The 144,179-nt window shown below is 38.1% G+C and overlaps 5 protein-coding genes across 9 annotated transcripts in view; 1 reads left to right on the top strand and 4 right to left on the bottom strand.

The window, feature by feature from the left end:
• Nucleotides 1–28,971: 28,971 nt before the first annotated feature.
• Nucleotides 28,972–56,527, bottom strand: LOC121634637 (myocardin-related transcription factor A-like). Of its 3 annotated transcripts, none has more exons than XM_041977451.1 (18): nucleotides 56,235–56,527; nucleotides 46,734–46,789; nucleotides 46,107–46,182; nucleotides 45,857–46,018; nucleotides 41,189–41,355; nucleotides 40,904–41,020; nucleotides 38,462–38,530; nucleotides 38,206–38,390; nucleotides 37,880–38,024; nucleotides 37,248–37,506; nucleotides 36,891–37,045; nucleotides 34,382–35,332; nucleotides 34,090–34,287; nucleotides 33,459–33,569; nucleotides 31,850–31,996; nucleotides 31,687–31,770; nucleotides 31,449–31,500; nucleotides 28,972–31,337 (listed from the first exon to the last, which is right to left on the bottom strand). In XM_041977451.1, the coding sequence occupies exons 1-18, from the start codon at nucleotides 56,239–56,241 to the stop codon at nucleotides 30,784–30,786; spliced, it is 3,495 nt and encodes a 1,164-aa protein (XP_041833385.1). In that variant the 5' UTR covers nucleotides 56,242–56,527; the 3' UTR covers nucleotides 28,972–30,783. The 3 variants fall into 3 exon arrangements, with proteins under 3 accessions (XP_041833385.1, XP_041833394.1, XP_041833402.1); XM_041977460.1 differs by having other exon boundaries at nucleotides 31,449–31,497; XM_041977468.1 differs by lacking the exon at nucleotides 31,687–31,770 and having other exon boundaries at nucleotides 31,449–31,497.
• A 22,068-nt stretch (nucleotides 56,528–78,595) lies between these two features.
• On the bottom strand, nucleotides 78,596–103,769 carry arhgdig (Rho GDP dissociation inhibitor (GDI) gamma). The gene is made up of 6 exons (XM_041995787.1): nucleotides 103,315–103,769; nucleotides 91,657–91,830; nucleotides 89,090–89,173; nucleotides 80,585–80,661; nucleotides 79,178–79,241; nucleotides 78,596–79,082 (listed from the first exon to the last, which is right to left on the bottom strand). The coding sequence occupies exons 1-6, from the start codon at nucleotides 103,385–103,387 to the stop codon at nucleotides 78,886–78,888; spliced, it is 669 nt and encodes a 222-aa protein (XP_041851721.1). The 5' UTR covers nucleotides 103,388–103,769; the 3' UTR covers nucleotides 78,596–78,885.
• Nucleotides 103,770–112,846: 9,077 nt separating this feature from the next.
• Nucleotides 112,847–131,581, bottom strand: clcn7 (chloride channel 7). Of its 3 annotated transcripts, none has more exons than XM_041971208.1 (25): nucleotides 131,345–131,581; nucleotides 130,237–130,314; nucleotides 128,954–129,019; nucleotides 128,480–128,545; nucleotides 128,161–128,293; nucleotides 127,623–127,732; nucleotides 127,174–127,254; nucleotides 127,026–127,088; nucleotides 126,241–126,324; nucleotides 126,002–126,095; nucleotides 125,115–125,179; nucleotides 124,798–124,914; nucleotides 124,500–124,554; nucleotides 122,715–122,775; nucleotides 121,333–121,474; nucleotides 120,874–120,967; nucleotides 120,158–120,330; nucleotides 119,926–119,977; nucleotides 119,700–119,827; nucleotides 119,310–119,395; nucleotides 115,764–115,896; nucleotides 115,487–115,546; nucleotides 115,213–115,389; nucleotides 114,645–114,725; nucleotides 112,847–114,524 (listed from the first exon to the last, which is right to left on the bottom strand). In XM_041971208.1, the coding sequence occupies exons 1-25, from the start codon at nucleotides 131,447–131,449 to the stop codon at nucleotides 114,438–114,440; spliced, it is 2,391 nt and encodes a 796-aa protein (XP_041827142.1). In that variant the 5' UTR covers nucleotides 131,450–131,581; the 3' UTR covers nucleotides 112,847–114,437. The 3 variants fall into 3 exon arrangements, with proteins under 3 accessions (XP_041827142.1, XP_041827133.1, XP_041827151.1); XM_041971199.1 differs by having other exon boundaries at nucleotides 128,954–129,022; nucleotides 131,345–131,580; XM_041971217.1 differs by lacking the exon at nucleotides 130,237–130,314 and having other exon boundaries at nucleotides 128,954–129,022; nucleotides 131,345–131,580.
• Nucleotides 131,582–132,668: 1,087 nt separating this feature from the next.
• On the bottom strand, nucleotides 132,669–137,484 carry LOC121657036. The gene is made up of 4 exons (XM_042012396.1): nucleotides 137,371–137,484; nucleotides 135,272–135,453; nucleotides 133,861–134,897; nucleotides 132,669–133,533 (listed from the first exon to the last, which is right to left on the bottom strand). Exons 1-4 carry the CDS (start codon nucleotides 137,482–137,484, stop codon nucleotides 132,845–132,847), a joined length of 2,022 nt encoding a protein of 673 aa, XP_041868330.1. The 3' UTR covers nucleotides 132,669–132,844.
• A 626-nt stretch (nucleotides 137,485–138,110) lies between these two features.
• slc2a6 (solute carrier family 2 member 6) overlaps nucleotides 138,111–144,179 on the top strand; it is a 7,529-nt gene continuing 1,460 nt past the window's right edge. Inside the window, exons 1-9 of the mRNA XM_041996482.1 lie at nucleotides 138,111–138,452; nucleotides 138,528–138,663; nucleotides 139,070–139,341; nucleotides 141,079–141,175; nucleotides 141,803–141,902; nucleotides 142,098–142,291; nucleotides 142,403–142,578; nucleotides 142,694–142,983; nucleotides 144,169–144,179. The exon at nucleotides 144,169–144,179 is cut by the window's right edge and continues 1,460 nt beyond it. Of these exons, the coding sequence (XP_041852416.1) occupies nucleotides 138,397–138,452; nucleotides 138,528–138,663; nucleotides 139,070–139,341; nucleotides 141,079–141,175; nucleotides 141,803–141,902; nucleotides 142,098–142,291; nucleotides 142,403–142,578; nucleotides 142,694–142,983; nucleotides 144,169–144,179 (1,332 nt within the window). The 5' untranslated portion in view covers nucleotides 138,111–138,396. The remainder of the gene's footprint in view (nucleotides 138,453–138,527; nucleotides 138,664–139,069; nucleotides 139,342–141,078; nucleotides 141,176–141,802; nucleotides 141,903–142,097; nucleotides 142,292–142,402; nucleotides 142,579–142,693; nucleotides 142,984–144,168) is intronic.

Genomic DNA, 144,179 nt, shown 5'->3' with positions numbered 1-144,179 from the left:
GTACGCCTGTGAGAAAGTTGTCTAAGTGCTTGAAGTTGTGTCTTTTCTTCCACAGAAGAGATTAATTATATATTCAGCCTTTTTTTTCTGAAGAACTAGATGTATTTTTTGCATTTGAATGAATAAAATAATCATACAGGAGTTCTGGAGAGGACCTAAATGAGACATGAAGCTGATTTATAAACTTTTTAAGCAACACATTGTGCTGCTGAAGTACAGTAATTACATCTCAAACATAACTGTACCTTCTTATTATTTCTTTTTTCTTATTTCTTATTATTTCTCTGTAATTATTTTGCTGTAAAATAGGAATGATCTGGCTTAAGGGCTCAGTGACACTGTTCAACAAGTATATAGTTAAAATGTATAGATCAAACATTTCCATTTAAGATAATGAGTAAAAGGGGGAAAAAGACATTTTTCTCTTTTTGAACACTGTTAATACATTTTCTTGTTTGACAGGAGACTGTTGATCTATTCAATTTCATCTCTTACTCTGAGCAGTATTTTGTTGCAGTGGGGGTAATTGGGATAACAAGCATACAAGACAGCAGAGGGGAAAATAAATGAATGGGAGACATGCATTTCAGGCAAAACTGTCACTTACTTCAAACAGCATCATGGGAGTTGGGGAAAGTGTCTTGGAAAAATATTTGGTGAGTGATGACAATCCAAAGTAATTGAAAAGAGAATTTTTTTGCTTTTTGCCTCAAATTTGCTCCAAAACCTGTGAAACATGCAGCATTTGGTGACAGGTGGTACTAAAAACAGAAGAATTTGGCCTGTTAATTTGCAGCATCACCGCAGTAACGTAACCACATGCTGTGCTGGAGGTGCTGGATCTGTGGGATAGGTCAGAAACTGCTGGTTCCAAGGTAAATAGAAGCTGCTTGGCACAAATCACCCTTCCTGCTGACACCATTATTGGAAATCAATTTTGTCAGTGCTGGCAAACTACAGAGACAGCACTGTGGACGGGTTTTCCAATGACTCTATTTGCCCCATTCAAAGACGTGAATACTGCTCCAATAAAACAGTCTGATGGCAGAATCATTAACGCACATTGTACAGTTATAGTGGAGAATTAAAACAATTTACTTGTATTATTTTAGGAAAGTAAATGTCAGTACATTCCATAGTAAAGAGTGTTTCCTTCTTGTCATGATACACATTAGATAAAATTCCTAATTGCTTAAAAAGGGATCTTATATGGATGTGATCAGCCTTGTGTATGTGAATCAGTTTTATTAGCGTATTTTATCCTCCTGAAACTGTCAAGATGAATGCAAGACTGGCACTTCACAGAGAAAATTATTGATCACTGTTCTTTCTTAGGTTTACCAATGCTGAATTTAGATCTAAAAATTAAGAGGAAATGGATTGGAGATGAGGAGATGGATTTCTGAAGTATTTTTGTTGAATTGGTGAAGTTGTTTTTGAGTAAACCACAGTTAAAAAGGAAAAATGAGCAGGTTTTATCTGTTAAGTCCATCAAGAGACAAAAATAAGACCAAAATGTAAATAGTCCACACTTCTAAACTTTTTCATGCACCGTTTATTTTTCATATACATGCTCATACTTTTTGGCCCATGTATGGATTAGAACCGAACTGTGGTCTTCTAAGGCCAAAGCCATGCAAGTTTTAGATATTTCCCTGCTCCAACACACCTGATTCTAAATCAAATGGATTAAACAGCCTATCAAGTTCTGCACAGTGGCACATTAATTTGAAACAGGTGTGTTGGAGCAAAGAAACATCTGAAACTTGTAGGAGGAGAGCTGAGTTTCCCCACCACTGGCATCTTGTCCAAGGACTTTTTCATATTAATGGTCTTTCTTGGTCTAGGAAATGAAATGCAGACCTTTTGAATGGTGGAATAACCGTGATCATTTCTATTATTTTGCTTTTACATTAAAAGAAGTTCATTTTAAAAGAGATTTGAATGCACAAAATCTTTGATTGAGATTTGATTCGAATGCAGTAAGCAGCAGCCTACAATTTGCAACATGCGTTAAATTCAAACAGGAATTTGCACATGGACTTAAATCAATTTTGATTTAGACACATCTCAGTTCTGAGCTATATATACTGTATATATAAATAAACTTTTGGGTCCATCTCTTCAAGCTAGTTTACAGCTAACACAGGCAGCCTGCAACAGTGAGACATTTGCTGTTTGTGGTCTATAAACATGTGTGATACTACTCCAGAGGTCAAACTTGTACATATTATATACGTTCAACAAGAAAAGAAAACTGTCTGTAGTTTTTAGAAGAAATATGACCAGTCTCACACTCGCTTCTACTGTAATATTTATCAATTATCAATCAGATTATTTGCAGCAGTTCAGTTATTATTTTAAGTGAAGCTACAGTTTGTTATTTCACATTTCCTTGCAAACAAGTGCTTCACTGTCTCATACAGATTCTTAATTCTGTTATAAAATTACATGCTGCATTACAAAAAAATAAATTTAGACATTTGGTATATGTATGAGTCTTCCTCCACCTTTTTGTTCTCAGTGTCCTACAAATCTCTTACAACAAGCCATGCAGCTGTCACTGACCTTATTACTGTATAAAAACAGACATCAAAGAAAAGTTGACAAAGCAAAGAGGTCTGTTACTGTGCATGTGTGTACAATAGGTCACTGCATGCAAAGACTAAGTTAAATTTCATCCAGTTTCAAATTAAAGGATTCTATCCTGCTTCTCACTGTCAACAAATTTCCTGGCAAGTGATTTCACTGCGTCACCTCTGACACACTGATCTATTTTTCCTAAAACCAATTATTCTTCCAACTACTGTCTGTATCCTCATTTCAGTCTACAGGATTCATAGCATGACACATGAATTTTGATGAAGTTTTGTCTCTTATCATCACATGTATCATCTATAACTGTGCTGAAGAACATGAGGGAGATTTTTAACTGATGATAGAACTTGTATCTGGTTCGGGAGGATTGGGAGCTTTCAAAACGCACCAAAATCTGATCTGGATTCAGTAAAGTTTCTTGTTTATTAATCAGTAAAGTTGTTTATTTTACCTTATTTTAACTGAAGCTACCACAGCAGATTTTGTACCCAGGGTTTACTGTTCTGAAGAATTTTTTAGATTTTTTTCTAAGAAGGTTAAATCCTGATCTTACCCATGATGTTGCTAAACTTTACACATAAAAATCAAATGTTATATTTAACTTTTAATGCTCATTTAAATGTTTATAACAAGCATTTAACTAAACTGACTTTCTTCATTTTCTTTTTCTTTATTTACTTTAATTTGATCATTTTTCCTTTAATGGTTGACATTTTTTTTTTCTTTTTTTAATTAATTAATTTATTATTATTAATATTATGGCCATTTTAAATATAATTCATTAGAATTTTGAAGCTTAATTTAAATACATTTCAGGCTATAGTCAGATAAATTTCAGCTTTTACACAGTAATTATTACTTATTATTAAAAGTGCTGTTTTTGCCTTTTATTACATGTAAAAAAATAAATAATAAAATCAAACTTTCTACGAATGACATCCGGACTTGGACCAAGATCAGTTTGAGCTCCTTAAATCATCCCCAAAATGATAGAATAATCATGAAAACGTTGGATTTTTTTTAAATAAAAAGTCCCACTTACCTACCTCTTACTTCTGGATCAAGAGGACAAGGCTGCTGTGGAAACTAAGGTACTTGTAAAGATAAGGATTTTAAACTGCAAAACAAAGAATTCAATCATTAAAGTCAGAATTGGAAGACATGAGTGAAATACTAAAATCATAATGGGGAGAAACTTCATGCTTGTCTCAGAAAAAAATGAAAATTTCCATTCAGACTGAGTTCATGCAGGTTTTTTCAAAAGCCTGAGCTTTTCTTAATACCCCATTTTAATTTTCTCCTTTTTGTTTGGGCAAAATGTAGACATAAAGATAAACAATCACTTAGCTCAAACTGTGCACAGGAAAAATAATGGAAATAAATAATAATATGACAAAAAATTATAAGAAGTTATATGGGAGTCATCCAGAGCGGCAGATATTAAAAAGATTCAGAGACCAAAATATGTTCCAGTTACTCTCTCCTTCTCTTCATGGTGTCAAAAATATGGAATAATTTTACTATCGTAAAATTCTGAGACTTGATGACATATTTTGAACTGTGGTGCCCATCATCACTTTTCATATAAAAGCAATTCTTGGTAGAAACTCAGACTTTACCATTTCAAAAATGCTCTGCTTTTTACTACCTGGCAACTATTGAGTGAGGTCTGCATTTTGTTGCCTTTTCAGCAGTTTATATTCAAAAGGCAACAAAGGATGTGAGGCCAGTCCTCACAGCATTTCTAGATAACAGAAGTAGCAAAGACAGCTTCCGAAAGACCCCCGGCTGTTCTCCCCAAGTCTTCCCTGATCCATTTGATACTAGAGCTCATGGGAAAGAGCTCACAGGTTTTGTTACAGCCGAGTATAACTGAACATTGTGATATTTTCATATCATGATATTATGTTTGTGTGCAGGATAGACCAGTGTTCTCAGATTTTACAGAACTTGAACCCAAATGACAGCTTTCAGTCGTGTACTGCAGTGACATTGTCGTGTCTTTGATGCCACTCCCTGTCATCTTTCATAAACCTGAAGGTTATTCATGCCAACATCCACAAACACTGTCACTTTTTTAAACACTTTTTTTTATTTTGATTCACTTTAACAAGCTATATGTTCATGAAACAAAGAAATAACTACTTGTTAATTTTTTATTTTACAGCTCTTGCCCAACTCAGAAACCCATTGCTTTAGTGACTATAAATGTGTCTCCAGCAGCTTTCTCAGAGATAAATGTTACACTTTTAACTTTGCTTTTGCCTTTTTTTTTCTTTTTTTACTTATTTGGGTTCAATAATATTACTCACTGTATGGCCTTTTCCAGATGTGTAACATATAAAGTGGCTATCTGTGGCCACTGCGGAGAATTAGAGGTGTGTTGCAATCTGGAGCATTGGATGGAAGTAGCTACACTGCAAATGCTGCAGTGGAATTTGTTTGGAGTTGGCAGTTTCACAGAAAAAAATGTCTATGTCACATTAAATAGCTTATATTTAGGGAATATACAAAGTATTTCTCTTCCACTTTCCGTGACTTAGATATGATTTTGTGAGTTATATTCCATGCAACTTCCTTGCATGTGTACCCAGAGTTGGTCCTGCAGTGGAGGAAACTGCAACTGGAACTCCACAGAGCTTTATAATCAGTGTTTAGCGTAAATGAAGAAAGGATTTCTGAATCGAATAGAGCTGAATTTGATACTCTCTTTAAGATGAAAGCCTAGTTTAATCCCTGAGAAGGAAAGTAGTTAAAAACAAGTTTGTCATAGGATATGCAGGGATCCAACGAAGATGATCTGGTATTCATCATTGTCCTGAGATGGGGAGAAACCTGCAATAACCACCATTTTTGTTAAGTCTGGAGAGGGAAAGCCTGCTTCTTCCTTTGTGGATAAATGACCCCCATAAGCCACAAGGGTTGGTTGATTCCTGAGGTAGTAAAGATGCAAAGCTAGTTTGCGTCCACATGATCGTTAATAAGTTAGAAAGATTTGTGTTTCTTCAAAGTCACTCCTAAGTTGCTTGGGTCCCCAGATTCCATAGATTAGGAACGCTCAATGACAAGGAATGCTCTTTGAGGAAGAGCTAATCCACTGGTGTCTGTTCCACGTCCACAGTAACATGCAAGTCAATAACATTTCCAAGCAAGTTTTTCTTAGTGTGTCTGTTTTTTAATCAGAGTCCTTTTGTCCAGAATTCTCTACAATTAGCAGAATGTCCTTTTAACATGAACACACACAACACATGTCAAATGCAGTGCTTCTATTGGACTTCACCATCCATCACTTTCACATTAACAGTGCTTCACAAACTTGGTATATCAGCACATTTATGTTTGTTAACACCCCTACTTATATCTGAACAAACAAATATCACAAACAGGTTTTCCACCTCTCATCCCATAATGTTTCACATATAGGGTTAAATTCCAAACATAAACTTCACAAACTTGATCAACTTAAGCTTTGTTATGAGCTTAGTCATCACATCTAGCACAATCTGATCAGTTAAACAATATTCCAAGATCATTTTTCCTTCGTTCATAGTTGCCATTACAAAATGGTACTTTATGTGTACATCTATGTCTGTTTACAGGACTTTACATCTTTTTAATACCTATATTTTTAATACCTGTATAATACCTATACAGAGAGGTTATAACAGCCTCTGTGTAGATCAGCATTTGCTCACTCCATGTTGACCTGGGTTTACAATTTTGCATGACAAACATTTTAAGTCTTTTCTCCACATACCTTCCTTGTGACATTTACACAGTCATCATACAGGCAGTTTTGACATCCATCTGATGTATCATTTGGTTTACTTCTTGTTTTTTTTTTGTTTTTTTTTTTGTGTGTGTGTGTGTGTGTGTGTTTTTTTATAGTTTTTGTTTGTTTTTTTGTTTCGCATAAGGCAAAGTAAATTTATTCGTATAGCACATTTCATGTACAAGACAGTAAATGCTTGACATAAAACAATAAAAGCATTACAACAAGGTGCAGGAAGCAATAACAACTGCAATAAAAACAAACATTAAAAGAATAAAGTTCCAGTGTAGGGAAAAGAAACAGATGCAGATCTGGACTTCTAAATAAAAACTAGTGAAATGCAGCAGAGAACAGGTGGGTCTTCAACCTTGATTTAAATAAACTGAGTGTTTCAGCTGATTTGAGGCTTTCTGGGAGATTGTTCCAGACATGTGGAGCATAGAAGCTGAATGCAGCTTCTCCATGTCTGGTTTTGACTCTGGGGACTGATAAGAAACTGGAACCAGATGACCTAAGGGTTCTGGGTCAAGAGGTCACTGATGTATTTGGGTCCTAAACCATTCAGAGCTTTATAGACCAGCAGCAGAACTTTAAAGTCTATTCTCTGATGAACAGGCAGCCAGTGTAAAGACCTCAGAGCTGGACTGATGTGGTCCACTCTCCTGCTCTTAGTGAGGACTCAAGCAGCAGAGTTCTGAATAAGCTGCAGGTGTCTAATTAATTTTTTAGGTAGACCTGTGAAGACACTGTTACAATAATCAACCCAACTAAAGATGAAAGCATAGACTAGTTTTTCCAGGTCCAGCTAAGACATGAGATCTTTTACCCTTGACATATTATTAAGATGATAGTAGGCTGACTTTGTCATTCCCTTAATGTGTTTTTCAAAGTTAAGGTCTGAGTCCATCAATACACCCAGATTTCTGGCCTGGTTGGTGGTTTTTAGATGTATAGACTGAAGCTCTGTGGCGACTTTTAATTGTTTCTCTTTGGCTCCAAAGACAATCACCTCAGTTTTGTTTTTGTTTACCTGAAGAAAGTTCAGACACATCCAGTCATTAATCTTCTTAATTCATTTACCAAGAGCCTGTATGGGGCCTTGATCTCCTGGTGACATTGTAATATATATTTGTGTGTCATCTGCATAGCTATGGTAACTAATTTTGCTTTCTTTATGACCTGTGCCAGTGGGAGCATGTAGATGTTAAACAGAAGAGGCCCCAGGATGGAACCTTGGGGAACTCCATGTGTAATTCTTGTCTGTTCTCTGTTTGTTCTCTGTTTTCTGTTCTCTACACAAGTTTTAAACCAGTGAAATGCAGTGCCAGAGGGGCCCACCCAGTTCTACAGTCGTTAAGTAATATATTGTGGCCAACTGTATCAAATGCAGCACTGAGGTCTAGTAAGACTAACATTGACATTTTTCCATTGTCTGTATTCAAATATATGTCATTAATTACTTTGGTCAGAGCATCTCAGTGCTGTGGTGTTGTCTAAAACCTGACTGAAAGACATCATAACAGTAGTTTTGTGTTAAAAAGTCATTGAGCTGATGAAAAAAGGCTTTTTCGATCAACTTACTTAGAAGAGGAAGATTTGACATTGACCTGTAGTTGTTCATTTGTGTCTTGTCTAGACTGTCTCTTTTTAGCAGAGGCTTGATTGCAGCTGTTTTTAGAAGCTCTTAGAAGACAAGTTCACAATCTGTAACAGATCTAACTCTGGAGTCTTTAACACCCTGATACACCCTGATACTGGTCATGTTGGCAGTAGGAGAAAATGTTTTCTCATATTATATCTTCTGGCTAAACCCTTTGGCTACATACTGTAAGAGTGAATGTGCCATTCACCTTCAATACTTGGATTTCTTCCATCGCACTTATCCATTCCTTTGAGTCCTCTGAGTGTTAGAAGAATGTCACATGAGTCTATTACAATAGTCTATGTTAGTTAACACTTGGTCATCATCTTTACCAATAACATATTCACTCAAATAACTGAGTTTCTTTCTCACTCTGAAAAGGTACCATTTGGGCTTGTTTTCTGTCCCATAGATAGGCTGGGTTTGACCATTAGCCTCTGGTATGTTGTCTAAAATCGGGCCTTGCATCTTACGTCTTTTCAGTCTCATTAGCCCTGCTCCTCACTTAAATGCTATCATCAGGTGCTGGTTGTGTAAAATATTTAATCCGTATAAAAACTATCCGGATTTCGTAATCCATTTTTTCAGGTCGACGGATCATGTAATCTGGTTTACTTTTAACCCAGTTGTTCAAAGCAAAACAGGATTGGATCACCCTGATCCAAAATTCTGCTTTTCAGGATCACATAATCCGAATCAGTGTACGCTGCCGGCCATGTGAAGAACAGCAGGTAGACAAACGGAGACTGTAATGTAATACGTGCATATATTGTCCTACATAACATTGAAACCAGGCTTCCTCTCGGTGACAATGTTAATGACGCACCTGAGCCCCGTGTGGAGGTACCGAACCAACATCTGTCATTCTGTCAGAATGACGGATGGACAGGACATGTAGTGAGGGATGCAATCGTTAGAAATTTATTTTTTTGACAGGTTCTTTACTGATTATGCAGTGATAAATAACAGGACAACTGAATATTTTATTTGTGTTTGTTATTGGATTTGTTTGGGGGTTTATTTCACGGGGGACATGATAATGTCATGTTTTTATTTTTACTTTTTTTTTAACCGTTTCATTTTACTACACTGAAAGACTTAATAGGAGCCTGTCCTTATGTTAACTACTTTATCACTGTAACAGTTAAGTCAGGTGTAAAATACAAATATAAGCATATTTACCGAATAAAGAAGTCTATTATTTGATCATCTGTTACGTCGTACTGCAGTTTCTTTCTGAAATCCACCTTGTAATCCTGCCCTCTGTTGGGATCGGGATAATCCTGTTTTTTTTGGATCAAAGTTATCTGGATTCTACTCAAAAGTTTTCAACAACCCAAACTGAGGGTTTTATCCGGATAACAACCAGGATTGGATTACGTGATCAAAGTGGATTTCGGAATCCGGATTTCCATTTTGAACAACGCATTCTCATGATTTGATCCTATCCAATAACCTAAATCCGTTAGGATTGCGTTTGAACAACCGGCCCAAGGTGTTTGTGTCTGATGGTAGCTTTACTTTAACTTCACCAGCATGTGCTTCTGAACTTTCTTACTCTTTAGGAAGTAATCTATGTAAACCAGAGTATTTTTGTCATGCCCAGGAAAAATTCCCTTCCCAAATCTTGAGTCCAGTTTTCTTTTGTCTTATTTAAAAGTCCAGCATACTGACCTAAATATTTGCATTTTGAGAGGTTGGGCCTCTCCCTGTCACCAGATAAGGAGGTTCTGTGTGTTTGATAAAACATTTGTTTTTCACCACAGCTGCTGCCGTATCTGCGACAAGCTTTTCAGTTGCTTGCACTATGTCGGTCTTGTGTTTCAGAAAGTACACAAAAAAAGCATTAGAATAATCATCAGCGAATGAAACTGCAAACCTGTATTTAAATGTGCTGCTACTGCAGGATACCGGGAGCATAAAACAAACCAAATGAATAAACAGACAAACAAACCAGACTAAGTGGCAAAACAACTATGCCAAAGCAGAAAGAAAGACAAAGCAATGACAATAACCTGGCAGAGAGCTAAAGAAACTAATGGGCATTGTGCACTGAAGACAAGATCTAACTAAACGAGGAGCAGGTGGAGCAATCAGCAAAGTAAGACCAGGTGTGTACTGAACATGAAGTAAAATGAACATAACATGCAAGGACATGGCTCTATGACAGAAGAAGAAAAAAACAAAACACAAGACTCAAAGACAACAGAAACTAAGGAACAGAAATAAAACTAAAGAAAAATCCAATAAACTATGACTGCATCCTTGCCTGGATTCTGGATCTATCAGCCCTGCATTAACTCCACAGCCAATTTTACTTTTCTGTCAGATGTTCACTTTTTTGTGTGTGTGTTTTTTTTCCTATCTGGGTTAGGGTTTGCATCAACAACATTCTGTCATTTCTGAATATCATCATATTACAGTGGCCCAAAATCGTGAGCCATGTCAAAACAACATGAAAATCAAAACAATCTTAGGAATGGTCATCACACTCATTTACTTTCTCTAAATAGTGCTGTCTTTTTTTCTCATGTAGAGCTTCCTACCATATCCATGTCTCAGGAAGTCTTTCCCTTGCCTTAAAATCACACTTGCTCCATTTGTAGTGTCTGTTTTCACAGAAAAGATGTCCTATGGGTATAAAGGGATGGATAGCACCTGTTCCAGTGTTGTCTTGTGATGTGCCTCTTTGCTGTTGATCAAACATACCGCTAAATCTCCTTCGCGCCTTGCTACTCTCTTGCATGGTTTACTGCCAGCCAGCTCCATGCAGTGTGTCTCAGGGTGGATATTTGGCATCAAACTTATGATAAAATGTGATATTGCTCCAGCATCAATCATCAAGCCTTTGGTCTTGTTACCAGATGCCGCCTGGATCTCTTTCCATGATTAACCCTTCAAATGCTTCTGCCTTTTGTTGACTCATCATCTGCTGGGACAGTTTGCTCATCATTGGTTTTTAAAAATATTGTCCTTTAAGCCTAATAACCATAGATGGCCTAAGAGTTTTGTCTCCCATAGTTCATTCCTCTTTTCATCTTAATTACAAACCAGTCAGTACCAACAGTATCTCTTCTATTCTTGATGCTAACACAAAATGCTAACCCTCACCAGGACATGCTGTACATAGCAATGTTTCACATGGTGGCATTGTGGTTCCCCATCTCTGACTTGGTGGACTGTCTGCTGTCCAATCAATTCCAGTTTCTCCTCCACTATGTAATTGTGCTGCCAGCAGTGGTAGACTAGAGCAGTGATTCCCAACCCTGGTCCTCAAGGCACACTATTCTGCAGGTCTTAGATGTCTCCCTGCTATGACACACCTGATTCAAATCCATGGCTCATTAGCAGACTTATACAGAACTTGCCAGAGATCCATTTAATGCAGTGCAATTTCTGCATAATCCTCCTTCTTTTTATATGGAAAGTAACAGCAGTTAGTAAGTAGTAAGTTTGTTCCCAGCTTACACTTTACAAGTTATCATCCAGACTAATTGACAAAAAAAAGTTGAGGACATAGATATGCACAATAACATCATTTCAGTGAGATGATATATGGCAGTCAGCTGAATTCTCACATTATTGTTTAACAAACTATAAATTCAGATTTCCCAACTGATAGAGGTGGTTATTTGCAACTCTATTGTTGATATCTGGATTGAGAAACTTCATGTACAAGCATTACTTGTGTGAAGTTTTTTGTCTTAAGAAATGTTTTTTTTTGTTTTTTTTTGTGAAAGAAAGTTTGCATTATGCATGTATCTGAAGCATATTCAGATCAGAAACTGCTTATTGTTAAATGTTTAAGTGACTTTGTTTTAGCTTCAGTGAGGAAACAGGATTAAATGGGGAGTAAAGTTGGAAAAGAATCAGTAAGGAGAAGGAAAGTGACCCGATCTCATTGCACATGTCATTAAGACTGGCATGAATAGTGTTGTATGTCTCATCACTAATGTAAGTTTCTGAAAATGTTCATAATTTTAGTTTAAAAAAACACACTGTTTTCATCAGTGTGCACATTGTCATGTGTAGTTACTGCAAAAACTGATTAGATGCATGTCTGTACACCTATGTATTACCTGTTATTGTTTTCAATTAACCTTTTATTCTCTTTTCCACTTGGAGGAGGATTGAAATTTAAGGAATGGGTACCCAAATACTTTTGGAAATCTGCACAAATAACGTATGCTGCATGCATAAATTGCTGCAAGAAAAAACTAGTTATAACACCAACAGCCAAAAAGCAGCCATCAAAGCTAAAGGCACAGTAGGAAGGACTTAAAACTTTTGCCTGCAGGAGAAAAAAAGATAAGGAGAAATTTTGTGATGGACATGTGCATTTGCAGAACAGGAGGAGGATGAGCTCCCTGCCTTGATCTTTAGTCTTTGGGAGAAATGTGAATGCCTCCTAATATGCTTTACTGAGAGAGGGGAAGGAAAAGCAACAGACTCATTGATCACAGCAGAGGGTTTTCAGACAGCGTGGGCAGAAAGTATGAAACAAACATTCTTATCATTTGGCGCTTTTGCCTCTTTGCTAATTTGTTGCTGGGTCTGTGGACACAGTAAATGTGTTGGTTCAGTTAGGCTTTGTAAAAAAAATGGACAGGAGATAGGATTTTTAGAATTTCTTATTTTTATTATCTTCAACAAGTCCCTTCAATGGCCTAAAATCAAATAATTATATCTTGTGAAAAGCAATGATGCTAGAAAGTAAATATGAAATAAATTATATTAAATTAAATGAAAAACACTTTTTAAATCCCAAAGGGAAATTGCACTATTTCAGTAAGTTTTTGTTTTGTTTTTAATTATTTTTAAATACAAACAATACGTTTTTAATTAGAAGAAGATATTGCCTTGTTTAAGAGGGTGACTTTTGTACCGGTACCTTTCCGTCTCACATTGGACTTGAAGCCTCACACTGAACACACTCTGTTTCTGCATTTGTGTAAAGGATGTGAAAATCATCGGGTTTTTTCAGCAGCTTGTGCAGCATTCTTTTCTGGACAATCAGCTCCAGCGGCTCCAGAGTTATCCCCAGCACAGAACCGGCGTTCTTGGTCATTTTGTTCAGACTTTTTAAGTCTCTGGCTCAGATGCTGCTGCCGTACCAGATGGCTGCAAAGCTGATTGCACTTCCACAACAGACTTATAGAAGATATGCAACATGTTGGTGTAGTCATTGAGTGATCTCAGCTTTCTTGGGAAGTAGAGTCTGCTTTGTCCTTTTTTTTTTAGATGCTTCTGTGTTGTTGTCCACTAGAACTCCAATAAAGTATATATGCACTTTTTTGTATGCTTGTAGCTATATATGAATAGGGAAATTAGATTTAGTATTATGTCTATAAAAATCAGTTTGCCAACAATACACCTCATTTGTTACAATCAGCAGAAAAAATATAAAGCACAAAAGTATAAAAAAAAATGGCTGCAACTTGCAAATGTGGTGCATGAACAACTGACACATTCACCCTACAAAACGATTTAAATAGATACATTTTTTTTTATGAAATGTACCATAGAGGTGAAATGTAGATTTTGACACAAAAGAAACATAAGATATAGTCATTTTTTGTAATTAGATAAATTAATTCTTTAATTATTTTTAATCACAAAGGATCCGGTGTGGCCGAAGGCAAAAACTACAGTTAAAAGACAGATGGACACACACTTCTGAGATTAAACGTGAACTTGACAGAGACCTAGGCTAGATGAAGTGTGCATCACCGTAAACAGATGGAAACCCTGGATGCCAAGTTGCCTGTCTTTGTTTCTCCCCTCTCAGTTTCTGGCAAGTGTTCAGCAGTTTTGTTGGGCAGAGGGAGAAAGTATGGAAGCTGTCAGGTGCCATATGATGCTGCCTCTGCAGTGCACACACTGAGACCGACTGGGAGATTAATGGCAAGGACACAGAAACATGAAGAGTACTCCCACAGGACTTCAAATACAAAACGCAGAGTTGAAGATGGACATAAAACAAACAAGCCAGACTAAGACTCATGTTCTCTTATTTTATAATCTCTTTAACTTCTGTCAAGTAATGTGTTGTACACGGTAAAGGTCAATACTGTCTCCACCTCTCGGCTGACCTAGTTTCAAAGGCTCCTCGTGTGTTTGTGTGATGGTACACATTTGTGTGTGAGCAAATGTGTGTGTTTTAGGGTGAGTGGGTGGCCTGACGCTGTCTCTGCATAATTCCTAGCATTTGGTTTCAAGCATAACTCAGAAAACAGTCACAGACTCTGTTTGCAATACGCCTGACCTACATTGGCTGCTTAGTGTGCTTAAGACGACACATGAAGTCACACTTGCCGTACCCTCCTGAAAAGCTGTCAAGAGTGTGTGTGTAAATGTGTGTCTGTGTGTCTAAGGTCTATTTTAACACACACACACAAGGCTCAACAGTTGAGTAATGATGGTAGTTTCACAGAAATGCTGTCACATTAAGGCATGGATTAGTTTCTCCTTAAGCTTCTCTCACTAGGCTGCCTCTTTCCAGGTGGTTAACAGAAGGATAATCTCTGCACACATACACACCATCCACACACTCTCACTGAGAAAATTACTGAAACATAGCAACTCAAAGCAAAAAATGGGGAAAAACACCTTTTAATCATGAATATGTACCCTACACAAATGTCTAAGAAAGATTCACACGTACTAACAGACTCTCTTTCCTCATTGTGTGATATTTGCAGCAGTAATTAAAGGTGTGATAGCCAGACAGGTAGAGGTGATGATAATGGGCCACAGCTATTTCTGTTATCCACTCTCCTTTTCTTCACATCTATGTCTTTCTCTTACTCTCTAGCTCCTGCTCACACGTTTTCTCAGCTGTCAAACACTCAACTCTGGTTAAGGTGGAGCTGAAATGTTACTGAACACACACACACACACACACACACACACAAAAGGATTACATACCCCTCTTGCTTTGCCTCCTAAAGCATCCTTTCACACCCTGTGAGTATTTATTTCATTTTCCTCTACTGTGTCTTCAATGTTAATTCAGTGTGTTAAATTGAAATATTTTCAGCATTTCCTGTAGGGTTTTATCAATAATTTACACTGTTTTGCAAATGGGCAAAGATAGACCCTTAGCTATTAAGTATTTAAAGAAAAAATCACACACATGCACACATACAGGAAGACACACAATTCTTTGTACTGCTAACAAATAAATTAAAAAATAACTGTCTTTTTGTGACAAATCAGCACAGATGCAGCCAGTTTTGTAGAGAAAAAGTTGAGGAAAATTAACCAAACCAATCTCTAAACTTTTCCTCATTGTTTTGATTTCACAACAACTAGAAAACAGAAAAAGGATAGTTTTTTTCCAAAACTTTATATAAAGGATGACTTTGACATTTGTATGTAATATAAACAAGAGCAGCCGAACCTGCAATTACTGACTGACTTGCATATTTGCTATTTTGAAACAAACAGAATCAACATCTTATTCTGACTGAACAAGCTCTGTTTTCTCACAAAGGCAGAGTCATTAGAGGTGATGAATGTGTGAATGTGAAGCTTTAAAGGTTTAAGTTGATGGATTTCCAGATCTCTGCTTCACCCAGCAGCTGCTTTAATAAACTCAGATATGGCAGCATAAATTAACTTCAACAAAACATCTTGGTGACTCATAAATATTCCAATAATTGACAGAAAGTTAAAATAAGAGCATCAAATGCAATTTTGACATCCCTTTAAAAAGCTAACACGTTTGAGTCAAGCCAACTGGACTGAGTTTAGTTTCCTGGAGACAAATATCTGTGTTTTTTAAACCCAGCCACAACATCAGAAAAAAACTAGTTCATCCAAAGAACCAGTCTTCAAACTCTCAAAGGAGCAATGAGTGTATGCTGTTTGATGTGGTGACGATGGCAATGAGCTATATATTAGAAACTAGTCAGTCAGATGGATGGCTGAGGCAACTCATCAGGACAGGACTCAGCTTTTCCTGTAATTTAATGATAAGACACCTTTGAGAACCACAATGTTAAAATCTTGGACAAAGACAATGGGTTTGATTGGAGGAGGAGGACTGAGACATTACCTCTCCCCCACCTACAATGGAATCCTTTCAGTTATCCCGAGGAGATTGACACCTATTCACACTTAGCTTCGAATGAAACTATGGACAATGTTCACTCTAAAGACTCCTTTATGCTCCCTTCTTTCCCGTGCATCCACTAGAGGGCAGAGGTCACAGTTGCCCTCTAAGTTCTTACGATAGTTTAGCAAACATGATGATGATGGAAGAGATCTTGACAATGCACATTCTTTGAAAGAGACATTAAAAGGCACCACAGTAGATCTGTGTTGATCTGTGCAGCCATTAAATTTATTCTGGCTTTTCCTTTGTTCTTTTTACTGGTCACACACAAACTATACTGCACATCATCAGCAGTTTCCAGTGGCATTGCCCTGTTTGTTACATTGGGCTATGTATCTGCAAGCTCTCTGGAAACTAAGCATAATACAAGACTCAATGTAATCTATTTAATGTTGAACATAAATGGTCCTTAATTAGACCTCAGGGGAGTCACAGCTCTCAACAACGATAGCAGGCTTCAAAACGTCAGTGGTTTCACAGACTAATTAAGTGATATCTCCCCTTATTTTCATGAGAAATGAAGACGCTCTTTTGGATGAGAGCAAAATGTCTTCATAAAGCTAAACCCAGTCCAGGTGACTTGACTCAACTAATGTTGGATCCCTGATTTTCAGTTACTTATCACAAGATTAACTATTTAGCAGAAATCTTACATTAAAGAAATTATGTCTTATAATTCAATTAATTTGGGTCTTTTAAAGTCAGAGTGTAGAAACCAGCAGCATATTGTTTTGGCCTTTAAATGTGGCGTTCATAAAAAGTCACGACAAGACTCATAATTTTACGTGCATTATTTAGTCGTCTTTCCATTCAGAGTTCTTTGAGTGTAAAGCTTTTTTTTTGTTTGTTTTTCTTTTTTATTCTAGCTGACATATGGCAGAAGTAAAGGCCCATTGTTGCTCCCTTATGTGCGTAAACATCCGTTTCAAACGTTGTCATACGTCGTAGTTCTCATCATTACAGGCGTCTTTTGCATTGCCACGGTTGTTAAGTCAATTCTTCCACTAGTGGGCAGTTCAAAGTTCACTTCTGCGAGCCGATATCAGTTTTAGACACCTTTTAGCAGCAGCAATGCATCCCTATTAAATTGTTTCCAACCGCCCAACAGTCCCTAAACACAAGCATAGTCTTTATTTAAAAGCATTCAAAATTTCTACAGTTGTCCTTGTCTTCATTCTTCTCCTGCTTTTTTGTTACCTTCCTGGTCCTCTTCTTCTTCTTCTCTTTGTTTCATTTGCTGGATGCATGTCAGCTATTCTGCTCAGCACTGCCCCAAAGGATTTCTGGTGGTATTGCTCTGTTTCTGCGTTAAGCAACAGATAGCTAAACTCACCAAAATTGGACCAAATTATGTGATGCAGAAGGTGGATGAAACTATCCATCTTCTGATTCGAGCATAAATGGGTCTTAACAACTTGAATAGGTTTCCAATCCATTGTGGGGCTAATATGTAAACCAAAGACTCTTACACTTATGGACAATTTTGAATAAGAAATGCTTTAGACTGTGAAAGGAAACCAGAGGATTAAAGAAAAACCAAGGAAGGATAAAACATGAAATCCACACAGATAGACCCCAGATGGTCAACAAAGCCCTTTCTTTCTATGAGGTGATAGTGCCAACCACTGCACTGACATGTGCTCTTAGATTACATGATTGTGTGATAAGTATAAAAACGCATGTGCGTGCTTGTATGTTTTCTGGCTCGCTTGTGTGTGAGTGTCCATGACATGTTTCACCCTCTGGCATGTGTATCTGACAGCCAGTGTCAGCACTTATGTCTGTACATGCAGCTGGAGCTGAAATCTGCCACTTCAGTAACTGTATGCGTCCTCATGTGATAGTATGAACATGTCATCCCAGCAGGTTTTCTTTCGTGCGATCCAGATTTAGCATATTATCTGTCATCTGGAGTGAGGCTGCTTTGACCTTGAGGATCTTACAAAGAATACATGTACCACAGCTCTCAGCTCTAATGATCTTCTCTCCTCCCTGTCATGTCCTTACATACCTGTCATTAATTTTTCTACCTCTACGTGTATGTCTTCTCCTGACAGATGGAAAGAATGTTGCTTCAGTATTTAGATATTCTTGCCCCGCATGCTAACCATGAATTAATTTTGGTCTTATCATCCAGCTGGATGTGTCATAGCATGTGGTATGAAATGACCTGAACTTTCAAAGGACTGTCACATTTAATCTAGACTCTAGAACAAAAGCAGCTTCACAGCTGGTCTAATAGCTTTTTGCTTTGTAAAAGCCGCTGCTTCCACATTGCGTTGAGCAAATCGTGAATACAATTTGGGAGGCAGGATGATTCATTGTACCAGGTTGAGTCTGACTCATGTCTGGGTCTTGGCGTTGACTGCCTTCAGGTAAAATCATACACTGTTGAATGATAGAGACTGTCCTCCACCCAAATACCTCTCCCATGGGGTGTTTGTTTACCTAGCTTGTAACAACCTATAATTACATTTGAAAAATGTGCTGCTACCTCCAAACATTGTGAGGGTGAAGGAATCTATCTTCTCGTTTTTTAACCCTTATCACCTATTATATTTCTAACCCTAATAACGTAACATCATATGTCAAAACCAAGTAGAAAATCACAAAAAGAATGTATTTTTGTCCTGGGCATCTTCTTTTTGGCCATCTGTAGCTCAAGAGGAAGAGCAGTCATTTGCAAATCCAAAAGTCTGTGGATCAATTCCAGGCTTCCCATGACTATGCCAAAGTGTCCTTGGGCAAGACACAGAACTCCATGTTGCCTCCCAGTGTGTCTATCAGGGTATGAATATAAGTGATAGTACAAATCACTTAGTATGTAACAGTAGAAGTGCTGTTTGGGTGAATGTGACATGTAGTGTAAAAGTGCTTTGAGTGGTCAACATGATTAGAAAAGTGACATATCAGTACAGTCCATTTGTCAATTACTAAACATCAAACCACTCAAAATGCTGCACACAAAAACAAAATAACATTCTTGAATACAGTATAATGAATAACACATTATATAAAAAACAAGTAATATCACAAATTATTTAAAATCCAGATGGAGGCTGGAACCAGGAGTTTTAAAACAGTTTGTTCTATTTCTGGACACTGATCGGCACGAAGATGTCAGCAACACGTACTCTGTATGCAGAGAAGTGCTCGAGCCAGACACAATGCCTCCTACTTTCTTTAAGGCTCTGACCTAATATAAGGCTCACAAGTCAGTGAAGTTGGCAGCAGACTGGGTGTAGCATTGGAAATGGACACATACTGCAGTAGTGAGAGACCTCTGCATTTTTAAGTTGTTTTTAACTAATTGTTTAATGTGTGTTAAATATTTTTTATGTGTTTTGATTGTCTTAATATGTTTTAACATGATATTTTTCTAACCATAACAAAGTAAGACAAGGCAAAGCAAATTTATTTGTATAGCACATTTCATGTATTTTCATGTAATTCAAAATGCTTTACATAAAACATAAAAACATTACAGCAAGGTGCAGGAAAGGAAAAAAAGTACAAGTGCATTAAAAAAAACAAAGATTAAAAAAGATAAAATTGATTACATAAAAACAGCAAGAAAAAGCTCAGATAAAGAAATTATAAAGATAAAGATTTTGACTTCTAAATAAAAACTAGTGAAATGCAGCAGAGAACAGGTGGGTCTTCAACCTTGATTTAAATAAACTGAGTGTTTCAGCTGATTTGAGGCTTTCTGGGAGTTTGTTTCAGACACTTGGAGCATAGCAGCTGAATGCAGCTTCTCCATATCTCGTTTTGACTCTGAGGACTGATAAGAAACTGGAACCAGATGACCTAAGGGTTCTGGGTCAAGAGGTCGCTGATGTATTTTGGTCCTAAACCATTCAGAGCTTCATAGACCAGCAGCAGAACTTTAAAGTCTATTCTCTGACGAACAGGCAGCCAGTGTAAAGACCTCAGACCTTAGTGAGGACTCGAGCAGCAGAGTTCTGAATAAGCTGCAGGTGTCTAATTGATTTTTTAGGTAGAACCCTTCAAAAACACTGTTACATTAATCAAGCCGACTAAAGATGAAAGCATGGACAAATTTTTCCAAGTCTTGCTGAGACATGAGATCTTTTACGGTTGATATGTTCTTAAGGTGATAGTAGGCTGACTTTGTCATTCCCTTAATGTGTTTCTCAAAGTTAAGTTCTGAGTCCATCAATACACCCAGATTTCTGGCCTGGTTGGTGGATTTTTAGTTGTATAGACTGAAGTGCTGTGGTGACACTTAATCGTTTCTCTTTGGCTCCAAAAACCATCACCTCAGTTCTGTTTTTGTTTAACTGGAGAAAGTTCAGACACATCCAGTCATTAAACTCCTCAATGCATTTACCAAGAGCCTGTACGGGGCCTCAATCTCCTGGTGACATTGTAATATATATCTGTGTGTCATCTGCATAGCTATGGTAACTAATTTTGTTTTTCTTCATGATCTGTGCCAGTGGGAGCATGTAGATGTTAAACAGAAGAGGCCCCAGGATGGAACCATGGGGAACTCCACATGTAATTCTTATCTGCTTAGATGTAAAATTACCTACTGACAAAAAGTACTTTCTGTTCTCTAAATAAGATTTAAACCACAGTAGTGCAGTGCCAGAGAGGCCCACCCAGTTTTGCAGTCGTTTAAGTAATATATTGTGGTCGACTGTATCAAATGCAGCACTGAGGTCCAGTAAGACTAAAACTGACATTTTTCCAAAGTAATGTCACTGACTAAACCCAACAGGAAGTGGTGGAATTTTAATGAAGTTTTGTGTAATTTACTAAAATCAGAAAGAAAACCTGTTTTCATTTGTTGGTGTTCACAAAAACTTTAATAATAAACTTTAATATGACATCAGCTCTGATGCTGAAACTCTGAGCTTTGAGCTGGATTGCCCCTTGTCAGGACACCACTTCACAGGATGGGTTAGAGTTATGGGTATAAAGAGATTACCTATTTTAGTGGTCTGCAACATTTACTAATAAAAGAGTCATTATTGCTACCTTTACCACAGAAGAAACACAGTTTAGAGTTGCAAAACCTTTCTGACTTTTGAAGATAACTTATACTGAACAAAATGTTTCACATTTTATACCTTTTTAAGTGATATGACTAAAGAAAATGCATATACCATTAGAGTTCACATATCCCCACAGCCACACTTTGTGTACAATACCGTCAACATCGCTCGCCTCATCATAAATGATTGAGTTTGCTGAAGCTGCATCACTTTGCTTAGTTGTGATGTTTGTTGACATGGTCTTGTCCGTGATGTCTTTGCAGAGAAAGACATTATGAACAATTTCATGTTTGTTTTGTAATCTAAGAATAGCTGCTCAGAGATTTTAATGAATGATTCTTTCATGTATTATTTATTTGTAAATGGCTTTACTATCTCCCAAGTTACCACAAAACCTGCAGCAGTAGGTGAGTTTAGGAACTTGATCCACTTCTTTAAAGTATGTTTTCACTGTTCTGCTTTCCACAAAAGTTCTAAAATCACTTTTTTTTTTACTCATCTTCAGTTTGATACTTTTCAGCAAAAGCTGTTTTTTTTCTTGTGGAAATGTCTTTCATTGTTGCATTTTTGTTGTTGTTGTTTGCTAATTTCTGTGCATAAATCAATCATGAAGGTAAGCCAGCATTGTTGCCAATGCACGTAAATGAGTCTGTCCATGCGGAAATACACTCTACTATCCTCTAGGGCCAAAGAAGAATGGCTGAAGAGCCAAAAGCAGCTAAAGAGCCACCAGTTGCAGACCCCCGGCCTATATAATTGGATTTCAGTTGGAGGACTTGTAGGTTTCATGCTACAGGATTTTACTGATTGTCATAGGTTTCACAAATTCACATGATAGCAATTCACTGTTAATTAACACTTTACACCCCCTGGGGGATACACAAATTTTGGTGAGTTTTCATGCATGTTTAGGGCCCCAAAAATGCACACAAAGTGTCAGAAAAATAACAAGAAGAATTAAAGCTGCAAGCAACAATGAAGGCCCTTGCACCTCTGGCGTCGGTCCGGCCTATTGCACCTCCCCATCACTCAGCAACCTCCCTCCCACAATGCGCCTGCTCTCGCCGAAAGCTGTACGCACACTATTCCAGGGATTTTCTGCTTTAGGCGGTCATACTCCTCCTCTGGGGATCAACTGGCATCTCACTGTGCCCAGTGATGACATCAGAAGTGTTCCTGACAATGTTTCTGACAAACTGTGTGAAATAAATGCAGCATGAATGAATAAATGAAGCATGATTTTCCAGCATATGTCAATTTAGCTCAGTTCCAGGTCTGACCACGCTCCTCCCTATGGAGTTCAGTCGAGATCAAGATTACAATGGGTTAGTTACAAATACTTCCTGTGTGATGGTGTCGGACCAGTATTCATCATGGTTACGTTTGGCGAAGGAACTTTTTTTTTATTGTAGTATCATGAAAGGGTTTGACCTGTTGTAAAGCAATTTCAAGTGTCTGAGGTTCATTCCTAAGGAGATGGACCCAGGCGTCTGAAAAAAGCACTTCCTGTATTTTTTTAGTACTTCCTAAGCCTTGTTATGGACCAATTAATTTATGGGACTACTTTTAATGGATGCTTGCTGATATAAATGCTTGCTGATATAAGAGGATTGATTATGTTGCAGTTTGATCTGCTACTGGAGTACAGTATGGCTTCAAAAATAAATAACATTTGCGACTGGTCTGAAATAACTTTTTACTACAGTTATTGTAGTTATTGTAGCTCATTCAAATCTCAGGAACTTTAGCTTTCCGATGGTGTAGAACATGTGTAGGTACTTGGAGGGGACACTGCAAAAAATACATGTTTATGGCATATTTATATAATTTATGATTTTGACTGTTACTGTACCTGCTTACCAAATAAAAGACAAATGTATCAGCAAATGTCTTAAATGTTAGTTTCAGCTGGAGAACTCATTTTCAGATCCAGTTAGTGGTTATTGGGGTTGATACTGGTGACTGACATCCTCATCGAATGATGACAGAAGACATGACATAAAAGAATAGCTTTACATAAACAGCTTCTTCCACTGACCTTAAGTTCCCTCTGGATGCTCTGAAATCCTATATGACTCTCCATTAAGGATCTGGGCCAATATTCGAGGTGTCTTTCTGCTTTCATCTTCTTCTTAAAGTAGACATATCATGCTTTTAAATCTTTCCTTTTCACATATAAATCATTAATTTATGGTCTATATAAAGTAGAACTGCAATGCTTTGGTCTGAATTCCTGGTTATTCTAGCTCCACACACCCCTTGTTAACCCTGTTCTGAGTTACATCTTTAGAGCAACTCGTTTTGGTGCGGCCTCTTTAAATGTGAATGAGGCATTTCATGCCCTGCCTCCCTCCAGGTCACAGAGAGTTCCACTGTACCCCATTCGGCCATATTTGTAGTTTGATAGCAGCGATCGATTATCTACCGGCAGAGAAACGTTTTGTTGGAAATTTTACTAGAGATGTCAACAATGGAAAAAGTGTCCATCCAGCTTTACATATACAAGTCCTCCTCCCTCCCTTTCTGTTTGTCCCTTACTGATAAGTTCCCCATACACTTTCATGTATTTTTCATCCTCCCATGCCATCTCTACCAGCTGCTGTTCCCCCACCCCCACGTGGACTACAGAACTGATTCGAGAAAAAAAAAAAAAAAAGTGGATTCATAAAATTCGATACCAGGAAGTCCATGACCTTATTTAGCAGACCCACAGCAAATACTGTGACGTAATAGATAAGAAAACGTGATAGAGATTAGAGAAAACTAAACAGACTGAAAAATATGACCCAAAAAGAATTTAAAGATATATACACAGCATCAGGAGAGAATGTATTTAAATTTTCTGCACTGATAAACATTAATAGTGCTCAAAAACATGTATTTAAGGGCTAAAAAAAAGTGGATTTTTCATGATATATCCCCTTTAAATGCCTGAACACCAAGTCATAATTCATTGTGTTTTCTGGTGGTGTAATGTATGTGACAACTAGTCTTAACATGAGTTCCAAGTTTCCAAAGATTACACAACAGAAAGTGCACAATTCGCCTGAAAGTGCACATTCTTACTTTTCGTTTCTCTATGACAAAACCACCAATGGTGTAACAGTGACCGTAGAAAAGAGCTAATGAAGGTTTGGGGAGGTTTTAGTCATTAATCCTTTGTGTCAAATTGTCATGGATTTTATATTTCCAATAAGCAGAAACAGGTGGTTAATTGAGGTAGCTGTGGATAGGTTATGACAGTGGTCATCTACCAATCAGAAGGTCAGTTATTGGATCTCAGCTTCCCCAGTCCACATGTCCGTAATCATTATTGTCTGACTCACTTGATGTGGGCTATGTAGACCTGCAACCTGTCTCAATTTGAGAGGAATTATCCTCTCATTCTACATCATGGATGATAGTTTTCAAAATTCCCTTCAGCATCCTCAAAGTCAGCATCAAAAATGTTAGAATTATCAAAAGATGGTTGTGCATGGAGGTGGAGAGGAACGACATTTTGGTCCATACTCCAGACCACTAGGTGGCAGTAATGCACCAACTACCGAATAACTGATAACTGAAAATAAAGAGTCAATATTGACGAAGAAACTCTGATGAATCTAATGATCTAGTTAAAAACACATTTTCCTTTTATCATTAAAGTGTGAGTGTTTGTGCAGCTGTGATAAAAGTCCTACAGCAGCATCACCCTAAGTAAACAACTGTTGATAAACTCTATCATTGGCTGTTTGTTTTACACATTTTTCTTCACTTTTTTTTTTTTTTTTTCTTACATTCGATGATCACTTTAGTTGTAATAATCAGTTAAATATTTTATAAAATCTAAACATTTTCCTGGTCAGTGCCCCTGCCTGCCCATTAAAACTTTTCTAGATCCAGTCCTGCATCGCTGAAGTGTAAACTCTGTCTACCATCAGCCTACCACCAGTGTTTGAGAAGGGTCCTGCCAAAAACAATACTTTAGGGTAGATATGTGAGAGTCCTCCTTCTCAGCTGAACAATAAACAAACGCAAAAAGAGAGGGGGTACTAGCAACAGAAAAGCCAATCAGCTGATCAACGTTATGATTCAGAGAACAGGAGAGAAAGGAAGACATGCTGCACAGAGCAGTCACGTTTGTGCAGGAAATGGGGGGACATGGCAGAAAAAGTTAAAGAAGCAATGCTTTAAAAGGACCAACCATTGGTGCTCTCAAGCTTTTACATGGTGTCACATTACATGGTCTCCATCAACAGGTGAAGGTTTCTCATACAACAAGCTAATGCTACTAAGCATTCATTATAATGCAGAAACTATTAAAGCATACTGCTCTATTTTTAGAATTAATTATTTCTTTACCAGTAATATGTGCTTCAGTCATTTATTATATTTTCCCCTGTGGGGGCTTTGTTACCACTGATCTGTGCATTTTTGTCTTAAAGAATAAGTTCTTGTTTATATTTGGTGTATAGTTATGTACAAATGTGTTTCTCTGTGTTAAACCCGCTTCCACATCATAGGCATACCCCCGCTGTAGAGTCGAGATGCATCAAAGCATCTGCAGAATCACTTCAGGCCGTCTGATGGCAAACCTCCCTCTAAGCTCCATGCAATATTAGAATGCTGGATCTAAGGGTGTGCACAGTGGTGTGTGTGTGGGTGTGTGTGTGTGTGTGTGTGTGTGTGTGTGTGCATACACCTCTCTGAAGTCTTAATCATACACACATGAAGCAATGTATGGTGGAGAAAATGGGACAACAGAACAGTTTGTTTGGATCTAAGCTTTAAAAAAAAACCTCTCGGGAAGATTTGCAGAGGAGAAGATGTCAATGAACATTTTTTTAAGTGCATTTACTTGTAAAATTTGTTTATAAAGCCATAGACATTTCTGAGCACTTATGTTACAGTAAATCCATTAGTTGGATGGTCAAGATCATGTTAATGGTTTCAGTTGGATGCCCAAAAGGTAGAAGAGGTTAACTTGGCATCTTTTGCTGTCCTTTAGGGAGCTGTTAACAGGCACCCATCTAGTTCCCTTACATGCCCACCCATATAGGTTTTTGGCAAGTGTGTGTGCTGTCATTCCCCTGAGCTGAAATTGTGCAGTAATCTGATGTTCAGCTATCTTGTAACTGTCTTTTTTCAACACTTGTTCTTCAATCATTCGGCTGATATAGCCAACGTCTTTAGGGTAAATGTGCACAAACCAGCAGGCGGTCATCTTGCTGACTTGTTTTCTAATTAATCCTCCCAGAGAAAAAAAAATATGCAGTTATCTGTTTTAACTGTGAAACACCTCACAGTTTGGTAAGATCAGAAACAAATGTAGATATATACTAGGGCCAGAATATTCTGTGTTAATACTACTGTATGATGTGAGGGGAGTTTATTTATTTATTTTATTTATTTATTTATTTATTTATTTTACTATAAGGTCAGTGTAACATTTATAAACAACTTAAGTTTGAATAACATGGCGGACATAACTTTTAGCTGCTAATATAGGAGCAAATAAGCCTCCAAAACAGGCTAAATGTGAATGTTTGTATTTTGTTTAAACTCCACCTTCCTGTTGCTGCACACCACCACATTTTTCCTTTGTATTCTACTTTCATTGCAACAGTGTTGAAGCAGGAAAATATCTAAAACTGGCAGAATTGCAGCTTTCTAAATCCGAACGTGCCCACCCCATGTCTAAGCTGTGTCCCAATTCAGTGTCTGCATACTTTAAAGTGCAGATTTGTAGGCTACATACGTCATTGTGGTACGCCAAGCACAATCCCATTTGGAAGGAGCCTCCGAATCCACCCTACAAATCCTCACTTCATTTGGCCTCAATGAAAAAGTTGCAGTTCACTCCTCGTCCACTAGGGGCTGGCTCCAAAACAGAGTCAATCCCCATAGACCCCCATGTTAAAAAGACCAACTTCACAGCAGAAATAATCATGTTTAAAGCCTGGTACAAAAATCCATTTTAGGATTAAAAGGTCAAGTTTACCTTCATGACAACTATGAGGGGGGTGAATTTTTTTCTAATTCATCCGTTTGGATGTTATTTAATCTTGAAATTCAGCATCATTATGGGCGTGTCTTTTTGATTGACAGGTATCTCCATTAGATGGTTAGCTACAGTTAGCTCCGGGTTAGTGCTGTTAACTCTTAGCTACAGGAATCTCAGAGTTTGATGGATGTCAATCATCCACCCCCACCTTCATAGTCCCCCTCTCCCATTTTTGGATTTTCTGGGAATGAAGACACATGTGACGCTGCCAAGATGGCGACGGTCAGAACAGCCCAATGAGCTTGAATTCTCAGAAACCTACGGGTGACGTCACGGAGGCTCCATCCATCTATTATATACAGCCTATGGTTGCATCTCATGGTTAAACTAGTACAAAAAAATTTACTGACAAATGACCTCTTACTTTGCCTTGACTCTTTACCTTCTAAGTAATTTGCTCATTTTGTTAAAAAAAAATAAAATAAAGTAATTTGCAAAGCTATGTAGTTGAATGTGATCTAATGTCATTTTCTTTTCCTTTCATTAACACAACTAAGTATCAACAAACTCCTGCTAAACAATGCAGGTAGTACAGTAAATGCATGTAGCCATACAGCAACATTCATATTAACCTCATGGTTAACATGGCTACTTTTATTTGATCATTAAATCAACTTTGTAAGAAAATAAATAACATTTAAGGTGCACAAAAAGATAAGGAGGTTTTCCCCAAAAGCTTTCATGACTTTTTCCCAAAAAAAAGTAGCTTAATTAAGAAATTTCAGCAGAAACAAAATCCTTAACGGGTGTTTTTTGTTTTGTTTTGTTTTGTTTTGTTTTGTTTTTTTTGTATTTTTTTTTATTTATTTATTTATTTAGTTGATATCTACCAATAAATCAGACTTCTGAAAAACTGAACATAGAAGTAATCAGTAGCATTAGCTCATAATTGTGTTTACAGTATTTGCTCTGGGTTTTCCATTTTTCCACTTTTCCAACAGTTACACACACGTATTAATGAGTGTTACACAGCATTGCTCAGCATCAATATTTCATACTGAATTACAGCACTGAGCTCTCAAAGAGGCAAAGCACTGAGATATGTTTTTATTTTGCCAATCATACTGTTACAGTAGAGGGCAAAGAGTTTTTACAGAGACTTTTTTTTTCTTCAAAGCAGGGGTTTTCTTTAAGGCTTGTTTATGCTCCTTTTACATACGTCTGTTTCAAACGTCACTGCCCTCACACCTCCATGCATCTCTTACATTGTCATAGTTGTTATCCAATACATCCACCAGAGGGCAGTGAAGAGTTCAAAATTACCTCCGAGTTCCAACGTCAGTTTCAGACAATTGCAAGCATGGCAACGCTGGAGGAGTTCATGATCATGGACATTCTCAGAAAGAGAGGAAGCAGCGCAATAGATGGGACTGGTCTTTACAGCCATTAAAACCCACTAAAAACACTGCCCCTTTGATTTTGAGTGGTACTGCTCTGTTTGCTTTGCCAGGCATCATCAAGGGCTGTGAAAACAGACTAAGGCTATGTCTATGAAAGGGTGTTTTGCTAAAATACTTTTGCGGTTTTAATGCAATCCAGCGTCGTGGGGATGGCCCTAAATTATGCACATAAAAGACACAGAAGACACCATAGAGCATAAATAGGCCTTTAGAGTCAAACCACAAAGAGGTCATTTTAATTACAACATTGACTTCACTCAGCTGGTTTTGCCATATGCATGTAAACATAGAGAATTTTTCAAATAAAAATAGAATTTGCATCTAGCGATGCAGTTATGCAAAATGTTCTAAAGGAAAAGAGACATCTATCATATCAGACAAAATATTTTTTATTCATAATGTACATACTTTGAAGCTGAATTATGCTACATTAAAGAAATAAGGCCATAAGGCTTCACAGAACAAATATACAACAATCTCTTTTGTGCCAAATATAGTGGACCTTGCAAGTTTGGTTCCTAGTAATTACTGTAAACAGTAAACACAGCACAGGAACAGTTTTGGAATAGGATTGCATGATATTGGGAAAACATGCTTTGTTGTAAAGACATATTTCAATTCCTTGTATTCATGTGACGTCACATCTGCCCAATTAGTTCTGTGTAACATGAAGTGGTGGTCAACCTGGCGCTAGTAGACCAGAGTGTGTGTGTGTTTCTACTCAATGAAAACTGCCATACATTTGTTTTGTTGTTGGCCATTTGAATCGTGAAACTGATCAAGGTTACTTCAAAGCTTCTCATGAAGACAAAGCCAGCCAAGAGTTCACAAGCACAAGGAGAGGGGCCTCCAAACCTTTCATAGAGATCAAAAGGAGCTGAAGCTGAGCATTACAAAGTTAGCAGTAATCACTTCGTTAAAGGTCAGTAAACAATTTACTTCACTTAGTAGGGTGCCTCTCTGTTAGCTTCTGTTTTATTTGTGATGAAATTATTGCTCATGGGTTGATGACAGCTGCCTGCATTGTTGCTAGTTAAACAACTAAACGCATACTTACACAAACAGAAACAATTCAGGATTTGTTAAAACGGGTGTTTGGCCATTTACACAAAATGAATCATCATCTAAACTTTTAAATGCTTTCATCTGTACGGCTGTGATGAAAATTTTTGTAAAGCACTATAGTTTGAGATATTGATATCATCTTCTTTTGTTTAAACCATAAGGATCTATGTCATCATATAGCTCAATTTTAATGAGGTATCTACAGTAGAGCAATAACTCACATTTAAAACACTCAAGACAACGTTTAGCATCTTCCAGCACAACACTAACAATTTTGGTTCATTTGATATATACTCACTGGACCACAATAACAACCCCTGCATTCCACTTGTGCACCTGTGCACACCAGTAAGTTGAAAAACGTGCATGAAAGAGTAAAATGCAGCACTAATTTCTTTTTCCAATTCAGCTCAAGATGTCTGTGCAATTTACTACCCATGTTGATACTGCTAAAAACAATAAACTAGCGTTATATCATGCAGACATAGTCTCAAACACTCAGAGGAGCATTACATAACCCAAATGTAAAACAAACTTTTCAATGCAAAAGAAAATAAAAACAAAAAAAGAAAGATAAAAAAAAGACACTGCAAGGTACCTTAGCAGTAACACCTTCAGTGATGCAACCTTTGCAAGCTTCTCAGTAACACTTGTTTGTTTATTTTCATAAAACATAGAGAATTTCACACTACAGATGTCAGCGTCAAACACCTCCATATCCGACTACATATCTCTACACCACAATGTATCACATCTCAGCTTTGGTTATTGAATTCCTTTAAAAAAAAAAACGTTTTACTGTGAAAAAGACTGATTAGTTTCAACACAAAAAGGCAGCTTAGAACAAGTCTGCATTCACTTTTGCACTGTAAGGATGTTTTTGAACAAAAAAAGAGAAAATACATCTCAGTTATAAGCAAGAAAAGACACAGGATCGGCCTTTTAAATGCTCAGATATATCAGTGCTGCAGTGTGCAAATACAGTACACAAGTCAAAGTGCCAATATGTTAGAGTGTGAGCTGATACAAAGGGTTGTGATCAAATACTGGCATTTCAACTCCAATCCCAAGTTTCTGAGTAATTTTGAGTCTGTGCTGCAGCCGTATTAATGCATGCAGGCTATAGGCAGGAGCCCCAGTGTATGTGCAGGTCAGAACTATCTAGGAAGTCAGTGGAAAAGACACTAAGAGGTGTTTGTGGGCCCAGTGGGGCCAGTGTGGGAGCTTCCTCATCCCTCTCTTCTCCCATGGTGGTGTCTGACCAGTCAGTACTGACCAGCCTTTGGCCCCCCTCTCCCACTATGTCAATAGTATCCATAGGAGACAGAGGATGGTCCAGGATGCTGGGAGTACACAGTAGTTGACTGTGGAGGTCATCAATCAGTGATAAAAGGCCACCAGGTTCCACCCCAAGGAGAGGCTTTCCAGTGGTGCTCTCCAGGAAATCCTCCAGGCGTCCATTTGCAGAGAGGTGGAGGAGTTGCTTCTCTTCTGTAGTGTCAGCCGGAGCCTGCGGTTCAGGCTGCAGAGATAAGGTGGGCTGCGGAGGATTGCAGATGAGAGGGTTTGGTGGAGATAGCAACATATGTAGAGGTGAGGGAGGAGGGGAAGAAGAGTACAGATTGAGGCAGTCCAGAGAGGGGTCTGGAGTAGGTCTGAAGGTGGTGGACATTTCTGACAAAAAAAGAAAAAAAAAATGTAGTTCTAGTTTAGATGCTCGTTTCCAAGATATGAAATCATCATTTGCCAATTAAATTTTAAAAAGTGAAAATTTCTGCACCGTACCTCCTGCTTGCAAGATGATGTCAATGAAATCATCTGCATTTTCTGTATCCTGCTGACACACACACAGAGAACAACACATTCCCTTTAACACACCAGTGGTATGGCCTGTTATATAAGAATCCCAATAAACAAAAGTCCAAACTGTAAAACACGAACATTCAATTTCTTTAGCTGCTTGATGCCGTCATGAAATAGCTTGTTTGTAAAAAGAAATTATCTGAGATGCAGCCCATCTTACTTTGTCATTAGGTGGAGCTGCTGTCTTAGCAGCAGCTGGTGGAGACAGAGGGCTCAACAAGATATCCAGACCTGGGTACATCTCCTGGAGGGAAAGAGAAGGTCCCCAGCTCTTTTTCAAAGATAACTCGTAAAGTCCTTCGTGTGACTCTTCGATTACTTACAGTTTGAGTGGAAGGTGATGAGGCATTTTTCCCTGTGGGTGTAGACCCCTGGTCCTTGAAGAAAGGCTGCAGACTGGGTGGTGCTGACAAACAAACTGCTCCCTGCTGTGGCTGCTGGGCAGATTTTTGAAGTGCCTCACTCTGCGTCTTCAATCAAATAAAGTCGACATAAATGGTGAGATGAGAGACTAAAGGTGAAATCTTTTTATTTTCTCAACTGTTTTGAGATTTTGATTCTATATTATTTGTTATTATTTGGTTTTATATTATTCTCATTCATTCTATGTTATTTAGATTTATTTAGCTACGCTTTGTTTTTTAGACATTAATGCAAATCAATGCAAACTGAAAATATGCATCAATTGCATGTGGAAAGATGTCATTCAGAATGAAAATTTAATAATACATAGCCTGATTGACAGATTATTTAATTTCTAAAAACATGCAGATTTTTATTCTTGGATATTATTGCAGAAAATAACTGGATTTCAGCATATAGGCCCTGAGCTCCTCTACAGATATGTTTTAGAAATACTTTATGGGAGCCCCATCTTTTAAAAATACATTAAATTTGCCAGGGCTCAGTCACCCAATCATATGGCTTCTGTTTCACTACTATGATACCAAACTGTTGACCCCTCGACCCCTGGACATGTCCACAAGAAACACCATCTTCAACTTATCCTCTGCACTCTAAATAATAAATTGAGTAAACTGTATAAAATAAGCCAACCAGCTGCACAGCTTTTTTGAATAAACTCATCTAAGATACAAGTAGGTGTGAATATCTATCCTAACTGTTAAGTTTGAGATTCGACTTTGAGTAGTCCTTTTAATTTAATTTCAAACAGTAGAAAGCGCAAAGAAGAACTTTTATTAACCAAGTTCCACTGGAGTCTTTGTTTCACAACTGCTAGCATCATAAATCATAGTAATGGAGGATGTCATAGGAGCAATTAGCATGGTAACAATAATCAGCATCAGCCTGGTGTCAGATACGTATCTCAACCTGCTGTCATTGTGTCAAACAGCATATATCATTCATTTTCACAGCAATTGGACTCACCGGAGCAGTTCTCTTAGATTTTCATGTTTCTGTGGAGCACTAACAGGCTGTTCTGTTACTGCACCACAGAGAGACAGGAAAAGATGCTCTGGGTAGAGAATAAACTGTATCTTTGGGAAATCTATAAAAGATGGTATGAATGTTTAAAATATGTTTTCCTGCCCTAGTGGAAAAAATTGACCTCAGCTGTTGTTTACTTGTCATGGAATCTGGAAAAGGTAAAGATCACATCAAATATATCAAATAAAATTTTATTTATTTATTTATTTATTTTAATTTCTTCATTTTCATTTGCCACCACAGTGCAGCAGAAGTTCTGTAATTAGAACATCTTGCATTTAAGGCAGAGCCTTTTCAGATTTAATGGGGGATTTCAACAGATCATCGATGCAATTTTCTACCACTTTGCAAGAAAGGAAATCTCATTTATGCTTAAAAGAGAAAACTGTAAGGGCTTCCAAATATTTTTACCTTTTGTGTTTTCAATAAAGCAATGTTACCACTGCTACTTTAAAACAGATTGCACAATCAAAGAACATTCACCTTTGTGCTTAGCTGTTTCAAAACTCCCAGATGCATGTGCTGGTTGGTTCTACTACCTGTAACCTGAACAGAGAGGGGGCCTGGGAACTTGGCAGGAGTAGACTGCAGCCTCTAGAGGGAAGTTAAAAAGTAAAACAGTTTTTCATGCTGAGCACTGAATATGAATTACATCAGAAAATAAAGAAATGCCTGTAAGCTTTGCCTCATTTTTAAGCAGGCTGACGCAGTTCATTAGCAACCAGAAATCCGTTCAGTCTTCTTGGTTTGGCTTTTTTTTTTTTTTTTGCACCACTAAGCTGAAAGCTACTCTGCTGCTTGCTGCTGCGTCTGCTAAGAGCCTTCGAAAAGTCCAACTCCAACCCCACTAATCGCCTGTAGGCTCTAAGTGTAGCTTTCACTTTGGGTGAGTTGCAGAGTTGAGCTTGATATTCCCCTGTGGCTAAGAACTTAGGTCAGTGTTGATATTCCAGATAAACAGAATACATAATAACTTATAATCGCTTCCCTATGAGTTGAATAGCCAAGATGGCTTTTATGATTTAGTTTCCCTATTTATATGTATACTTATATACATACAATGTTTATAGACATTTTCAGCCACAAAAAAAGAAAAGAAATACATTTAATTTACCTGCAGCACAATGTGATTTGTTTCTTTTCCCTTAGAGGTCGCAGCGCTGTTATTTCCGGTCCTGTGATTGGTCAGTGAAATCAGGAAGTGGTTGCCGTTGCTGTCACTGACCAGAGTTGGGGTGGGGTCACTCTTTAGAAGATGCAGTGACAAGGAGGGAGTGGAGACTGACTGCTGGCTGAGGTTGGTTTGAGATGTCTGGATTAAAATGAAGAAAACGTCTAGATGTTTTTCATTTGTGTGAAGTTTAATGTATGTTTCATTATTCAAAATAAAGATGGGCTTCTCTAACCTGTCGTATCTGCTGCCCCTCTTGCTTCTCATGTGGTAGCTTCTGCTGCTGCTTCAGGTGCAGCTTGGTCTGTATCTGGATTTGTTGCAGCTGTTTAGTCTGTTGTGGAAGTGCCACTGACTTTAGTTTCTTCAGCTGCTGATGTTGCTGCTGTGATGGCTGCAGCTTCTTCTGCTGCTCATGTTGTTGTAGATGCAGTTTTTTCTTTTGTCTCTGTTTACAAAGGTTACTCTGTTTCTGCTGAGGCCCCGGCCTCTGAATCTGGTTCTGAACTGTCTGCTGCTGTTGCTGCTGCTGCTGTAGCAGGACGTTCTGTATGGCCTTTCGCTGAGCCAGGTGCAGACCCGTCTGCTGCAGACAAATACGTTCTTTTGTTTTCTGCTTGCTGTTCTGCTCTGGCTTGAGTTGCAGGTGCATCTGCTGCGTTTGGGTGGGAGACTGATATAATCCACAGGTGTCTGATGATTGCACAGATGCCTCAGACCTGCTTATCTCTGTCTCAAGGGCTTCCTGTTTAATTTTTACCTCAGCAATGTTCATTTCACTTGAAATAGAAGATATTTGAGGGGAAAACGGCTGCTGATCCCGAGGTTCTTCTTTCACTCCTAGAAGAATAAGTGGCTCTGGAACTGTTGCTTCTCTGTTCTCATGCTCCAGCTGCATCTTCAGCATCTCCACCAGCCTCTGCTTCTGTCTCAGCATCCTGGTAAGCTCTGCAATCTGCTTATCTTTCTCCAGCAGCATTCTGTCTTTGTCAATAGTCACTAGAGGAGTTGCGGCTGTAGTGGTGAGGGCAGCTGAAGAGACAAAGCAGTGCTTCTTCAAAGAGGGAGACTTTAAAGAGAACTGACAAGGTGCTGGGATGGAGCACGGGGGCTCTTCTTTTATGTTAGCAGGAAGTTGAGCCACTGGAGATGGCTGAAGGCTCAGCTCTGGAAGTGGAGAACTCATCTAGAGAAAAGTAATTTTTTCCTTTAATACAATCAAGGAACTTGATTTATATATATATATATATATATATATATATATATATATATATATATATATATATATATATATATATATATATATAGATATATATATAAAAGTAAGATTATTTTAATTACATTCAAGTGCAGGTGCCTAATTGTGCAGGCTTAAGGAAACTAAACATATTTAGATTGCTTTGCAAAGCTGGTGACATTATAATGACAAATCTAAGGCAAGGATGTTTGCACCCAAAAGGCTGCTTTAAGACAGCTTTTTTTTGTTGTTTGTTGTTTGTTTTTTGCTTTTTTATTTATTTATTTATTTATTTTTTGTCAAGGTCTGCAGTAATATTAGAATAAAACTTGACCTTTTCTAAACATTTTAGAAGTATCACCAAGTCAACTATTAGTCAAATAAGAAGTACATCCAAGAACACATCACATCATTCATTTAGTGTTGCAGAAACCTCCATTCATGCTTTTATCTCATGCCTTCTGGATTATCGTAGCTCAGAAATTGAAATATGAAATTTGTGATGTGTTTGGGTGTTTGCCCTAAAGCAGACTAAATCAGCTTACATTTAATATTGTTGGGCACAAAGAAAATCTTTGTTGTGTCATGCAACTGCTGAAAAGTCATTGAGTTGTTTTGAAACTATGTTTTTTATGTGGAGGATTATAATAAAGGATTATTTTTTGTTGTGGTTTTTATCATTAATAAGTACCTTGTTTTTTGTCATTAAAGTGAAACTAAATGACAAACTATCTGTTTCACCTCTCCTAATTTTAGGTGAGAATCAGCCCAAAAGTATCCTTGATAATACAGCATATCACTATAGATTTTTCATTTACTTATTTATTGTATAAGCTTGACATTTCTTTTATGAATTAAACAAGCATTTACTTTATCTTAAACACACAACATAATTTCTGAATACAATTTTTTTATGAATCAATTTTAAAAGAGAGATTAAGCTAGAATTATTCAGCTGGTTGCTTTGCTGGATGTAACTAAATCCTTCACACATTTTAATAGTTGACAGAGCTACTAAATGTAGTTTAAATCAGGACACAATATGGTGTTGGTATAATGTAAGAAGTGAGTCCAATTCCATCAGTGTCTCATAAGTAACTGTATCTACATGTCAAGTACATAGGATACTACTGCACAGGGCTGAATACTCAGTTATTTACTAAAGAAACAGAATTCTGAGCTCATGTTTTATTTGTTCAAGCAGAATGTGGTTGGGCTGCTTCCCATTTAAACAGATTTCCACCAGTCATAACCATTTGTCTAATATTTGGCAGGTGAGATACAATGACACTGTAAGAAAGAGCTGCCGAAGCATGTAGCTTAGCAACATTTCATTCCACTTACTGGATGCTAGTGGGACTTATCCTGATTTTAGAATTCATAGAGATATTTATATAACTAAATTTTAGTCTTGATGAGAACAGTGTGTGTTTTTATGTTAATCATTTCAAAGACTGATATTGAACATATTGTCATACAAGGTGAATGAAAAACATATATGTCTGACCAGTTCTCTGAGCGGGTCGCTGTTAAAGCTGATATCTTTTGGGCTCAGGCCAGCCGGTGAGCTGGATCGGGGGGTGAGGGAATGGATGTTGCCCCCACATCTCTTGAGCTGCTTAGGAGTCACAGCAGGTGGACAAAAACTGCTGCTTGCATCAGCTAAACAGAGAGGTTCAGACAGGGTGATGTCAGACGGTTTTGTACATTTTCTATCCTTAATTTATTCTTTTTAATGCTTGATTTATCTATAAAAATTATAAGCATACATCAGGCATTCATAATGTGGAAAGATGACTCAAATATAATTTTATCCCTCCTTTGACTGCAGGGAAATATCATAATCCTTAATCAGCTCACTGACCACTGAGAGAAGAGGCCTGGTGGTGCTGAGACTGCTGTTCTTGTGATGTGCTGTTAGTGGTGTTGGTGGTTTCAGTAGTTTTGAAGGATCTTCCTAATCCCCCATGCCCTGGCCCTGTGGTACCCCATGCTGTTGGAGAGGAGGTAGTGTTGATTCCTTGGTTCAGTTCCTGGTAGGTCCTCAGTCTCTCAATGAGGTCATTTTTGGTGCCAGAGACAGGTAAGCTGCGCAGCTTCAATTCACACTTTAATTCTGCAACCTGACAGAAGACAGAGTAAAAGACAAATTGAGATGGAGCACGGAGAGTGAGTAAAAGTAAAAATGATCAAGATGAATATGAAAAGAAAATTGAATTGGATCAAAGCAGTAAACAAGAGGACAGAATAATCTGTCACTGTCTCTCTTTAACTGCACTGGATTGGCAGGGGACTTTTCTGGGGCAAACCTTTTATAGCACAACATCTTTTCAGAAGGGATGACATGCAGCAAAGTGCCACAGGATGAGACTTGAACCTGGACTGGCTGAACGGGTGGAGCTGCTGGGAGCACCTGCATTGTGCAGCCACCACATGGATTGTTCACATCAGTTTACATTAGCTGCTCTGTTTGGGCCACTGTGTTACTCTACTCACTTTCATTCCATCCAGATTTGGATGTGCTGAAGATGCTTTGGTCCCACCTAAAGGAGCAGAACCGCCACATGGTGTTGCTTCTTCTGCAGCAGCAGGTGGAGGTGAAGAAGAGGTGGAGCAGAAAGATGAGGTTGGTATCTGATTTCTGTTGGGAAGAAAGAAAGTCAAACAAAAGTAATCCTTCACACAACGTAACAACACTTAAATTCCTGCATTTTATAATCAAAATAAAGAATTTATTCAACTTTTCCAAACACAATAGACACACAATAGAAAGGAGTGGCTGTTTTTCGGGGTACATACTCTCAGACAAACTCCTCACTCACTTGAGTGTTGCAGGAAGGATGGTGTGGTAGTTGAAGTGCTGCTGCTGCTGACTAAGGATCTGAAGCTGCAGGAAGTGCTGCTGCTGCTGCAGGATCTTGGCATAAGATGAATCCAGATGAGGAGGAGGCTCTTTGTCACCCTTCCGGTCAGGAGGGATGTACTGATGGTACTTTAACTTTTTTATCTATAAGGCAGCAAAAAAGTTCAGTGTTAGCAATAACAGTTTAAATGAGTGAAAAAAAGAAAGAAATCTACCTTTGGCTTGTTGTCCTTGGTCTTCTTGTGTCTCTGAGAAAAGCATTCAGAGTTTGGTTTAGGCTGAGACTGTAAAACAAGAAGTTGCTGATAAGTTAAATGTGCAACAGTCAGAAGATTTTTGCTTACTCTTACAGGCAAGTTCAGTATTCACTGTTTTTTGGTAGCAATACTTTGATTTGACCAATTCCTGAAACTTTTAGCTTTTTATGCTATTAAGATATGCTATACTAGCTGCTCACTGCCTTTAACCTCCTGAGTCCAAGCTTTAGTTTGACTTGCATTAGAGATTACTTAGCTAGGAGGAACCAATAAATATAATTTTATTATTTAAGATTATACATATTTTTAAGATTATACATATTTTGTTATTCAATATGTAGATATAAATATAATTTCAATTAAAAAAGAATCTCTTCTGACACCACCACATGGCAGTGTGTTCAACAGGTTCCAGTTACCCAGAATTAAGTATTATGGTACAGATGTAATGTCCTCATGTGAGGACTCTAGGGCCCAGGAGGACATAAATACCAAGTGGTGTCCTTAAAAAACGTCTCACTTTGCTTTTAATGCTGAACAAAAGATGGTTTATAAGCTAGCTGCTAACCTCCTGTTAGCTGCTAACATGTCCCTCAACATTTTTTTACTTGCTTTATCTCTTTGTTTAGTTTAAGTAAAAGAAAATATATTGGTTATCCTCACATTTCTTCAAAGTAATATTTTACTGGAGGATTAAATGTGGCTTACACAAACAGTTAAATGTGTTTTATATTTAGTGCAAAATCTTATAAATATGGGACTGAACTATATGCAGAAAATTCAGCATATAAGATACCCTTATAAACCTGTTGCAAGAAATTCATTATTTGGAATAAATACTTCATGGTAGCACAGAAAATTATTCTAATTACTTAGCTTGATTTAGGAATTGCATATTTAGCTACTACACAGACAAAATGCTCCGTGGGATCAGCAATATGACGGTCTGGAGCTGCTCATAGGAACACCATGGCGGTGGAGCCCAGTAAGCTTTTAGGGAAGTGATGGTAAGGAGAAGTTTCCCAATTCCCAAATAGGTTATTGTTACTTCCAAACTGGCTGTAAGTTAATATTTTAATAATGCCTTTATATGAGAAACAGATATTAAAAACTTTCCTTATTTTAACTTATTGTAGACCAATTTTAGCCTGAAGATATGGACTGTTTATGTCTTTAAGATGTTTTTTCTATCAAAGGTTGACTGAGCGCTCTCACATCAGCTTAAAGGTCCCATATTATACACTTTATTCCCAATCTGAGACCATTCATTAATATCTAAATGAAATATTTCCGCCATGGTATGGACAAATCGACCCTCAGTTTGAGTGCAGCGGCTTCTCTTCACCTCCCTCTTTTTAGCAGCTTCAGAAATGTGCCGTTTATGGTGGGCGGAACCCTGGTGGAGCAGCTCAGCTGTTGGCTCCGCCCATCGCATCGCCCGTCATGAGGTGATTGACAGGTTAGGCCTTAGCGGTTACTAGACGCTGATTACAGCGTAGTGAAGGATAAACAAACGCCGGAACACCGGAACCCATTCCTGAAGCCCCCATTACCGACCCAAACCGTGACGCACGGAGAACACAGCTAGCTACGCTCATCAATCTGATGCACAATGGCACCGGATACAAACAGTAGAAACAGTGACTTGGCTACATTTACAACAGTGCTAATATATTTTCAAGCTATCAGACTAATAAGGCCGAAACGATAAAATAACTGCCAGCTCTTACCTCTCCAGCTGTGTCACGGACAGTTGGTATTGAACCTGGCTTCAGCTTCAAACGGTTGGCGAAGCCTGCTTTCCATGGCCCCATGTTGTGGAAACAGTCCTCTTTGAAATGCTGGCCACAGACATGCAAAACCTTTGGAAGTTTTCCGGGTACATTTCCTCCAAAAATAAAATTAATCCACTCAGTCCTCGTGGGTTCAGTGGATGGAAGTAAAAAAACGTTTTCGTGTTCATTTATGCAGCCACAAACAGAACAGTGCTTCTGTCGCTTAGCCATGTCCGCTAACGAGGGTTGCCGAAAAGGATAAACACTGGGCGCTAGGTGATTTTTAGAGGGCGGGCTTTGAGAGCCGGTAGACGGGTCCATCGCTCTGTGGGGAGTGGTTATTGTCCCTTATGACGTCTTAACGTACAGGCTTTCAAACTCGCTCAATTCAGCGCTTACTTCCCTAGAGGTGGAGCAGGGGGGAGAGAGAGCGCCTGAAAGAGTTTCACACTTACGGGTCTCCTACACATGCGGGGGGACCAGTATGACTGTTCCAAAACCATTAAAAAGTGAATTTTGCATAATATGGGACCTTTAAGTAAGAGCACAGACAAATGAACTCTAGTGAATCCAAGCAGAAAGTGTATTTGTCTTTCTCAAAGAATTATTGGCTAATGTCAGTTACCTTAATGTCAGAGTTGACACCTGTCCTTTGTACAGATGATGCCATATTTCCATTGGTCAGCTTCAAAGAAGTGAAGGATTCAGAGATTATTGGAAAAGGAAGAGCTGTAGGATGGGCCTGATTTAGAGAAAGAAAATTAAATGCTTACTGATAGCTATAACATAATCTAAGTATAGCAATATATTAATGACTAAAGCTTTTCATTTACTTAAACATTTAAGCTTGCAATCTTGTATCCATGCTTTTCCAATATGTTAGAGCTGTGTAACTCTGAAGTATTTGTACCTGAGTTGGAGATGGGGCGCTGCTTCCAGTCAGCTTCCCTGTTGGAGAGTGCATGGCACCTGGGCCCAGAGGATAGTCCTGGCTTATCGGCTGTCCTGGAGACAGACTGTCATCACTGTCCTCGTCGCATGATGAGTTCATCTCTGAGGCTTCTGGAAACTGTGTCCCTAAAAGAGGATCATGGAGAGAGTTGAAAAGAAAGCGATCCATAACCAACTAAAATGATCAAAAAAGCCAATTCTGTCATCTTTATCTACTGCTTCATATGAGAGAATACAACCCTCACAGTGCTTAGTGCATTAGGTTCTCCTTTAAAACAAAGACCTGCTGCCCCTGTTGATGAACTAACAAACTTTGACCATCCTCAAACTCCTGGAGTTGTTGTCAAGCACTACATTTTCTAGCCTTAGAGGAGACACAGTAGGTTCAGTTTCCATACAGCCAAACAATGGCAGCCACTTATACTGCTTTTATGATGCTGACACTACACTACATTACACTAAAATTCTTCATGCATTGAATACATTAACTCTTTATGCAATAGGTTTGTGAGCTTATGCTTGCTACTAATAATGACCTCATTACTTAAAGTTTTCCAGATGACTACTTTACATAGCTGAATTTAATAGAAACTAACATGCAAATCATGGGAAGTAATATAAGGGTGCACTTTGTCACACACAAATGTTTCCATATTAACCAGCAGTAGAAAGGTCGAGTCATCCTATAGCACAGCAATTTATTCAACCCATTAGCCCCCTGTAATTTTTTCTCTCAGGCATATTATATAATCAGGTCATTATTATGCAAACCTAGGAGGTTTCTGTAAGATTTAGGGAGAACTGGTGCCTGTAAAAATAGTTATGTTTTTCCTCCCTTTTCTTAGGCGTGTGTTGTGTGTGTTGTGTGTTGTATTTAATTACAGGAGCTACTAATACTGCTACAGAGAACACACTGCTGGCCATTAATTTACCATCAGCAGGTGATGATGAAAACACAACATGGGGCTGATTTAATATCCTCTGATCTAATAATGTGATGAGATGCCTACTGCAGCGCTCTGTGTGTGTGTGTGTGTGTGTGTGTGTGTGTGTGTGTGTGTGTGTGTGTGTGTGTGTGTGTGTGTGTGTGTGTGTGTGTGTGTGTGTGTAATTTGTATAGTTATATATTTGCATGTCAACTTGGTGTAAATTTCAGAGCTCCTACAGAAAGTGGCAGTAATACAATTGTGTTTATTGTGTAGTGGTGACAGAGATGGATAATCCCCTAACATCACAAGTTATTGAATCTCTGCACCTTTCTTACTGCACATCAATCAAGTAGCAGGACCCACTGTCACTGATCTCATCCAGTACTGACACAGGACTTATAAATTTTGTTCTACATACAACAAACTGTGTAGGAGTCTTAAGTCAGGCTTTCTAAAGGTATTTCAAAGTCTTTCTTTGAAAGAATTGTTGCTTTTTTACTTATTATCAGTCGATTGCTCATACCTGGCCATTTTCACATAACTGTATTTTTCTGTTTAAGCCTCTTAACCCTGGCTTATAGATAATTTGAGCATAAAAAAGGGAACGTAAAGGTGTTAGTAAAGAACCAATTTTACCATATATCTCAAGATATTTAGCAGCCATAGCAAGGACGCATAATGTGTTCCCATTAGATGCAACTAAAAAAAGGGGAACAAATTCCTTTAGTTGGAGTATTTTGGTATATCTTAGCATGATGTGCAGAGTTGGGCCTTCCCTGCCGCCTTCTGGGTGGATGCATGGTCGACTCTGTGGCAGGCAGGCTAGGATTTGGGCTCTGAGGTGGCGACTGGTCTCCTAGGCCTTTGGGGCCCCTGGTCTGCCCTTGATCTTTGCGGGGGCCTGGTCACATTTGCACGATCACTGATCACTATTCATGCCTGATATTTTGCCCTTTTACATTTACTAACCTGCTTGCTGATACAGTCACTCTGTCGTCTTGTGGGTTTAAGCACCAATGACTGCAATTTTGTTCATGTTTTGTTTGTGTTAATGACGTTTTTTTTTTTTTTTTCCAGCTTGTCTCTTTTTTTTTTATAGGTGCTGTCATGAAGCAACATAATAAAAAATGTCAACATTGCTGCTATTTAAAGTTGTCAGCAGAGATGGAGCAGATGTCTTCACCTCTCGTCTGTCAAGTAAGAATAAGAAAGTATAATGATTTAATGTGTTCACCTTTCTAAAACCTCAGAAGTTTCTGTTTAAATCACAAATGCTGTGTGTGGACACACTACGTGTGAGCTAGAGCCTTTGTTTCAAGCTTTTACTTTGGATTAAATGTGTGTGTGTTTATGTGATAATCGCATTTGAAAGGCGGCATCATTTTGTTATTCATAGCTGTAGAAGGGGTCCTGGAGGGACACCCTGGTAGGAAACCAAACGTGTGGGTGTGTTATGATGAATCATGATGTTAAATATATACATCACCACCATCCTCCATATGCAGACTAATCACACTGTTATTGATTTCTTCTTTTTTTTTTTTACTGTTCCTGAGGGCAACATCTGAGAAGATGGAAGTTTTATGCCAAAGATTCAAAAGTTATCACAACTAATGTGTTATTAAATAATTCCATGCTTTTATTCAGGTTACATGAAATATTGATTTGTGTATCGATGACCTTAAAAAGGCAGAAAGTTGTTTGGGTTTTTTTTTTTTTTTTTGCAAAAGGCAGACAGAGACAGAGCACAATAAGTCTCAAAAGACCAGAGAGAAAAACAAGTATCTGCTCTTTAACTTTGTATTTTCTACCTGAGACTGCTGACTCCAGAAACTGGAAAATGCCTATAAGCATACAAGCAGCAGGATGTACTTTTAACAAGCTATTTAAGGTGTAAAAGCCGACCCTGCTCACATATACTCTAATATTATTAAGAGGTCTGCTGTGTATGATCCACAGATGAAGTTACGAATCAGTGGCTATAATGAATTTTCTTAAGAAGTTGTGGAAGTAACCTTAGTCATCTCTACCACTTTGTTTAAGTATGTAATGCCACAGTCACTGAGTTGCCCAGTGGATTTTTTTACTAAGAGATTATTCTTCTTTTCTTTTCTTTTCTTTTCTTTTCTTTTCTTTTCTTTTCTTTTCTTTTCTTTCCTGAGTTAGTATCTGGTCCCTGTTGTGTTACTTTTATGATATGTCTTTTTGATTTGGTTATTATTTAAACTCTTAATGACTACAAGCTCTGTGTTTTTGTAAAAGTTGTAGGAAATTTTCTGGTGTGTTCATGTACAGGTGTAACAGTTTGTTTGGTGATGGTGTGGATTAAAGGGTCGTTTCCTTCTGTCTGTGATCTTTTTGTCTCCTTTCTTCTTTCCTTTTTGCTTCTTTTTACTATTTTCTATCTTTTTCTGTCCCCTCTGGTCAGGTCCAGCAAGATTACATAGATTCCATGATTCAAAGTAAATAAATGAATCAGATTATCAAGAGGAGCCTTACCCATAGGCCTCCCCTTGACAGAGCAAATTTGTTCAGCACGATACAGAAACCAGATTATCATTTTGCTTACTATGATGCTGGACAGGACATAAAAAATAATAATAACAATAATAATAATAATAATAATAATAATAATAATAATAATAATAAGTATGTAATGCCAAAAGTAAGCGTTATTTCATTGCTGTTTCAAATTTTGACTATTGCCTATTGTTATTATATTATTAACTGTCCTCTCAATTTTTTATATAAAAAAACAGTGATTCTTATTATTATTGTCCAAACGAAAAGAAAAAATGCAAAGAAATATTATTTACCTGATTTCTTAGTGCAAATTTTAAAGGGTTGAACTGCCAAATTGAGAACTATTGACATGAAGAAGAATTCATTTTGTGAAGAGCAAAGTTGTGAGGCAGCATTTCAGATGTCAGAAGGGCTCCAACAACCTCAGACAATCAGATTTCTGCTCGGTGGCTTGTAAAAACCTCACACAGGGTGTTTGTGACACGGCTGTATGTACATGTTTTTATTGGAGTTATACAAGCTAGATTCATTTTGTAAAGAGCCAGCAGCTCACCACAACAGTTACAGTGTGCCTACTGTAATGGAAAATTTTATACACATGACTCTTATATTTGTAGTCTGCACTTTGTATTGTTACAAAACCTTGTCTTGTGTTTTACTGAGGAAGGATGACTTGTACCCAGATAAGAATTGAGTGAGCTCTCCACTTCCCCTTCCAATCTTCTAACATTCCTTTGAAACAGAGTACTAATGATTTACCTTGATGTGATCAGCTCATGCTGGCCTATATCAACCAAACCCAAATGCATCTGTTCAGACTCGTGCAGCCAAAACTTCTTTGACTGTGGGATTCTCATTGCTGATCAGCTCTTAATAAAATACTTTGTTTGATTCTCACTTAGTGTGTGACCTTTGATAATAAGAATTCCACTACACTACTTTAAGAATAGCTAAAGCACTGGATGCCTTGGTTATAGTGCAGAGCCACGGGGGAAGAGTATTGAACACCACAATGACATGTTAACATTGCTAATTACTAAACCAACAGCTGGAAGGTTACTAAAATATTTAACATCGATAATGTGTTTGTTTGACAAAAAAAAAAAAAAAAACAGGTAACATGAAAGATTTGTCCTTTTTTAATTCCTGGAGCACCATTTGGAGTCTGTCCTTACCTACGATGGCCTGTTTAATGCTGGAGTGAACTGGTAGGATGTTTTTGTGAATTAGCTCCATGGGTCCGGGACGGCAGGCGATCTTCTCATTTAAATCATCAGCAAGGCGAGCTCTCTTCAGCAGCAGCTGCTTGGCCTGAGGCGACGGCTCTGCTGACGTCTCTGAAAAGCAAACAGGAAAGTTTTTCACTAATGAACAGATTCTTGAAAATGATTTGCTAGAAAGGAGGAAGTGCAATATGGCAGTTACCCTCAAATATGTGCATCCTGATCAGCTCAGTTCTCTCTGGCCGCCTCTTGATCTTCCTTTTGAGATAGTCTTCAGTCTGGAGATAGATGGAAGACACATTTTTAATTATGTTTGTCTAATTATATATCATTAAAAACACTGGTTTCTTTCTTTTTTCTGATCAGGTTTACTTCTGTTAGGGTTGCTGATGAAGTAAGAGGCACCATTTTCTGCTAACTTCCATTTTATGTTCATCTTTTCTTAGTGAAGACTTACTTTTAGCAACTTGCCATCCATCCTTTACTTTGTATGTTTTAATATCTTTACATTTATTATTACTTACAGAGTGTTTTTTTTTTTTATTTTGTTTTGTTTTGTTTTAATTTTCTGATTCTGTTAAACTACTTCAGTCTTTTCATGTACTATCCTATAACTGCAGATGAAGTGGCCTCTAGGGCAAATACTGATGTAGTGTATACGTTTGTATTGCACCTCACGCTTCAGTAACACTATTTATATTCTGTGCAGATGGTGTCATGTCAGCTTGTAATAGTGTTTTCCAGTTTTTCTGCATTTCAGGATTATTAAAGAGTTGTGTTAATAATGTCTCAGCTTCTCCAGTAACTGCTGTGAGGATGACACGCTCACCTGCTCTCGTTCCAGCCCTCGTTTCTGCTCGGGAAGGGCAGCTGAACCTTTAAGTGCTGGAAAAATAAAACAGAAACACGGAGCAGATATTAAAATTGCAACATGTGCATTTGTCCTACTAAGGAGAGCAAAATACTTTAGGATAGCTCTTTTTTTCCTCAGTTTAGTAAGAATAGGTTTATTGATGGTAATGATTATTGCTGTTTGATAGCCAAAGCTTCTGTGGATTGCCTTAATACCATAATAAATGCCTGCACTCTGTGTACAAGTCATCTTCTTTCTGCATCCTGACAGAATAAAATGAAAGGGCCAATAAGTGAAACTAAAGTAGGTGATATTAAAATATGACCACAGCACAACTTCCTGGAAGTGTACGACTTTACAAAAAGCTCAGGGTTATTGGTAAAAGCAACCACCATGCCTAAGAAGATATCATGACACTAAATGAAACACAGCACATCAGTAAATGCATCATAGTTTGCTTTTGAAAACAAAAACAAATCTAGTTCCTGCATCAATCAATACTATAGGTCCTATAAAAACCAGGTTATATAGTACAGGTGTTTGTCATAAAATTAGAATATCATGAAAAAGTTTATTTATTTCAGTAATTCCATTCAAAAAGTGAAACTTGTATAATGCAGACATCCATTCATCCCAGACTGACATATTTCAAATGTTTATTTATTTTAATATTGATTATTATAACTGACAACTAATGAAAATCCCAAAATGAATATCTCAGAAAATTTGAATATTGTGGAAAGATTCAATATTAAAGACACCTGGTGCCACACTCTAATCAGCTAATTAACTCAAAACACCTGCAAAGGCCTTTAAATGATCTCTCAGTCAAGTTCTGCTTGCTACAAAATCATGGGGAAGACTGCTGATCTGATAGTTGTCCATGATATTGTGTTTCATGATATTCTAATTTTATGACGAGCACCTGTATAACTGGACACAAAGACAATGAACAAGTGCAACTTGTTAATGATGCAAAACTGTTTATTGGGTTTAAGACTTAATAAGTGGTCAGTGTCCAAGCCAAACAAAATGAGCTAAGAAAATTTTTAAGAAATGCAGTCTATTTATTACTAATTCACTGACAACACAACATAAAACCATAAAAGCCTCATGCCACTCAAACTAAATGGGAAGTGGAAGCCAAGTTTAAAAAAAAAGAAGAAAAGAAAATGGGAAGTTTTTAGAAAAAAACTGAAAATTAATAAAGACTCCACAGTGCAAATATTGATGCTGTTGTATACTTTTGTAAACTACACCTACATTAGCATGTAAATCTTGGTGTACAAGATTAACGACTTATTTGCTGCCGGTTACGTGTACTCACAGAAGCTTACGTCCAGTAACTACAACTTGGAGAATTGTAAAAATATAACTGCTTTACTGGTGGATCAGTTTGTTGACAGAATGCAAACACATTTATTATAGTAATACACATGCTAGTTAGCATATTAAGCATTTGTGACTTTCTTGTTTGGGGGGTAGTAGCTTGTTAATTCAGTCCTACATCTATCCTAATGATTGCCCTATTTTTTATGTGAATGTGCAAAGTGAAGGGACAATTACTTGGTTTCCACATCCACTGAGTGGGAAGCAGTATGCAGAAATGCACATGCTCCTGTTTATACTAGCGTTTGGATCAGCTGTACTCCAGCTTCCCATGCATGGCCATGTAATCAGTCAATTGTATGCTGTAGTGGTTTGGATGGTGATCATTATCCTGTGAAGTCTCCTAACCCATTAGGTGGCAAATTTGTAAACTGCAATCAGCACCAGGCCAGAAAGAGAGCTTAAAAGAGATGATAGGCATGTGGATCTTTAACGTAACACAACTGACAGGGAGGAGAGGACAGGGGAGACAAGCTGGGGGTTTATTCAAAGTTTATGAGAATATTGTATTTGAAAGATATAATGGAAATCTCAGCGCGTCCGTCCATAATAATACCTGAGGCAGCACATGTAGGAGATGACAACACTGAGGCTTTACCTAACCAAGGTCGGGGAGGCAGAATTTCAATATTCCTCACAACCTGTGATGTCACAATACAGCATTGGATATATTTTACTGCCATCATAAACTCTGGGACATCTTCAGTTTTTTCATTTACACTTGACTATGCCTTTAAAACCTTAAAAACTCCAGTGCCTAAAGGGTTAACAAAACAAGCCTCCATTATGTCTTTCTGATCCTTGTCCGCCGCAGACCTATAGGCCTCAACAACCATCATGAACAAGTGGGAATGACACTGGAGCTCTAGTGGATGCAGAAACCATGGAAAGGGGGAGTAAGGGGTAAAATGAGAGTTTTCTTTGATAAAGTAAAACACATTTCTGACTTGAATTTCAATGGGAAATTATCCCACAACAACTAAAACCCACTGAAATGTTTTAAGAAATAGAAAAAAAAGAACACAAACAGAAGGCAAAACTAGTTTCCAGTGTCTTAGCAGAGACATTCATTACTGGCTATGATGGCTGCATACAGTCAGCAAAGATACCAAGTTGCCTCTCTAATAACATAGTTTCAGTACAATGTCTAATCCATTTTACTGGAGCTCGTATAAGAAAAATCTCTTGTTGTCATAATGCCATTTCACTGCACTGTACACACACACACACAGTGGTATGACTAGATTAGCGACCATAAGCAAGACTCCTGGTACCTGCTCAAGCCTCAGTTCACGTCGCTGAGCACTGTCACACTGCTGGTGCACACTTGCTCACACACACCCTGGAGACATCAGCCCTCTCAGACCTCACCCATCCATATGGGGGTTATGTGGCCTCCTTGAGGGTGTATGAACCTGTCAGTCTTTGACAGTAGAAATGAGTGTTGGGGTCGAGAATGGGATGGATGGTTGAAAATGAAAGGCATAAAAGGTGATATCAAGAAGATGGAGAACTGTAGAGCAGATGGAGGGAGGATAAAGGAGGAGAGGCAGCTACAAAATAAAGAGCAACAGACCAAAGGGCAAATAAAAGGAGGAAAGAGAGAGTGGGGGGGGGAGGTAAGAAAGAAAAGACCCCATCATGTGCATGAGTGGCTAACCAACATTGCTGGTCTTTAAACTTTGAGAACATCGAACAGCAACACTTCTTCTGGCACTGATGGTATTTTTATGTTCAGTCTGCTGCTGACGAGGGCTTTGTGTTCCCTTGAGTGTTAACTGAAAGGTTTCCCCTTTACTGCTTTACAGGTCAGCTCTTTAAACTGCCTTATATATCTGTAAGCTACACAAAATACACAGAAACTACAGATATCAGATGTTCCACCATCTAAATCTGGCTTTTGCAAATATTTACAGCTCGCATTCAGGAAAGCTTCACTTTTACTTGTAACCTATTCTTTTAGCTTCACCTGCTCTTTAAGGTTGAATTTAGCTCATCACATGTAGCAGAGTGTAAACTGACTTTTTAATGTCTATACACTTGTGTTTTCTGAGAAGCGTAAAAATAACAAACTAGGTGATATATCACACTGTTTATTATATGAGGTAAAAATAACCCCAGCACACAACATAGACTTAACTCACACATACAAACCCACACAGTATAAAGTGGGCAGCCAATTGTAATAAGGAGATGTGAGATGTTTTTAAAATGTTTAAAAAAAAAACTCATGCAGAAAGGCTTCATAAACCATCACAATTTAGCCAAGGCAAGTCATATTTTTGAGTTTATGCTTAAAAAATCAAAAGAGCATACAGAAGTCTCAAAGTATTTTCAAAGATTTTCTGATTGTGTTATAAAAACCATGGGAAAATATGAGTCTAAAAAAATTAATGTATGCAGATGGACACAGTTGTAAGTGGAGGCAGATGGAAACGCCACCTCTAACACCACAAAAGTAAAAAAAAAGAAGAAATAAAGAGAGGCATTCTACTGGTGATGGTAGTTCTCCACCGGAACTTGTCATTAAGGTAGTGACTAATTAGCTTATCAATATATATCTGCATTTCTGAAGCTTTTTCCCAATCACTGTGACTATGTATTTATATTTGTATTTCTAATACATGAAACATATTTTTCATGCATGAATAAACATCTGCTTCTGGTAAAGTGGGGGCCCACAGGAGGCCCCCTGCAAGGTGTCTTTAATCTTAGGGTTTTTCTTTTTTTTCTGTTCTAATGAAAGTACAGTAAGTGTAACTTGTACCTCTGAAAAGGTGAATTAACTTTTAGTAATTTTTTTGTGTGTGTGCTTGTTTGTGTGTGTTAATATGAATGTTTTTACTAAAACCTAACTAAATAGAGAATCATGTTTGCCTTTATTGCACTGCTCCCTGGGGGCACAAAGATCTTGAGGATCCAGATTTTTATCTTTGACCTTGTCCCCAGCATACAGAGATTCATCCTGATTCTCTAATTCTTTGATATTATACATAGTGTGATCTTCAAAGTTTTCACAAGTTTCTTACATTGAGGAAGATTTTTCTGAAGTTGGTTAATGTCTTCCCATCTTTACATCTGAGAGACTCCACCTCTCTGAAATGCTCTTTTTAAACGTTACTGACTCTTACTAATTAACCTAAATAGCTGTCAAATGCGCCTTTAGTTGTTTCTGATTTGGGCCGATTACTTCTCCAGCTTTTGGTCTCCCTGTTCCAACATTTTTGTCTCTTTGGAATGAGATATGTTGCTGCCATGAAATTCAAAATTTTCTATGAAATAATAAAATGTCTAAGTTTTAACATCTGATGTGTTGCTTATGTTCTATTGAAATAAAAATATGGGTTCATGAGATTAGCTAATTATAGCATTCTGGTTTTTTACATTTTACAGTGTCGCAGCATTTTTTGAACTGAGGTAGATGTGGGTAAATTTTTATCCAGGTAAATAGGCTGGGAGTCACTGGCCTATAGGACATCATATGATTGTGTAAACCACAGTGAGTGCTTCATGTATTTAACCCTGCCACTACAGACACAGTGCTTACATAACTATTTAAAGAAGAGGTACAATTTGTACACACACGCTCACTTAGCATACACATTAGGTGACAGTGTGCTTTTTTATTCCACTGAAAATAGTATTACTGTGCATGTCTATGAAAAGAAGAAGCTGAAACCCACTGTCACCAAAAATACCATGTCAAATATGAATTAGCATAACAATTTTTTAGTTTTAAACTGTAAAAAACATTGCAGGCTGTTTTCTTTTGGGCTACATTTGAATAATAAAATAATCTATAACCATGTAGATTTATCAGTGTTAAATCATTTATATTGTAAAATGCACACTTAAACAAGTATATTACCAGTAACTCCCATTACATACTTTTTTTTCATTCTCATGATTATACTTAAGGCCCAGACACAGTTAAATTTCTATATGATCAGTCAAGTGAGTCAGTGCCACAGAAGTTATTAACAACAGGTGTTTCCAAATGCTTTAAAGGTCCATATCATACATATTTTCAACAATTTCATATGGGTGTCAGAGGTCCAACAACATTGTTTTCAAAGCGTATTACCCCAAATTCAGCCTTGGCCCTTAATTTTAGCCATTCCAAAAGTGGCTCTAGTAAGCTCTACTGAGAACGGGCCTTTTGTGTGTCTGAACCTTTTAGTGCTCATGAGTGGTGCCTGTTCACGCTCTTCTCTGGGAGAAGATCTGGCTTTCGCTGATGCCTGCTTGGCGATTTTAGAGGGCAGGCTCAGCTAGCTGGGGGGAGGGGATTTTACATAATATGGAATCTTTAATGCATCAACTTTTTCAGAAAAGTTAAACCACTTCAAGGTAGAAGATATCGCCTGCAAAACTACATAATTTCTTTTTTTTTTTTTTTTTGCCATTTACATCAACCTTTATCTAATGTGAAAATTCAAAATGCAAACCTAAATATGTTGCTTGAACCCTGGTTCATAGCAGACTAAAGGTTAATTACGGGTCTAACAATATTGTTGTAGGAATGCAAAGCTTACTATGGGGAACGGTTTCTAATTTACAAAACACTGTGAAGTTGTGTTTATCTAGGCCAACAATGCCGTGGTTGAAGGACTAGCTAACCACTAATCATATTCATTAGCGGATAAGACGCAACCTATCTCTGCAAATGGAGGTGTATTTGGGCCTAAATCATTGTGTAAGTTTCAGCAGTCCCTGGACTGTTATTCTCCTCATCACTGCCCGAAACCTGACAGAAATAACAAGCCTTAAGCATAGAAGGGCACAGCTTAATAGTATTTAAACCATACAAAGATTTTGATATTTGTTCTAGCTAGTTTTAAAATGAGGCAGAGTAGAGGAAACAGATATCAAACTGAGCCTGATCACAATCATACTGTTTTAGTCCATTTTTCTCAACCCCATGTGGTTGATGCACAACAACTAGACGATAAAAAAACGCAACCACAGCATGTGTCTGCTCTTTGTTAACAATGTGAAATTGCTTGTTGTATATATCATTTTGGAGTAGCTCTCAAACTAGATTAGGGCTGAGCACTTATTATTACTCGCTGTCTGCCAGCCAAGATAAGAACTGGCAATTGTATTATAACTGCAACACATAATGATGGGGAAAATAATTTGTGCGTGTATTTGTGATGCAGAATATGATCTTGCATAACAAGGATATAACAGTGAGGTGAACGCACAGGGAAGGACACAAATAGTTTTCAGACTGGAAGTTTCTTTCTAACAATGTCTAATAAAGTAGAAATGAATGTACTATCTGGGCAAAGTATGAACCATAGTTAAATTAAAGTGCTGCACTTAGGCAAGCAATTTTCAGCATAAAACATAAGCATTATTAACAGGGATTATTTGTCATTATAACTTTTTTTTTTAAATACAAAACTGTTGCAGAACTCACTTGTATTAATGCATGTGCTGAACAGCAGCTCAATGAGGTTTGTGAAATGGAGCCAAAAGTATAAAGCAGCTCTTACAAGAACTGAAAGGATCAAAACATTTTGAGTTTAATGATCAAAGAGAAAATTTGCTCTCAGTCAGTTAAAGCGAGTTGAAGATATTCACGGTGACGGTTGCAAAATGATGATTCATATCTCTTTGATGAGTGAAACGACCATCCATTAGGGGACGTGTTCAATGTCTCACCCACAATCTAAACACTTTAGAAACAGCTGAGGTGTAAAAAGAGAAGTTAGGTTGCAGAAAAATTTTTCAGAAAAATTTTTCAGAAAAATTTTGCAATGCTAACTAAAAGAGCAACTCCAACATGTAGGCATTCCTATGTCATAGAATTTTAATCTAAACCTCTAAACCTTTTAATATAAGTTTAATTTCATCTCTAGAGACATGGACAAAAGTAATTTATCATATCTGCTAATTAAACAAGAGAATCTACGTCTTCTATATCTAGTGTGAACCAAAAGCATGTTGCCAGATCTGTCTGTAAGCTTCATGGATAAGAAAATTTGCTTTTCATTGTTACTTTTTTTTTAATGGGTTTTTTGTTTTGTATCAGCATCATCAGAATGCCTTTGAGCCTTTGATTAATGTTGTTAATTATTTTTATCAGGTGTTAAGGCAGGGTTTTTTATTTTTTTAAGTTCTTGCTCACTGGCTCTGAACACAGAGAAACAGGTTTGTAGTCCTTGTCTATTCCTCCATGTCTTGTCCTGCTGCAGCGGTGCATCTGATAGAGAGAGCGGGTCTATTAAAATGAAAACAGGTTTTCTGTCTGGCACTTAAGAAAGACGAAAAAGAACCAACATTTCTCTTTGTCCGTCAAAACCCATGCAAATGGACAGAACATTGTGGTTTTTGGACAGGAAATTGCTCCCAAAAGACGATGAGAAAAGGTTTTTTTTTTCTTTTCTTTTTCATCTAAATGCTTATCCTGGTGGATATAAGTTTTGAGGCAAGACAGCAAAGATGAAATGTGTTTTATGACTATGTTTTACAATTGTGAAGCATAAATTGAGCCTTCTTTTGCCTCTGGTTCAGTAAATCATAGCAAAGTTTTGGAATCTGTGAGATGCGAGCTGTCAGTAGAGAAGTTGTTTGTCCATGTTCAAGCCGTCAGATGGACACAAGGAGCCATAATTTGTGTTTATATAGTTTTTCGGACTTTGTGTACATACTTGTTTGTTGTGTTAACTGTGTTTGGTGGTGATAGAAATTGTTTTACTGAGCTTTTAGCTGAGATTCTGGACTTGCTGTGGATACCACACATGTTTATAGTTACATTTACAGACCTGATGTTACACCCGTAAAACCAGATGTTAACCCCTTGGGTTAAAGAGGTTAAGCTAAACAGTCAAGCTAAGAATGGAAATTTAGAAAATTTATAGGTAAGAAATCTGGATAATGAAGCACTGAAGGTGCATGGATGGAAGTTATTGTGCCTATTGTGAATATTTCTCTCTCCTCACCATCTAGAAGCTGTGAGATTCTAATCCTGCTTTCTGTCTGATGCTGATATTCATCACATCTTGTTCCTTCTGTGTTTAGAAGGAAGCAGCTTCATGGATTTAAATTCATCCTGCTGACTTGTTACCTCTTAGTTAGTAAATCCTGAAAATTTCATCCATAAATATTGGATTTTAAATATATGAAGAAATATTTTAACTGTTGCTGTTTAAAGAGAAAACTGCATGTGATTAATCACAATTAAAAAATTGACCAGCACTAATATATTCATTCATTCATTCTCTGTACCACTTAGTCTATTACTAGCCGCGGGTAAGCTGGAGCCTATCCCAGCATTTAACAGGTGAGAAGCAGGGTACACCCTGGACAGGTCACCAGTCCATCACAGAGCCATCACAAAGAGACAGACAACCACTCACACACTCACTCACTCACTCCTAGGGAGAATTTAGAGTAACTAATTAACCTACCATGCCTGTCTTTGGACAGTGGGAGGAAGCGGAGAACCTGGAGAGAACCCACACATACATAGGAAGAACATGCAAACTCCACACAAGGCCACCTCCCCCCAGGTTCAAACCTCCCCCCTTCCTACTGTGAGGCTGCAGTGCTAACCACCACACCACCGTGCAGCCCTCCTACACACACACACACACACACATATATATATATATATATATATATACACGCTGGTTAGAACACCCATTCCACAGTCATGTTATAGCTTTATTATGGACAACTGTGCGATAATCCAGGAGGCTTCATAAAGTGAGCAGAACTGGACTAAATAAGCAGCTACACTTAAAAAAAAAAAAAAAAACAAAGCCAAAAACCTGCAACCCAATATTTGACAATATATGACAATATTTGCAAGTTACTTTACATAATAACAAGCCCAAAGTTCTTTACAGTAAGCAGCCTTGCCAAAACTAGCAATGACTGATGGGCAATCTTGCTTTCCAGCTAAGTGTGAAGTAATTAGCTGTTTATTCAGTTCCCTTTTAATTGAATACATCTCTACTCTGTGCTTGTCAACAGCCTACTTTACAGGGATCCACTGGGAAATCTATACTTAAGTTCATCTTAACTTTTGTACAAATCTCATGAAAGAGTGTGTTTACTGTCATGACATGTACTTACCTGGCATGATCCCCTGGCTTACAAGTTCTTCTCTGGTTCTTCTCTGCTGTAACCTCAGTTGGAGAACTGCACATCAAGATGCAAATGAACAAAAAAAGAAGAGGACAGAAACGTCTATGAATTTTGAATGAAAACTATCAAGCCTGGTGATGCATCTTTTCTACACAGAGACACCTAAGTAGTGACATTAATAATTCAATACAGTGGCCACACATTTGAATAAACCAACAAAAATCCTTGTAAATAACAGAAAAAGGTAATAAATGCTATATTTAATCGGTTCTGAAGTTGCTATCTACTCTCTTAAGCTGCAGTTGAAATGTGCAATCCTTTCTGAGAAAAACAGTTGTGTCACACAACAAAGGGAAGTCCCACACGAGCATGCATACTAGCAGTTTCCTGTTGTTTTTTTTTTATTTAATAGCAGCACACACAAACCCATGACATTTGATCATCAAAGTCTCAGAAAAACTAGTGAACCACAATGTATATTTTACATGATTATGATCATCTTTCTGTCAAAGACCCAGAAGAACGACTAAACTGGCTCTGATCCAGCTTCAAAGCTCCTTAGAAAATACATATATCTGCAAAATATATTATAACTGAGCAGGAAATGATTTTCTGCATAGTATCTGTACAATCTGTGTCACAAAATCAGCAGTTAACCAATACATAGTATAATAAAATAGGGCAACTGGAAACACTTTTGCTAGAGAGGTCCGTCCCCCCCCCCCAACTGCATGTGCATTTCCAATATTAGTTCATAACTCTACTGATCATCTAAACACACACTGTTACCTTAAGTGTATTAATCTTTCTACTGCAAGCCTCAACCCATCCCAAAAGAAAAACAGCTCATTGCTGGACCATTATGTCCGATCAGTGATCTGAAAGGACAAATCCATAACGTCAGAATTTACGGCTGTACCCTGACGGCTGAAGTTAATTACCCCATATGACATTCAAACTGTAGCTCCTCTTTCTTCAGCAGACTCTGCATAGCGTCACCTGATCAGCAGGCAAGTTCATAAACCAAAAGGAATGAGCTTATCACATGATTTTTACAGGAACTGCACCTGAAAGAACTTCAAGTGCTTGATACATCCAGTCTTGAAAGACAACAAAAGTGATGAGCTGTAAACAGATTAAAACATTTAGTCACTATTAATGACTCATTTCACATAACACGGTCATTTGACAGAGTGCTTCAGAAACACTGATTAGCACTGCTTGAAAAGCTTGTTGTAAAGGTACCATCAGCTTAGGTAATTATCATTTAACAGTAAATTAATACCCAACGTTCACTGCTAGCATTAAGGATAAAAGAAAGCTAATTGCATAGTGAGTCAGAGAGGTGAAATCACATCAAAGAGGGTGTAATGTATTAATTTAGCACTATATATTTTTGTTTTGTGAATCCATTGGGTAGCTTTGGATTATTCATATTTAAAAAAACATTAAAATATTTATCTTGTGATAAGCATTTATGGAGCCCCTCATTTAATTTTTTATATGCTTTTGGATACTGGATACCCCTGGACTGAATAAAATGTGCCATCAACAAGAAGTTGGCCCTGTTTTACCATTAAAGATCAGCTAATACAGTTTTGCTGCAGATCTTTCACAAAGTAAAAGTTCAGCATTTATATCAGAGTAAACATAATGGGACCATGCAGGTCAATTACCAGGCGTGCACACAATTTAACCTTTCAAAACATTAGGGAAGAAGAGATTTGAGAAGCAATCATCCTAAACTTTGCCAAAATGGCCATTTTAAAGACATCACCTGGACTGTGCAGTAAAACTTCTCTAATTCTATTCGGATTTACTTTACAGCTTTACTCTGAGTTGGCCTTTGCAGAGCTAATGTTAACACATGGTACTACGATTTAGGTTTAGAGCTACAGCTGCATCATTCAAAAGAGATATCCTTCCTGAAACTTTTTTTTTTTTTTTTTTTGAGGCCAGCCTAAAAATTTTTTCATTTGTGCCTTGTGCCATCTTCATTTATTCTTCACCAATAATACAAATACTATAATTTAAACATCTTTTAAAATCTCACATGTCCCCTTCAATTCCAAAATTTCAATTCCAAACAGGTACAGGACTCTTAGGGTTCAGTGTTGTAAGTAGGACAAAACATCAGACAAATGTCATCACAATGGTGGCACAACAGACTCAAACACTTTTATGGTGAGACATTAAAGAAAATCTCTATAGCAACGAAAGAACCTTGTTTGTTAAAAACACAAACATCGAAGGCTATGCTCAACCACAGCTTAGTCGCAATCATCAATCACTACATCAAATCCCTAATTTATTGCTCTATATTTACTGTCAGTGTGACTGAGAACGACTTCTTTGGTGACATGATACAGAACATGAAAGCTGTGGTAAAAGATGGCAACTAGAAGGTTTTTCATGTGCCAGACTTGTAAATCAAAGCTTGCGATTAAATGAAATAAAATCAAATAACAGAAACACAAGGGATGTCCTGGTGTCTTATTAAAAAAAACATGTAGTTAAAAGTAACGAACCAGGTTCACCAGTACAATACATTTCAGTACAACACAGGGTTTGTATTTAAACGTCTTATGGGGGAGAAAAACATACCCCTAATAAACAGCTGTAACAATAAGGCAGAAAATATTTAAAACAGAGCCCATCTTTACAATCAACATGTTTTAACAATGTACTATATATATTGTTATAGCTTAACAGAATTTGTTTTGCTTCAGTCTTTTTGCCCCAATCTTACCTAAATCTCTCTCTAAGCTTTCTGTAGAAGATACTCCTCCTCTGCACAAACCAAAGGTTTCCTTCAAGAACCAAAACAAATCTGCCTTCTCTCTCTTACTCCAGCCCAGCTTTGTCACTTATTTCCCCCCATTTTTCATGCCTTTTAAATCTCAGACAGCAGAGAGCAGAGAGCTTTTATCTTTGTCATGAATCAGCCCCTCTTTTATTCTTTATTTACGTCACGTCTATAAACTCCACAGAAAAAAATGTATACTCAGAGGATTGAGAATAGCCTACATTTTCTGTCCCCAGAAAACTGCGAACAGCCCTCTAAGTGTGCCCTGCGATAAAAATGTTCATATGCCTTTGATTTCTGGAAATGAAGATGAAGCCGAAGCAGGATAGTTCAGTTTCTCCCCATTGGCAGAAGCAAAGATTTAGCTGGTCCCTGCAGGCAAGCATGAGCAGACTGGTAAAACAAACATTGTCACATACGCAGATTACACCAAATCATTATGTTTGTAATACACAAAAATAAAACAGCAGCAGGCAGTAACCATGCACACAGCTTACAGCAGCTGCACTGTGTGAACATAAATACACAATCACAAAAGCATGCACGTCATGTACCCAACCTGCACAGTCACACACAAAGCACTTGTTTTCAAAGTAACTCATTTTGTGCTTGGAGACAGCAGAAAAATGATGAAATATGCTGATACAGTATATATTCTGAAAAAGAATGGTCATCGTTTAAATACAACTGCACAGCAGCATGTCTACATTTTCTCAACACTGCTAGACGATCAATTCTACTGATCATTATATTACTGCACACAGACTCACAGGGTAAACAAAACTAAATAAACATGATACTGAAAAGCATGGAAACTCTAAGTTCCAACTCTATTAACTCCCTATTTCTTTCTCAGACTCTCAACATGGTGACAATCAGTCCATCAAAGTGCTAGTGATAGACATATGTGCATGGTAGCATCTTTAGTCAATCAGAAGTTAACCAAACATGCATGTCTTTGCATGCATGATTTATTCTGGCTAAAAAAGAATGTGTGTATATATATTTGTAATCCCTATAACGTAGGAAGTCCTCATAAGTTGGTGTCAAGCCAGGTTTTGGTTCACATCTTAAAAGAAGTATTTGTACCTATTTTTCCTAATGATATCTTTATAGGACATTTCACAAACACTAAACCTTACTCCAATCCCACACCTAACTAGAAACTCACCCTAAAACAAGTATTAGAAATCACTTTGGGCCTGCTATTTGGTTGCCACACTTACAGGAGGTCATCATTCATTTGTGTTTTGTTGGACATTTGTTTCCATAATGGAGAAAAATGCAAGCAAAAGACACGTACTTGAATAGATGGAGAAGTATTAAGAAGAATTGTGACTCTGGTGACTATACTATGGTTGATTTTCTCATGATTTTGCGGTCATGCCTAAAAGGAATTCTATGGACTGAAATCAAGGAGGGTATCAGTTTTTGAAATCTTTTATGAGAAGAAACTTTTTAAATCTCATTTTTAGTAATTGACACAATGTGATCATATTAGACACCTGGAAGTATCTTGGAATCTGTCCCTTCTCAGACCATCCAAACTAATTTTTGTCACTCATGAGATTAGGCCTCCACCACTACAGCTGCACTGTGGGTTGCTGAGTTCATGCACTCAAGGCAAAGTGTGCTGCACCCAGGCTGGATGAGCCCCAACTGTAACCCAGCCACGTGTAGAGCATTTGATCCACTTCATGCCTCAGAGCAAAAAATAAGCCTGGATGGCACCTGGGGGAAGACCTATTCAGAGCAGGTTTTTTTTTACATACTAATACTTAGAATGCATTTTCATATGTTTTTGTGATGTAATGAAATGCATTTAGACTAAATATACCAATGCAACTGACAATGCAATTCAGTTAAAAGCTTTTTTTAAAAAAAAAAAAAAAAAAAAAAAAAACCTGCTGTGTTGTGTGTGCAACAGGAAGCATGACACTCGACAGGTATCCCACCTTTTCTGAGACTCTGACAGGCCTGGCGCTCTAACTCAAACCGTATGGCTTTCTCATCCATGCTGCTGCTGATTGGCTGATGGCTGAAGGGGGCAGGGTTGATGTGGACACGCCGCAGGTGCTTCAGCATGGTGAGTGCAATCAAACTAGAGAAAAGCTACTCAGCCTGTATCGCCCGAGAAAGAATAATGACATCAAGAAGCAGCTTCATGTTCAGGTGCTGGATTTCTGCTGTCACAAGTCTGTACATCCACAAAACAAAGCAATCAATCCACTTATGTAGTTAAGCTGCGAGACACCACAGTTGTGGGTAAAATATATCCGTCAAAGTGAAGAAATCTCAGTAAAGAGTCAGGGTTTTGCCAACCTTTCACCAATCAATGACGATCAAAAGACATTTGTCTCCATCAGAACAACAAATTCCACCCATTTCTTTAAAAGAAAAACAATTGGAGCATGTGAATCCGAACTCTCAGAGTTAATGTGCAGCTGTAGAAGAGCTTCATTCGTCGCCGCAAGACTAAGATGTGTGTGTGCCTTCATGTGTGTCAAATGTCAGTGAATGTGTGATCAAGCAGCTTGTCACAGCTGTTGCTGCATTCAGTCATTCAACCGTTGACAGACACGGACAGGCGCACATGATATACACACAACGGTGGTCTCTCACACTCGTCCTCCTCACCAAATTCCTCTCACTTAGCACTTCTGATCTCAACTCAGAGTGGTGTCAGTGATATGCACCTGTGTGAGCACACCTCTCTCTGTTGTCATTTCCAAAAAGCATTACACACACAAACAACAGACCACCTGCTGCAGCTTTGCATTTCTGTTTTGTTCACTTATTTGTTTAGCTGCCTCTGTGCTTACGTCTGTTGTTTACGTTCCCTGTTAACCACGTTCAAGGTCAAGTCAGATTGAGAGTATTGTTTGCTTGAAGTTGCTGATGTTCGGTTAGCACCCCTTAGCAATACTTTAGCATTGGGTTAGTCCATATTTAGAGTCTCAGAGATTGGTGGAAAAATCTTTTTGGCTATACCCATGGCTATAACATCATTAGCAAGTAAGACAAGTCAGTTCACTGCCTGCACTCTTCTCCTACAAAGCCATGCTGTTGTGATGGATGCAGTGTGGTTTAGCATTGTCTTGCTGAAATTTGCAAGGCTGTCCCTGAAAAAAATGTTAGATGGGAGCAGATGTTGCTGGAAATCCTCTATGTTTTTTTCTGCATTGATGGAGCTTTCACAGATATGTAATGTGCCCATGCCATAAGCTGTAATGCAACTACATACATACCATCAGAGAGTCAGGCTTTTTGAACTGTTCATAGGACACAGCATCCATGGTTGTGCACAAAGCTTCCTCCTGGTTCTCTGAATGTTTGGATGATTTTATGCACTGTAGATAATGGGCTCTTCAAAGTCTTTACAATTCTATGTTAAAGAGCAGCTTGTCAGAGATTGGTTAACCTTGGTCAATCTTTACATCCAAGAGGCTCTGCCTCTCTGAAATGCTCCTTTTCTTTCATGTTACTGACCTGTTGCTAATTAACCTGATTTGTTGTCAAATGTTTTGCCCCTGCTCCAACTTTTTTGAGATGTGTTGCCATTTAATTCAAAATGAGCTAATATCCATGAAATTAGAAAATGTCTCAGTTTCAACATCTCATATGTTGTTTGTGTTCTATTGGTAAAATGTGGGATTATGAGATTTGGAAATCACTGCATTCTATTTTAATTTACATTTACACAGCACCCCAACGTTTTTTAAAATTAGTGTTGTACAATGACAAGAACAAAGAAAAGAATGATTAAAAAAAAGTTTTTTTTTAATTTGATATTTCTTGCAATTTCTTTTTAATTGAAAATATCTAAATGTTTATATTTAATGTTAATATATTAATACAAATTAACACGATTTACTAAATTAATAAAAGCAAAAGGTTAACCTCTCAGAAGATTTTTGTTTATTTGTTTCAGAGACTGAGAATCAGAGGTTTTGGTGAGCATTAACAATTCTGCCAAGGGTTTCAGAAAACCTGAGGTGTTAGGAGGCTGTTTTTTAACAATGCTCAGCTTTTATTATGTTTTTTTAAAGGGCACCTCAGGTTATAGTGGGCTAAAGCTGCCACTCTTACTTTCCTCCAGTGTTAATATCTGCTCCTGTCCTTGCCTATCATCATAAAACACTTATTCTCTCCACCAACAGTTCCGCTCATCTCTATTATTAAGGTTCTGCCCCAACAGACATCACCTAATGTGACATGGCATTAAAAGGTGAGAGAGGGCCCTTTAAAAGTAAAAAGAAACACCTGAGCACTCTCTTCTCATCTGTCAGTAAGTATTACAAGGAGCTGATGGTACTTGTCATGTTCACATTACACTAGGGAAAAATGGCTAAGCAGTGGTGCTTCAAAACAAAAAACTTTTTAAAAGAAAATACAATACACACGATGATACAGCCAAATGACTAGATGATTACAGACAAGACACTTTGTGTTAAATATGCACATGGCTGTGTTTCTTCTTCTAAAAGAAGGTTTTAATATGCAAGAAGTTTTGTCTTCAAGCAAAGAACTAGTCTGACAAGAGAGGGGAAACCAATCAAGACTCTGATCCACCATTCCCTCAGATAAGGCCCCAATCAGGACACTGGGATTATCCTGCTGTGCTACTTGTGTGGGTGTATGACTAATTCCTCTAAGAGAGTATCTGCACATGCAATGTGTTCTGCTATGAAAAATGTCCGTAAAATTTCTCGTGGAAGACTGTATCTAAACTGCACATCTTTATTTCTTTCACAGGCTGAATGCGTGTCCACATATTACCAGAAAAACTGCACAAAGTGGACTGTACAATGTTCTCTTTTTTTCTTTCTCACACATTTAAAAATCTTTTTTTATTTCAGAAAAGGTAGATGTTAATCTAGTTTTTATTAACTGATCTGTGAGGTGTATCAAGCGGGGTGTATCAAGGCTTTCAGATGAGCGTGAAGCATCTAGGATCTAGCATCTTGCCCTCCCTGTGTTGGTAAGTTGCTGCCTTAAGTGTTTCCAGTTCTTCTTCACGACTGAGGGTAGAGTAGAGCAGGAGATTAACGGGCATATTTGGGAGGTATTCTTCTGCATGAGGTCTTTCATGGTGAAGGGAGAGCTCAGCAAAAATGTGGAGCTGTTGATTTACAAGAAGACATAAACTTAATCTGTTGTCAAGAGCTGTGGGGTTGTGACTGAATAGATGTACAGTAACTGAAATAAACTTATTTTTTAACTTATTCTTAAAGGAGTCATCACCTAGACTACTTTTCAAGATAAAACATGTATTGGTGTGTTAACTTCCCTGAAAGCCTATATTTTGAAGACAGTTGAGTTTTTCCATCTCAGCTGTTCACAGCTGAACCGCCAACAAGGGTAAACTCTCACAAACGCGTGATTTTAATTTGCTCCTGGGACTTTGTCATCCCAGGAGACTATTTGAATAAGACAGCCCCTCAGTTCATGTGTGCCACCCAGTACAGCTGCAATATCAGAGGTCTAGTTCATGTGACCGACACATTTTTGTTTTTAGCCAAAGTTGTGGGACTCAACCACAACCTTTAAACCCAGAAAGTATTTTTTGATGCAATCTATCATTACTGTCTGTGTTAATGTTTTCAGTGTGTATGGTTCGGTGACCAAAGGTCCTCTATTTGAGAGCAAAAGAAAAAAAGCATCCTGCCGGACTTTCCAAATCAGATTTATTTCTATTTTAACCTCACTCGCTCTCTCACAGCTGGTGTCATGTTTCAAGGAGCGGGGGGGATCAGCCACAGTGCAGACACTGTAGAGAGGCTATAACTGCGAACAAAGTGTGGGTGACTCTCTCTCCTCAAAAGTCTCAGACCAGCTTTGCGCCCATGGGGGATGCAAAGCCCATCAAACTTTTTTTTCCAGTGAGAAAGGTTTCAACACCCATACTTTCTTTACAGTTTTGCAGAAATCTTATTTTTATTGATTTATAATGAGACAAACACTGAACAGAAATAATTAACACTAGGTGAGCACTTTAAATGCCATAGTAATTGTTTTCAAACATTTAGGCCTACACTTTATTTGATATTTGTCCAACAAAAGAGAAAGATAAAAGAAGAAGTTGTTGCTTTATGTTGGCAATATTTAATAAAAAAAAGTTCAAAGTAGAGTGCAAAGTAGCTTATTGGCCACAATGTTCCTAAAGGTGAACAATGCTCATTTGACTGTGGACACATTTGCATGTATTCACATGGTCATGGTGCTACATGTAATACACTACACTATAACCAACCAATCAACCCATCCCCACCGCTAACCAGTGTTGTCTTTTTCACCAGCTCAAATCTGGTCACCCTATTATATTGTGAAACAGTGACGAAACATCTGATAACTTCCAGTGTCTGTCAAAGTCTAGTTGCTGGAAATCATCAGCAGTTGGGACAGTATTAAAACATGGCTGTTCAGCTTATCATGTGAATAGCTCCATCCCCCAACCAATACGACCTCTAAATGTGGACTTTATAGCTTCTTAACTGTGATGCAACAGCAGTTTATAAGCTATTTTTAAAAAACGAAGTGTATTCTCCTAAGAAGTTATTTACATGTTGTAACAATTTCCAGTTTTGCAGAGAGACTGGTCTGAGGTGTCATTTTATTTGTGCGCATTTGAACAGTTTTCAATAAGTAATTAACCTTTTTCCAGCTTTTAGTAAATCAAAATATTAACATACCAACTTTAAATTACTCTATAGTGCACTACATTTATGTCACTTAGCTAAAGAAAAAGTAGGACACAGATTACATACACTATATCAGTAAAAAAAGACCATTATTGCACCCTGAAACCCGAAGCTAATGAAGCATGCTAATGCTAACTACTGCTAGGTTGTGCTAACTTTCAGAACTCAGCATTGTGCTTTTCTTAGTATTTGAAAATAGCTGCTGCAAGACTTAAAATATGCGCAGGAAGCATATTTTAATCTTATGTTATTCATTTTGCTACACATAAGTGTCTGAAAAGCATCAGTATCTCCCTGCCCATTATTTGAGTCCACTGTGGTGAACACTGTTTAGTGAGTGAATGACTGAACAAGTGGATATTTTGAATACAGCATTGTATCAGTCAGAAAGTTGTACATGAATTTATCAAAAGGATAAACTAAAAGAGGTCAACAGGCATGAAAAGCAGTAGATTTAAATAAGCTGTGAGTGTGTTCATTTTAAACCAGACATAGTACTTCAGAGAGAGCACCAAAGACCCTCTGCTCTGGAAATGATCTCTGGGGGTTCAACACAAAGAACTAGTAACAGAAATTTGTTATATTAAAACCATAAATCTAATATTTGGTTGTGGGTTGCAGTTCTAAAAATTCACTTAGAGGGTTTCATAGGAACATAGGGCATGACATAGTTCTTTTTAACTTTATTATTTTAATAGGTAAAGAATTAAAGGAAGCCCTGGTATGCTTTACTTGTTCATGGCTGAGTGAAAACAATAAAGTCAACAAGCAATTATAAGATATATCCTGTGTATCTTTGGTTACATCTTCCTACGACAGGATAAATCTGTAAACAAGTGTCAAATTAGCTGCAATCTGAGCTGTTCCTCTTCCTCCTCACCACGAATTACTGTTGCAGTGATCATATCAGCCTTGTTTCTGCTCTCATTAACTGTATAAGAAGATAATAGAGTCTTGATTTACTTAATTAACTGCTGATCTTTGGACCCCTGAACTGATCTGCAACATAAGCTATTTCATCCATGTATTCTTTTTACAATTAAACTTGCATCATGTACATAAAGTGATTTATTGATTTCCTTATGTACAGTGTGTGGATACACATCATTTAACTTCAACACCTGTATAAAAACTTAAGATACTATCTGAATAACACAGCCCTATTTCAGAATTTGACCATCATGGTATCAGTTTTTCTTTTATTTATCCATAATATTACCTCCTATCTTCTTCTCCCCACACAGTCTGCTCCATACTGACTCAGCTAATGCCCTCCCACCCCCTTCCCTCTTCTTACATTACATCTGCCTTTCGTTTTAACTTCTGTACTTTCTGTCACAGGTTTAAATAGAAAGACCAACTGGTCGCATCACTATATCTAGAACCTCTTCATCTGCACACACTGGAAAAGAGAGTATAGGATTACACTGATTACACACAGAGAGATACATACAGAGAGATTATACTTGGCTGTTAGGTTAAAAGTGGTGTAAAATCTAACTTGATTTTAAGAGATGGTACTAGATTTACATTTATGAACTAGACACAATGTATTTGTATTTTTTCTGTCTTTGTTGTATTTCACATGGCTTAGAGTTTAGGTTAAGTTTAAGATCTATTTCTTTACTCAGCCATAATTAAAAAAAATTAAATAAATGTGTTTATGTGCATTCAGAGGACAGCTTGCTGTGTACATTGAAGTAATGTGCCTTATCTTCTGTCTATACACATACAGACATCTTTACACCCAAGTCCTTTCTGATCTTTAAGAATTTTGCTTAACACTTTTAGAATCTTCACAGTTTTGAGAAGAATTAAAGGTTTAATTAAAGAATTTAATCATATTAACTTGGGTATCAGTGTTTTCCTATAGATTTCTAGCCTTGTGTTTTGGTGTGTTTACATGTATGTCCCTGTGTTTACATTAATGTCCCTCTCAGTTGGACAGTTTTATGCATTTTAATTTATTTCCCGTGTGAAAGCTGCTTTTTGATCACTGTTCTCGCTCTGAATGGCCTTAGGTCGTTCTCTATGAGGGTTAGGGTTGGAGGTCTTTGCATGTGGTTTCTCTGCAGTCCAGTCAAATAGCCTTTTTTATAGAGGATTACTCATTAAAAAGAGCCTGAAGTATCTACACAGCAGACGTAATACAAGCTATTATACAGTATCTTTCAAATTTACCAATAAAATGTAGCTTTAATGGTACCTTTAATATCTCCTTCAGCAAAGGAAACAATGGGCCATTCTTAATGAAAGAAAGGAAATATTTCTGTCACACAATTCCTTGCAGACACAGTTTGAATAGCTTTGTAAGAGTTTGTAAAAGTTATGGTACTTTTTTTACAAGCTGTTAACTAAAAATTATTTTATTTTTGATTAGCTCATGGAAAAAGGTGTTCTGGTCTTATTGCATTCACTTGAATAAAAAAAAAAAAATCTGTTTTTCTGAAATAATTCATTTTACATAAATAGCTGAATGTTTAGTTTTTCTGAAATAATGTGAAATTTATTTTAAATTAAATTTTTTTTTTTTATCTTTTTTTCTGAATTAATAAGAGCTCTGAGATATTTCCAAGTTTCAAAAGAATCTCTAAGACACGCTCTCACTTGTATTGTTAAGAAATTATGGGGCATTTCATCCTAACTTTGCCCCAGAATAAGTCAGTAAGATTGTTGGGGCTGGCTGCCGTTGTTGTCTGAGTCAAATTACAAACACTAATGTGCTGCAAAGAAGCTTCCAGTTCTGCAGCCAGAGATTTTAACTCATGGTTCATGGTTTTCCTCAACTACTGTTTTCATCTAAGGAAGTAAGTCCTTACATAATGTATTAGTTTGCAAGACTATGACCATAGGTAATAATTTAGTGGGAATAATTAAGTGGGTGTAACCATGGTGATGGATAGGGCCAGAGGCTCAAACACAGTTAAAAAAAAAAAGATTTTTATCAACCTGAATATCAAAACTTCCTTGCAGCAAGTCTTTATTATTACTAGAAATGATCATGTAGAGAAAATTAAATACATGGACAAAGTCTGACGGAGGTGGATTCATATTAGTGTTTATTTATTTGGTTAATGTCCAGACATTTACACGTGAAGAGATTGGCAGCTATAGTTGAGCAGCAAGAGAATGGTGTTCAATCTTCCCCACTGAGGACCCTAGCCTTACTCAGGTGGATGGGCTTCATTGGAGGATGGTATTATAGTCTCGTTTCCACCAACGGATGCGGGTCAGAATGGGATGGTTAGGGTGCAGATATGGTCTGTAAACTGTGATGTATGGTGGCAGGAGGAGCCAACCGGGATGTTGGGCCGCCCTCTGATCTTGAGGAGGGTGATATAAGTGATACACAGGCTCATTCTTAGTAGTTTGTTTGTGGCTGTTGCACCAACGCCATCTGCTGGTGACTCAGGTGTAAAGCAACCTCCTGTTTGTGTGGCGAGTGCATCCAAACACTACCGTTGCTCTCACAGGTGCATGATGCTGCACAACATTTCAATATTAAAACTAAATCAGCTCATTCAAATTTTTTAACAAGATCGGAGTTGTTTGATTTCTTTTATGACATTAATATGAAATCTAATGAAATGAATCATCTTTAATGACTGAACTGTATCTGAAAAGTCTGAGTGAGCGGATTTCTCTCTCAGTTAATAATAATATTAATAATTAATGGGATTCCTATAAAACAAAAAAGAAAAAACTTAGTAGAAATAGTAGTAGTAGAAATAAATTATCATAATATTCAGCATTAGAGTTCAATTAAAAGTCAACACAGTGGGAAAAACTAAAACCTAATGATCTCTATCACAATTATTATTATTATTATTATTATTATTATTATTATAAAAACTATTTACCAGATTTAACCAGATTAAAATCCCACTGAGCTTGAGATTTTCTTTGCAGGAAGGGGGCAGCATCATGAAAAAAATACTATTACAAACCACATTAAGACAATAAACAATAAGTTATTTTGGTGCGAGTATTTTGGTTTAGTAACAATTAAAAACACAAATACTTTTCAAAAGATTCTTGCTGTCTGGAAAGATTAAAAAAAGACATTTTCAGGTCATTTTTTTAAGCTGTGGGGACAGCAAAACTAAAAGCAAGTCATTTCTCCAGTTCAGTCCAGACTCCGGGAACATTCAAATGATAAATATCACAAACACATAAGTTAGAATGGTCATTGGTTCTTTGAAGAAGACAAGAGCTGTCCAGTGGGTATACCTAAAGGAAATTTTACATAACATTCTCAAAACCAAGAAATGTAAATTTTTTGTTGTAGAAACCTCCAAATGACAAAAAAAAATTAGAGTTAAAGGTTAAAAGTTAACATTTCATGGCTCATATATTCACATTTTTTACTCTTAAAACACAAACTACTCAGTGATGTGTGCAGGAGAGTTTTGTGGTGTCCATGGTTACACAACAGTGTCAATCTGAGTTTCAGTTATTTTCCTACACAGCAGCAGTTAAAGAGAAAATTCAAGAAAATATTTGAAAGCTGTTCAGTCTGATCTAATCCAATGAGTCAAATATGATTTATTGTGGTCACATGTTCATGTTTTCAAGCACACTGCAATTCACAGATACCTGGTCTTACCTTCAGAGTTGGTGGAAGCTGTGCTCCTCTGTCTCTATCTCTTCTTCTTGCTTAAAATATGTAGAAAATAAATACGAACTCAGTTTCTCAAACAGATAAGAAACCACCACAAAATGTGATTCTTAGTAGATTAAATTAGTTGCTTCTTGCATTAACATAATAAACAAGCAGACTCACGTTTTATCCCAGGATAATTAGGAGCATTTTATACATCTTGCCATCACTGTGTGAGCGAATAGAGGCTCAGCAGCTAAACATTCATTGTGATGTGTGTTTTCATTATAGAAATCCAGCAGGAAGAGACATTGTCAGGGAGGAACACAAGCGTTGGAGGCATGCCTGCCAAAATAGGTCTATTTGTGGAAAGAAAAATGTCATTTTTAAGTTACATAAAAGCTTTTTATTTGTTTTCTTCCTATTTGTCATTGAAATGGTGGTCAAGAACCCCACCCCAGACACAAAAACGGTAACAGTGAGGCTGGAACTAGAAAAGTCCACGTACAGCAAGGTAAGAAACAGCGCAGCCATCCAGACAATATTATCTCTTCCTGGGCCCAGGCAAGACTGTCAGCTGGCCTGGTTGGTACCTAGAACTGCAAATTGCTGTGGTGTCATCTGTCCACCAGGTGGCAGTATTCTCCTGTTGAACCAGCTGCTCTCACATCTGGGGAGTCTGACACACCAGGCCTGAATGTTTCAAGTACGCAAGTGTGTTTTAATGAGGAAAATGTCCAACGTTTTCTCAACCACCTTCATGAGGTAGCCACCTGAAATGGTTTTCCAACAGTCTACGGGAATTCTCAAAGGTGCTGAGCACTTGTCGACTGTGTTGCTTTCACCCTGCAGTCCAAAACATCCCAACCATCTCATTAGGGTTTAGGTCAGGTGACTGGGGGGTCAGCCCTCACATAGGCTGGAGATGTGTTTGGGGCAATTGCCTTGTTAAGAAACAAATGATAAAGCTTTATCTAATCTAATAGATTCTAATAGAATCTAATTCTAATTTCCTCATCCATGCTTTAAGGTGGGAACCACACCACCCAAATTTCTTTCTTCATCACACAGACACGGTGGGTTGAACCAAAAAATCTCAAGTTTGAACTCATCAAACCAAAAGACAGATTTCTACTGGTCTAATATCTATCCCTTGCTTTTCTTGACCCCATAAATTCCCTTCTCATCTTGTTTATCTTCCCCAGAAGTGGCTTCTTTGCAGTAGTTTGACCATGAAGACCTGATTCATGTGACTCTCAGCTGAACAGTTTATGTTGAGATGTGTCTGATACTTCAGCTTATGTGGCCTCTAGTCTGAGGTATCGTTAATCTGCAGTTTCTGAGGCTGGTAACTCTGGGTGAACTTATCCTCTGTAGAAGAGGAAACCGGGTGGTCTTCATGAGGGCCCACTGCAATGTTCATCCCTATTAACAATAACTGAACTAATTAAGTTTCTCTGAACCAAAGTGCTGAATACAGGTGAAGTAGCACAGCACTCCTTGGACTGAGTAGTGCTGAGTCCAGATACATTTATTATAGTGGGTGACTTTAACATGCATGCTCATTCTTAGTTCATAACTGGTCACATTTCACAGGTGAGAGGCAGGGTACACCCTGGACAGGTCACCAGTCCATCACAGCGCCAATACAGAAAGAGACAAACAACCATTCACACACACAGTAACCAATTAACCTAACTTGCATGTCTTTGGTGGGAGGAAGCTGGAGAACCCGAAGAAAACCCACATATACATGAGCAGACCACACAGAAAAGGCCTTCACCTTTAAGTGTACAGTCTCTTTTATTGGATAGATTGGGGTAGCATTAAATTCCTAAAAAAAAATGAAAAACATCATCATTACTAGCTATATTAACCTACATTTAATACGTCATGTAATTAATTCTCTCTCTTTTTTCTTATATGAACAACATGAAGTATGTCTAAAAACCTGCATCATTGCAGACATATTGTAAGAAAAAGTTGTGTTAAGTAATGATTCAGTGGCCAGCCTCTATCTGAAGGATAAAGTGACATATTCCGTAATATCCGTATTTTTTACAGAGAAGACAAATGTTCCAGAGAGGGTTGAAAGCAGTCATCTAAGTTAAACCACTCCACATGTGGTGGCCTGCAGTAAAGGTAAACAAACCACAGTTGATCTCTGTGGCTCTCCAAGTGTTAATGGCTCCACAAAAGGATAAATACCTGGAAATTACCACCAACCAGTCTGGACAGTTTGCATTTAAACACTCCAGCTGGTTTCTACTTAAGCTCCTAGGACAAATGCTAATAATTTCCCCTGATGTCACACTAGGACCTCATATTACCTTAAGCGAATATATTTAGTGATGACAGACAGGAACACACTGTGCTGAACCACAGGTGAATAACGTGCAGGCTCTTTCAGGGACTAATCCCTGACCATAGCAAGGTATGAGTGTTTTAGAGCTCAGATGATTAAGATTGATTATATAAGTCACGTTTGATGACACAATCTGGTTTTGTTTGAATATGAGTGTGTATGTATGTGAAAATGTGTAGGATTTAAAATCACGTGGCCTTGTGTCATTGTTATTGGTTATACGTAACGTCTCAGAGGCAGATTGGTGTGTTTACCTGGCAATAAGCTTTGCAGGCACACACACGTAACGGTGCACATGACAGCGGGCTTACAGTGGAAGTCATAAACGCTTCAGATGGATGACAGAGTAGATCAAGAGGAGAAATGTTAACCTTGCAGATGCTTCAGAAAGATTTACTTTGAGTAAGAAAGCTTTAAAAAAAAGACAACACTTCACATATTGGATGAGGATACGGACCAGGATACGCTGGATGAAATTTACTACATGAGCTAAACCAAATTTCTCCATCTTTTCCTTGCCCTCTTTGGATCTTTAAGTGTTTCAAGGCTTGGTAAGGAGCTCAAACCTGCAATACGAGCCTTTTGTAAGGTTATTCTTGCATTTATTGTGGTGTATTTCCTACTCAGGTGTAACTCCATGTGGATTTTGGTGGTATAGACTGAGTGTATTTCAGAAGACTGAACAAAGAAGACAACATCAACATCCTTTGATAACTTTGTTAAATAAGGTAAAACTCGACCTGGTAAATATCCAGCATCATGCATAATAAGTCATTTCTGCAGGCTCGCTGTGATGAGCCTTTAATGACATCAGACTGGGGCCTCCCTCTGCTGCTGGCGCTGCTGCTGCTGGTGCTCATCTACTCCTTCCTGTACCTTCCTGCCACAGCCCAGCGAGCCCTGCTGGAACAGGCGCTCAGAAGCAATAACACCACTGCAATGACCCACAAATGAGCCGGACACAACGCTTTTCATGGACAAAGAGAGACAACTCGCACATTTTCCCTTTGGAATTAGTGACTTTGCATTAAAACTTTTTTTTTTTTTTTTTTTTTTTTGTCACTTTGCTTTTAATTTAGGCCTACATAGAGCAGCTTTCTTGAACTGAAAACAGGCAGTTAGGAAGGACAGGACTTAAATATGAGGCTTCTTTGTTTTGTGTGGTTCAGACTTGCAGAGGAAAGTGAATAAATGAACTGGTGGCGCTTCATTAGTCCATGGTGGAGCTTGTAAAGGATGTAAGTACTTGTCTAAGAGACAGGAGGCAGGCAGGATAAAAATTTAGACGTTGTGATGAAAGAACTAAAACAATGCATACACAGGGGCTTGGAAGACTAAACTAACAAAGTAGACTGGTAAAAACACAATCAGCTAAGGAACTGAATGACAAACAGAACAACCCAGCAACGACCTGGCACCGAACATCAAACAAATAAGCACAGTAGAACCAGGTTTGACAGGGGAGCTGGAAATTGAAGTTAAGAAGGAAATAGAAGTTTAAAAATAGAATTAAAACACACAGAAGTCAAGTCAAATTTCCACCTACCTTTCCCCTCGTGGGGCAAAGGAAGTTTAGCATGACATGGTTATATTTTTCTAATGATCTGTTTATCAAAAGGTTTCCACCGCCTGATTCATAATGTGTTCTGATAGGTTTGGATGGTACTGGTATATTCTGACTGAAGTGACCATATGAGGCATTTTCATTCTGCCTGAACTTTACTCTGATTATCATTAAAGTTTGGCGTTCAGTCCAAGTTCATGAGAATTTTCTTGACTGCTCAATTAGAAGTAAGAGCATCACAACTGTCACTGTTTTACTGTACAAAGAATTATCGTTTAGCTAAAACACGCTGGGAAAGTTACATTAGTGTTTATAACAGACAGCTCACCCACATTATACATCATTATTGTTCTTGTGTATAACTTGTTATTGACAGAAATGAGATACATTTTCTAAACTTTTGGAGTATGAGTGTATCTGATATGTAGTTATGTAAGAGTTATGTAAGCAAAGTCTGATTCTGCAAAGCATGCCTAACACAGTGCAGGACAAAGCTTTCATCTTATACTGTGTGTTTTTCTTTGACTGGAATCTTTTCTTTATTATCAAGAACACCATAACATACATGCTCTGCCTTTGAAGAAAGTAGATTTATTTCTTTATAACCCTTATAAAATATTCAAATCTCAACGTCAGTGTATTTATTTGACCTTGTACATTCTGTCACGCTACTTCTGATCATTTGACATTTAATAAACAAAAAAAAAGTTAAAAATGACTCAAGAATCTGTTTTTTTATATACGTTTAATGATGTCATCAAGCCTCAAATTAGCCTGTGATTGGTTCCTTCCAAGCATCTGGACTTTCTTGTTGTCTTTTCACGTAGTCTTGAGCAATAGTTCTCCAGGCTTTCTACAGGTTTGTTGAACCATTTCTCTGGACATTGGCTGCTTTTTCAGTCTAATTCTCATGCCTGACCATTTTCAGAGAGATGGGTTGTTTGTTTTGTTTAAACGAGCACAGCGTGGAAAAATTGACATCTAGTCGTAAAGATGGGCTTAGAAATGACTTTAAATGCAGTTGTAAATGGACGGTGGCTGTCGGTGGACAAAATTCTTCCAGATTGTTTTCATCTGCATGTGGATCCAGTGGCTTCAGGTGCAGCAAAAACTGTAATACAGATGGTTACATTAGAATTGTGTACATGTGTACTGTCTTCCTCTCTGTGCTCTATGATAACGTGTTGCTCATCCCAAACTGTGCTCTAACACAAACTTTGGTGCTTTCTGCCAAACTGGGCCGCATACACTAGTTTGACTAAGTGTTTCCCAAACTGGGGGGCGCAGCCCCAGGGGCGCCCAATGTTATGACTGTGGGGGTGCAGCAGGGCTAAATAAGACTTTTTTGCATCGCTAGCAAAACATGAACAAATTGGTGAATGTGCCAATGGGCAAATGATGATGAGGGGTGGGGGGCGGTCTTGAGTTATTGTTGTCAATGAAGAGGGGGTCTAAGAAGGTTCAGATTGTATTGAAGAATAAATTCATACCAAATATTGACTTTTAAGCTTGTTATGGTGCTGCAACCTTTATATTCTGTACATCCCTTTGGGTATGCACGTGTTGTTTTTCATGTAATATATGAAGAGCTGATTTATTTAAAAAGTTCTGCAAAGTACTGCATGTTCTCTCTGTACTCTTATTTAAATATAACCTTAAATTTATTTAAAAGCCTGTTGCATTGTGCTTTTATGGGTTGTTACAACTTTTTAGAACCATGGCTGCATTGTTAAACCTTAACAAAAAAATGTTTAATTTCATTCAGTTATTTGTTTTCAAAGAAGACAACTTCCTGGTTGTTTGAAATGCTTTTATTAAACGACACAGGATACAAGAATTGACACCAATATTTGAAGATGCAGCACTTCTTTATTACAGGCAGCAGATACAAATATCACCCCTGTAAAGACTGTGTCCGCAGAATATGGTGATCAATAAAATGTGGAAATGTACCTGACATTCTTTTTTATTTTGTTTTATTTTTACATTTAATTTGAGATTAAAGATGTAATAAAAGGAAAGAAGGATTCTTCTTAAACCATGCAACACCCAACTAGCCAACATGTACAGTTAGTCTTTGACCACAACAATTCACTCAAATGGTATTTCAGTGTTCATCATGTTCAGCTACAATAACAATAGCATATCCAAAGATTTAGCACAGTAATGACATTGCTTATTTTTTAAGGGATATCCATAAATCCCTTTATGTACTGCTCAGACAGCACCCCTGTAACTTTTAACTTCAAAGGATTTCATTCACACTTTCGTTCCCTGGTATCAGAGAGAGGTTTAAAAAGCAGACTTTGTTCATTTGTTTAAGAGCGAATAGTATCAAATCCTAAAGCACACACATGCATCTCTTTCTACAATATACACAGTTCAGTTCCAGTCCTTCACTGGTGCGCTCTTTTGAAGAGGAACGCCAGCGCTTTGAAAGCACACAGCACACAATTAAACAACTCAAAGACTTGTGTGTAAAGAGGTTATTCATCTGTTCTCTCTGACTTATGAATGCTTTTAAAAGACGACATTTTGATTCATTTTAGAGCTGTTAGATATTCTCCAAATTCATAAGCAGATTATGCATATAAATGGAACGGGGAAAATAAAAATTGGGATGTTAGTAAGAGAGAAAAAATGGACAAAAAAGTTGTTCTTATAAAGAAAACAAAACTTTATCTCCTCTTCTGATCCCTATGAAAAGGTAACACATGATGTTCGGTACATTGGTTAAATAAGATAAGAAGAGAATTGAGCACATGAAATATTAATGTACGTTCTTCTCTGTCACTCACTGAAATGTCCAGCGGTGCAACACTGAATTAAAATCAGTCCAATTCAGCACATTTAGCTTTAAACTCTTCAAATATCTACTCACGTGGGGGGAAACCATAACAGGATTACTTTGTCAAATCAACTTTATTTATACATCCAATAAAACATCCAGTTTTGATTAGCTCTAATGTGAGGTGGTGGGGTGCAAAGGTTAAATCCCCCTTGTTTTAAATCCAGTCATCTTTTTGGTTTGAGAGTAAATATTGATAAAGTTTGTCAAAGACATTTGCTTTTTAAAAATGAAGCAAATCCCAGTGGAAGGAGGACAGTACAACAGTAATGTAGTTTCTTTTTGTTCCTCCATGAACAGCTGATATTGGACAAGCTGCAGCCGATCCATGGATAACTTTCTGACCACAAGAACCTTTTCCAGTAATCAGGGTCTTTCAGGAGGTTTTTTCCTTATCCCCCTTACATTCCCACTATGGGAAACAGGACCCAAACAGAGCTCCAGGAGCAAGATTTCAGACATTAAAAGGGTCCTGATATATGGATCCAGTACCTTTGAGAATACCCTGAACCTTAGGGTTGGGCTTGCAGCATTGGACATGTCTAATTGGTTGAACATTCCCAGTATTTTATGTCCACCTTTCTGTCTCAGTCACATCAGGTTTAATATCCATAATATCTGACTACATCTATTAACTCTAAATTATACCAAAGAAATAAAAACAACTAAAACCCTAAAGGACATAAGGAGAAGCACTTCCTTGTGTTTGTGACATTAGAGCAGTAAAATATGCATTTCTAATGTTTTCACAGTGGTTTTGTCATAAAACACAAAAAAAAAATACCCCAAACCCCAAAGAAATGTACAAGTTGTCAGATTTTTTAAAGATGCGGCTGAAGTGGTTTTCCTTTTTCAACCGTAGGCTCAGCAAGGCTGCACCATGACTCCTTTTACACTCCACCCTGCGCTGCAGACCTCAGTGGAAATGAAACAAACTGAGAAATAAAATAATCTTATAGCTTCAGGATAAGCTCAAGGTGCTGTTGGTTGAAATGCAGCTTCACAAAGACAGCATAGATCACCGTCTCAAAATCTTTATGAGGGCGATGGGCCTTTGTGTTGGCTTTGAAACTACAACACCAAATTTAGAAAATCTCTCTTTTTATGTGCATTTATTCATGCTGGGCATCTGAGTTGGTGGTATTCTGGAGGTGTGGGACACTTAATCAAAAACTGTGCACGCCACAGACGTGCATAGTTTCTGCTGTGTTGCCTTTAGCCCACCAGCATTTATCTGTCTGACTTCCTCTTTAAACTAATGTTCGGACATGTCCAGGTCCTTCTTGGATTTATCATCTCTTTGGAAAAGTTGGTTATTCAGTCATGAACTCTATGACACACATGTTTGTAATAAATCATAATAAATGAGCCCTGCAGGCTACAGCAGCACCGTCTGCAGTGTGATGAAATCTTTGTTATTCCATCATTTTAGTTAATGTTTCCTTTCATGCTTAAATCACCAACTAGATTCCCTATAACCTGCATGACAGAATATGTAGGAGGGGATGAACCTGACATGAAAAAGAAAAGGAGAATCTCCTCTTTCCTCTTGATGATTGCATTAAACAAACATGAGGAAAAAGAAATATAGGTAATGGACAATGAAGAGGGAAAACAGAGCTTCCTGTCTTAACCAGTGCAAGGCTGCTCTCAAAGGATGATGAGGAAGAAGGTGGCAAAGGGGATGGACAAGAGGAGATGAAGAACAGGAGGGGAAAACAGGGAGGAGAGTAGCATCATCCTTCTCCCTCCCTGTTAATTCCAGTCCTTGCTGATGTTGAGGTTCCACTCCCAGGATAAATAGATGTTCTTGTCATCATCTGTGAAGCAGGACTTGATCAGATATTGGCCACGAGACATCATGCCTTTAGACACCTCTTCAGCCGGGCACAGAAACTCCTGCTCCTCCGCCCGTGGGGCATAACTTCCCACCATGCACACCACCTTATTCACTGAGGAATGATACAGAATACACATGCAGTTGAAGAGAAAAAAATCCAATATCAAATTGTATGTAATGATGGTAATGAAGACTGGTTGAACCTACTTTTTACTCCTTTTCTGTAGGTCACATGGCGGTACTTCAGGCCAGAAACAATTTCTCTGTTTACCTGCAAACACACCGTTTTATCAGTTGATTTCTCTCCAGTTAGAAAACTCTTCTTTCTTTACCAACAGGCACAGAACTAACTGAACTAACTGAAATTTGGAGCATCCTGATCACAATTCAGGAAGCTGCAGTGACCAAATATGGCCAGCAGGTGTCCTCAGCACTGCAGAATCTATGTTATTTCCCACTGTATTCATCAGTCGGACCCAAACCTGACTTTTCAAAAGCATGTAAATATGTTAGCTTAAACAAAATATTACATTTAACTTCTCAGATCAAGTAAATTTAAGTTTTCCTACAATTACACAAAGATCCCCACATCAGGAGTCAGATCCAATGCAAGAATATATTTTTAATCACTTTCTGCCCATTACTGAAGCTTCTATGTAAATAAAATGAAAACACACCACAATTTATAAATAAATCAATCAAAAGCAGCACAAAGGGCTTGATATAATGAGAACTATTTTTTAATGTTATGTAAAAAAAAAAAAAAACCTTCACAGACTCAACTATAAAACATGATCATTCTCTTTCACACACACTCACACCCACACATACATATACAACCCCCACCCCTTTCTGCACAAACATAGACCCCAACTTCTACTTTATGTCTCTTTAAACTGAAACACAATATGAAAACATTACTGGAGATAAACATCTGGCTTGATGCTCAGATGAGAAAACAATATCTTGGGGATCTGTCTGAACCACGAGCCACCTCACCAACGACCACAGAGGGCGTCACCACAGCAACCGCACTGATCAGGGCAGGCCAGGGCCACCACAGCCACCCCACCCAATAACAAAGGTCAAGGGCTGTCCAGACATTTAGGGGAAAAAATTAGGAAGTCATACTGTATATGGTGCTAAAGGGAAAGGCAAGAGATCACCAAAGTAAGCAAGGTTCTTCCCCTGGGGAAAATAAGTTTTTGCAGTTTCATCTAAATATTATGAGCCAAAACACAATCTAACTGAAAGAAATTACCTTCACCATTTTAAAAAATGTTAAAGAAACTATTATTAGTTCTGAAAAAGTTACTGATGTTTAAAGAGAGGTTTTATAGCTAGCTTTAATCCCTTCAAGCACAAAATAGAAGTTGCCCATAAAACTGTACAGCACTAAAAGAGTTCATAAAAAACAATAATGGTCTTGTTTGATATTGTGGTTTGAATTTATCGTCCATGGTCGCTTACTCATCACTGTCTTTCTCCCGCTAGCTCTTTATTACTTACTGTGAATATGTGATGTAACTGCCTTTTTATCCACACGCAGCACAAAGGTTATAACGCACAATACATCTCTCCATTCTTATTATAAACTTAATCTCTCTGTCTTACCTTGAAGTGTATCTTTAGCCTGTATTTCACTCCTTCTTGTAAGGTGAAGCTTTTTTCCTTCAGAGCGCTCAGATCTCCTGCACAAAGACAGAAGGAAGTACCACTCTGCACAATCAGGAGGTCATCATAGGCAAGTTAAATACAACTCATATTTTTGGTTAAATCTAGGAAAATAAGTATAATATGTAAATAGGAGATTTCTTTTCATTCCTCCTCCCATGCAACTTTTTTATTTATTCAGTCATCCTTCTCACTCATAAAACCTGAATATCTCCCTTGTACAATTAACTGTCTCAGTTAAGCTGTGGGGGTTGGATGAGTTCGTACTGAAGGGGGGAAAAAAGCCCCTTAGGCTACTGTAAAAGCACACAGCGATCAGAAATGCATCCACTGTCTAATCACTTTATATGTCAATTTAAAGCCGACCATCAGTCCTGAGTGCTTCCTAATGGACAGACAGAGGCAGAGGAAGGAAAAGACAAGGAGATGACGGATAGATAAAGGATTGGGGTGAACTAAAAAAAAAAAAAACACTAACTAGATGGCAGCAATGTGATATGAAGAGGAAGAAATAGAGCCAGGAACATACAGATCACATAGGGAAAAGAAATGTTAGGCGTCCCTGTATTAGAAATATATATGTGCCCTTTAGGCATATTTGAACACTAAGTAAAACAAACAAACAACACAAGTCTGTTATCATATGAAATTCTCCTACATGCATGCGCCATAATACAGAATTTTGGGTTCTGTGGTTTCAAGACCAAATTATACACTGTAAAAATCACCACAGAATAAAATAAAAGATTCCTTAGGAGCTGAGGTTTTTGCTTGGTTTTTATCACTGCTCCATCTTTATTCCAGTCTCTTTTAATTCAACCCATCTCTATCTGAGAACTGCAGTGTGTATCTCCCCTCTTCATCCTCTTTCTGATTCATCTCCTCTTTTGCTTTCTTTCGTCTCAAGAGATTAAGAGAGGAGGAAAGATGTTGGCCTCCTCTGGGAGTGTCTGACAGAGAAAATAGGTCAGTATGGAGACATGTCTACCTGTTCTCACTCACACAAACACACATGTATGAATGCATGCATATGTTCAAGACGCACCCTGAACACTCCCAATTTTCAGTTGATGCTTAATGTAAATATTGCACTGATAGCAGAAAACAATAAAAATATGACACTCATTAAATACACTGTGATAGTATTAGGTTGGATCCCCTTTTGCTTTAAGAGCTGCCTTAATTCTTCCTGGTATGGATTAAACAAGCTGTTGGAAACATTCCTCTGAGATTGTGCTCCATATTGACATGACTGCATCACACAGTTGCTGCAGATTTGTTGGCTGCACATCAATGAAGAGAATCTCGAGTTTCACCACATCCTAAAGCTGCTCTATTGTATTGAGACCTGGTGATTATGGGGGCCATTGGAGTGCAGTGAACTCATTGTCATGTTTGAAAACCAGTTTGAGGTGATTTTAGCTTTGTGACATGGTGCATTAAACTGCTGGAAGCAGCCAGAAGATGGTACAGTGTGGTCATAAAGGGATGGACCTGGTCAGCACCAATACTCAGGCAGGCTGTGGTGTTTTACCCATTACGACTCGACCCATGAAAAACTGGTAAGAAAAGTCCATTTTTTTAATATGAGGTCTTTATTTGGCCCTTAAAAAATGTAACAAAAAAATTTACATTTTTTGGGGAGGGATATCTACATTTATTACCATGTGATACATTAAAAATATTATAATGTGATTTCCACTTCTGGGTATCTTTTAGGGGACAGATAACAAGTATCAGATTGTGTTCAACAGGATTTTTAGCTAAGTTTATACCATAAATTGAAGCAAAATGTCTCCGATACTGTATGTAACATATAAGTCGGGCTCTTATGGGTTAAGCAATCCAATGTTGGTACTAATGGGACAAACAAAAAAATTCCCTCAACCATTGCAGAATCACCAGCAGCTGCCTGAACCACTAATACAAGGCAGGATGGATCCATGCGTTCATGTTCTTTACACCAAATTCAGACCCGATCATGTTGCAGCTGAAATAGAGAGCCATCAGACCAGGCAACATTTTCCAGTCTAATATTGACCAGTTTTGCTGAGTCTGTGTGAATTGTAGCCTCAGTTTCCTGTTCTTAGCTGACAGAAGTGGCACCCAGTGTGGTCTTCTGCCGCTGCATTCTTTGGTTGTGACCAGTTAATGTTGCTTTTCCATCATATCCAACTAGTTTGCCCATTCTCCTCTGATATCAACAAGACAATTTTGTGCAATCAGCTGCCACTCACTGGGTATTTCCTCATTTTTCGACCATCCATCCATCAATTTTCTACTGCCTATATGAGGTTGTAAAGCCTAGAGATGGTTGTGTGAAAACCCCAGTAGATCAGCAGTTTCTAAAACACTCCAGACCAGCCCATCTGTCACCAACAGCCATGCCACATTCAAAGTCACTTAAATTCCCTTCTTTCCACATTCATATGCTGAGTTTGAACTTCAGCAAGTCATCTTGACCATGTCTACAAGTCTAAATGCACTGAGCTGCTGCCTTCTGATTGGCTGATTGATATTTGTGTGAGCAAGCAATTGGATAAATGTATCTAAAAAGTGATGAGTGTAAAAGATCCATCTTAGTTTATTTTTAATGTGTTCAAACACATATGGCTTGTTTTTTTATTCATTGGGGTTGCACACACACACATACACACACACATACAACTCCTATACCGTTTATTCTGATTCAGTGGAATGAAATAGTGGAATAAACTCTCCAACAGTAAGCAGGCATAGCAGTGACAAGCAGCAAGCTCTGAGCTAAAGATGGCATTTGGCTAGATAACCAGCATAGTTTACAAGCTATAATTTTGACAAGACAAAAATAAAGGGACTAAATATAGTTTTTAAACCATCCAGTGATCTTGAAGCCTTTTACTCAGAGTTAGAGGAACTGACTGAACTGCCACTATGATAGCAGTGCAGCTAGCACACCCAAAAACAGCTGCCCACACAAGATTGCCTCCACTGCCCGAAATGACCTTCAGTCATTTCAAACATAAGTTTTATACTTTTTATCTTTTTAAAAAAGTATTTATTTAACTGCATCTTCATTTAAAATTACAGTGAAATTAGTCAATAACATGTTGCACGAAGCGACTGTGCAGCAGATGTCTGGCCAACAGACAATCCTCATTCAGTTCAGACATAAAACACATTAGAAATGAATGACCCGTTGTTATGGGATTCATCTTCTTTGTTGCATGGGGAATGTTTTTTTGTTGTTGTTGCAGCTCAAATGGTAGAACGAACTTCGAACTAGAATCAGGCCTTTTGAATTCAATGCAAACTATGCTTTCCATACTAAAACTGTCACTATGACTGCTCTGTGTTAACAATGTAGGATTGCATTAATGTGCAGGAGCAAGGCCACTCAAAAAAACAACCCCTGGAAAATATAAGTTTAACAAAGCGACTGCTTGGATTTAGGACCCCAAAACATCTAAAAAATTCACTGTTAAGGTTTTTCTTGGTAAAGTACATCACACACTAAACAGGGCTATGTGTTGTAAATAATTCTATATTGCACAGATCTACAAATAGAAGTTTGAATTCTTGTTTAGATTTTTATTATATACTGAAATTTCTTTACAACCCTAATTGCAATGGGTAGAGGTGGGAATTTGTCAGAAATTATGTTGCTGTAATTTATAGTTTTAAAATCAAAAGAAGAAAGAAGGAAATGCTGCATATTTGATGAGTGTCACAGAACTCACACACACCACAGTGTACATATATTTTAAGTGGTAGTAGTGATGGTTTGGGGGGGGTGAGGCAATTTCAGTTCAACCTCAATTTCTGAGATTCTTGACCCGTATTGTAGTTGCAACTCTTTAGTTGTCTATCCACAGATATCTTGATAATGTTTAGGTTGTTGATGGAAGACAATCACTTCAGCTTGCTCCCGGCATTTTGCTGCCATTAAGTTAATCCATTCTTTAATCAGCCATGGAAACCATACAAGCCCAAAAGCATGACTGTCCCAAAACCGTCCTTAAAATTGGAGAGGGTTACTCTTCATGATTTAACTAGTCTGCTTTCCTTTTGCCTTAATCTGTATGTTTGTTCACTGGTGTCTACTTTGTTAATTTCTTTTTAATTTTTCATATTTTTTCTTTCAGTGTTGAACTTGTTCTTTGGATTTTCATGTGGTGCATTTTCTTCCTCCTTATTTAGCTTTGCATCCTGTTTGATTGTTTAGAAGCTCGATTCCTCACACCAGATTTCAGATACTGATCGCTAACCATTTCTTTTGGTATGAATACAACCCGGTTCTTTGTCCTTTCCCAGCTCCTTATGGGATCTCCAACCCATGTTACTTCTTAGCTCTGCTCAGTTTAACCTGTCTTGTTTCACCCACCTGTGCAGCACCGTTTTTTGGGTTTTTGATCTTAACCCCCTCAGTTGGTAAGTCTGCTTTTTGATCTTCAAAAGCACATAAGTTTGATCCTTTTTTATTCTCATCAGGACTTACATCATTATGAATAAACTTAGCCTTAACCTAAGGTCTAAACCTCTGTAAAAGTTATTTTAGAAAATTATGTACTAATGTTATTTTAAGTGTTGGAAAGCAGGATTGAAATGTTGGAATGTTTTTTGTCTCATGTATCTCAGCACATCTTATACTCACATAATATTTAACAGTCAAAGCAGTTTTAAGCAGACTGTACATGTCACTCTGTGTTTGCCAAAGTATTTACACTTATTTACTAGAGAAGAGTCAGTCTGACCTCAAATAATTAACTCATACCTTAAATCACCATTTTTATTACCAGTAAGGTAATGTATGAACTCCAGTGTAATACAATTTTGGATATTTCTGTAGTTTCGCCCATCATTCCCATTCACTAATTAGCTCTCCAGATTGATATCCTTTGGCAGCTGAAAAACATCCACAGCAGTTGCTCATCACATGACGTCTTTACCTGAACACACTGACAGAGAAATCTTTTTGCCTATGACAAGCTCTCATCAGCATTTCTCCAGCTCCATTAGATCAAATCCCATCCTTTCCATTTTAGCTTTATGGAAACAATGGATCTATGTCATTTTAGTACATTTTGTATCATGACCATGAATTAACAGGAACATGGGAAGTTGCATCGAACTGAGAAAATCACTCTTGTAATTCATCAATGGACACAGCAGGTGGATCATAAGGGATGGAAATTCATTCCTAAAAGTCGCCACAAGTGCAAAAACATAAGCACAATACAGATTGATCCAAATCTACATTAGCCCTACATGTCTACTTTCTGGGGTTTACAACATGGATGTGCTGTTATTTTTTATTTTATGTACAACCCCAATTCCAAAAAACCTGGAATGATATGTAAAATTTAACTAAAAACAAAATGCAATGATTTATAAATTTCATAAATCCATATGTTATTCTACAAGAACATAAACGACCTATCAGATGATTTTTTCCATTTCATGGAAAATAGAATTTACTAATACGGTAACATAATTTCTGACAAATTCACACATCTGCCCAAACTAAAACTGAACCCCGGAGCACATACTCAAGCAGTTGGCTTCTTTTCACCTCACTTGTTGTGACAGACACTCACTGTGACAGAGACTGCCACCTCTGAGTAAAGGAAGGAGCTGCTATGATCTGAGAGGTTCACTTTAACACACAGACCCAAACACCCTTGAAAAAGTGAAAGGTCTCTGGTGGACGACCGGCCAAGCGTGCGGTAAGACTGAGCGTCTCCTTCCTCCTCTCCACTCAGGCGCTCAGAGTGCAGAGCAGTCATCTCTACTACTGTATCTGACCCTGTTTTGCCACCCCTTCATTTTCGCTCTCCTTTTACAGTAACATCAACGGTGTATAATGGGATCTCTAATGCATTTAACCTCCAATGGAAAGTCCATTTCAGATCCAGTCCAGCAGGCTTGGCTTTCTAACTGCAACATGATACACCATCCGATTATTATAATGCAACCATACCATGGATTTGTACAGGACGATGTGTTTCTCTCACCCTGCATTAGAAATATTTCTTTATTTTTAATTAATCAACACATATTTTTCTTAAAATAAATATATTAAATAACAAAGATTATTTATTTGATGGAATGTTATGATATGCAACAATTTTCACATCTTCCTCCCTAAAATGTGTCCATGTGGTGTATTTGCATGTACGCAAACTGGGACAATAATTGATTTCAGTTTAATTGATTTCCATTTGTATTGATTACGTTACCTCTAGTGCTCATCAAAGCAAATGCATATTAAAGGTAAAAATGGGATCTGTGACAGTGCTGTTGTAAGAAGAATGTATTTTTGATGTTTCTAGCTCTACCCAAGTGATTCTACAACATGAAGTCAAGTTTTCTGGGCTTGACATTATCTTTGTCAATAAAAAGGGGGCCCAGCAGAAAAAGTTTGGGAGCCACTGCTTCAAACGTAGAGTGTAAAAGTGAACTATCTGTTCAGTTTTGGTGGTCATGTACTTTATTTTTTTATGTAAAAACAAGATACGTGTTTCAGTCGAAATGCATGCAAGTAAAAAAATTCTGATCAGAGCTGCCATTTAAACATGTCTTGTGTCTGCTTTGCTCCTATAACTGATTAAAATTTATTTGTTGTCTCCGTGCCCCTGGATATTTAACACATGGTTGAAGCTACAGCATTTAGCTGCTTTATCTAACCGCTCCTTCTTCCTCCCAATGTAGACTATTCTTAAACAATAAACTTGAGAAGGGTGTCCGCTTTTATGAGGTATATTTACCTCGAGCAGCTTGTCGGGGGGAATTATGAGTTGTATTCAAGGGTATAAACAGATGACAGATATGACCATTTCACTCAAAGGACTTTTTGCCTTTTTTTCTTTCAAAGCTTAACAGACCTTAAAACACTCAAACATCAGAAGTCAAAGAATGGCCATGATATGATCAGTAGCAAGTGTGTCCTCCATTATCACCTATGACAAATGTGATACAATGTGGTACAGACCTACTTAACAAATGGCCAGATTTTTAGTGAGTAGAATGCAAAGGGATACAAAGATTAACCGATATGGATCAGAGCAAAATGTTAAAGCTTAAATTACATCTGTACATTGACCAGTGGATCAAATAAATCTGATAGCCAATTCTGCAACTTAAATTTGATTGAAAGTAGATTATGCAAAGTTAATAAGAGATTTCTATTTACATTGGAAGAAAAACAACTTTTTGGCCTATGGGGTGTCAAACCAGTTTCAAACCATCCTTTTGAGATGTCAGGATGAGTAAATATATATTTCTTTAAACAAAAATGGAGCTGTGACTACTTAAGTGCCTTCATGGAAATTAGGTGTGCCCCCATCTGTTGTGTTTCCATCAATGCCGTTTCCAGATGGAGCACAAAATATCTGGTGGTCTGTCAATTAAATACAATTACTTTTAAAGCGAGATGTTAGCAAGTGTTAGCAGTTTTTTGTATTAAAAGAGCTATACAGACTATGTTAAAGAGGTGAATCTCCAACATGTTTTTAACTCATATATATGCAGTTTGTGGTGAAGTCCTTAGCCTTAGCTGCAATTACATTTTTTATGACCTAATCATTTTCTCAAACCTGATAAATTCAAAGCCACACTGTAAAGCTCAAGCATTTTTCATGAAAAATAAAGCTGCTCTGTGTAACCAATTGTGTAACACTTAAAACACCATATCTCCACGTTTGTAATGGAGTCTATCTGTCTGTCATGATTTTCAAACCATCTTTTCCTCTCTCCATCATCTCTGACTGAGACCAGATATTTAAGCTGTAGATCTGTCTGGACGGAACAATCTGCTCCCCTCACTTGGTGCCTTTCAGCTGATCTTCGATTACACACTGAAATGTGAACGTTAAAAGCTTGGTGATGCTTTCCATCACTCTGTGTCTGTATCAGAGAAAACTACACAGTAAGAAGTCAGTATCGCCTAGCAACCAGATGACCTTTCCTATTAGCAGCTGGTAATGACGTCTTTTTGTCTTTGAATGTGCATAAATGTAACTGTGGCTATACTGAGGGAAATCCTCCCACAGGGAAAATGCAAAGCTAATTCTGCACATGGTAAAATCAGTAAGAAATATGCACACACAGATTGTAAGACACACCGGGCACTTGTGCAAATGAAAGCATTTCTTAACTTGACATAAAATCTGTACATAGCAAATATGTAACACATGCAAAATAAAAGATAATCATATCCCTTTCTTTTCCTTGCTGTTATTTTCACCCTGGAAGAATGTTATTACAGTTCTCTGTGCAAACATTTTGCTGTCTTTACTCTTACATAGACACACCCACTGCAGTCTCCTGCACACAAAATGCTGCACATTGGGTAAGGATGCCTTGCTCTAAGGCAGTTCCTAAATATGTGTCACCACACAGTCACATTCAATGAGCCAGGGTTTAATTAAAAGAAAAAAAATGTAGTGGATTAGAAAGGAGTTTTACCTGCAAGGTCCATACTAAGTGGTTTAGGAGCATTGTCACACAGCAGGGTCAGTCTGGTCACATTGACATTAGGCCCTGAGAGGTCTAGGGGAGAGAAAGACTGCATATTTTTACAAAATACACATACTTTTTCCAAATATTTGCATCAGGTGGTTTTACCAATCCTGGAATAACGTTAATGTGTTACAGGGAACCAAATAATGATAAGCTAAGGCAAGCTATGTGAAGAAGCTACCCTGAGCAGCAGCTAGCTTCCACAGCTGGTACAACTGTGACTTTACAGATACATTATGTAACATTATGACCTTAAAACTCTGCGTTCCTTACTCATTTGACAGTACAGTGACATCTATTATGTGCATTTTTGTGTTGATGCTGCCCAGTAGCGTAGGCCTACTGAGGAAAAGAAAATACACTATACAACATTTTCTTCCGGGATGAGTTTTGCTTCACATGCTAACATTATTCAGCTGGCTTATTCAGCTAAGAAATGCAAAAAGACATTGTCAGAGGAAGAGAGGAAAAGTAAAAGAGAAAGGGACAGAAAAAGAGATAAGACTGTCTTTCCCTGGCTGGAAAGAGCTCACAGTACAGGTAGGATGCAAGAGGGATGCCAGATTAGCTGTCGATAGGAGGCATGTCATTGAGGAAATCTGCAAAAGTTCTGTAGTGCATTTTTAAAATCAGAAACATACTAAACAACAGAAGAAGAAGAAGAGTGCATTTTGAAGTATCTGAATCGTAATGCAGCTACATTCTATTGCTTTTAACAAAACAGTATTAGAAATGTGCCACCAACCAGCCTGCAAGCCAGTGAGCAGCTGTTAGCACCTGCTGCTAGTCTGCTAGCTGCTACCTAGACTATATTTTCAGAGTTTGTCTAAATTTGAAAGTTCCCTTTTCAGATGAAAGCTGTTCCAGTTCTGGTTCAGGGCTGGCTCTAGAGCTGGTTAAAACTTGGTTTTCCACAGTCAGGAATCTACTACAGAATCACATCACTATCTCACTTTTAACATCTCTTTGACCCTCTCTCCAGTGTATCCAGTGTAGAAGGACTTTTTTAAAGGACCATGGTGCATGGAGAGTTTTTATTTGCATGAACAGATTGCAGTATTTAAATTAATTTCCCCGGCCAATTAATGTGTTGAGATCACCAGTCTAGCTTTAAAACGCAGTCTTGGTGTTTGTGAGTGTTCTCTACAAAGCCACCCAGTGTTTTCAAAAAATTTTCTACATAAATTAACTGCGACACAAGCTTGATTTACCCATATTATCAGATCAGAAATACTTTATTAATCCCTTGCAGGGAAATTCATGTAAAACAGCATATTCTGAGCAGGATGTATAAATCCCAGCTGACTCTATTAAAAAACAACAATAATGCTGATTGACATAGCAGCAAACATGCAACTAAGATGCAACTAGCGACAAAATGTTAAATAGCAGGAAAATTAGAGGGACATTTTTAAATGTCTAGTGAGTCCAGCCCACAAGCTAAGAGGTTCTTTGCTGTGGCCCAGAAATAAATTGGTTCCAGCATAGCAGCAGCAGTTTGTTTGTTTGTTTGTTTGTTACTGCAGCCCTTTCTAAAACGAAGACATAGCTCAAAGTTAGCCTCTGTCTCTGAGTCAGTACTGGAACCAGTTTGGTGGGGAAAAAATAATTGTTTCAAAGTGAAAACTTAGATTTAAAGCTTCTATTTTACAATAAATTCGTTCCTTTCTTCTCTGCTTTTCCATTTTCTCATTAAAGCCCTCCATAATAAATGTATTCCCACTCAAGGCCTATTTATGCTCGAAGCAGAAAATGGATACGCAGACGGACAGTTTCATCCATCTTCTGTGTTGGTTGTAATTTGGTCTGTTTTCAGGGAGCTTAGCTATCCGTCCCTTGACACAGAAGACGAGACAATACCACCTGAAATCGTGGGGGCAGTGCTGAGCAAAATAGCTGACATGCGACCAGCAAAAGAAACAAACCAGAGAAGAAGAGGATCAGGAAGGGAATAAAAAAGCAGAAAAAGAATAAAGACGAGGACAGCAACTTTAGAAATTGTGCAAGCTTTTGAATAAAAACTGTATGCGAGTGTTTAGGGCATGTTGGGCAGTTTGAAACAACTTTATTATGATGCGTTACTGCTGCCAAACGGTGTCTGAAAGGGACGACGGCTCGCAAGAGTAAACTCTGAACTCAGCACTGGCCACTAGTGGATAAACTGACTTCGAAGGAATTGCAAAAGACACATGGAAATATTAGGACAATAACGTATTACCACGTTTGAAATGGACATCCTGATTTACGCACGTGAGGAAGCATAAATGGGCCTTAAATTGTAAATAAGGTGGTGTTGAGTTACTGCAGTGAGGGACTCTGAGCTATTTTCCTGATATCAGCTGTCATAGCCTGGAGGCTGGATGAAAGATGCTGAGGCCAGCAGGTCTGTTGCAGAGTTATGCAGCAAGTTGTTATAATGAGTGAATATTATCTTTCAATCTGCAGTAATACTGGGTATCAGTGTAAATCACCACCTCTTCCACCGGAAAGCAAACACACACAAACACACATACCTGTCGGGATTGCTTCTGGTCCCAGGAGGGTCTGCTTGTACTTCACCAGACTTTTATCATCTTTGTCCATTTCCTGAATCTCCTGCAGCGATTTCTGAGCCGGGGGATTGTAGTTGAGGTTTCGCTCATCCTCTTCCTCCTCGATAGGCAGATCATTCTTATCAGCCAGCAGACCTTCAACAGTAAATAATAGAAGATTGGAGATATGCTTTTTTACTCTTGCACACTGGAGTATTAAATAAGGTTAAAAAAGAATTTAAAATGTAGGGAAAATGTAAACTATTACAGCAATTTCAGATTTAAACTGTAAAATTAATTTAGTTTGCTTTTACTTGATACTCGTAGCAGCGGGAACTACATTATTCTACATTTACAAGCTAATTATTTTAGCTTTCTTTTTAATTACGACTTATGACTTTAGGCTGAGTGTTTCACCGGTTTGAACAACTTTATCATTTTGGCTTAAGTTATTCAGTAGATGGATTGAGTGAATAGGTTTTAAAAGTGAAAGGACTGGAAAACACAGGGTCCCAAACTACTTTATTTGTAGAAACAAAAAACAAAACTAGTATAATAATGAATAATAACAATGCAATGATCACTCTAAGCAGATTATACATGATAGCTCAGTATGATGCAATTTTGTTGTAGAAAAATGTGCCCAGTTTATAATACAGTCATCAAAACACTAAAGAAAATCAGAACACAGATCCAGAAAGTGGAACAGAGGAAAACATTTTCAACAGCAGGTATCACCATCCTGAACTTTTTTTTAAATTATATTTCAGTGTCTTAACACTCAGGAAGCACAGCCAAGATTGTTCAGGGTCCCTACATGATGCATATTAGCGTAGGCTAGCTCCAGCCATCTGGGTTTGATTTCATCAGAGATTTTGATTACATTTTAAACCTTGCAGACATTTGATAATGTGTGCAGCTCCACACACTGAACGCTCACAGAGTGTAATAATGAAAATGATTAATTATGACAATTTCTGTAAAACTATTACAGAATTAACAGAAGACCTTGGCAAAATGATTCTACCCTTTCTCAAACTACATTTGTTGCAGATTCCAGACACAAATACATAGTGCGTACCTCTGGGCTCCAATTATTTGGAGAATGTGAAACCCTTTCAAACTGTGCTGTGGACAATCTGGTTACCGTGCTGTAACAGCCCTGTGTAATATCCTCTGGATTTATTTTACTGCTCATAATGAGAAGACACGGTGTTCATCACCTCAGAGCTGTGTGTGGAGGTAATTGGACGTGCACAAACACAAACAAGTGTTCCCGTGAACACTTGTACCACCCAGTCAAGGCCAAAAATGGCTACTTTTGCCCATCACCATGGCAACAATTTTGACCTTTCCCTCCAGTGACACGACAGTGAATATAACGCAAAAGAATGTGTGCATGTGTGTATAAATTTAGGTTCTTTATGGTTTAATATCCTGTAATAATATTTTTATTTAAAATGATATTCAGTCAGATCATCCTTACATTTGTTACAAATGACCAGGATATCCAGGCTGAAGAAGACAAAAAACACCTCAAACCACAAAGACACAGTTTATTGTCATTTTGTCTCTTCACGGTTTAACCATATAAATGTTCTGAATCCATTTCAGTCCAAACACATGGTGACCATAAACAGCTCTTTCCATGAGAGCAGACTCTCATCCCAAGAAAAGTAAAGTTACATTGTCCAAACCAAGCTTGTTGCATCATCTAAACCTAACCATGTATTTTAATTCAGCTTTAAGATTTTATTTTAAACTCACAACTATAATATTTGTGAGTAAGAATGAAGCCAAAAAGCAAAAGAACAATGGAAAACATGCTACATGACTGCTATTGTCACAGAATCCTTATAAGAAGGAATCCCATCCTTCCTCATTATCCCTCATAGCCTCCTCAAGCATTTTTGTTTGGTGATCATTTTGGCTGTGTTATAGCATGATTTTTTTTTTTTTTAAGAATGATTTTTTGCAAATAGTTGCAACAATTTAAAACTACTTAAAATCTTTTACATCTGTTGTCAGTTTTTAAGATTTATTTGTCTCTGTGGTCATTTTGTATAATTTTTGTCTGTTTATTGTGTCATGTTGTCATTTTGTGTCTTATGATGTTAATATTGTGTTTGGTCATCTATATACAGTATCTCTTAACTGTTTATCTATCAATTTAAGTCACGCCTCTATCTATATTTCTAGGATAAGAGCCCTATGACTCCTCTGGTCCCTGAGCTTATGATCAATTTGCCTCATTCTGTTTATTCAAACACAAAAGCCCTAGTTTGTGAAGAAGCAAACCCCTTCACCAAATGAAATGATGAGCAAACAGGCAGGATTCTCACCACCCAGCCTCTTCTTAAATCCATGTAATTAATAATCATGTTTCTTCTCCAAATTTTTGCCACTCAGGAACAAATTTCAAGTATTAAAAAATATTTCCATACTGTTAGAAACTATAAATAAAGCCAAGCCCATCATACTTCAGTGATTAAGTAAATTATTCAATATGAAAACACCAAAAACATCTCTAACCCACGCAGTCACATATAAAAAAATCACATTGTATGTCAGATATGGATGATACATGCCTTCATAAATGATTCACTGGGCTGTATTTACATTTCAAACTGCAGTTTTCCCCCGCATCAGCATGTAAGTGCAGGTTTCTAACCAGTAAGAGGGCTTTAAAACCAGTTCCATGTCTGACATCTGAGAGCTGCTCTTTGAACTGAAGACTGCTGACCTGTCACACTAACCGAATCAATTACCACTCAGTTTGAAAGACAGGGCTGAGTCCACAGAGATCCAGTCTCTAGTACTGGAGGGGTTTTTTTAACCAAAGAATGTGAGAGTGGAAACCTGTTTAACTTGGCAGCATTTCTGATCAATTTTTACATAATTTGCACTCTGACAGTAATATATATAAAATTGCTGGTTAAAATATTAAAACAATATTTAGAAATACACTCTCAAAAAGGTTAAGCTGAATTGACTTCTGATTTCTTAAATGTTATTACTGAGAGTTAAACAAAATCTAACAGAACCAGATTTGTCCATATTGTGTGGATCAGTGTGTGTGTGTGTGTGTGTGTGTGGTCCTCCCACTGTTTCAGTCCCATCTGCTAGTAGATATTAACAAGTAGATTAACTAGCAGATTTTCTTTGACGCTCATTAAGCTGCCTCAGTCACTTTTCTTACCATCTTTTGTTTCACTACACAGACTCAAAACGCAAGTGTAAAAAAAACTCAAATTAATTTAAAAGTGGCAGAAACAAACCTCTATAGACAATGGAGGGAAATAAAAAAATATCCTAACTGATGAAGATGCTTATCACCTCTACAAAAAGTCATTATTATTAAATGAATATGTTAGAGCCTCTGGTTTCAACCAGACTGAAAGAAAAATCCTAATAAACAGCTCCAAATCCATCGATCTTCCCCCCTCGTTGTTCTTAATTATCTCCTCAAACATGTCTTTACAAACCTGTGGCAGAATTAACATTTTTAGTACAGTTTAAAGCAAGACTTCACCGCCTGTTTGAAGCCATAAGGTAGGACTATGTATTTTCCTGCAGGCATTTACAGTTAAACCAACACATCTAGAGAAAATTGGCACAGCAATCTGTTTGCGAGGCTTCGGGGGAGGTTTAATACTCGTCACGTGAGATCTGAAAAACACACTCACACTAAGATACAAGTCACAGGCAAAAAAGAGGAATCTCTGCACTGAAAAAGTGACATCGCTTTGAATGATCCAAAGACATTATTAGGAATATTTTTCTTTAATCACATTTTCTTATACCCAAGCATAGTTTAGGGTCATGGCCAAAGATCACCTCAAACTATGTGGTTTTCTAAGTCAGCAGAATTTTGGAGAGTCCTGGAAAGTTCCTCCTTTTTTTAAGAACCTGTGGTGCTTACTGGCTAAGAATGAAGTCACTTCACTTCTTGATGATAAATATGAAACTACAACAAGCCGACTGTGTGTGTGTGTGTGTGTGTGTGAGAGAGAGAGAGAGAGAGAGCTGTGGTAACAAACATACACTACCGTTCAAAAGTTTGGGCTCACTTCCCTATTGAATCCCATGGCAAAGTGACCCCAAACTTTTGAACAGTAGTGTATCTAATGCCTAAAAATGGAGAAAGGAATATCAGGTTCACAAAAGCTACAACAAGCCAAGACCAACAAGACATGTGTGAGTCTGTGTGCTTGTCTGAGAGTTTTAAATTGTTTGACCTTTCATCTTCACCTAAAAAGCAAATACATAAGTCTCTAAAGTTATTTCATAAACATTATCCTTCACACAACGTATGACGTGCGATTTGACGGCTTTGGGGTGCTGCTGGGCAGCAACTACAGACTGTATTTAAAAGATGGATGGAACCTCCATGACGTCAGCCATAGGTTCCTGAAAGGAAAAGTAAAGTTCGCTGGGCTTTCCCAATGTCGCCATCTTGTTAGTTAGTCCCAGAAAATCCAAAAATGGGCAAAGAGGTCAAGCTGAGAGAGGACTGTGAAGGTAGAGGAGGATGACTGACAACCATCGAACTCTGAGCTGTCTTTAGCTAAGAGCTAACCCCGAGTTAAGGGGCTAAAGCTAAGGTGCGCTGTTAGCCGACTAAAAACCGCGGTTGTGCTACACTCTCCCTTCTGTCCGCAGATATTGGATACCTGTCAATCAAAAGGACATGCCCCTAATTATGCCAAATTTTAAGATTAAATAACATCCAAACGGATGAGTTAGAAAAAATTTCACCCCCCTCACAGTTGTCATGAAGGCAAACTCCAGAAATGCCCGTAATAGATGCCACTGGGCCATCAAATGAGTCTGTAATGCAGAATTTTGACATTGGAAAGTTACACAATTCATCTTTAAAAATCTGTGCATCTAACTTGTTTTTGATAGCACACTGATATTCATTATGCACATTCCTGGGATCGTCTTGAGGCTGAGAAACTGCACCTTAAAACTCTGTGTAGCAGCCCAAAGTATCATGTTTGCTTTATGGCAGAGCATCACACACCAGCAACTGGATAACAACACAATGGCTATTAGGTTCTACACCATTGCTGATACAGTAAAGAAAAAATTCAAGAGGACAAAATCAAAGCAAGCGAGGATAATAAAAAGAGAACGTGACAAAGCAAGAGATAATACAAGAGTCAACAACTGACTAATTCACTTGCTAGAGAGAGCTCAGAGAAGAGACAGGATGCAAAGCAGATGTCAAATCAGCCTTTGTTATGGGCATTAAAGTCTGCCAACGTTCAGCCGCTTTAACATCCACAGCATTTTTTTTTTTTTTTAGTTTTTGGGATGCTACAAATTACAAGCTAAGCCTGCTCAAGGATATGTTTAAAAGGGCATACTGTAATGAAAAGCAGCATTGAGTGTGTTTGTTCTTCAGTTCCTCCTTGCATTTCCTTTTGCTGTAGTGTAGCTTATGGCAAAATAATTCCCATTAATTTCTGGTTTTACTATGCATTATTTAGATTTACTGGTTATCATTAGATAGAAAAGAAATTGTTGGAAGTACGGAGATTTTGTTACTTTGGAACAAAAGTGCACTCTATCTTCTTGTCAGTCCAAGCAGACGAACGACAAGCTGACTTTTTAACTTTGTTGTTTTATTATTATTTTTCATCTGAACAATGACAGCTCTTTTATTAAATTTGGCTAGTTTTGACATTAATTTAAATTCCTGTACCATGCATGGGGCATATTGATATAAATGGAAAGGAAATGTGAAATCTGATTGTCAGCAAACAAAGCTGAACTGCTCTCTTTTGCCCCCTCAGTCCTCCTGCTTCTGTTTTTATAATTGCTTCCTGTCTGCATCCGCTTCCCTTAACCCAGATAACTGTTTACTGTTTCAGAAAGCCACCTTAGTTTTTCTGTGTGTGTCAACTGTGTGTGAGTCTTTCTCTGTCTGTGTGTGTTTGTACCCTGAGCGCTGATTTGCTGTTTTTTTTTATAGTCCTTTGAGGCTTGCTGTCACTGCTCTACTCTAATACTATAACAAGGCCTCTGGGACACCAAAACACACACACTTATATATAAAAAGACACAACAGAAGATAAAGGGGAAGCTTTTAGGCCTCTGCAAAGCCATTATCAGATTTTACAATGAAGAAAAGGCAGTAAAGGAAGAATGATCAACACAATAGCATTTTAGGTCAGTGTGTGTGTGTGTGTAAGAGAGAGAGAGAGAGAGAGAGAGAGAGAGAGACAGCCGAGCAGTGTGAGTGGCTTTTTCCTGCCACAACAAGACTGCAATGATCTGTCAACTGCAATATACTTAAGAAAAGCTCCAAACACCTTGTCAACACAGGATACATAAGTCTTTATCATTGCTTAACATGATGTAGCAGATGACTGCAATCTCAGCTCCCATTACTTCTTGCCTATGGAAGGATAATACATGACACCACCTGCAGAAAGTGGTGATGCTGCTTCATTTGTTCTGCTCACATTTAACATGTTAATACTTCAGAACACAGAACAATCACTATATTTCTTCTTTCTCCTCAATCAATAGTCATTAGAATGCAGCATTTCACCGCAGATTTTGAATACATGCCATTTCAAAGCTGCGTTAAGCAGCATGCTAGTCCACAACTGGCATTGTTTACATATTTTTCACTACAGTCATCAAAGCTCAGAGTAACCAGGTTGGTCCTGCAACTCTATGATCAATTTCAAAGTCAAATAACTGGTTGATTTATAGCATACATGAAGACCTACATTGATGATGGCTTTTGTTTGTGCTGGCACTGCTGATACAGACGAAAGGTCCATTAGAGGCTTTGCTGCTGTGGACACATTTTCTCATTCATCCAAGGAAATTTAACAACTGACAAAGTCTGTATGTAGAGGCAGGAGGGGATGGTGGTGGAATAGTTTGTCATACATGGAGCCTGGAAGTTCTAATGTGGCTGTTTAGACACCAGCTTATCTGATTCTGAATACAAAAACAAACAAAAATAAATCAAGCTGAGCAATACCAAAAAAAATATTATCCATTTATCAATTTTCTATACCAGCTTTATCCTATTCAGGTCACAGACAGGCTGGGAGCAATCCTAGCCATTAGGCGAAACATGGGGTTCACCCAGGATGGATCACCAATCTATCACAGAGGCAAACAACCAGGCGTTATCACATTCACTATTAGGGTCAATTTAAAAAGCATGTTTTTGGACTATAGGAGAAAACTGGAGTTTCTTAGGACATGCACACAGAAAGGCCCTGGCTGGGATTTAAACAGGTTTTTTTTGTTTGTTTGTTTTGTTTTGTTTCTTTTTTTGTTTGTTTTTTTGTTTTGTTTTGTGTTTTTTTCAGCTGGATTGGCTTATGGTGTGAATTATTGACCTGAATTTTATTGTTGCTAGCTCTATGCTAGTTAGCATTTACAAAGTTAATGACTTCCATAAAGGTTGGATTAACCTGTTTTGCCTCTGAAAAATCTCTGTTTGATACCGCTTTCAGTTGCTCGATCGCTCAATCCCAGAAAGAATCAGGACCCAAATCATGACATGAATTTACATAAGTGAGGGCCAGTGCTGTGATGAGGACAAAGGGGTTAAACAGGACTGTACCAAAGAAAGGGTAACTTGTTTATCGTGATGTTATATTAAGACATCACATGTCTCCACCAGGCATGTGATGTCTTAATATAACATATAAAATACATATTATTTCACGTAATAAAGGATTTTAAACAAGTCTTTCAATACTTGTTTTAAGATATATTTCACTTGTCTAAAGTCTATTTCTTTTTTATTATTTCATATAATATAGGAAATATTACCAATTGTAATTGCCTCACTTCATGGACAGATAGTTTCACTTGATTATAGTCTCAGTCTACTTAATTTAAAAGTTGTTTACTCATATTAACATAGCTCATTTTTGCAGGGGAGATATGGGATCACCATTTGCTCCAGAATCTCATTCTGATATGTTTTTTTATCAGTCAGGTTCCAGTCATACATCTGAGACACACCTGTAACTCAAACAAGTGTGAATACCAACAGGGGAATATTTGGGGGTTGCTCTCCACACATTTAGCTGTGTTGCTCATTCCACAGAATCATCATTCTTACAACGTATACCTTGTTGTAAAGATGACTAATCAGGCTTTCCAATGATGCATAATACAACACTAGTTTAAAAAATCTAGTAGCTAAAATATCCATCAGTTTCTCTGTCGTAGAAAGTATTGGGTCGGGGCAAAGACAAACTTGGGCCTCTTGAATGGAAGCAATCAAAATACAAAATACAATCAAAATCTTTGGTGACAGTGCTACAAACATCTGTGAGAAGCCCCATATTACAGAATATAGTTGACTATGTTAGAGCAGCTTAAGATGAAAAACAACAACCATTCTTTGTAATTAATTATACGAGTCGTATGCATGATGTTATTTGTTGCACTGGTTGCATCAGATTTAGTTAATAGGGACTAAAATCAGCAGTCTGTATGTTAACATTTTGCCCACACACACTCTGTCAGCCTTAATGAGACAAGTTGTCTAATTGACTGACTCAATAGGTCACATATGTGTCTGCTCACCCATACATATCTCTGCTGGGACACAAATAAGCAGGAGGAATGATGTGAGAAGATGATACAGCATGGTTTCCTAAACACTCTCATCTGACAAGCTGACATTGTGAGTGCGGAGGCGTGAGCAGTGGAAGTGAGAGGGTAAAGAGAGAAGTAAGATGGGATTCAGGTTGCATTCTGTTCTCTGGCATGGGAGATGGTGGAAGAAAGAGAATATCAAGCAGACGTCAGGAGAGAGAGGGAAGTAAGGAAACAAAGAGACAGCAGCGAGAATCAGTCCTGTTCAGAAAAGAAAGGAATGAAAGAGAACGAAGAGGGAATAAAGTGAGTTGTAAAATAAAAAGAAAATGAAGACAGACTGTGGTAAAGGGATTCAGATAGCCTTTTATAAGGACGGCTGCTCACTGCCTGAGTTGTCGTCTGTTGATTGACAGCTCATGAAAAGCATTCAGCCACTTGGGCCTCACCCAGTCTTTCTCTACACACACAGGTTGTAAAATGTCCTGTGCTGTTGGTAACAGCTACTGACAAGACTTTAACCTTTATTTCCCTGATTTTGCTTTTACTGCCCATATCCGTTTCCCTTAAAACAACTAATTCTCCTCTCCTTTCCTCCATTCTCTTATTCTTTTCACATACGTTTTTCTCCCTCCTCTAACATTTTCGCAAATTCTCTTTTCTATTTCTTCATTCGTCCAGTACTCCTACGATTCTTCTATCCTCTTGTCCTCCCACTTCTACCAAATCTTTCTGGAGATGTTCCATCGCTTCTCTTTCTTTGCCTTCATCATTTTGCCTCTTAGCCTTGTCAATTTTCCTTTGCTCATCACCTCCCACGTTCCAGTTAAAATCTCGTCTTCTTTTTTTTCATTTTTTGGTAATCTTTACTTGCCAAGTGTCTTTGAGATTTGATAGGTTATACTGTATCCACTGCTTTTGCTGACTAACATGAAAATAACATGTAGTTACACCAACATCATCCTTACACATGCTGTTGGCTATGATGTCAGCATTAATGAGGTTTTGTAATTTTCCCTTATGCAAAGACTAAAGTGTGGAGTTATCAGGCACAAGAGGAAAATCCCATTTCTGAAGGCTTCCACAGTGAGGATTAATTTCAATTAAACAATTTTATTCAAACATAAAAAAGTACTTGCCTCCAAAATGAGATGTGAGAAATTTTACAGTTTATTCTTTTACAGATAAATGTATACTGCTTCTAAAAGGCTAGTTTGGCTGACTGTGTATTATAGTTTATTTTACTTGATTTTATTTGACTGCAGCACATTTTCTCCTTCTTATCTGATGAAGGCACTGGGAAAACAATGCATGGAGGATATATGACATCATGGTAAAGAAAACCATAAAGTAAACATGCAGATGTGGACTCTGTTATGCATACCATTAAATATGAATATACAAACTTACATTCATTTTGTACATATTTCAGTACGTTTTTGAACTTGTGGAAGCGTAACCAAATGCAGCAAATGGAGCAGTACTATCAGAAATTGTGGGTGTTGCATAGAATAGCCCACACGCACAATGAAGAAGAAAAAACAGAAATGGCTGAATTATTTTTTAGGAAAGGCCGTGCAAATGATGTTACATCCCCTGTCTATAGGGACAGAGAACCATTGCCATGTTTGCTGTTGGATGAAACTGATGTCAGAACACAGACGTGAACTTTGAACTCTGCACTGCCCTCTAGTGAATGTACTGCCTAACAACCGGGCCAATGTAAAACGCATGGGGAGTATGTGGGAAGTGAGCTTTAACAAAATTTATAACAAACATACTTATTTACGCAGGTAAACGTTAAACACATATACATGTGGAGTCTTCTGTATAAATGTGTCATAATGTTTTCTAAAAGTCTACTTCATTAAATGTAAACATCGTGATAATGTCAGATTAGATTAGATTAGTACTTATATTTCTTTGCACTAAATCAAAAGGAAAGATGGGAATTTTTCATTATTTATAGTTTGTTATGCTGACATTTTACTGTGCATTTAATTGCACTGTATATGGCCACTGAAATAAAATGACACCCCTGGTTTAGGGGGTACTTGGCGAAAATTTATTCGACAGGGGTACAATGTTAAAAAAGGTTTGAGAACCACTGGACTAGCATACTTAAATGTACTTTAAGTGTCCAGATTTGGTCAGTCTAATACAATAACTTTGTCTATTGTGTTGTCATGAAAACGTACGAGTGATTATTGAAACCAGTGCAGTCTGAAAGGGGCTTTGCAGTTTTTTCTGTTATATGTGGTCAGAGATATTAGTCTTTGGTATTTATGATATTCTTGGTTCTAAGACAACATCACATCTTCACTTACAAGAAAATCAAGAAATTATCCCACACTTATTTTGCCCATTGTCCTTTTGTTGTTGTTTTTTGTAATTGAGCAAGTCACACTCTTATACACACATCTGTGTAAAGGGAAACCCCAGTACAGGTCCACCATCTGTTACTATTCAACACTACTGCAGTATAATAGGCATGCAAATGCACACATACATAAATACACACACACACACACACACACACACACACACACACTCTCTCTCTCTCTCTCTTTTGGAGATACAAAAGAAAAAAAAATGCTGTTAGATTTTAGTGGAGATTTAGGTGACATCATTGGCTCCTGCATATGCTGTATCATCTCTCTAAAACACACATCGTGCCTGTTCATGAGCACGCAGCCTTTTGAATGAACAAGAATGCAATTACAAAGCATAGCAGCGCACACACATACACACACAGGGGATGCAATCAATAGTTTTTGATCACCTTTGAGTTGTCTTGGCAGTGCTTCATGCTACACATAAAACTGTCCACACCCGCCAGGATTGAGACATTTAGAACACAAAAGCACACACATACACACACAATACACAAAAACATCCTTTGACACATAAACACAAAATTTACATTTTATTATGAAAGAGAAAAATGCTTTTGAAATTAAAAAGTTCATTTATCAGAAGTGGAACTTGAATGACTAAAGTTATTCTAAACACACACAGATATATGCACGCCCTCCCCTTCGTTCACCTCACCTCTATAGCACATGGTTAGCCACAGCAGCTCCAGCACTTGACCCCCAAACTCACACACGTCCAATCCCAGCATGGTTCCTCACTGTGGGCTGCGCTCTGTATGACGGCTGGCTGGAGAAAAACCAGAGAACCTCCACAGGTACCACCAAATACGAGATTAAAGATGGTTTTAGAAAACAAAGCAGCATCCACAAAAGTCTTTAATCACACAGAAATGGGGTCAGGCCAGGATCTCTTGCTCAGAGGAAATAAGTCAAAAATATATGTATAGTAAAAGGGATTAAGGAGAAAGACAAAAAAAGGTGTGGGGAAAAGGCTGGAGTGAGGCAAATCAGCGGTAGAGAAGCAAGGAGGGTATCCTTGGGTGTGGGTGTGGATGCGATGTGTGAGCTTGAGAGAGGGAGGATGGAGGGAGGGTGAGGTAGAATCAGCAGACATGAGAATCAGCTGGTTTTCTGCACTACTTCCTCTCGTCGCTCTCAAACTGGAGTTCAGGGGATAAATGAAACAGAAGAAAAAAGGAAATAAAAATAAAAAGGTTAAAATGTTGTCAGCTGTTGTTTTTTTTTTTTTTTGTTTGTTTTTTTATGCATCAGAGATGCTAAAAGCTTACAGTGGAAGGCAGATGCTAGTTTAGCCTGCTGCTGTCTGGAGGTGTGTGTGTGCATGCATGCATGTGTGTGTGCGGCACTCAGACGCTGGCTATTGATTCGCAGACAAGCAGCAAACCCCTCCCCTCCTGCATCCCTCCCTCCCCTCCTCGTGTCATCAGCCCAGTGACTGCAATGAGCTCATCCTTTACTCCCCCCTCACTCCCTCTTTCTATCCTCGCCTCCCTGGTTGGCTCTTTCTCCCTTTCTTTCTGCACACCTCATGCACTCCTCGAACTCTGTCATGCTTTCATGCGTGCTTCTCGTTTGTCTTCACTTTTATAAAATCTCATGCAGTGTCCACTCGGCTCCTCCACTTATTCATCACTGTGTCATCCCAATGACTCTCTTTATCTCAATCTTATTTCTTCTCCTCCAGTCCTTTGTCTTTATTTTCTTTATCTCCTGTCTTTTGGTGACCACGCCCTATCAGCAGCATGCTTCAGTCATGACTGTCATTGATTTTTTTTTCACATCTTTTTTTTTCTTCCCTCTCTTTTATTCTACTTCCCTTTGACTTTCCTCAGTTTTTCCAGTCATCCCTGGAGCAGTTACAGATGCTTTCGAACAAAAGGAAGTTGCTTCTCCCACTTGACAATAAGACACACTCCTTTTTATACAAGTCTGTGCACACATCCCTCATTAATCCCATTCGTAGGTTGTCCTACAATATGTACACTATGTAAAAACGCTGCTACAAAAACCTGCTAAAATGTAGTTGACCATTTGTGGTTGCTGTGAAATTAGAATTTGACCATATTTCTTACAATAAAGACTGTAAGTTGATACATTTCTTATTGACAGTCTGTTTAAGCTCGAGTGATGGACACAGTGGAATGGCTTTAGCTGTAACTGAGGGATGGATCTGTTTGGCCACAGAGACCATAATTATCAGCAAAAATGAAAATGAGTGAGTTGATGTGTTTGTATCTCTTTTCTGACTGATCCACAGCAAAACCTTTCAGTGACGTGGAGTGAAAATTGTGACAGCTTCTCTTATTTTTTCATTCATTCATTCATTCATTCATTCATTCATTCATTCATTCATTCATTCATTCATTTATTCATTCATTGTGTGTTTTCTAAAAATGAAATGACAAGTTAGCTTCTGGAAATAGTGACTGCAGCATTTGGCTGTAATTGTCAACTTAGTGGCTGCATTTTGCTAATATTTAACATCCTCTAAAACTTCTGGCTGCTGGGGCGCCACTGGGGGGCAGGCAGAAGGAGGTGGTTGCCCCATGGGCCGGGGTCCAGACTGGCTGCGCTGATGGGGTTGCCCTGAGGGATACCCAGTTTGCTCCATCTGGGTGATGTGGAGCAGCGAGGGAGGGGATGGGCGGGACTGGGTAGCAGAGGGGGGTGGGGATGGATGAGGGGAGGAATGGGGGAGTGGTCCATGGTGCCCTGGTTCCTGGGGTGTGCAGTGCTTCTGGGATTTTGGGGCTCTGGGCCCTTGGCTCTGGCTACCCTGGATGGCTGGTGCCTAGCGCGGTCAGCAGCTGCAAATCTTGGCCCACCGGAGCCTCTGCCCTGTAGCAACGGGGGCTCTGGCTGGGGCCTTCTTTTACCGCCCTCTGGGTGGGTCCGGGGTCGTCTTTGTGGCGGGGTGAATTGGGTTTGTGCTTCAGGATTGCTGCTGACAGCCTGGGTCTCTGGGCCGCACTAGTCTGCCTCCAGCCTCCATAGAGACGTGGTCGCATTTGCAGAATCACACTCGTCTGATCACTCTTCATTCCTCATCCTCTGCATGCTGACACAGTCACTGAGTTGTCCAGTGTATTAGAGATACTATTGTTTAGTTTTTTTCTGGTACTTTGGTTGTTTTTGTCATACATATTTGTTTTGTTTTGTTTTGTTTTTGTTTTTTTTGTTTGTTTCTTTGTTTGTTTGGTTTTTTTTGTTTTGTTTTGTTTTGATTGTTTTTTCTTTTGTTTGGCTATTTTTTAGGAGCTCCTGCTGATTGTCAGGTTTTGTTTTCTGTACAGGTGTAGCAGATGGTTATCTGGTGTTAGGTTGGATTAAAGGGTCATTGCCTTCTATCTGTTGTATCTTTGTCTCTTTTCTTGTATCTTGTCCCCTCCAGTCAGGTCCCTCAAGATTACAGAAATTCCATAATTCAAAATAAATAAATTAAAATAAATAAAAAAAAAAAAAAAAGCTAATTGTCAAGCGGAGCGTTATCACCTTGGCAAAGCAAATTTGTTCAGCACAACATAGCAGCCAGACCATCATTCCGCTGCTACCACGATGGACAGGACAAATTAGGGAAAAAAAACTCCAGCCACACATTCATCACTACAGAAAGATTTAACAGGGATAAAAAAAAATAATAATTAAAAAAAAAACTAGAGAACAACACATATAATGCAAAATTTGATGCTGTTAGCATCATGATAATACGTATGATAGTATTACCCTCACCATTCACTGCTGATTACTGACTACTACAAGCTAAAAACTAGTTGCTGGTCACACATTGAGCTCCAGAGAATAGGTTTTGCTACTTCCTGTTTTATTGTGGTGCTTCCTGTGACCGACTTCAGTTTAATTAGCTGAATCACAAGCACCTGTGACCTGTGGGTTAAGTCAATAAAGGCCCCTAGCTAACCTTTCTGTCTCTCTCCATCCAGCACCACCACCCCCACCACTTGGTAAAACTCTGTTCTTTTTGTTTTTTCTTTTTGCTAATTTTCTACATATGGAGAGCTGAATACCTCTGCAGCTAAGCCAAAACCACACCTCAGCAAAACTATGGTAATACAGCTATTCTCCAGGCAATTACATACTGGTTGGTAAATGAATTTTGCATTTTGAATAAAATGTTTTAAATGTGAAAACATAAGTGTTTTGAAGGTTAAGTTCTGACTCTAACAGCAGACTCTCCTATCGTTGCTTAGGATGATTACTTTCATTATCATTGCTCCTATCAGTACTCAGCTTCAAACATCTAAGTTCAAAACTAACAACCAAGCCAGAAATCTAGGAGTTGTCATGGACTCAGACCTGAATTTTAGCAGTTATATTAAGACAATTGTGAAGTCAGCATATTATCACTTTAAAGAACATTTCGAGGAATAAAGGACTAATGACTCAGCAGGATTTAGAAAAAAATTTAGTAGATTGGATTACTATAATGCTGTCAAGTCATCTTTATTGTCGTTTCAGCCATATATATATTACACAGTGAGACGAAATGTTTCACTGGTAGCATTTGGTTTTACATGTAACTGTTAAAACACAGTAGACGAACAGATACAGTAAGTACAGTAATGAGTCAGGGCATCCATACACTCCATGTGTGTGCGTAGCCACACGCACACAGTACGCATACATACAAATACCCACACTCACTCACATTCATTCACATACCACCACATATGTTTACACAAAGTGCACAGAGGGCAAAGGACAGCAGTAACATAAGACAAGCACACTAGACAGGAGCATGGCTTGAACAGAGCTCTAATAGCTAGTGGCTATGATAGAGGACTGGGGTGTACAACAGCAGAAATAAAGAAAGTGTATATGGTTCAGTATGGTAGGTCCATTTACATTGCAAGCTGAATTACAGGTTTGAATTAGATTAACAAACTGAGGTAGATTGACAGGTTGAGTTAAAGAAATGGGTTGAGTTAATGTTATATGAGTTTGAATAAATATTGCAATAGGAGTGGTTGAGCAGTCTGACTGCCTGGAGAAAGAAGTTCTTTTCCATCCTGGAGGAGGGGTAGGGATGCTCAAGTGATCTTTTCGGCCCGACTTACGGTCCGCAGCAGTGCAGTTTCGAAACCACGCTGTTATGGCGCTGCTGAGGATGCTCGCAATGGTCCTTCTGTAGAGGGCTGTCAGGATAAAGGTTGGGAGGCGGGCTTTCCGCAGCCTCTTCAGTACAGCTGCTGCGCTTTCTTTGTAACAAGTTTGGAGTTTTGAGTTCATGTACGGTTGTCTGTAATGTGCACGCCCAGAAATCTTGTATTCTGGACAATCTAAATTGGAAGGTTGTTAATGCATAGTGGAGTTTGTGTGGAGACCGACTGAAGTTAATGACTAGTTCCTTACTTTTGTCCACAATGAGGGATAAGTTGTTGTTGTTGCACCAGTTGGTGAGCTGTGCCACCTCCTCTCTGTCCTCTGTCCTCACAGATCTCACCTTGGATTAACATGTCCTTTTGGTCACATTATTTTCAGTCTTTTCTAGGGGTACTGTCATTTTTGTCCACACCTGTTTCATGAATTTATTTTTTTTATAATTCTGTTGAAGCATGGTTGAAAAGCAATGTCTGACTTTCGTTGGTTAAATTTAATAGAATTTTCATTTATTATTACTTTTGTCAGGTTTTAGTTATTTCTGTGACCATTGTGAGTTTTTCTTTCACTAACCAAAGGGTACAAACAATTTTGTCCATGTCTGTAACTCCAGTCCAGTCTGTCAAAGAATTGACTTTAAAATCCTGCTGTTAGTTTACAAAGCATTGAATGGTTTAGGACCAAAATACACTCAGGATCTTTTGGTTCGTTATGAACCAACCAGATCCCTCAGGTCATCAGGGTCAGGTCTACTTTCTGTTCTCAGAGTCAGAACTAAACATGGAGAGGCAGTGTTCAGCTTTTATGCTCCTCACATGAAAACTGGAGGTCTGCTGAAACTTTCAGTGGATTTAAATCAGGGTTAAAAACTTTTCTATTTGCTGCCTTTCTTGCATTTTATCTATTTTATTTTAGCTTTTTTCTTTCTGTTTTTTTAATTTCTTATATTTATTTTAAAGTTTGTTTTTAATGCAATTGGTATTGCTTCCTGCAACCCGCTGCAATGCTTTTAATGTTTTATGTAAAGCACTTTGAATTGTCTTGTACATGAAATGTGCTATGCAAATACATTTGCCTTGCCTTAAATCAGCAATATAGTGCTTGTTAATTTAGTAGGGAGGTAATGAGGACTTGTGTATGAGCCCTCCTCAGATATGTGGGCTCATTGCCAAAATTTAACATCCTCAAATAGCTGGGACTTTCAATTTTTAATTAATTCTGAATCTATTTTCACTAGTGGCCCTTATAAATACTCACTCGGTATTTACAGTGTACTATTTTTTATTTCCCTCTTAAAACATTACCAAACCATTGCATGGGATTCTACCTGGGAACTTTTCAACTAAAAAGGAGACGCTGTAGAGCAATACCAACTATTGTTCTTTTATTTTAGATTGTCAAGTACAGAAAAATGTACACACAGTATTACTAAAATGGTTGCTTCCATAAAATAAACTCTTCAAACAAAGCTTCTTAGGACGAATAAGCCTAAATCACTTACAAGCCATTAACAGTAAAATCTGGTTTAATGTGACTTCCTTACCGTACCAGTTACCGAGTCTCAGCAGTGTGTCTCTGTTAAAACTCAAGCAGTACTATAAAGTGGATATATACTTGTTGCTTTATGGAAAAAATAAATCAGCTGCAGTAGTGGTCCCTAGTGGGGTAAGTGTCATCTATAAAATGTGTGCATGAACATGCCAAACACAGATGGTGTCAGAGAGTATCTCAGTGTAAGAGTCCTTCATTTGACATTCAGATCTAAGTTCCTACTCTCACAGGAAAACCGGGACTGATCCTGCAGTTATCTTGATGCTGAAATCTGCAGTTTCCTAGATGTTGTGGTTTATGCAAATAAGGTTGTGCTAAACATAAATGAAAATTTGCATGATTTATCCTCCTGGGTAATAGAAAAGAAAAAGATCCTACATATCAATTTTGGTATTTATTAAACTGCAGTCAAATGAAACATGAAGGAAAACAGTAAATGCAATTATCACTCGCCGTGATCCCCCTCAAACTGATTTCACAAACTGATATCACAGTGGATATGCAAATGTAATCCTCATTGATTTGGCATGTTATTCCATTAAGCTGTGGATAGATGAGCTGTAGTAATTGCTTTCTAGCTCAAGTGCACACACACCCGTGCACGCACATCAGAATGTAAGCTATGCTCTTGGTGTACATGTGTAAGTGGTTTTCTGATGCATGTGTGGGGGATTTTATCCTTTTTTAGTGTGGGAAAAAAAGACATGGCTTCATAACCACACACCCACTTACACACATATTAAGCTATTCATCCTGCTTCATAGTACATCCTTTTGACCTGACACTACAGACCATGAAACAGTGTTAGTAAAGAGATGTTTTGACTAGAGTGAACAAGCTCGCCTACAGCAGGGATGAGCTCGAACCTTAACATTTAAGAGAAACGGACATTCTGGAAAGTAATAGTGTGTGTTGATACTCATTTACTGTGTTTGTGTGTTTTCCCTTCCATAGCGCACAAGTGACTAGAAAAGCTGCAGTGGTGTCATCGGTCCTCTAGGTGACAGGATTCATCTTCTTTAGATTGTAGAGCAGTTGAGAAGCATGCGATGGTAATAACTGCAGATAGCTAAACAGTTTCTGATCCAAGTTATTTCTTATATTCTAAAAACAGGTGTTTCTATCACTTTGACTACATTCAATGGCAATTCGAATTATATAGCAATGCTTCTGTACAACTTTATTAGACCATAGCATCACATACACATCACATGACTTTTAGTTGTATAATAACTCCTGTATGTTGTAAAAATGTCAGATTTACCACAATCAAAACTAGCTTAAGGTATCTTGTATTCTGCTGTGTTCAGTGATGGTTCAGGTTTTTAAATAGAAATCTTGACATCAGTCAATTTAATTACTCAATTTTTGTTGTTTCATTTTTGTTTTATTGTCTATCTCTAACACCTCTTTGACCCTCATAGTATGTGTTCTTTTAAGAATTTCCCCAAACCCAGAACACATAGGAACCAATATAAACTATCCATCCATCCATCCATCCATTATCTTCTACTTATCCCCGGAGGCGTCATTGGGGAGGCAGCCTAAGCAGAGAAGTCCAGTCTTCCCTTTCCCCAGCCACCTCTTCCAGCTCGTCCAAGGGGCTTCTTCCAGACCCCCAGAGGGGGGATAAAACTATGACAATAATAATAAAAAATCAAAATATCTAGAAGTTGTTTTAAAACTTTCAATTCTACGCTGAGTAAAAATTGTACAAGACAGGTCAACAAAAGGTTTTACAGCTGGACTTTGCTTCATAAAAGCTGGAGGGCCGAGAGATCATCAGATTAGTTCCATGTCCTTCACATTTTATCCGTTTTATATTGATTTGAAAGGTACAGTAGGAATTACTGACATACAGTGGTAAAGATGCACATTACTTCAAATGCCAGTCACAGTTGTGAATGGATGGTGGCCTTCAGTGGCCAAAATTCTTCCAGCCATAAACGTGTTTTTATCTGCAAGTGGATCCAGTTGTCTCTGCTGCAGCGATGAGCAGTGACGTGCTCAGGCCCATCTGTTCAACTCTATCGACCTTATAATCAGTAGCCCTGTTTCATGATGTTACTTCAGCATGCCAAAAGTCATCGCTATCCCAGCTGCATCAACTTTTCCTCCTGCTTTCCTCCTTTTCAAAACATGGATTTAGCTGAAGAACTTCTGTTATTACATATGAGTCACTTTACACTATAATCTTATAACATCCCCTAAATCAAAGTAAGATGACAACCTCCTTTCATCTATTATATTGATGATAGAAGAAAACGGGAAGATGGTGTTGACAACATATCCCTTATTAAGACCTGAGTCATAAGATGAGATGAGGAGACCCATGACATCAGAGAAGTAATAAAACCCTGTCAACGCATCCCTCAAATCTATCACACACTTACTGCTATCAGATGGAGCTCTCTAACGGGATCAAATGCTTCAAAGCAGTGAGTTGATTTCAGTGCAGACATGTTAAAGTGATTCGGTTCTCCACAAAGCTTCACTTTCACCATCCCTAGCAATGACTGCACTACAGATAACTAGTTAAAAATTGTGTACATGTGTACTGCCTTTTTCTATGTGCATTTTAAGACATTACTCTTCCCAAATGGCACCTATCAAACAAAGCCAGTGCTACATTTTTAAGGCTTAGAGGGTTCTTACTTCACACAGAATTGTTTGTCCATTCAGAGACTCCATAGTAAAAATGGTGTTCCAAATATGGCAGCTTCCATGTATGTGGAGCCATGACAAGTAGATATTAATGGCTCATTCTAAGAGAATGAAAACTGGTCATTTTAGTAAAGTGATTAGATAGCAACAGTTTTTAATAATACCTGGAGTCACTGACCTTTGATTTTGTTACACACTGCACCTTTAACTCTTAATGCATTAAATGTAACTTTTCTATATCTAAACAAAAAACAATTAAATTATTAATCAAGTTCAATAAAACTGAAGTGGTAGCATTTCAGAAAGGTTCAAAACCAAATCCACCTTTAAATCCCTCTATGGCAGGGATCTCAAACTCTGGTCCTCGAGGGCCAATGTCCTGGAGGTTTTAGATGTGTCCTGCTTTAACACACCTTATTCAAATTAATAAGTGATTGTGCAGAAGCTGGTAACAAAATTATAGATCCATTTAATTTGAATCAGGCGTGTTGGATTGGGGAAGCATCTAAACCTACCAGAATTTGAGATCCCTGATCCAGGAAGAGTAAAGACTGCTTTATTTGGTTCAACAATTGCAGCTAATCTTTGCTAATGAATTATTAGTCATCTCTGTAAGTAATGGCTCAAAAACCTACTAAAAAAACTTGATATGAATAAGATTTGGGATAAATGCTTTGAAGTTTATTAATCAACATTTGAATTTCAATTTTGTACTGAAAAGACTTTGCTGTGTGTTGTATTTAAATAAGTGCATTAGGTTTGATTGTGGGGGAAAACATGTTGCCTTTCATCCTGTTTTAATGAACCTTTTAGATAATGATGAGGAGGATACTGTGGGAAGCATAAACACACCAATCAAATGTACAAAGAAATCTAACAATAGATAGATTTCCACTTTATTATTTCACAAAAGGCTTATCCAGTGGTTATAAAAGAGAGAAAACTTGACTTTATTTTACATCATTCACAACTAAATCAGGTAGGAAACAAAATTAAATCATCCAAATGAAGTGCACAAAAAAAAAAGAAAACTAACACTGATTATTAAAGAAATGTCAAATCTACAAAGTAATCAAAAAACTATTCTGCATCTCTGGATAACAGTGTGGACATCTGTTCAAAGACATTCATACAGTTTCATAAGGAAGACACTTTTGGGAACTTCAAAACTTCAAAATTTTCTTCAGTAGGAGATCAAAGTGCACACCTTTAGAAATAACTTAAAATTATCGTACGTTTAACAAGCAAGCTGGTTTTTACTCATAATTTGTGTATACTTCCTCAACAGAGCTAACAGAAAGACAGATGGAGGATATGACTCTGTAACTGCACAGATGTTCAAGCATTTTCTTTATTCCTAATAATAAACATCAAAAAAGGATGAATCGTGGGATGTAAAACCCAGGCTCTGACCATACATGAGCTCAATCCATCCCCTTAATCTTAAATTAAAACAAGCATTTACTAACAACAATAAATAACCGCATTTTCTCAGTGCAAAGCTTCACAAACATGGATTACATTAAAATTTTACATGGTCAGTGAGATAAAATCCCAACTCTGAACATGAACACGTTTTTCTAAGAAAACCACTTCAAATGTCTCACTATTCAGTAGCAGGACATCAAAAGCCCACATCTCCGCCACTTTAAAATATATTTAATCAATTACTATTATTTAACTGCATCTTCATAACAGATTATTATAGTTATTTCATAACGAAGTAACTATCTAGTGTTAAGGTGATGGAGATGAGGCAGAATGGGACTGGGTTGTGAAGGTTTTTGTCATAAAGCAGAAAGGTTTCCATTTACCAACTAAAACTTGATTTATAATTGTGCAGGGCATGTACATCGTAGCCTAAGCCAATATGTGAGCTTGTGTGACTGCCTGCAGGTTCACAAAATCATTAGCCAAATTTGATTGCAAACATTAAAAAAAAAAAAAAAGAAGGGGGCATAATCATCTTTAAATATTCAACCACAGCAGTGTAAGCCACTCAGCTGCTGCAGTCTGGATTCGTCTCATACATCAGGCTACTGTGAAGATTCAATGCTGAAGAGGAAATCATGCACAAAGTGTCTTTCATTTAAAGGGATTCTGTCATTGGGTCACTTGGCCCAGATAAATGTAATTGGGTTGGGAAACATGTACGACCACAGGGCACAAAACATGCGGAAGCCACAAGAAAAATGGATAAATATAAGAAACTAAACATGTCATGAGTCAGCACAAAAAAAGTAAATAATAAAAGGTCTTGAAGAAACTACAAACCAGAATCCTTCTAATCGCACATAGATTTAACAGAGTAGTTATTCTTTATATCACCCAAAGAAAAAAAAACATCTGGAGCCTTGAAGGTATCCTTTGTGGCTGCACAGCTGGTGGTAGGCAGCTTCTGAGGCATCAGGTGGTTATAGTTCATGGGTGTGTGCGTGCATGTGTGTACTATGTCTGAGCCAGTTGAAGTTCCTCCAGCCCGTGTTTACCCAAGTGATATCTGGCCAAGTCTTTCCTGGTCACCAGTCCAACCACCTGCAAAGCATAACAATCCAAAAAATGTTACTTCACAACAAACATCACTATCACACCCTTTAGCAAAGTGAATGTAATAGAGAGGCAAAGAGACTCTGAAACATAGACGCATATTCTTACCCTGTTCTCATCATCTACTACCACCAGGTGTCTGAGTCCCAGTGCTCTAAACAGCTTAAACACACGAGGCAAAGATGTTTCCTGTAAATAAAATGCTTTGCTTTAGTCCAACTTTTAATAAAAAAAAAAGAAAAATCCTGAGAAAATCTTTGGAGAAAAAGGAGGAGACAAACACATAAAAGAGATGGGAATATGCAGCATTGCTGGAAATTTGGATAATGATGCAATCTAAGATGGCAGCATGTGCAGTGTCTGCTCAGAGTCTCTGGTTTAAGTTCTTTTTATTGGATTTTACTGCATTTATAACAGAACTTATTTCACAGAATGACTTTAAATTCAGATTGAGGGCACTTGAGACAGCCTCTTTAACATATGACTGTTTTTGTTAATTTGTAAGTAATTTTAATTGTTAATTGTTGTAATTAATACTTTGGTTGTAATTGATACTTTTTGCTGCCTGTTGGCCAGGACTCCCTTGCAAAAGCATTTAAAGGTTTTTAATCTCTCAATGGGACTTTCCTGGTTAAATAAAAGTGAAATAAAAAAAATTATAAAATATGTCTGTTGCCTGGGGAACGGTGTAAGGCGTTGGGTTCATAAACTCTGTCAGGTCCATCATACACTCCCTCTCATCCTGGGAGACGTGGATGCTCTGGATCGGGGGGAAGCGAGGGTAGGCGTCCCGGAAGTCTTTCAGCTGGAGCTTCCTCTGAGTCAGCCGGGACCTGGCCAACTCCACAAACACCTGCCAGGAAAGAACCACAGATAACAAGAGGGTAATTCTGTGTGAAGTGCCTCAATACATCACAGTATCCACCAGCTGCAGGTGTCACTGATGTTACCTTGTGCTTGAGAAGAACGATGAGCTGAGAGCGGAGGATGAGGCCACAGAGTTTCTCCGGCTGAGCAGAAGGGAAAGGATAAAAAAAAAATATATAACAGTGTAGTGAATGAAAAGTACTTATCCTGCAAGATCAACCTGATCTAATTTTCCTTTAGGATTATTAAAATCATATTCAGTGCAACTCAATTCAAAGTTAAACCTCCTAGAAGTATCATTAAGTCAGTAAGAAAAATCAAGTGTTTAATTGCATATCTTAGGTATCGTTCTAACCATACCTCATCATTATTGGAAACCTGTACGACGACAGGGAAGCCGTTGTGATTGGTTGATGTGTTGCTAAGGATGTCTACGATGGTTCCCACCTTCTCGATCCTGTTCAAACAGGTGACTGGAGAACTCATCACCTCCCTGGACAACATGCACAAAATAGAGAGGGGTGTAAAAGGAGAGGGACAGTGATGAGGATGATAGACAAAATGAAGAAATAATAAGAAAAGTTATGGGGCGACAGAACCAATTTACAAGCTACTCAGGATGGGTTCACAGAAAAATGAATTTCTATCATTTAAAATACCTCCAACATAAAAAAAATTCATAATGATTTGATGAGTCTCAAATTCATACATTATGACGTTTACATTGATTTACTTCTGCATTAGATATTTATTGACTTAATTACAATATTCTAACTACAGAAGATCAACGTTGCCATGGGTCAGTGTATACAGGGTGGCTGGGCAACGTCTCCTGATCAGCTCTTCTGGTCTAATCCCAATATACCAACTCTGAGTTAGCCTGACCCACTGCATCACAGACTACATCAACTTCTGTGTGGAGAACACTGTGCCAACCTGGAGGGTGCGGTGTTTCTCCAACAACAAACCCTGGGTGACCCCTGAACTTAAAGTCCTGCTGAACCAGAAAAAGAGGGCTTTCATTTCAGGGGACAGAGAGGAGCAGAGGAGAGTTCAGCATGAACTCCAGTACAAGATCAGGCGAGCCAAGGACAGCTACAGGAAGAAGCTGGAGGAGCAGCTGGAGCAGAAGAACACACGGGACGTGTGGAGAGGGCTGAAGGAGATCTCTGGATTTGGACAGAGCGGTGCCAGAGGGACAGCTGATGGAGACCAGCGCTGGGCCAATGATTTAAATCTGTTTTTTAACAGATTTGATTCAAACCCCACTCTCCCTGCCCCCCCTCCCCCCTCTTCACACATCCCCAGTCCAGCGTCTACCATCACCTTCCCCCGACCACCTTCATCTTCACCTCCACTTTCACCTACCCCCCATCTCCACTCCACACCAATGGACTCGACCACCAGCCCCCCACTGCCCTCCACCTCCCCCCTCTCCTTTACATCGGCCCAGGTGAGGAGAGAACTGATGCGGCTGAAGAACAGAAAAGCTGTAGGACCCGACGGCATCAGCCCCAGGCTGCTCAGGACCTGTGCAGACCAGCTCTGTGAGGTGCTCAGGTACATCTTTAACCTGAGCCTCAGCCTGGAGAAGGTCCCTGTCCTGTGGAAGACCTCCTGTGTGGTTCCGGTTCCTAAGATATCACACGCGAAGGAACCGAACCATTACAGACCCGTCGCCTTGACCTCCCACCTGATGAAGACCATGGAGAGGCTCATCCTCGGTCACCTCCGCTCCGTGGTGTGCACCGCGATGGACCCGCTGCAGTTTGCCTACAGGCCAAACATCGGGGTGGATGATGCTGTCATCTACCTACTGCACAGGGCGCTGGCTCACCTGGAGACCGCTGGGAGCGTAGTGAGAGTCATGTTTTTTTACTTCTCCAGTGCGTTTAACACCATCCAGCCGGCGCTGCTGCGGGGGAAGCTGGAAGGAGCTGGAGTGGATGAAAAGTTAGCCGCGTGGACCATCGACTACCTCACCAACCGGCCACAGTAAGTGCGTCTGCAGAACTGTGTGTCTGAGGTGGTAGTCTGCAGCACGGGGGCCCCTCAGGGAACAGTGCTCTCACCGTTCCTCTTCACCCTTTACACCTCGGACTTCACCTATAACACCAGCAGCTGTCATCTCCAGAAGTTCTCTGACGACTCAGCCATTGTGGGCTGTGTGTCTGAGGGGAACGAGCTGGAGTACCGGTCAGTCATCAGGGACTTTGTGGACTGGTGTGAGCGCAACCACCTGTGCTTAAACACCAGTAAGACCATGGAGATGGTGATTGACTTCCGGAGAAGGACACTACCCCACACACCGGTGAACATCCAGGGGAAGGAGATTGACCGGGTGGACAGTTTCAAGTACCTGGGTGTTCACCTCAACAATAAACTGGACTGGTCACACCACACAGACGCCCTGTACAAGAAGGGCCAGAGTCGCCTCCACCTCCTGAGGAGACTGAGGTCCTTTGGAGTATGCAGGCCTCTGCTGCTAAGGACATTTTATGACTCTGTGGTAGCCTCTGCTGTCCTCTACACTGTTGTCTGCTGGGGAGCGAGCAGCACCGACCGGGACAGGAAGAGACTGAACAAGCTGGTCAGGAGGGCCAGCTCTGTCCTGGGCTGCCCGCTGGACTCTGTGGAAGAGGTGGGTGAGAGGAGGATGTTGGCCAAGCTCACATCCATCATGGACAACACCTCTCACCCACTGCACCAGACTGTGGGGGGGGGCTGAGCAGCTCCTTCAGCAGCAGACTGAGACACCCTCAGTGTAGGAGGGAGCGCTACCGCAGGTCCTTCATCCCCACTGCTGTCAGACTGTACAACTTGTCTGTATAGTCATAATACTGTGTAATATTTATTTATATTTTACTGTGCAATACCCCCCATTATCAATGTCATCATATTCTTCATATCCCACCATCACCATGTAAATATGTATATAGTCTGTGAAGTTGTTGTTATATTTTATTTTATTTTTATGTATGGATGTAGTGTGTGTGTGTGTATGTATATATATATATATGTATATATATATATATATATATATAATGTATGTGTGTATGTATGTATGTATGTATGTATGTGTGTATGTATGTATATATATGTATGTATATGTATATATGTATATATATATATATATATATATATATCTTTATATTATAACGGTACATATTTTTGCTTTTCTTAGACTTGTAAATAATTTCTATTGCACTTTCTTGCTGTGATGCATGTTCACCTTATTTTGCCTCTCTGTACTTTATTCTATAACAAGAGCTGCTGTAACAAGTGAATTCCTCCACTGTGAGATAATAAAGTCTAATCTAATCTAATCTAATCTAATCTAAAAATGAAAAACCTGGAAATGCACATTTAGCATCTTTTAAATCTTTCCTGCAATGAGTTCGCCAACAAGCCTGAAAACTCCTGATGAACTCAGATAATCAGAAGATGGAAGGAGATGTTTGTAAATGCGCTGACGTGGAGCAGAACATAGAAGCAAAAGATTCAAACTGATATAAAAGTGACGTGGCAAAAAAAGTAGTTTATAGTATTTGCTCAAACCACTATAAAATTCTAGAGATTGAAGTAATTTTGGATGGAGATCATTTTGCTCCTCTGGTGACCTATTTTAAGTAGCTCCTAGCTCAGCTACATCAGATTTCCCTTCTTGATTCTAAAAACTAAGAAACACAAAGTACTTTACGGAAAAACAAGGGAAAAAAAAGAAAGAAAAATCAAAATCACTAATAAAAACTATCTGATATGGCAGAAATTTAAATGTAAGAAAAGTAAATTAGCTACTTATAAATGCATTACACAAATCCTCTGTGTGAAAAATACTTTTTATGAGTCATCCAGTAAAAATGACATCAAGTGAAGTGCGTGTTGAACAAGTTAGACAGGACCTACCTGGCAGTGAGCCAGTGGGAGGTGGCGGGAGCCTCCCAGTGTAGGAAGGGAACACTCTGCAGCTTGATATGGATATCATATAAACCCTTAAAAAAAAAAAAAAGAGAGAGAGTTGTGAAACATTTTGCTGCTTTGTACTAACAAGGTACAAATGGCCCTGTCAATTACAGCAAATATCCTGAGAATATTTGTCCTTTTATCCAGTGTTTTTATTTTCCTACTCAGTAATAAATGTGTTACAACAGACTTTATGAAAAAAAAAAATTTACTATAATAGAAGTTTTGTCACATTAGTCCGTAGAGTTTAAACAGGGTTTTTCTTTTGATTTCTGTGCTGTGGAAACTGACATAAATAAGAGCCAAAGATAGCATCACTTCTTCTACAATTACCTCTTGAAAGTAATCCCCTACTATCTTGGCAGTCATGAGAACGAGCATGATTGGAAGGCCGTACGTGACGTTTCCGGTCGCCTCCACCATGATGACAGTCAAACTGAGAGTCATTCTCACAATGCCCCCTGTGGAGAAAAGTGCATTACAGTTTTTAGTAAACACAATATTTATCAAAATAATAAATTATTCATTTTAAAAAAAAGCAAGATTAAAAGTTCTTCACCTAACTGAGCCGCTGCTCCAATCAAGGCGTATTTACCAGGATCAGCCCAGATCTATGGAAGCATAAAATATTTCCACTTACAATTTTGTTAATTAGGAAATTCATCCATATCACATGTATTTATCTTCTAAACAAATCAAATTCTCAACGATATCTTTGGTCGGTTTGTTGTTCCAACTCTGTCGGCTATGGCCAATTTCCGAACTGGAACTGTGAGGTGTTGTGTACTGACCGAGGCGTCTGGTTTTATTGAGGCAAGCAATATTCCACACAGCCTCCCCCAGGCTGCTCCGATCAGCAGAGACGGGATGAAGACTCCAGCAGACACCGACAGGCCATAGGTCCAACAGGCCAGAAAGAAATAGGTCAGAGTGAAACAACCCAGCGTCAGAGGATTGTACGTTCCTTTAAAACACAGAAGAGATAATAAACAGAGTGTTCAGAAAGGAGACATCCCACTGAACACTTGCTTCCTGTATCTCTGTCACACGCTCCCCATTCCCCCCCTGTTGGATACTGGGTCATTTCATTCTAATGGAAGACGTGCAAGTAAACAAAGTCCGGTCAATTTTTTTTACTCTCAGCCTCAAAAATTTGGCCTTATTTTTTAAAGACTATATTTCAATCTGAAACTAAGCCGGTATTTTATAGGACAAATAATCAGCTTTGTTTAAACCTATTTAAATCGTAGCTACCCATTTAAAATCAAGCATAAGTATAGCAAAGTAAAAACTAATAATTAAAATAAAAAGTCCATCCACACAATGTTCACAGCACTTTAACCAGGTTAATTAAGGAGACCATCATTTGTACTATTTAAAGCTGTTAGATTGGGATGAAATATGCTATCCTACTGGATTACAGTGGAACTTTCAAACACAAAACACAATGATTCCTATTTTATATACTACAATTCTTCAGCTTATACATGCGCTCATGCAGCTTTACCTGGCTGATTGTGAAAGAGGCTACGCACACTTCTCTCAGGGGTGTTGAAGAAGGCTGTTGCCATGGAGTTGTACTCCCCATCTGCACAGAACAACTGGAAAAAGAAGCAGTCCATAATGCTTTAAATGTAGTGGTAATATTAAATTTGGGAACCAACTATCATGACAATGCATCACATACTTGTGATAAAATCTTATTAAAAATGCTAAAATGCTAAACTGTGAGTGAGATCCTTTAGTAATGTTGTCCTTGTGACAGATGCCAATAAAACTTATTGAAAAGAAAAAAACAAAGACACCGTACGATCAAGTAAAACAAAAACAAATAAAAAAGGGAACAAGCAAGATTTACTTTAAGAATGAAACGCCTGATCTGAGTCTACATGGGCGTCTCATTTGTGTCTGGCAAGACTTTTTGCATATGTTTAGCTTTATTACGTTACCACGTGTCTGTGTGTACCTGCAGTGGATATTCCTCAGTGTGGTCTTGATCAAGAGGCTGACAGTCATTAGAGAAATAAATCATGGTGAAAGACACTGTCGCGGTCACTGCAGCAACCAACATGGCCTCCATCACTTGTAAACATGGGCGATGAACGTATCTAACACACACAAATCACAGCTCTGTAAGATGGCACATATAAATATATCAACATCAGTGTGTATTTGCCCACATGAAAATGTACGAGTGAGTGTTAGAAGAAAAATAAAGCTGAGAGGAAAACAAAGCTGTGGTGTTTCTTCAGGCCATATCACCACAAATGTTGAGTGGAATGGCTGTTATGTGATGTGACACAAAAACAGACTCCAGAGAGGAGATATTTTTGGAAACAAGACTGAACAAAGCAGAAATAATGAAACACTCATTTCACCTAATACATCAACAAACAAGTCTTCTTTAAAAAAGAAATTTAACACATAAAAAATGCAATGTTTAAATGTTTTAAAGTGTCATTAATTTCTTTACTCAAACAAAAAAAACATTAAAATAACTGTAACCCAAATAAATTAGATTATTTTTAGTAACTTTATGATTATAATATAAATGTAATTCTGGTCGTCACTGTTCTGCGCCTGCAATATACATGATGATGTATATTGTGATAAAGCATAAAACAGTTACAGTAAGTAAAAATATAAATCTTTTCTTACTACACTAAGAATAACAACAGTTGAAGAGCAATATGGCAGCTCTGCATTTTATATTTTAACTTGTCTTATTGATTTGTTTTTTTTGTTTTTTGATTTATTCTTTTATTCTTCTGTACAGCACTTTGGACCTCTGTGGTTGTTTTTAAAGGGCTTTATCAATAAAGTTGGATTTGATTCTTTCATAATTTATACTTTACATGAATAAATCTGATGTCAACATGTCTCCTGCAGCTGTTGAGAAGACTTCAAGACAACTCAAGTAATTTAATACTTAAAAAAAGGGGTTCATGTGTTCATCAACAAACTTAAAAAGGCTAAAACTAAATCCTAAGAATGTTCTCGATATAATATTACTATTAGTTCTTATGATCAGTCAGCTTTGCACACCTTCCAGGAAGATGCCGCTGTGGAAGTCCCAGTGATCATACCTGTTAACTTTGGACTTTTTTTTTTTTAACTCACTTAAAATCACAAGATGTTCATATTCTCCAAAGCTATTTTTAGCACTCTATTGAAATGACCTCATCCATCACCACGCCCTGTTTTAAAGGGTAAAAGGAAATAAGTCATGCTTCATTTATTCTATGTGCTGCTGTCACACTACACCTGCAAAGCTAAGATCATGTGTAACTTGAACATTTTGTTGGAATTTGGTGTTGTATTTGTGTTTTCTTCCTTTTTAAGGAATACCTGATCCTGAAGATTGTCAGCCAGTAGTTGAGTATATTGAACAGAGCTCCCAAAATTCCACCTAAATAGCAAAGGGATGGGAACAAAAGGGCATCACATGAATAGCAATCGATTCAACAACTAAACATTTTACAGATGAAAAACTGATTTCTCTGACATGTGACAGGAGGGTTTATCCTTGTCCAGTGTAACTTAAAAGTTTAGATTTACTGAACAGAAAATATGAACCAGTACAATTTCTTCTATTACTGAGGTTTTTATTTATGTGTTCCTTTTGTTGTTGTTAATGACAGAAAACAATGCTTAACATGAAGGACGCAAACATTTCACCAGTTTAAGTAAGATGTTCTGGCTTTACTTGGAAACCCTTTTAAGTACCCTTTTTCACTTTTAATACTCACACAATACAAATATTAAACTGAAAACATTATCATACTCCCACCTCCGTGCTTCACTGTTAGAACTACGCACTGTAGTCCTGGTAAAGTTCAGGAAAAGAATGTTAGACACCCTCCAAATCAAACAAGTTTGAGTACTTTTCACACATGAACAGTGGAAATGTTCAGCAAAATGTGAAGGCACTTCAGTCATTGTTTGCTTTTCTCACACGTACTTCGCAGCGGTAGATTCTATCCTGGAAATGTGTTTACAAATAAATCCAAAGGAGGGAACAAATGACTCCCTAAGATTTAAGACATGACACAAAAAGTGCTTTGTGGACATGTTTTGTTCACACCGGGAATGGGAAATGAGGGTCCTGGATGACTATTTTTGTTTTGGTATCAATAGCAAATGCATTTGAATGCATCAAGTCATCAGAAAAGAGAATGAAGCAGCAATTCTTACCAGGACACACATAGACTTGCTTTCTAAAATACTTTGAGCAACTTGCTGCTACATCTGCTTTTTTTCTGATAAGGTAATCTTTTAGATGTTTAACTACAAGGTTTGGAGCAAAAATCTCCACAATAAATTGTGTAATCTCATATCACCCTTCACAAACATCTACAGAAAATTTCATGGCTGGGGTTCATGTTTAAAAAGCAACTTTCCTTTAATGTGTGTGGCAAAGTGCCATCCTGCAGTCCTTCACCATCTGTGGAGTCATTTTACTGTTGCTGCAGCTCCAGCCACAAGGTTGGACACGTACCCATTCAAAGTCAGTGAGTAGGTATGTCTAAACTTTTCACTGGTAGGGTAAGTGTTTTTAAAACTAAATCTAAATTTTGTGATGACTGTTACAACTCTGTTTCCATTGTTGCTCTGATGGTCACAGGCTGTTGGCATGCAGACTGTTATGGAGCACGGGACTAGTGCTTGAGAAGTTCTGGGGTTCACAGATTGTTTTAAAACGATGCTGATGCCGTAAAGTGGAATGAAAATCAAATGTCTGCTTAAGTTAGATTCAAAAATCAGCTTTCTTTTTAAACTTTCCTTAAACTTCTATTGCAGTGTTTCTACTCTAGAAAGTGTATTTTTTACTAAATCCTTTCTACATTACCTGTTTTAGATGGCAAATAGCATAAACACTCTTGTTGTCAACTTTAATGTATTGCAATTATTAAAAGCAAAAACAGTTTTGGATCATTTGACATTTAAATGGTATATCTGACTGGATTTGGCTAACTGCTGTTGTTCACTGTATTCAGTAGCAGATGCAACAATGTTGTTTTTGGATTTATGTGTCAATAATATCATATTTATAATCTTGATCAATATATATTAGATTTAATTCACTATGTCAAGAAACCATGCACATACTGAGAGAAGTTAACCAGCTCTTACCAATAGCCCCCATAGCAATGAACAAGGGAATCTCATAGAGGTTGTACTCCATACTCTGGAGGAAGAAAAAGAAGCAAGAACAGGTCATGTTTTATATTCATTACACAGGGATCCTCAAGCCGCACTGTCCTGCAGACTTTAGATGTTCCCCTGCTGTAAAACTGACTCAGATTAATGGGATTAATAGAGACACTTTTAATTTGAATCAGGTGTGTTGCAGCTGGTTAACAGTGCACCTTGAGGACCAGGGTTAAAGACGGCATTAGAGGAAAAATAAAAATTCATTTAAGTTTCTTACTTCACTTTCAAAGCGTCCAAAGTTGATGAGACCTGGATTGGAAAGATCCCCTGTTTTGTTGTGATAGATACTGAGGAAGAAGTTCAGAGTGAAGGTGGAGATCATGGAGGCAAAGAACTAAAGATGAGAAAGAAAGCAGGATCAGATTGTGGGTCAGGGGAGCACAAAACAAGATGAGAATAGAAAACAATTTTACTTCACTTTTATTCTCTTATGACATTTCTGGATGGAACAATATTGATTTGATTTACTTGAACCCATTTTATGATCATTAATAGTGAATTTATAATGGTCACACACAAAACCGCATGACTTACAATCCTCCATGTCAACATCTGGTTCCAGAAAGAAGCTCCTTCCTCCAGAGAGAACAAAACCCCACCTGTTGAACAACGACTTAATTCACAGTCAGGAACCCAAACATTTGAAAAATAAATCACGCAAACCTGGAACTGTATAATGGTGTGCACAGGTTTGGATACATTTGTCTAAAATTTCTGTTTTATGAGTAGTTTGTGTGACGAAGATCAACTGATCCTTAATAACGTTACTAATAACTAATAACTTTTTTTTTTTTACATTGTTTGACTCAAACCTCGGCTCAAACATAAGCAGCCATGGGCTCCTCCAAGCAGCTGCTTAGCACTCTGAAAGTCTAATATAAGTCCAAAATTGCACAATGACAGTGCTAACCCGATGGAGCATTTACAGGAAATAAGCAAACTCTGGTGATCTGCTGTAAACTCAAACTTTCCTCTGGTCTGTAGGAGGGAATTAGACTGTAGTGCAGACCTCAAGCTTAATTTAGCTAATAGCTAGTTATTAGTGCACAATGTACCCTTCTAACAGAATTAACACAAAATTCTCAAATAAGTTTTGTTTTTATGACTTTTGATGGCTGTGATGAGCTAAATGAGCATTCTGTAACAAGTCTGTTATGTTATGAACTGAAATGGAAATTATTTATTATTAACTATTTTTTACTGTGTCAAAACTTATTGGCCCACTGATCACAATCCACTGACCTTAAGGACAAAAATTCCCAGACAGTTTTGTTTTTAAAGATACTTTGCGTTTAGTTTGGGCATACAGTCATCAAGTTGTTCCGCTGGCTTTACAGCAACTTAATGGTCAGTATAGCTTAAGCTGAATGATAACAAAACACATTTTATACTGGGTTGTGCGACAGTTAATGTATTTTTACCAACTGGTGCTCCAAAAGCAGCAGAAACTCCAGCAGCAGCTCCAGCAGAAACAAAATCCCTTTTTTCTGTGTCTCTCCGGAAGTATTCAAATATCTGCAAACAAATACTTTTATGTCAAATCACTTTTTTATCATTAAGAGCCACAAATACTTAAACAATTAACCAATGTTTCTAATGAAGAAACTCGTTACTGGAGCGTACAACACACAAACAGGACAGAAAATTACTTGAAACTGACCTTAAAGTCTCTCTTTAAGGAGGTGCTCCTGCCCTGGGAGACCCCTGCAGCCACAACAGCCCCAGAGTGAATCATGGGGCCTTCCTGTAGGATTGTGGCCAAGCAAGAAAATAGGTATGTAAGGGGTTTGTGCTTACAAGGAATAAACAGCCCCCTTCCCCACCCCAAAAAAACTGCATTAGCATGCCAAAGGAAACATTTTTTAATAGAGCTGAACCACAGCCCAAGTCTCATCACCAGGGCTGCAACGATTAGTCAACGTTGTCGACAATAGTCGACAATAAAATAGTTGACAACGAATTTAGCCGTCGACTATTGTCGGCACAAAAAAAAAAATATAGAGTGAGACATCATCTTTTTTTTTTTTATCTCTGCTGAGTGTTGCACATGCGCAATAAAGTCTGCCAGGGGAAAAATATGGTGGCGGACTAGGGAGCAAAACAGTGGCAGAGAACGTTAAAAGTCTGGGACGTTTAACTTACAAAATAAATTAAATGCATGTCAGATTTGTAAAGCGGACCTTGTGTACCACGGAAGTACGTCTGCAATGCTCGAACATTTAAAGAGGAGGCACGTCGGACTTACTTAACAACCTCATGCAAGATTTCAAAGCTGAAAGTGAAATAAGATCCATTTATAATAATCATGAGATACATAATCCGATTGGTCGACTAGTCGTTTTAATAGTCGGTGACTAATCGACCATCAGAATAGTCATTAGTTGCATCTCTACTCATCACCTCACTTTTCAAGAAAAAAAAGAAAAAGAAAAAAAAGCTGTGTACCTTTCCAACAGCAAGACCACCGACCACTGAACAGATCACACCACAAACCTTCACCACCAGTGTCTGAGGGCAAACAACAACATCAAGTTGAAAAACAGCAGCTCTTAACTAATATGTGTGTGAGAGGTTGTGTGTTTATGTGCCTCACCTTTAATCGTACCACCCTGGGAATCTTCACTCCATTTAGGTAACATTTTATCTGAGGGATTCCACTTCCCGCCGCTATAGGCTGGATACGACAGGAGTCAGAAAACAAGTGTTATAACATAACAGAGGACAAGACGAAATGTGGAAAACAGAGTGGTTTAAAGTACTACAGTGTCTCTTATCACCAGACAGATTGAAATAGTACATATGAATGGAAGTGAAACTTCATTGGGCAGCAGTGTTTCCTCCGCTGTCTGGAAGTGAATGAATGAATATGAATGAATAATGCTGTTTCACTTCCATTCATATGTACAGTTTCAATCTGACTGAACAAAAAGCTTCAATGGCATACATTTTTAATATCAGCTTTTACACGAATGAGGAAGAAAGGCAAACCATATGCCACGATAACTTCCATAGCGTCTAAATAATTTCTGCTTTCGAGCTTACCTCAAAGAACGCAACAATGATGGCTCCCAACATGACAAAGGAGGAGTTGAGGACAGCCCAGAGGATGAGAGAGATGGACAGGCCACCTGTTTCTGTAAACTTTACAATGTCTGACAGGGTCCCGAGTCAAGGAAGTGTCCAGTTATAGTAAGAAGATATGGCTGAAATTGGCTGTAATAATAATTGGGATGGAAACTAAAACAAGTAGCAAAAAAAAAAAGAAGAAAGAAAGAAAACAGCAAAGTATGTGACCAAAAAAAATTGTACTTTTCTAGCAAATGATTAAGGTGATAAAACAATAAACCTGTTAATACAAGAACTGCGTACAGAGCAGTATTAATAAGGTCAAACTAAAGTTCCTGACCTGAAGTTAAATAAGAAAACAGCTGATGTGAGACAAAAGGTTGAAGGTTAGCAATAAAACATTTATCCTCAAACTCTGTACTCTTTCTGTACTATCCAACAGAAAATCCCAATTACCTCTTGCTCACACATTTGTCAGATTTCAGTGAAATTCAGTAGCAAATCTTCAGGATACTCTCTTTGATCACTTGGTATTTAATCCCAGCCAGCTCTTCTACCACGATGTCTATAAAACAGGCGATGAGGCCGGTTAGAAAGCCAATCAGACCGCAAACCACCCAACGGCTGATCTCAAGACAGCGGAAACCCTAAAGACACAAACCAAGAGGGGGAACAGAGAAAACAAACAGTACAAGTGAAAAAAAATTGAGATGAAATGAAGAACAAAAGAAGTAAAATCAGATTAGGATAAGAGAGAGAAGGGACATAAATGTATATAAAGTATAATGTACAGGTAGGATGACATATTTTGAGGCGATGTCAGTTCGGCTCACCATGAAACTCATCCTTCTCTCCTCTTCAAGAAACAGCTGGTTTTCAATGTTATCATAGTCCAGACTCTATAATGTCAAGTTAAAACAGATTAACAAGTTAAAGATTAATGCATAAAAAGTCTCCTTGCCAAGTTATTAGGAAGCAACTTCTACTCTTCACGATAAAGAGAAATCCTGAAAATGGAACAAAACTGTGGCTCCTGTACGCAGCTTGAGAGCAAATCAAATGTGTGTTAATACAAGGCCAATTTCATCAAAAGGATTATTGTTCTGCTATTGTTTGCTGCTTTAGCAAAGCGTTTGGATTTCATGGCCTATAATGCATTCCCCTGTAGGGTTTTTTTGTTTTGTTTCTTCATTTTTCTTGCACTATAGGACAATTGAAATGGTCCCATCCTCGAAGGATCACTTATTTCTGGAAATAACTGAGTGTAATCCAGTTTTTTTTTTTTATAACCATCTGACTTGTTTTACCTCATATTTAAGTGACAGCAGCTTCTCATTGTGAGGGATTTCTTTGGGCCGCCCCCTCGCAGAGTCCTGCTGTGAAGAACAGATGAAAGACAGAGGTCACCACACTAACACTGACCTATGACCTTTACTTAGAGGCATGTAAGGGACAACACCGAGCTGGGAGCTGAATTACTGACACCAAATATTCTACATATGCGAGCAGAAACAATTTACAAGCATTTTAAAGAGCAGAAAATATTTATCTTTTTTACTCAGAAGTCACTTTGAGGAAAAGAGGACATGTTTGACAAACTAATTCACAAACAGCTACCTTGATTATGAGGCACGAAAGATACAGAGACTGGTAAAAGCAGCATTGCCTCCACAACATTTATTATAAAAACCTTCAAAAAATAAGCAAAAATGGGGGGATTATTTTCTGTATGTTGTTATTTTTATATATAAACAAATCCTGGAGGAAATGCTGCTTTTTGCAAGCTGTGAAGACACTAAAACAAGACAATTTCATGCAAATTAGAAATTGTACCTTTCACATGCAATGTTAAGTGGGCCTCTGCCTCACATCTATGGCCCATTTGTACAGCAAACCAGACAGCTCCAACTAATCAAAGAAGCTCACATTCAAACAGCCAGACACAAACTAAACACATTGCAAAAACACTTATTTACAATGAAGCAAATCACATGCCTGGGAGTCACATTCACATCAGCCAGTTAAAGCTGGACAGCATGTAATGGTTTATGTCATGGAAGGAAATCAATGCGACATCCCACCAAGCTTCAGGCAGCCATCCTCTGTTGTGCTGAAACTACTGGCATTTGTTGGCATTAGCTGGGAGTCTATAGGTGTGTGTTTTCTTTGTTTTAACTCCTTGTACATGTGCCAACACAATTATACACAAATCCAACCTCCTTTGTACAATTTCAATGCATTTTACATTGAACTGGAAGAGTTTTATGATCATCTAAAGGAAAGTTAATGTTATTTTACATCTTATCAGACTCTTGAAGCACCAAGTGGTTGAGGGGTCAAGAACATGAATATTAACAAACATGGGCCCTGAATTCATTATTTGCTTGCTTGCTAATGCTTCACAGTGGAAACTATCAGACATGTGCCTTTTAAGCACGCCATATGAGTCAGCAGTTACTAGGTTGTTTTGGTTGTCTGTGTCAGCTGTCCCAAATTAGACTTTGGCCATATCTAAGAGGAAGTGCCTTCCTTTTAAATAAGAATATAAGACATAAGAACAGTGTGATGGCATTTTAAGCTCAGACTTTACCTCCTCCGTTGTTATCTCCTCTTCCAAGTCCAACGTGTCGAATCTGCCTATCTGAAATGTAGTACCTCCTCCAGACAGCTACAGACACCACAGACAGTAACAGAAATATGTATGGCCATGTGGATGTGTTATATCAAACAAGACACTGTTCTTGAGCTAAACCTAATGGCTTCCAAGGAGTAAAAAACTTTCCGTTATATAAATTGTTTGACTGAATCAAAAGCTCTTGAGGATGCTTTCTTTGCAGAAGAAAATTATTTATGTCACTTTTTACTCACTGTTATTTTTGGGACTTCAAAGAAAGAACTGAGTTCACAATAGTCTCACATACAACTTACAACAGAAGGTGCTTCAATAGAATAATACAAGCATTTGTGTCCGTTTTTTTTAAGCTTACGCAAATAAGGCATCAGTATTTAGTTTTGGACTTAGTATGTAGCTTCCAATAATTCTACTACTTCTACAAAAAAGAGAATTAAAACTCACATGAATAGATCAAATTAAAAGATATGCAGTCAAGTTAGTTCCACCTGTGGTCTTTAAGCACATGAAAGTAACTATCTAGTCCTGATGCCTTCATTAATGAAAATAAGGACGTTGTATTTTCTAAACTGAAATTAAAACCATTGTATCTAATGGTTTCACTTGAGCTTCATATTACGCAACTCTTTTCTACCTGGCATAAAAAGTGTCAACATCTTCTAATCTGTTATAGTTTTAAATAGTAAACAAATGAGGTATGGGAAGCACAAGCATTTCAAAAGTCACTATAACATAACTATTATTGTTAATTGTATTTTAATCCAAGTATGTGCATCATGAACGTAATGAACTGAAACTATTTCAGTAATTTCTTACAGTTACAGCTTATTATTACATCTCAAACTAGCTGCAAACTAGCCATAACACATGAAAACATGACCACCATGTTTGTTGCAAACGTTTTAAAATAACAGCAAGCCCGTGCAGCAATTAAAAACGTGACTCAACAAAACCTTACAATGGTTAATTAAAATAAAATGATGAATAAACAAAAACATGACACGGCATCTTCTTTCAGCCGCAATAGAAACAGCTGTTAGCCTATGTTAGCCACCTTGCTAGCTACCTGTCTGGGCTGCTCGGAGCCGTTGAGCAGCGGAGTCCCCTCCCCGGCTGCCGCGGACTCGTCAGTTCGGCTGGACCACGACACTTTCTTGGTAATGTTAGCCATGGTAGCCGCTTGTAAATCGCTGCTCTAAAGTGTCAGCGAATCCTTCATTAACCGCAGCTGTTTGCTGGTTAACTTCTACTTTCTCATCTCCCCATGATCACTCTTGTGTCTCGTGACTCTTTGTAAGGCTCGCGCGTAGGGCCAAAAATAAGTGTTCGGCGCGTTGTGAGCTGGTTGTCCTGGTTGAACATACTGTAGTTTGACCAGGGACAGACAGGGGCACAAAGAAAGGGGTCGCACATGTAGCCCTTTTTTTAAACACTACTTTTTAAAAAGGGTCTAGATTTAAGGAAATAGTTACCTGATTATTACAACTAAAGTGGTTATTATAATGTAACAAGTAAAGCATGATGACTGGTAAACATGTAAACATCACCCTGTTTTAATTTTTTTTAGATGTGTTGCTACCATCAAAATCCAAATGGGCTGATATTTTCCATATTTTTATAATGTCTATTTTTCAACATTTACATTTTACACAGCATCCCAACTTTTTGGGAAATGGGGTTGAAACTTACCTGATGTTCAACATGGCACATTTTCAACTTTATTTTACTTTACTTTATTTTATTTTATTTTACTTTATTTAAGATGTGTTGCTGGCATCAAACTTAAAATGATATGAACTGTAAATTTGATATTATATCTTATTATTATTATTATTATTATTATTATTGATTAAATTAATTCATTCTCTGTACCACTTAGTCCATTACGGGTTGTGGGTAAGCTGGAGCCTATCCCAGCAATTTTAGCAGGTGAGAGGGAGGTACACCCTGGACAGGTCACCAGTCCATCGCACTGTCAACACAAATAGGGACAAACAACCACTCACTCACTCTTAGGGAGAATTTAGAGTGACTAATTAACCTAACATGCATGTCTTTGGACAGTAGGAGAAAGCTGGAGAATCCGGAGAGAACCCACGCATACACGGGGAGAACATGCAAACTCCACACAGAAAACCTCTCCCCAGCCAAGGTTCGAACCAGTGACCTTGCTGTAAGGTTTTAATTAAATATAAAGTTGAAATGGTTTGAAAGTCATTGTCGGATTTTTTTAAAACCAGACAATGTCCAGACTTTTTTTTATTGGAAACAGGTTTATAGATTTTGGATCAAGTCATTTGACTAACAATATATTAAAGTCTGCTTCAGTCCAAATGAAGGATACATCATTTTAAAAAGTTATTATTGACATGCAAGTAAAGGATCTTGACATCAAATGCACAACTGCATTTTCCATACAACATTGTCCATTTGTGTTGGTTCCAGGTTTGAACTCTCTAATGTGTCCAAGCCTTGCCGACCAATAAGAAATGTGTCAGCATTATATGTGTATATGAAAAGAAATGTAATTCTGACTCTTCAGCTGATTTCTGCTTCATAACTTTGTTCAGAAGCAGTGCTCTAAACAGTCACAGGGCACATGCTGCACCTCCCCATGGACTTCCTTTATATCCTTCATGCCCAGCACCACTCCTCTGGGCACTACTCTCCCTTCTGCCAGGCCTTCTACCTCTGAAAAGCTGAGCACCCGGTTCCATAAGTTAAACCCTGTCATTTGCCCCACAAAACTCTCTGCAGGATCAAACCCACCACCAACAGAGTCCTGCTCCTGTCCCAGCACCACGGATCCACCTCCAGGAATCTCCCACCCCTTCCTAAAGTTAGAGCCAGAGGAGATGAGATGGCGGTTGTGGTAGTACCAGAAACGGCCTTGGATAGAGGACCAAAGAACACAGAGGTGGTGCCAGTGAGTGTCCATAAGTGATGACACAGGGAGACGACGATACACAGGGTCTCCGATGACAAAGTCCAGGGAGACTGAGGAAGCTGAGGGTGGAGAAGAATGGTAGGAAGGTTGGAACAATGAGGAAGAAGCAGAGGAGCTTAGTCCATACAGAACTAATTGGTTGTCATTGTTCTCTGTAGCGTAGGAGAGCAGAGTGCCAAGATGTGGGTCCTCAACATGGAGCCATAAGCAAAGAGAAAGTTCAGGAAGGTCTGGGAGACTCAGGGAGAAGCTGGCATAGTTCTCTGCTGAGGCTGACGGGAACAACAGCATGGAGTCCACGTTACAGACTGAAGGTACAGAGCAAGAGAGAACATATTCAGTCTAAACAAACATGGTACCAACATATAAAAAATTTGTCTTTCTGTAGGGAAATACTTTCACCAACAAACCTTCCCTGTTTGGGTCCTAATTTAGTAGAAAAAATATTAAAAAGCTCCAGTTAAATTCCATTAAGTTGGGACTTCACAGTCTCCCGAACCTTTACTTAAAATATACATTTGCTCTAAATATTTTTATGTTAATATGTTAACTTCAATTGAGTACAATGCTGTATCTTTAAACTGTTTCTGGTCTGACTGCTTTGAACATACTTGTTGATCGGACACTGTACTTACTGACTGCATCCTTTTTGGGAACTGGCTGTGCTGGGATCTTGTGCCTCGCAGGAAGTTGAAGGATATTCTGGATCCACGAAGACTCTGCTTTTGTGTCATTGTCTTTCACTTCTCCTTCATCCCACCCACTGGCCCTGAGGTGGTAAGATTCAGCCATGGGCTGATGGAGAACAGATGAATCCTGGTTATGAGGGGCTCTCTCCATGGTCCTGCTCTGTGTATCTTTGTTTGGTTCCAGATGAGGCAGAACCTGCTTGGACCGGGTCCAAGAGGGGTGTTTATGGTTCTGTAAGTTGGGTTGTTTCCAAAAATATGAACTAACCTGGGTTGGTTGCTGGATCTGGGTATGATTATAAGTTACAGTTACATAAGGCTGGAGGCGCGTCTGTCCTGTTGGATAGGGCCATGTTTGAGTTTGTGGATTCCTTTGTGACTGAGGGGGAAGAGGTCCAGTGTTTGGATGTTGGACTTTGTTCTTTAGATGAGCTCTTGGCTTCTGGGCTTTTGAGACTTTAGGCTTATTTATTCCATGATATTGAAACTGTTCGACCAGTGAATGACTATCAGTATGAGTTTGGCTGATTCCTTCTAGTCTGGGTTGGGCTCCTCCATCCAGAATCCTCCATCTCCTTCCTTCTCTTTGCATCTGGTTTCTCTTATGATTTCTATAGAAATCCAGCGATGTAAAGTTGGAGCTGGCGGCCTCTCCCATCCTCCCCCACCCTTTGACTTTCCTCCTTCTATTTGACTGCAGAGCTTTGCTAATCTGAAGCTCCAGTCGGGTCACAGTCAGTGCCTGTTGTTTCAGCGATTCCTGCAAACCTTGTAATCCAATGATCAGCTCATCACGTTGGACTTGAAGGGCAACCAACTTTTCCTCTTGGCTTTGAAGCTCCAGGGTCAAGTTCAAAAGGTCCTGACCAGGATCAGGCTTCAGTTCCTGGGTGTGACAGCAGTTCTCCCTTCGGTTTTTCTCCAACAAAACCAATCGACCCTCCATTCGCTTGGACTTTTTGTCAGTCTTCCGAATCCAACTTCTGGGATTATCAATGGGAGAAAATGATTCACGGATTTGGCATACTCCGCTTTAAGATTTTATGAAAAACATATATTTAACAAATATACACAAAAAGCATGAATAATTTGCCATTAGTCTTTCAGAAGAAATTTTCACAAATGGAATAGTCTAAACATTCTTGAAGTTCACGAACACAAACAATTGTTTACAAGCGTCCCCATTAATGTCTTATTTTACTGAAATAAGAAAAGTAGAGAAAAAAATGCAAATTTAGGAAATATAAGTACTGTCAGAGTCTATGTGGTAACTGTTCCAGATATATGTATTTTCTGCCAGTGCTTTGTTTGGGCTGTCTCAATCTACTTGTAATGAACATTCACCCACAACTCTGACCTTAGTCCTTTGATTTCCTGCTCTGTGCTGAGTCTCAGGTGCTCCAGATCCTGTGACATGTGGTGGTAATGGTCACTCAGGGCCTGAACACGACGCTCCAACACATCCAAGGATGACTTCCTTTTTGGGTTCAGAGCCAACATGTCCATTCGGGCCTGGGTCAAAGCCTGGAACTGATTGAACTAATAGAAACAAATAATAATAATAATAATAATGGATTAGATTTATATAGCACTTTATCAAGCCACCCAAAGCACTTTACATTGTGTATCAATTTTTCATTCACACACACATTCACACACTGATGGTGGAAGCTGCCATGCAAGGCGCTCAACCACGACCCATCAGGAGCAATTAGGGGTCCGGTGTCTTGTTCAGGGACACCTCAACATGAGCTCTCTGGCTGGGGATTGAACCAGCAACCCACTAAGCCATGCTGCCCCATCAAATGTCAGGAGTTTATCTAAAATCTGATTTCAAAGCTGGGGAAATTCTCAAAATTTTCATAGGACAAAAAGAGATGATACATGTCATCATCATGATCACTACATGAGTTTTTCCATAATTTCAGCAACTTTTAGTATACTGACAAAATAACTAACTACTTGCAAATTTGAAGCAGTTGTTAAGGTCATCACTTTAAGCTTTCTTTTCCCTTTTTTTACTGGTGGAAAATGAAATACAAAATCTTAGACATTAGTGTATGTGGCAACTTTCCCACCACTTCTGGAATTTTTGCATTATTGAAAATATGAAAAATTATTAGAGGCCACTCAGAAATGTTGTATACCTATAATTTTGCTCATGAGCAAAGAAATGTAAAGTGGGAAAAATCAATTTCATCTGGATTTTTGTGATATCCTGGAGCCCAAAATTAGTCAAAACTGAGTCAAAATGTATTTTTTTATTCTCTATAAACTCCATATCTAAAAAAAAAAAACGTTAAACACATTAGGGTAATATTCTTTTACAAAAGTTTAGGGGTATTTGTTTAGTTTCATGGATACAATTTAATGTTGCAGAAATTAGTCTGTTTAAAAGGCTCCAGAATGAAGACTTTCAAATATAAGTGTGGACAAAAATGTCCAATATAGTCATATAAAGATCACAAGCTATTGACCAGATTATGTCAATATCTGAGAAAAACTAGGAAACCTTGCTTGAGACGTTTTGGAACAATAAAGATAAAAAAAATAAACTGTCACAGGCTGCAATGCTTTCAGTTGCAGCTATTCTGTGAAGCTAATTTAGGTGGCTCCATTATGACGCTCCATCCATCCATCTATCCATTCATCCATCCATCCGTCCATCCATCTGTCCATCCATCCATCCATCCATCCATCCATCCATCACAGGGTCAAGGTGGGCCAGAGCCTTTCCCAGCAGCTATTAGGCAAGAGGCAGGGTACACCCAGGACAGGTCGCCAATCCATCACAGGGCTCCATTATAGCTTATTTTTTTCTAAATCAATATTTATGAGGCACCATGCAAATTGTTGAAGGGATTTTACTTTTTTTTTTTTTTTTGTCTTAACCTAAAAAGAAACACAAAAATGTTGTTTACAAGTCAGATATGGTTAAATGTTTCCTTTAGTTTTATGACTGTGTACATTTAAACAAACCTTGCTTTAGTTACGGTCCACAAGCTGATGTAATATTTGTTTCTATTCTAAACCCAAATAAATGACTTTTTAATTGTTTATTTATGAGGCAGATGTAGCTTAGCAGTGTGGAGTCTTCAATCCCCTGAGTGGAGTGAACTGGAATGGAGGAGCCAAAGAAACACCAAAGACCGTACAAAAGTGGTGCTGCTCACTTGTTGCCTTGTTCAGTTCAGTCATTACGGAAAAAACTCCAGAGCTACAATTTCCACTTGTATGATCATCCAATAAATGATCTAACACAATACAGTATATCTTAGGCAGAGCAGTGAGCCACATTTTTGCACATAAGATTTAAAACATGACATTAAGATCTTAATGAGTTCATTCAGGTCAATATAACCCTCTTTTCAGCAGTAAGTGCTATTGTAATAATTTGACACTATTAATGAAGTACAATACACTCAAACAAGCACACTGGGTAATATTCAAACCCACCTGTTCATCAAGTTGTTGTAGTTTCAGGGAAATGGCATCAATTCTTTGCACATTCACAACCGGAAGTTGCAAAACAAACATATAAAGCAGGATCTGGGGCAGGTGACCACCCATGGCAGAGAGCAGAAGGTCTAAATGGAAATGGAAGACTGGAAGTGTGGAGGTGAAGGAACAGGGAAAGACATGCAGCTGAACAGGGCTGGCCTCGAGCCACTCTGTATGAACTCACATAATACACACAAAGACTCCCACAGATTAGACAACACTTTCCAGAACATCACTGGGGAGATGAGAGGAAATATAAATGGATTGAACAGGACCTCAGCTTGTCATCTCTTGTTTCCTGCTGCAATGATTCTCATGCTTTGTATTTATTGAAAAGAAATATATTAGAAACATATCGTGATGTTAAAATTTAATTCTTAAATTTGATCTTAATTATGAGTTACCTATCCATTAAAAGCTTTAAGTGCCTTCCTATGAGACAAACTCTCAGATACCTGTCAGTCAGATAAGAGTAATTAGTCTCCTGTGCGCACTGAGCACATGTTAAGTCCATGGTAATGCAACAGTGCGACAGTAAATCACATGATGTGTGAGCCGAGAAAGAATCGGCCTGTACTTTCCTCTTCCCCCTGATAGTGGGGGAGCTGTTTCTCTTCTTCTGCTTTCTTTATGAATGGCCTAATCCAGGAAACAAACAGCTGATCCCTCCCTTCTGCTTTCTGGCCTGGTTGTAACACTGCGACTTCATTTCACCCGGTCAAGTGGAATCAGATACTGCATTTATTCTGACAAGAACAATGCATCTGAGCTCATCTTATGTATCTTTTATTATGTTCTTTATGTGCATACTGCAGAACAAAGGCTCATGAGAACAAAACACTCCTCGAAGATTATTTCCTGTGTGAACACATTTGTTAGTTTTAGTTTTACTTTTCCTGTAACCTGATGTAGTTCCTCATGTTTTACCACCCTGGAAACCCCACGATTACACACATGATCGTTTGACCGGTTTAATAGTAAATGCTCTCTATTCTTTTGTTGGAAGCTCAGCTGGGATCACGTAGCAGAGAAACAAGGTAGAATTTGTTATTTAAATCTGGTTGTTTTTTTATTATTCATGTAAAACGTCTGTAATACTTTGTCTTTCTCAGGGGGGAACCAAGACCTGTAACGGATTACAAAAATCAAACAGCTGTGATAACAACTGCTGCTACTTTTTGTACTGCTGCAAACATGGATGAAGAGACACCACTGCTGAACAGAAGAGCAACGTCATCTGGTTTCAAGGTTGGAAACAGTGCACTTATTCAAATCTTAAAATATTATAAAAGGTTAAAGTCAGTCTGTGTTTGATTCTGTGTTAACAGAAAAATATAAGTGCAAGTATTTTAACTCTTGTCTAAATTGCTGCAAGGAAAATGACTTTTTTCTTTCAAACTTTTCAAAATGTAAAAATGTTTATTAGTGGAGTCAAACTGATGTAAAGCAGCCTGTGGCCTCAATTTAAGTGCCTTCTGTCACATGGTAACACAATTATGTTGTAGATTATATAATTTCATTTCATTCACTGTGTACAGAAGCTCAGAGCTGAGACCGTAAACATTTATTTGTTCATAGATTAGTGTTGGATTATATTAAAATACAGAGTATTTTGTTTTGTGGATTATAACCTCTACACATCCATTTTTCTCAGATTAATAACTCCAGACTGTTCCTGGCCGTGTTCTCAGCAGTTCTGGGGAACTTCAATTTTGGTTACTCTCTTGTCTACTCGTCTCCTGTCCTGCCAAAGTTTAAGAGTCCTGAAGCTGAGCCTCGGCTCAGGATGGACACAGAGCAGGCTGCCTGGTTTGGATCCATCTATTCCCTCGGAGCAGTGGCCGGCGGGCTGGGGGCCATGCTGCTCAATGACCTGATTGGGCGGAAGCTGAGCATCATGATGTCAGCCGTGCCCTCCACTGTTGGGTGGGTCTCAGCATTGGTCGATAGTCAATGCAGCTGGTTCTGGTTATTTTTAATGTTTAAAAGTCCTCCACTTTCAGGCTGCCTTGTTGCTTAAATGTCGAGGGTAATGTGACACTTATGTTTTCAATAACTATGGCTTATGTCATGTCATCCATTTTATAATGAGACAGGAAGAATAAACAGGAAATAACTAATACATAAAAAGGGGTAAATGACTTGTATAAATCAATTTGTGAAGATTAAACTATAGGTGTTCATTAACATTTTAATGCTTTAACCAAGAAATGAAAGGACAGAAAATTATTATGTTTAATTTAAATTATTTAATTGGCCCTTTAACAAAATGTAATTAATAAGAAACAACAAATAAATGAGCAACATAATTTGCATATATGTGCAGTATATCTATTTCTGATATGTCTGAAATATTGTAGTGCAAAAGTAATCTACCATATGTAGAAGCCAAGAATCAGACTGTGTAGAATAACAGGAATTTCAGCAAAGTTTTTACCATAAAGAGATGCAGTAGGTCTCAGAAACTTTGTGTAGTAATTGTGATACATTAGGCGTTAAACAATTACAATTTTACTCACAAGATGTATCATATCAACACAAAAAAGATTACATCATCAATATAAAATTTTATATGTACAAAGCAATTATTTACCTCACCAACATTGTGCATAATTAGGCTTTCACTCATAATATTTACCTAAAAAGCTGCAATACTTTGCAAAATGCAAGTAAAGACATGATTAAGTTATTTACAATCATTTAAGCCACATGTTTAATTGATGAAAGAACAAAGACAGCAAAAGTTTAAACTAGAACTTTATTATCTAAGCTTAAAACACTGTTTGAGACATTTTACAACTAATTAGGTCAACTGGTAACAGTTCAGTAACATTTATGGGCTTATTAAGAGTCTTTCTAAAGAAAAAAATTGGTTGGTTCACCAAAGTAAAAGAATCCAAAAAACAATCCATTTCAAAAGCATCAAAGTCGTGATTCAAATGTTTGGATCCCATTCAGCCATCTTTTTTTAGGCAAAAATAAAGTTCCGTCATTATAACGTTTTTCCAATGATTCCATGCAGATTTACAGAAGAAAATTCAATGATCCAAGTTTCAAAAGGTTGACACAGACTGAGGAAAAACTTCACTGTAATTAACTCCCCTTTATTTAACTAACTCATTCTATCTGAATATTATGTGTTATTTTCAGTTTTTACTTTCACTGTTGCATGCTGTGTCAACTGTGGCTGTTTTAAAGGGCTTTATAAATAAACTCGACTGACTTGAAGTGTTACAGTGACCCTAGTAGACAAAAGCAGAGGACAAAGCTATTGATATGAATGCAAAATAATACTCAGTAGGTAAATAAAACTTATTTTTGTTATTGACTGTTTCTAAAGGTTCAGCAGCCACGGAAGAGTAAAGGTTGCCATTAAATTCTATGTAGGGTGCAGTTTATGTTTGTATGTGTTCATTCATTTAATCTTTTTAGTGAATTTAACACAATACCACAGAGGAGCTTTCTTTGCATGTATCTCTGGATGTTCTAAAAAACTAAAACTCAGATGTATTAATCATTCTGAAAAAAGAGTATTTATGTTTTACTCAGTGTCTGTATTTAGTCCTCCAGGGTTACAGATCATTTTTACTTTCAATGCATACTACTCATTTCTAACTGAGTGGTTTATGTAATATATAATATAATATAATATCTGTGTTTCAGGTACATGCTGATGGGGGGAGCTGTGGACTTGTGGATGCTCCACTTGGGACGGTTTCTGACAGGTGTTGCCGGGGGGATGACTGCAGCATCAATTCCAGTAGGTTACCATGGTTACAGAGCCTTATATATATATATGTATATATATATATATATATATATATATATATATATATATATATATATATATATATATATATATATATACATATATCCTTTAATACCTGGTCCCCAGTACCCATAAAATGCACTTTATATGATGCCATACAGAGCAGGTTTCACCTCATTTATAAATGTACTGTATGTGACCTCCAAAAATTAATTGGACAAGTCAGCCAATAACTGGAGCATGTCCATTGTTAATATGATGAACAACACCTGCATATTTACCATCTGTGTGACTTCCAGGGAATTCAGCTTCATTCATCCATTTTTTATATATATATAATTGGTTATATATAATTATATATAATAATATAAAACCAAATATGGCAAAGGTGAGACTTTAGATCGGAAAACCAGCATGGCACTTACGTAACTAGAGTTACAGTACAGTGGGACATAGATGAGAAACTATACGCTCAAGGTCAATATATGCTCAAGACGATGACTGGGATAAAAGCCTCAAAATGACTTTCACACAAAGTAAACAAATTTTTAGTTTCTGCCTTTCCTACTTACACATTCCTGTTACCGTATGAATATGTTCTGTATGTTTATGCTACAGGTTTACATTTCAGAGATCTCCCACAAAGAGGTGAGAGGAGCCCTTGGCTCCTGTCCTCAGATCACAGCTGTGTTTGGGACCCTGACGCTCTATATTCTTGGTAACACTACACACATACAGCTGTTTCTATTTAAACATAGTAAATGGGTACACATAAAGGTCCCACAGTTTACATTTCTAAGCTAATTCTAATATTCATGATATGTTTTTTCATATAAGTTGATAAATCTTTTTGTGAAATATTAGCTGCACAATTGTTTCTCTTTGTTTGCTCATGTTAACATGTGGTGCACAGGTCTAGTGGTACCATGGCGATGGTTGGCGGTGGCAGGGTCTGTGCCAGCTGTGCTGATGGTTGTGTTGCTGGTCTTTATGCCCTCCTCACCCAGGAGGCTCCTCTCTCTTGGCCGAGAGCTGCAGGCGGAGAAGGCTCTCCGCTGGCTTCGTGGACCTGATTATGACACACAAACTGAGCTCCGTGCCATTCAGGTAAGAGAAAACAGATGCACTCACTCTGACGCTGAATACTAGCTACAACTCATATGAATTCATATAATTACATGTCTGTTATGTTTTTGATTTTGTCTTTAAAAAATGCAGCACAGCATCAACACACAGGTTAAACTCACATGGTCTCAGCTGGCTAAACCCATCTACTACCGGCCCATCTTGATTTCAGTGGTGATGCGTTTTCTACAGCAGATGACGGGCGTCACACCAATTCTAGTCTACCTGGAACCCATCTTTGCTAAGAGCAAAGTCTCCTTGGAGCCCAGGTTGAGCATCTCACAGTATTAAATCACATACTAATAATAAATTATTCTTTTATTACCTCAAATTTGTTTTTTCTTTTAACCCCAAGCACCAACCTGTCATTGTTTTTTCTGTCAGATACGATGCCGCCATTGTGGGTGCTGTCCGCCTGTGTGCTGTTGCTATTGCAGCCTTTTTGATGGATAAAGCAGGACGCAAAGCACTGCTGTACACTTCAAGCATGCTGATGTTTGCGTCCACTCTGACTTTGACCATGATCTCCCACACCACACCATGTACTCCAGGTCCTCTAAACCACACAGCTCTGGACTTCATCTCCCATAAGGACTTGGGCACCACTTTACAGGCCAGCCAACAAACTGCTACAAGCCTCATTCCTCTCATTAGTACTGTTGTGTTTATCTTTGGTGAGTACATTTTTTTTTCCTTACAATCTATCTTTAACCCTTTGTTTTTTGTTTTTAGCCAGAAAAGATCCAGAGTCTATATGAGTTTGGGTCCACATTTTATGTTATCAGTCAGGTCTGAGGTGCATCCAGTTCCATCACTCCAAATCAGTAACAAAACCATGATTATATAGACAAGAACAAAGACAAAATCGTCATTAATCTTTGTTGACAAGTTGTAAGTTATAGCATGCTCCATTACTTTCAGGGTTAGGGTTAGGGTTAGTAGGGATAGTCAACTGGATAGTTGATCATACTGGTACCAATTATCCAGGAAATCTACAACATTGGGATCTCTGATGTAGCTTCTAGAAATAAAAAGTGAAGCCACTTTTGAACTGCCATTAACTTATATTCTTTCTTATTGCCAGCAGGAATTGCCCCCACTGGTTGTTTGCCTAAAAACTGATAGCTTTTATTGCTATTTGCATTGACTAATAATGCTCATTTTGACGATTAATGTCTTGGTTAAAGGAAAACATGAATGAGCAGGATATGGATAGAGAAAGATAACTTTGGGCTGAACTATGGTTGTGCAATAGTTTCCAAGGGTTCCAGTGCTGCTGAATCTTTATTATAACTAAAAAATAATTGATAAAATATGGCGAAGCAGGGTGTGTGTGACCCCTTTTCAGCTTGGCTGGCCTGCTGGAAATGTCACTTAACCACTTAAACAAGCTAAACCACCTGTGGACTAGTAAACATCATCTTACAGTATTGCCATGACAGCATAACAGGCATGTAAGAATTTAGCTTAACACAGGCTATTTCGCAAAAATCTATAAAATCATTCAGTTTATTTCAAGTAAAAGTGCTCAGGTACAAAAACAAGCCAACCAGCCTCCATAAACACACATCATGTGGACTCACAAATACCTAAACGGTTAATTTAGCAGCTGCCTGGTACATATCTCTGTATTTTATCACATGAGGATTTTAGTAAATATTTGTCTTGTTCCAACATGTCTAGATTTCTTGACCTCTCATGTAGATATTATTTTTAGCTCTAGCATCTATCCACATCTTCATACTCTTTTATTTGTGACTGGTGACACTGGTTGTTATGTTGTCATATCCATTTAAAGAAAAAAACATTAAAACATCTGTGTTATGTGCTTCATCATGACATTGCTCACTGTCTCCTAGGATACGCCATG

The sequence above is a fragment of the Melanotaenia boesemani genome, chromosome 2, assembly GCF_017639745.1.
Source record: "Melanotaenia boesemani isolate fMelBoe1 chromosome 2, fMelBoe1.pri, whole genome shotgun sequence".
NCBI lineage: Eukaryota > Metazoa > Chordata > Actinopteri > Atheriniformes > Melanotaeniidae > Melanotaenia > Melanotaenia boesemani.
This window is presented reverse-complemented; position numbering and strand designations above follow the sequence as displayed.

Bases quoted from the DNA above. Each gene is read 5' to 3' on its own strand.
- LOC121634637 (XM_041977451.1), bottom strand. The intron at 38,531-40,903 runs GTAACTGACATT...CTTGTTTTACAG, and splicing joins GTGTCAACTCTGACATTAAG to TCTCAGCCTAAACCAAACTC. The intron at 35,333-36,890 runs GTCAGACATATA...ACTTTTCTCTAG, and splicing joins GCGACCCGCTCAGAGAACTG to ATGAGTTCTCCACTTCCAGA.
- arhgdig (XM_041995787.1), bottom strand. From the start codon at position 103,387: ATGCTGGGATTGGACGTGTGTGAGTTTGGGGGTCAAGTGCTGGAGCTG. The intron at 80,662-89,089 runs GTAAAACTCCTT...GTCTTTGTGCAG, and splicing joins ACTTAGTATGGACCTTGCAG to GAGATCTGAGCGCTCTGAAG. The intron at 79,083-79,177 runs GTAGGTTCAACC...ATCATTCCTCAG, and splicing joins CTACAGAAAAGGAGTAAAAA to TGAATAAGGTGGTGTGCATG.
- clcn7 (XM_041971199.1), bottom strand. From the start codon at position 131,449: ATGGCTAACATTACCAAGAAAGTGTCGTGGTCCAGCCGAACTGACGAG. The intron at 128,546-128,953 runs GTAAAACAAGTC...TTGACATTATAG, and splicing joins TGCTGTCACTTAAATATGAG to AGTCTGGACTATGATAACAT. The intron at 122,776-124,499 runs GTAAGAGCTGGT...TTTGCTATTTAG, and splicing joins CATTGCTATGGGGGCTATTG to GTGGAATTTTGGGAGCTCTG.
- LOC121657036 (XM_042012396.1), bottom strand. From the start codon at position 137,484: ATGGGTGGTCACCTGCCCCAGATCCTGCTTTATATGTTTGTTTTGCAA. The intron at 134,898-135,271 runs GTCAGAGTTGTG...TGATAATCCCAG, and splicing joins CAGGAAATCAAAGGACTAAG to AAGTTGGATTCGGAAGACTG. The intron at 133,534-133,860 runs GTAAGTACAGTG...CTGTACCTTCAG, and splicing joins TCCCAAAAAGGATGCAGTCA to TCTGTAACGTGGACTCCATG.